This window comes from Protomyctophum bolini, assembly GCF_963924005.1.
Source record: "Protomyctophum bolini genome assembly, chromosome: 19".
NCBI classification, from domain to species: Eukaryota; Metazoa; Chordata; class Actinopteri; order Myctophiformes; family Myctophidae; genus Protomyctophum; species Protomyctophum bolini.
Genome location: NC_137880.1, coordinates 15044580 through 15188758, shown reverse-complemented (window position 1 = coordinate 15188758; position 144179 = coordinate 15044580). Strand labels below are relative to the sequence as shown.

At 42.0% G+C, this 144179-nt stretch overlaps 1 protein-coding gene across 5 annotated transcripts; it reads right to left on the bottom strand.

Moving 5' to 3' along the window:
- Positions 1 to 45707: 45707 nt before the first annotated feature.
- On the bottom strand, positions 45708 to 133977 carry epha7 (eph receptor A7). 5 transcript variants are annotated; one of them, XM_080790493.1, is made up of 17 exons: positions 133816 to 133977; positions 132002 to 132066; positions 130406 to 131075; positions 114621 to 114776; positions 104183 to 104518; positions 68995 to 69119; positions 66542 to 66710; positions 65618 to 65726; positions 63214 to 63269; positions 60497 to 60622; positions 59588 to 59773; positions 58980 to 59041; positions 57984 to 58193; positions 57002 to 57217; positions 54127 to 54320; positions 53072 to 53227; positions 45708 to 50561 (listed from the first exon to the last, which is right to left on the bottom strand). In XM_080790493.1, exons 1-17 carry the CDS (start codon positions 133907 to 133909, stop codon positions 50447 to 50449), a joined length of 3045 nt encoding a protein of 1014 aa, XP_080646619.1. In that variant the 5' UTR covers positions 133910 to 133977; the 3' UTR covers positions 45708 to 50446. The 5 variants fall into 5 exon arrangements, with proteins under 5 accessions (XP_080646619.1, XP_080646621.1, XP_080646620.1 ...); XM_080790495.1 differs by having other exon boundaries at positions 57002 to 57151; XM_080790494.1 differs by having other exon boundaries at positions 60497 to 60610.
- Between the last annotated feature and the right edge of the window lie 10202 nt (positions 133978 to 144179).

The following is a 144179-nucleotide window of genomic DNA, read 5'->3' as shown; positions in this document are numbered from 1 at the left end:
GTTTCTCAAAGCTGGCTCAGAAAACATCAGCAGAGCAGGACTCTAATCTTGAAGCAATCATTTTATCACGCATTCCGTTGACCTTTTCCATAAATCACAGCTGAGTGGCCCCGATCGAACTCGACTACACGATTTATTTAGGACAACTTTTGAACAACAGAAAACTGTCTTGCTCGCCTTTATAATGGGAATGTTTTTCTTTCCCTCCTGTTGCTTGATGCTGTTCGCTTTGATGTGTTCCCTTTCCCTGCATATGTGCAACACAGCTGTCAGCTGCAACAGTCACCCCGATGGATTAAGCGATCACAGGCGAAAAGTTCTTGTTAACAATTACAGTCGAATGATGATCTGAAGGTTAATGTAGCAATAATTGAATCTACGGCAATGACAGCTGCAATACATTATGATGGCAGGAGACATTATCGTTGAATGATCCAAAATGTTTATTTTTTTCTTTAATTTTTTTTGCTTAATGTCTGTATGCATGTCAAATACCTTGAAATATGGTAAGAGAGGTTTTAGTCTCACAGTAGCCAGATGATTAGATAGACATGTGGTTAACCACTTGAACCCATATAACACTTTTCAAAAGTTTTGAGATCTGAGATTCTCAGATTTACTCTTAGAAACGCGCTGACTTGTGATTCAGACTGATGACCTTGTGAGATTAGGAAGGAACAAAATAAAGCACATCTGAGGCTGCTCTCATTCAATATATAAATTACCAGTTGGAAATAATTGCTATTAAACTCAGTAGGCTATTGTATTATCGCACTATTGTCTTTTAAAAACATTTTACCATGCTATATTAACCTGTAAGAAAGATGGTAGACATAAGACAAATGGCTTTTAAATGCCCCGCTCCATGGGTGCATACGTACGTGTTTAGTAAGGGTGAACCAAGTGGAAATGAAACACCAGCACACATGTTCTCCCCCTTTTGTGTGCCACAGAATCAGGGCATATCTCAGACTCACAACAAAGGTCACGAGTTGGATTAAAACACACAGTGCCCTCAAACATACATCATGCACTTGTTAAGCTGTTACTGCACGACACCACAAATGTCTGACTCTTAAACACTTTCGACCTGCATGGTGTCACAATTTTGCGCTTGTCATTAGACATTGTTTCCTAAAATGTTCAAGCATTTGCAAATAAAACTATATACCGTATATGTATTTTTCTATATACTGTAGGGTGTAGGCTATATTATTTATTTTCTTTCTTTCTCGTTTCAGTTTCTCAGTGTGATGATGAATTGCTTGCTAGATCTGCTATTCATTGTACGATGAGGTATGCAGATCAGTTAAACCCTATAATAATATTATGAACCAAGGGGACCAAGTACAGACCCAACAGTCAATATTATTGACCGTTGGGTCTGTACTTGGTCCCCTCCTTTTTCCCCTCTTCACCAAATCTCTAAATATTAAAAAGCTAGCTTTTTGCAAAACAAATTACGACACGCTCAGAATAGCTGGTTTCATGTGGTTATAATGTTCTTCTAGTTATAGGAAAGCAAACATTTTAGTCAGAACAGCAGGAAGAGATCATGAATGTCTTTTAGGTATAACAAAGGGATGAGTGGAGGTATACAACAGGTCACTGCAGTTATGTCAGCCCCCTTAACCACTTGAGCAACCAAGGAACCCCAGAGACGCAAAGCGACCAGAGTATGAGCGCATGATGAATGCTGGCCCTGGGAAGACGAATTCTGATGACCCTTTGCATCATATAGTACCAGACTTTACTTGGAAAACATACTCGCTAACCTAGTTTACATTCAATATACCACGCCAAGGTCTTTAGGAGACATGTACCCCATACATCACAGAGTCTGTGGCTGTAAGCACATTATTAAAAAGTTGAACAATGCACTCAAGGGCAGCATAGTTCAGGCCCATACGGGACACGGTCCTCCAAGCGCTTTCTTTATTGAAGAAATCAGAATAAAGCCGGTCCATAATGGCACAGTTGGCTGAGACCATGTCAGTCTATGGCCAATGCAATATAACCAAACAAAGAGCATTCATCACTATACACTCATGCACACTAAGGAACCTAACTTTGACAATTTGGCATTGGGATGTACGTACAGTATGTACTGTGTACCCCCTTCTGAGCTTCAAATTAAAAATGCCACCCACCCTTTTGTTTCTTTGTTTTTGTTTTTAAGTTGAGCAGTCTCTCTTCCATTAGACACATGGGGCGAGCGCCACGGCTGGATCGATACAGGTCCCATTAGGGACCCCCGTTGAGGCTGGCCGCTGCACACTGACCAGCCCACCCTGCACGGTGAAGAGACCCCACAGACCCACCGCCTGAAGCACTCATCCATCAAGCCCCCGCTCTATCAAGCCACAGCCTCTGAAGGTATAACATATATACGCACTCGTCTGGTGAGGCAGCGCTGTTATGCGCAGTGATGATTACTGCAACGCCGCTTGAGTGTGTTCATCAGCTGTGTTTATGAAAATCCAGCTTCCTGTGAGGAGACGGAGGACAGCCAAGCAGCTGTTGGACAGAAATAATCAAACATTCCAACTATTACGTATTCACGGAACAGTCACAATGAATTGTGGCTGATAAGCCATATAAAATATTGTCTGCAAATGCGTTTGTGGGTGCTCGAGCAAACCAAAGGCAAGAAAACCACAGCCTCTAACAATCGCAGTCCATTTTACGAGGATTTGCACACCAGTTTCATCATTTAGATGGGGGGACGGTGGGGTGTATCTCACGCGATACATTGGACCATGATATAGTTTGTGAGCAATCTCAGGATTACGCTGCTTGTTCATTGATGAATACTGATATATGGCTGTGTTTGCCCAGCTCCACACTGGCCTGCGCTGGCAGCCTTTGGGGACATCCCCGTCTATTCATTCCCCTGTGAATAATGTGGCACATCTCATGTCAGATGGAAACATAATGGTGCCCCGGCTCTTCCCACTCAGCACAATTTACAATAGGCCATTCTGTGTTTCCCCGCCAGCACTTCATGCCTTACATTGCTGCCCAATGAGAGGGTGATTTGCAGAGGAGAAGATGCATGTTGTGACCTTACAGCAGGGATACAGCCCACACAAATCATGCAGGTTGACCCCTGGCTGCATGGGATGGGGCAGATCAATCCTGATTATACTGTGTTTTCTGTTGTTGTTGTGCTTTTCCCCTGTGTGCTGACAAAAAGGCCAGGTACACTGTTGCCTTGTGGCAGAAACGCATGAATACAATAAAAACATTAAAATAAATAAATAAAAGAAAGAGAAAACATACAAATATAACTGAACCTTATCCACATTGCTTCACCTTATTTTATTAAAATCCCCTCCTGATGTTAAATGTTGTACTTAGGTCAATACAATTTGCTCTCACTTTAATCAGCTTTTGTAAATTATTATCCAGCAGGAATAATCCTGATATGAAGCAAGCGTGCACATTTGTTAGCACCACGCCTTAAATCATTGTTATTAGTATGTTGATACGACTATACTGCTCCTGCTATAATTATTACCTCCGGTTTATATGGGATATAGAATAGAATATGTATAGAATATAGACCAGTGGTTCTCAACCTTTTTCACATCACGGGAATGCCTACTGAGTGGCAAGTCGCAAGAAACTACTTGACAGCACATACATCCAAACAGAAAAGTCTGATTGCATTAAACAACGTTAAACGACGTTAAACTCACTTTGCCACTCGATTTATCAGTCACTATATGCATGCGCATATCATCATCATCATCATACTATAATTTAGTCAATGTCTGAATGTGTGTCTGTCTGTCTGTCAGAAACACCGCCGTAGCTCCTCACTGCCTGCACCAATCGCTCCCACTTTTCACACAGGCATTGACCATAATAATATATAATATTACAAATTAGTAGCCCATGTTTTTTGAAATTTTGAAAAAAAAGTTAGCCTCGTTTCTCATCATTTTGGACCATGGGATATAGCCCATATCGTAGGGCATACTATAGCGCGCCGTTTTTCATCATTTTTGACGATTTGAAAAAAATGACGAAATTACAAAAACGATGGGTTATAGCCCATGTTTTTGAAATTTTGAAAAAAAAAGTTAGCCTCGTTTCTCATCATTTTGGACCATGGGCTATAGCCCATATCGTACGGCATACTATAGCGCGCCGTTTTTCATCATTTTTGAGGATTTGAAAAAAATGACGAAATGACAAAAACGATGGGTTATAGCCCATGTTTTTGAAATTTAGGAAAAAAAAGTTAGCCTCGTTTCTCATCATTTTGGACCATGGGCTATAGCCCATATCGTACGGCATACTATAGCGCGCCGTTTTTCATCATTTTTGAGGATTTGAAAAAAATGACGAAATGACAAAAACGATGGGTTATAGCCCATGTTTTTTGAAAATTTGAAAAAAAAGTTAGCCTCGTTTCTCATCATTTTGGACCATGGGCTATAGGCCATATCGTACGGCATACTATAGCGCGCCGTTTTTCATCATTTTTGAGGATTTGAAAAAAATTACGAAATTACAAAAACGATGGGTTATAGCCCATGTTTTTGAAATTTAGGAAAAAAAAGTTAGCCTCGTTTCTCATCATTTTGGACCATGGGCTATAGCCCATATCGTACGGCATACTATAGCGCGCCGTTTTTCATAATTTTTGAGGATTTGAAAAAAATGACGAAATTACAAAAACGATGGGTTATAGCCCATGTTTTTGAAATTTTGAAAAAAAAAGTTAGCCTCGTTTCTCATCATTTTGGACCATGGGCTATAGCCCATATCGTACGGCATACTATAGCGCGCCGTTTTTCATCATTTTTGACGATTTGAAAAAAATGACGAAATGACAAAAACGATGGGTTATAGCCCATGTTTTTTGAGAATTTGAAAAAAAAGTTAGCCTCGTTTCTCATAATTTTGGACCATGGGCTATAGCCCATATCGTACGGCATACTATAGCGCGCTGTTTTTCATCATTTTTGACGATTTGAAAAAAATGACGAAATGACAAAAACGATGGGTTATATCCCATGTTTTTGAAATTTTGAAAAAAAAAGTTAGCCTCGTTTCTCATCATTTTGGACCATGGGCTATAGCCCATATCGTACGGCATACTATAGCGCGCCGTTTTTCATCATTTTTCAGGATTTGAAAAAAATGACAAAATGACAAAAACGATGGGTTATAGCCCATGTTTTTTGAAATTTTGAAAAAAAAAGTTAGCCTCGTTTCTCATCATTTTGGACCATGGGCTATAGCCCATATCGTACGGCATACTATAGCGCGTCGTTTTTCATCATTTTTGACGATTTGAAAAAAATGAAAAAATGAAAAAAACGATGGGTTATAGCCCATGTTTTTTGAAATTTTGAAAAAAAAAGTTAGCCTCGTTTCTCATCATTTTGGACCATGGGCTATAGCCCATATCGTACGGCATACTATAGCGCGCCGTTTTTCATCATTTTTCAGGATTTGAAAAAAATGACAAAATGACAAAAACGATGGGTTATAGCCCATGTTTTTTGAAATTTTGAAAAAAAAAGTTAGCCTCGTTTCTCATCATTTTGGACCATGGGCTATAGCCCATATCGTACGGCATACTATAGCGCGCCGTTTTTCATCATTTTTGACGATTTGAAAAAAACGACGAAATGACAAAAACGATGGGTTATAGCCCACGTTTTTTGAAATTTTGAAAAAAAAGTTAGCCTCGTTTCTCATCATTTTGGACCATGGGCTATAGCCCATATCGTACGGCATACTATAGCACGCCGTTTTTCATCATTTTTGACGATTTGAAAAAAATGACGAAATGACAAAAACGATGGGTTATAGCCCATGTTTTTTGAAATTTTGAAAAAAAAGTTAGCCTCGTTTCTCATCATTTTGGACCATGGGCTATAGGCCATATCGTACGGCATACTATAGCATGCCGTTTTTCATCATTTTTGAGGATTTGAAAAAAATTACGAAATTACAAAAACGATGGGTTATAGCCCATGTTTTTGAAATTTAGGAAAAAAAAGTTAGCCTCGTTTCTCATCATTTTGGACCATGGGCTATAGCCCATATCGTACGGCATACTATAGCGCGCCGTTTTTCATCATTTTTGAGGATTTGAAAAAAATGACGAAATTACAAAAACGATGGGTTATAGCCCATGTTTTTGAAATGTTGAAAAAAAAAGTTAGCCTCGTTTCTCATCATTTTGGACCATGGGCTATAGCCCATATCGTACGGCATACTATAGCGCGCCGTTTTTCATCATTTTTGAGGATTTGAAAAAATGACAAAATTACAAAAACGATGGGTTATATCCCATGTTTTTTGAAATTTTGAAAAAAAAAGTTAGCCTCGTTTCTCATCATTTTGGACCATGGGCTATAGCCCATATCGTACGGCATACTATAGCGCGCCGTTTTTCATCATTTTTGACGATTTGAAAAAAATGAAAAAATGAAAAAAACGATGGGTTATAGCCCATGTTTTTTGAAATTTTGAAAAAAAAAGTTAGCCTCGTTTCTCATCATTTTGGACCATGGGCTATAGCCCATATCGTACGGCATACTATAGCGCGCCGTTTTTCATCATTTTTTAGGATTTGAAAAAAATTACAAAATGACAAAAACGATGGGTTATAGCCCATGTTTTTTGAAATTTTGAAAAAAAAAGTTAGCCTCGTTTCTCATCATTTTGGACCATGGGCTATAGCCCATATCGTACGGCATACTATAGCGCGCCGTTTTTCATCATTTTTGACGATTTGAAAAAAACGACGAAATGACAAAAACGATGGGTTATAGCCCACGTTTTTTGAAATTTTGAAAAAAAAGTTAGCCTCGTTTCTCATCATTTTGGACCATGGGCTATAGCCCATATCGTACGGCATACTATAGCGCGCCGTTTTTCATCATTTTTGACGATTTGAAAAAAATGACGAAATGACAAAAACGATGGGTTATAGCCCATGTTTTTTGAAATTTTGAAAAAAAAAGTTAGCCTCGTTTCTCATCATTTTGGACCATGGGCTATAGCCCATATCGTACGGCATACTATAGCGCGCCGTTTTTCATCATTTTTGACGATTTGAAAAAAATGAAAAAATGAAAAAAACGATGGGTTATAGCCCATGTTTTTTGAAATTTTGAAAAAAAAAGTTAGCCTCGTTTCTCATCATTTTGGACCATGGGCTATAGCCCATATCGTACGGCATACTATAGCGCGCCGTTTTTCATCATTTTTCAGGATTTGAAAAAAATGACAAAATGACAAAAACGATGGGTTATAGCCCATGTTTTTTGAAATTTTGAAAAAAAAAGTTAGCCTCGTTTCTCATCATTTTGGACCATGGGCTATAGCCCATATCGTACGGCATACTATAGCGCGCCGTTTTTCATCATTTTTGACGATTTGAAAAAAACGACGAAATGACAAAAACGATGGGTTATAGCCCACGTTTTTTGAAATTTTGAAAAAAAAGTTAGCCTCGTTTCTCATCATTTTGGACCATGGGCTATAGCCCATATCGTACGGCATACTATAGCACGCCGTTTTTCATCATTTTTGACGATTTGAAAAAAATGACGAAATGACAAAAACGATGGGTTATAGCCCATGTTTTTTGAAATTTAAAAAAAAAAGTTAGCCTCGTTTCTCATCATTTTGGACCATGGGCTATAGGCCATATCGTACGGCATACTATAGCATGCCGTTTTTCATCATTTTTGAGGATTTGAAAAAAATTACGAAATTACAAAAACGATGGGTTATAGCCCATGTTTTTGAAATTTAGGAAAAAAAAGTTAGCCTCGTTTCTCATCATTTTGGACCATGGGCTATAGCCCATATCGTACGGCATACTATAGCGCGCCGTTTTTCATCATTTTTGAGGATTTGAAAAAAATGACGAAATTACAAAAACGATGGGTTATAGCCCATGTTTTTGAAATGTTGAAAAAAAAAGTTAGCCTCGTTTCTCATCATTTTGGACCATGGGCTATAGCCCATATCGTACGGCATACTATAGCGCGCCGTTTTTCATCATTTTTGAGGATTTGAAAAAATGACAAAATTACAAAAACGATGGGTTATATCCCATGTTTTTTGAAATTTTGAAAAAAAAAGTTAGCCTCGTTTCTCATCATTTTGGACCATGGGCTATAGCCCATATCGTACGGCATACTATAGCGCGCCGTTTTTCATCATTTTTGACGATTTGAAAAAAATGAAAAAATGAAAAAAACGATGGGTTATAGCCCATGTTTTTTGAAATTTTGAAAAAAAAAGTTAGCCTCGTTTCTCATCATTTTGGACCATGGGCTATAGCCCATATCGTACGGCATACTATAGCGCGCCGTTTTTCATCATTTTTCAGGATTTGAAAAAAATTACAAAATGACAAAAACGATGGGTTATAGCCCATGTTTTTTGAAATTTTGAAAAAAAAAGTTAGCCTCGTTTCTCATCATTTTGGACCATGGGCTATAGCCCATATCGTACGGCATACTATAGCGCGCCGTTTTTCATCATTTTTGACGATTTGAAAAAAACGACGAAATGACAAAAACGATGGGTTATAGCCCACGTTTTTTGAAATTTTGAAAAAAAAGTTAGCCTCGTTTCTCATCATTTTGGACCATGGGCTATAGCCCATATCGTACGGCATACTATAGCGCGCCGTTTTTCATCATTTTTGACGATTTGAAAAAAATGACGAAATGACAAAAACGATGGGTTATAGCCCATGTTTTTTGAAATTTTGAAAAAAAAGTTAGCCTCGTTTCTCATCATTTTGGACCATGGGCTATAGGCCATATCGTACGGCATACTATAGCATGCCGTTTTTCATCATTTTTGAGGATTTGAAAAAAATTACGAAATTACAAAAACGATGGGTTATAGCCCATGTTTTTGAAATTTAGGAAAAAAAAGTTAGCCTCGTTTCTCATCATTTTGGACCATGGGCTATAGCCCATATCGTACGGCATACTATAGCGCGCCGTTTTTCATCATTTTTGAGGATTTGAAAAAAATGACGAAATTACAAAAACGATGGGTTATAGCCCATGTTTTTGAAATGTTGAAAAAAAAAGTTAGCCTCGTTTCTCATCATTTTGGACCATGGGCTATAGCCCATATCGTACGGCATACTATAGCGCGCCGTTTTTCATCATTTTTGAGGATTTGAAAAAATGACGAAATGACAAAAACGATGGGTTATAGCCCATGTTTTTTGAAATTTTGAAAAAAGAAGTTATCCTCGTTTCTCATCATTTTGGACCATGGGCTATAGCCCATATCGTACGGCATACTATAGCGCGCCGTTTTTCATCATTTTTGACGATTTCAAAAAAATGAAAAAATGAAAAAAACGATGGGTTATAGCCCATGTTTTTTGAAATTTTGAAAAAAAAGTTAGCCTCGTTTCTCATCATTTTGGACCATGGGCTATAGCCCATATCGTACGGCATACTATAGCGCGCCGTTTTTCATCATTTTTGAGGATTTGACAAAAATGACGAAATGACAAAAACGATGGGTTATAGCCCATGTTTTTGAAATTTGGAAAAAAAAAAGTTAGCCTCGTTTCTCATCATTTTGGACCATGGGCTATAGCCCATATCGTACGGCATACTATAGCGCGCCGTTTTTCATCATTTTTGACGATTTGAAAAAAATGACGAAATGACAAAAACGATGGGTTATAGCCCATGTTTTTTGAAATTTTGAAAAAAAGGTTAGCCTCGTTTCTCATCATTTTGGACCATGGGCTATAAGCCATATCGTACGGCATACTATAGCGCGCCGTTTTTCATCATTTTTGAGGATTTGAAAAAAATTACGAAATTACAAAAACGATGGGTTATAGCCCATGTTTTTTGAAATTTTGAAAAAAAAAGTTATCCTCGTTTCTCATCATTTTGGACCATGGGCTATAGCCCATATCGTACGGCATACTATAGCGCGCCGTTTTTCCTCATTTTTGACGATTTGAAAAAAATGAAAAAATGAAAAAAACGATGGGTTATAGCCCATGTTTTTTGAAATTTTGAAAAAAAAAGTTAGCCTCGTTTCTCATCATTTTGGACCATGGGCTATAGCCCATATCGTACGGCATACTATAGCGCGCCGTTTTTCATCATTTTTGAGGATTTGAAAAAAATTACGAAATTACAAAAACGATGGGTTATAGCCCATGTTTTTTGAAATTTTGAAAAAAAAAGTTAGCCTCGTTTCTCATCATTTTGGACCATGGGCTATAGCCCATATCGTACGGCATACTATAGCGCGCCGTTTTTCATCATTTTTGAGGATTTGAAAAAAATGACGAAATTACAAAAACGATGGGTTATAGCCCATGTTTTTGAAATTTTGAAAAAAAAAGTTAGCCTCGTTTCTCATCATTTTGGACCATGGGCTATAGCCCATATCGTACGGCATACTATAGCGCGCCGTTTTTCATCATTTTTCAGGATTTGAAAAAAATGACAAAATGACAAAAACGATGGGTTATAGCCCATGTTTTTTGAAATTTTGGAAAAAAAAGTTAGCCTCGTTTCTCATCATTTTGGACCATGGGCTATAGCCCATATCGTACGGCATACTATAGCGCGCCGTTTTTCATCATTTTTGACGATTTGAAAAAAACGACGAAATGACAAAAACGATGGGTTATAGCCCATGTTTTTTGAAATTTTGAAAAAAAAGTTAGCCTCGTTTCTCATCATTTTGGACCATGGGCTATAGCCCATATCGTACGGCATACTATAGCGCGCCGTTTTTCATCATTTTTGAGGATTTGAAAAAAATGACGAAATTACAAAAACGATGGGTTATAGCCCATGTTTTTGAAATGTTGAAAAAAAAAGTTAGCCTCGTTTCTCATCATTTTGGACCATGGGCTATAGCCCATATCGTACGGCATACTATAGCGCGCCGTTTTTCATCATTTTTGAGGATTTGAAAAAAATGACGAAATGACAAAAACGATGGGTTATAGCCCATGTTTTTTGAAATTTTGAAAAAAAAAGTTATCCTCGTTTCTCATCATTTTGGACCATGGGCTATAGCCCATATCGTACGGCATACTATAGCGCGCCGTTTTTCATCATTTTTGAGGATTTGACAAAAATGACGAAATGACAAAAACGATGGGTTATAGCCCATGTTTTTGAAATTTTGAAAAAAAAAAGTTAGCCTCGTTTCTCATCATTTTGGACCATGGGCTATAGCCCATATCGTACGGCATACTATAGCGCGCCGTTTTTCATCATTTTTGACGATTTGAAAAAAATGACGAAATAACAAAAACGATGGGTTATAGCCCATGTTTTTTGAAATTTTGAAAAAAAAGTTAGCCTCGTTTCTCATCATTTTGGACCATGGGCTATAGGCCATATCGTACGGCATACTATAGCGCGCCGTTTTTCATCATTTTTGAGGATTTGAAAAAAATTACGAAATTACAAAAACGATGGGTTATAGCCCATGTTTTTGAAATTTAGAAAAAAAAAGTTAGCCTCGTTTCTCATCATTTTGGACCATGGGCTATAGCCCATATCGTACGGCATACGATAGCGCGCCGTTTTTCATCATTTTTGAGGATTTGAAAATAATGACGAAATTACAAAAACGATGGGTTATAGCCCATGTTTTTGAAATTTTGGAAAAAAAAGTTAGCCTCGTTTCTCATCATTTTGGACCATGGGCTATAGCCCATATCGTACGGCATACTATAGCGCGCCGTTTTTCATCATTTTTCAGGATTTGAAAAAAATGACAAAATGACAAAAACGATGGGTTATAGCCCATGTTTTTTGAAATTTTGAAAAAAAAGTTAGCCTCGTTTCTCATCATTTTGGACCATGGGCTATAGCCCATATCGTACGGCATACTATAGCGCGCCGTTTTTCATCATTTTTGACGATTTGAAAAAAATGACGAAATTACAAAAACGATGGGTTATAGCCCATGTTTTTGAAATTTTGAAAAAAAAAGTTAGCCTCGTTTCTCATCATTTTGGACCATGGGCTATAGCCTATATCGTACGGCATACTATAGCGCGCCGTTTTTCATCATTTTTGATGATTTGACAAAAATGAAAAAAACGATGGGTTATAGCCCATGTTTTTGAAATTTAGAAAAAAAAAGTTAGCCTCGTTTCTCATCATTTTGAACCATGGGCTATAGCCCATATCGTACGGCATACTATAGCGCGCCGTTTTTCATCATTTTTGAGGATTTGAAAAAAATGACGAAATTACAAAAACGATGGGTTATAGCCCATGTTTTTGAAATTTTGAAAAAAAAAGTTAGCCTCGTTTCTCATCATTTTGGACCATGGGCTATAGCCCATATCGTACGGCATACTATAGCGCGCCGTTTTTCATCATTTTTCAGGATTTGAAAAAAATGACAAAATGACAAAAACGATGGGTTATAGCCCATGTTTTTTGAAATTTTGAAAAAAAAAAGTTAGCCTCGTTTCTCATCATTTTGGACCATGGGCTATAGCCCATATCGTACGGCATACTATAGCGCGCCGTTTTTCATCATTTTTGACGATTTGAAAAAAATGACGAAATGACAAAAACGATGGGTTATAGCCCATGTTTTTTGAAATTTTGAAAAAAAAGTTAGCCTCGTTTCTCATCATTTTGGACCATGGGCTATAGCCCATATCGTACGGCATACTATAGCGCGCCGTTTTTCATCATTTTTGACGATTTGAAAAAAATGACGAAATGACAAAAACGATGGGTTATAGCCCATGTTTTTGAAATTTTGAAAAAAAAAGTTAGCCTCGTTTCTCATCATTTTGGACCATGGGCTATAGCCCATATCGTACGGCATACTATAGCGCGCCGTTTTTCATCATTTTTCAGGATTTGAAAAAAATGACAAAATGACAAAAACGATGGGTTATAGCCCATGTTTTTTGAAATTTTGGGAAAAAAAGTTAGCCTCGTTTCTCATCATTTTGGACCATGGGCTATAGCCCATATCGTACGGCATACTATAGCGCGCCGTTTTTCATCATTTTTGACGATTTGAAAAAAATGAAAAAATGAAAAAAACGATGGGTTATAGCCCATGTTTTTTGAAATTTTGAAAAAAAAAGTTAGCCTCGTTTCTCAGCATTTTGGACCATGGGCTATAGCCCATATCGTACGGCATACTATAGCGCGCCGTTTTTCATCATTTTTGAGGATTTGAAAAAAATGACGAAATGACAAAAACGATGGGTTATAGCCCATGTTTTTGAAATTTTGAAAAAAAAAGTTAGCCTCGTTTCTCATCATGTTGGACCATGGGCTATAGCCCATATCGTACGGCATACTATAGCGCGCCGTTTTTCATCATTTTTCAGGATTTGAAAAAAATGACAAAATGACAAAAACGATGGGTTAAAGCCCATGTTTTTTGAAATTTTGGAAAAAAAAGTTAGCCTCGTTTCTCATCATTTTGGACCATGGGCTATAGCCCATATCGTACGGCATACTATAGCGCGCCGTTTTTCATCATTTTTGACGATTTGAAAAAAATGACGAAATGACAAAAACGATGGGTTATAGCCCATGTTTTTTGAAATTTTGAAAAGAAAGTTAGCCTCGTTTCTCATCATTTTGGACCATGGGCTATAGCCCATATCGTACGGCATACTATAGCGCGCCGTTTTTCATCATTTTTGAGGATTTGAAAAAAATGACGAAATTACAAAAACGATGGGTTATAGCCCATGTTTTTGAAATTTTGAAAAAAAAAGTTAGCCTCGTTTCTCATCATTTTGGACCATGGGCTATAGCCCATATCGTACGGCATACTATAGCGCGCCGTTTTTCATCATTTTTCAGGATTTGAAAAAAATGACAAAATGACAAAAACGATGGGTTATAGCCCATGTTTTTTGAAATTTTGAAAAAAAAAGTTAGCCTCGTTTCTCATCATTTTGGACCATGGGCTATAGCCCATATCGTACGGCATACTATAGCGCGCCGTTTTTCATCATTTTTGACGATTTAAAAAAAATGACGAAATGACAAAAACGATGGGTTATAGCCCATGTTTTTTGAAATTTTGAAAAAAAAGTTAGCCTCGTTTCTCATCATTTTGGACCATGGGCTATAGCCCATATCGTACGGCATACTATAGCGCGCCGTTTTTCATCATTTTTGAGGATTTGAAAAAAATGACGAAATTACAAAAACGATGGGTTATAGCCCATGTTTTTGAAATTTTGAAAAAAAAAGTTAGCCTCGTTTCTCATCATTTTGGACCATGGGCTATAGCCTATATCGTACGGCATACTATAGCGCGCCGTTTTTCATCATTTTTGATGATTTGACAAAAATGAAAAAATGAAAAAAACGATGGGTTATAGCCCATGTTTTTTGAAATTTTGAAAAAAAAAGTTATCCTCGTTTCTCATCATTTTGGACCATGGGCTATAGCCTATATCGTACGGCATACTATACCGCGCCGTTTTTCATCATTTTGAGTCCCTTACGCTCTGCCCCAGTTCCCTGAATTCATGATGCATCAAAATGGCTCATTATTTATCTTTCCTAAAGCCAAAGAGGTTTTATTTTTGTAATGCCCTTGTAACATTGACTCAAGCTTTTTTAATTACACACCACATATTCATTTTGTCTTTAATGTCAATCAAAAGCAGGCTCAGACGAGGGGGGTGTGGACTCTGTGGAGTGGGAAAACATTATGTTTACCCCCATAATGATGAAACCAGAGAAGACATTAAGCCCAGAGAGGATGTTTGCGTTTTGGATTATTCTGTTGACATCTGACAGTTTGTTCACCCTTAGCTAGTCAGTTTTCTTGTTCAGCTTTATAAACAACATCAACAGAATATATAACCTCATGTTGTTCTCTTAGAAGAACACAAATCCATTGCACGCTGGTTCCCATAGCAGGAGTTTTTGAATCCGATCCATTGAGTCACAGCTACAGCTAGGCAATATATCGATATTATGTCAATATTGTCATTATGAGAGTAAGTGTTGTAAGCGTTGCTCACAGCCATAACTTCTTATGGTCGGGGACATTCAGTTTTGCACATGTACAATGTATTTGTTTATTAATTTCACCATAGAATTATTAAAAGATTGATCATCTTAGACTCATAAGTCACTAAACTTTTGATTCATCATCTCTTAACACAATTCAAGATGTGTGTCCCCTTACTCATCTCCAGAAATCACCTCTATTCATCTTCACGACAGGACCAGCAGATTAGGCGCAGACGAATCTACTTGGTTGCATCTGTAAATTCCACGTTATATTTCCCAGAAGAGTGCACCTGAGCACAGGTAGCAAAGCCTTTGTTACCTAAACGGGTCATGATCTGTTTTCTCCCCCTGCACAGCAGAGTCCAACAGGTAGCTTATTATTATCAAGGCCACATTCGCCCTAATCAATTTCCACTGCTTAGGACCATTCATCTCCATATCCATGTTTGACTTCTATATTCCAAGCAGAATGTCAGGTAATAATGGAGGAAACAGAGCTCTGAATTTTTGCAGATTTGAACCCAAATAAAAAAATGATCCTACATCCTCTACATCCTCACGGGTCACAATGTAACATGTTATTAGAACTTATAGAGAACTTAGAACTTATAGATCTGCATATCTCACTATTCATCATAGAATGAAGTAAGTAGGCTAGTTAATTAGCTGAGCCACAAAAAGATTGCAAAAATATTGCAATGAGGGTCTGTGTGTACAGGGTATGCAATTCTGAATTCTAAGCATATCTTGTTGCGAGAGAAACGTCCTGTTGGTAAAGCGTGCGTGACACATCACTCCCCAAAACAGGCATGGATTTTCTTTTCAGTCCAATTCTCTAGGCCTATTATGGCTAAAACCAATGGCGATTATGTGCATAATCATGGGAAATCATAAATAAATTGCTGCTGCAATTTGCTTCTCCAAAGGGAAACGTAATGGGATTTGAAGAGAGGAAAAAAAAGTCCACTGCAGGTGTTGAAACTTTATAAGGACCAGGATATTCAGACTCATATATGGGGAACCGGTTACTGTTATTCCTGGACAAAAATAGCATCAGGTTATATCCCTCCCTCTTATTGACAGACAGGAATCTCAAACATCTCCTCAGTTTTGTTGAAGTCCAATAAGTTTAAGCAGTTCTGACAGCTGATATTATCCCACAACGTTCAAAATAATTATTAATGCTATGCCGTGCACCGGAAATATCCGTTCTACAAGCTCCCAAGGTGTTGCGGATTAGATAGGAATTGATTTTCAGCTTGCAACACCAATGTGTGACAAAGTATACAATGGGCTTTTAATGCTTTTGTCTCGTCCTGAATCTTTGGTTTGAAGGCTTAATGGATTTTCCTCGTAGGCCTATTTATTTTCATTATTCATTATTTTCACAATTCCAGCTGAATCTCGCCATCCTGGCTCCAAAATTACTTGACTGAATTGGGGTTTCTTTTATTGATTATTTTTACACAAATTTGGCTTCCTTCCATGTGTTTCTCTATGGCTACCGGTGCGCACTCTTCCTCTTAACTTATACAATACAATCTGTTGGTGTTTGCGGCCACAGATGTCTTGAATGGGAAGAGACATGTTTAGGTATTATATACACAGAAGAGAGGCACTGCGATACACTGTTATCCCTGCACACAGCAGGGCTTTTTCTTCCTTAAAAGTAGTTGAATATTCACATAAATGTCTTATCCAAATAATAATGATAATAACATTAACAGTCATTCCTTAGTAGCATTCAAATGTGTCCTGATTAGGTACTGTATAAACTGTCATGCTAGCATAATGAATCCATATTAAGGGCCTCTCCTTCCATGCTCTCAAGCCAGCTTTTCATGCTTTTTTTGACAGTCAGAACATTTTAAAACCACTGGTTTCAAACTATAAGAAACTATAAGAACCTGACAACAAACACTAACACCTCAGTAATGATTCAGTGATTTTATTTGGATTACTGAATGCCGTAATTGAATTATATTTCTGCTGCAAATGGGACTTGTTTGATTGGCTACTTACACCTGACAGGGAGACCAGGCCACACCCCCAATTACTCAGGTGTATGTAGTCACTGATTAGCCCCTCCCCTATAAAGCCTGGTGCCCATGCTCCATTTCCTGTTTGGTCTTTCTTTGTGTGCACTGACTGAGCAAAGTAGGAAACTGCTTGTAGCACTTTTTGAGTTTAGGCCATCGATACAATTTTTGGACTTTGTGGTCCTAATGTATGTTTCTCAGGCGTCCCCTCTCTACGCATCAGTAGGGTCCGGCCCATTCCTCTCTGTTATGTCATATGACGAGCATTTAACTTTTAATATCACAATTATTGTAGCTAATCTAACTGAATCTGGAAGTATTCCTTTATTAAATGATTCTTCATAGTCTGGAATTGTAACTGATCAATTTTCTTTTGTGACTTTCGCCTTTATTTTATATGGAGGGACAGTCAGTGGTGTAAACTTTATTTATATAGCACATTTCATACATAAAATGCAACTCTGTCACATTCTGTCTCTCCCTCAGTCTCCACACTGGCCTCCCATATCCCATTCCAGCACACCCAGTTCCATTTACACACCTGTCAACTACCTCATCAGCCCAGCAGTGAACACTTCTCCAATCAACCTGCTCACTATAAAACTGGACTCAGTACAAACACTCATTGTCAGTTCATAACCTGTGTCACAGATGTCCTGCCTGTTCATGTGTTGACTTTGATGTCATTCTGATTCATGCCTGATTCCTACCTGCATTCCCCTGTGTAAGATATCTCGTAATTCTTTATTAAATACTTTATTATTATACTCTAGTTTGTTGTGACTTTGCTCCTGGGTTCAACTCTGTCTGCATCCTTGACAACTAAAGTACTTCACATATTAAACTTTATTTATATAGCACATGTCATACATAAAATGCAACTCAAAGTACTTCACATGAAAATAAAATAAAAAATAACAAGCAGCGGAATGCCAGAAACAAAAAGTAGGTCAATCTACAATTAGCAAATAAAAATAGCAATACAAAACTAAAACATTAAAAATGGTAAGGAAATTTGTATTGGATAATACATTTTAAATTGATATTATTAGATATTCAACTTTATTGACATTTATAATTAAATTGGTGTCTTTACACTGTAGAATCCATTGTTGTTTGTTTCTGTTGCTTAACTCTGTTGCTTTAACTACATATAAGTGTCTATTTGTTTGTCTCTAAATGTTTTGATGAATTGAACAATACCCTTTTGTAAACAAGTGTAAGGCTTAATTGGGTCGTCCACTCACAGTTAACAGTCTTTGTATTGAGTTTGTGCTTGAAATGTAGGCCTACTGTAATTCTGCAAACTGTTAATAAATATTTCAATCAATCAATCAATCAATCAAAATTGACATTTCAACTATTGATCAGACGCTGTGCATTGACGACACCTAGTGGTCATTCATTTTAATTGCATGCATGCAGAGAAATCACAACATTGTGAGACGCACTGGGTCGTTGCCATGTTTTGCCACGGAAACCAGCGACCTGCCTTGTGTAAGTAAGTAAGTAAATTTTATTTATAAAGCACCTTTCTTAACAATGTTACAAAGTGCTGTACAGTGACACAATAAAATCAATCATAATTAAAACAGGACACTACAACAAGCAAATAAGAACAACATAATCAAGTCAAATAAAATCAGAAAAATGTTCCCGAAATAAAAACGTTTTCAGTGGACGAAGCCAGGCTTGATACGAGCAGACGTGGCAACGCGATCGAAACACAGGGGCAATCTCCCGTTGGCCGAGAGGTTGGAACTCACGGGCCAATGGGAGCCTGTGTCGTGTAATTTCTCCCTTTACACTGACTATAATTCTATCTATTTGAGACAGAAACGGCTAAGCAATACGGCAGGCTGTAGGCTGTAGTCAAAAGCACCGGACGAATGAAGGCAGGCAGAGAGTGTTCTGAAGTGTAGTGTAGAGTCGATCATTTTATTGCAACCGAGACCAAGACAGAGAGCTTCGCCATTGTCCCTGAGCCTGGAGCTCAGGGACTCCCTCGTACTGAACCGCTGCCGCGGCCAGTTTAAGACTCCCTAAACCTTGCATTTTACAGGACATATATACAGTGTTTTTGCATAGACACAGATATACGGAGGTGGAGACTGAAACTTTACATACCGGTATTCATCAACATATTGCCACTTGGTAAGCAAAGGTCTCTCCTGGATACAATAGAATGCTAAGTTCCCTATCACACCTGGCCAGGCCAAGCTACTTGACTAAGACACCTTGACTTTAAATATCAAAGACAGGCCTCTGCAGACACAGTGACTGCAGATAGTGACAGTTGACTTATTTAGCATGCCCTTAGCACAGTGACCAAATGTATAAGTCGGACATTTTAACATGGCTTATATATGAATATCATGAAATATAGATACCACACCTGCATGCTTTTGGGCGGCCAATAAGGGCAGGGGTAAAACAGAGAGAATTGTTCCGGATCCTTAACATCAACTAGCACAGAAAAGCTGTGTTGTAGTAACCAGCAGTTAGCTCAGTGTGATGAGTGTCTGTGTTTGTGATCCACAGGTCCAGGGTTCAAATCCCACATTATTCATGTGTCTCTGTGATGCTTTGCTTTGCACACTGACTTTCAGAAGGACAACTTTAAAGCAGCACAGAAATTCCCAATGATTGTGTGCCTCAGTGGACCAACGGATAAGTCAAATGATATCCGTAGTATACGTAGTAGAAGTGTGCCGGTTCGAACCCCGACATACTCAAATCTTTACTGACACTTTGCATTCCACACTAACATCAACTAGCACAGAAAAGCTGTGTTGTAGTAACCAGCTAGCTAGCTCAGTGTGATGAGTGGCTGTACTTAGTTGTGATCCACAGGTCCACGGTTCAAATCCCACATTATTCATGTGTCTCTGTGATGCTTTGCTTTGCACACTGACTTTCTTGAATAAAAAATAAAAACTCAAAAGCACCAGGAGACATCTGCTGAATGCCCCAAGGTGCCTTGGCTCAATGGTGTGGAGCGCTTGACCCAGTTGCCAGCTTCAGACAGTTGGCCGGTTCAAGTCCCATGTCATGACATCAAGGTGCTGGGAAGGACCATCGGGAGACGGTGCTCTCTCCCCCTGTTTCCTGAAAAGTAACGGTTGGGGGTTATGCCGTACGATATAGGCTATAGCCCACGGTCCAAAATGATGAGAAACGAGGATAACTTTTTTTTTCAAAATTTCAAAAAACATGGGCTGTAACCCATCGGTTTTTTTTTTCATTTATTCCGCAATTTCCGCAATTTCCATTTCCACAATTTCCATTTCCGCAATTTCCGCAATTTCCATTTCCACAATTTCCATTTCCGCAATTTCCACAATTTCCATTTCCGCAATTTCCGCAATTTCGCAATTTCCGCAATTCCCGCAATTTCCGCAATTCCGCAATTTCCGCAATTACAATTTCCGCAATTTCCGCAATTTCCATTTCCGCAATTTCCGCAATTTCCATTTCCGCAATTTCCGCAATTTCCATTTCCGCAATTTCGCAATTTCAGCAATTACCATTTCCGCAATTTCCGCAATTACAATTTCCGCAATTTCCGCAATTTTGCAATTTCCGCAATTTCCATTTCCGCAATTTCTGCAATTTGCGGAAATTGCAGAAAAAATGCAAAAAAAACGATGGGTTATAGCCCATGTTTTTTGAAATTTTGAAAAAATAAATTATCCTCGTTTCTCATCATTTTGGACCGTGGGCTATAATCTATATCGTACGGCATAACCCCCAACCGTTACTTTTCAGGAAACAGGGGGAGAGAGCACCGTCTCCCGATGGTCCTTCCCAGCACCTTGATGTCATGACATGGGACTTGAACCGGCCAACTGTCTGAAGCTGGCAACTGGGTCAAGCGCTCCACACCATTGAGCCAAGGCACCTTGGGGCATTCAGCAGATGTCTCCTGGTGCTTTTGAGTTTTTATTTTTTATTCAAGAAAGTCAGTGTGCAAAGCAAAGCATCACAGAGACACATGAATAATGTGGGATTTGAACCGTGGACCTGTGGATCACAACTAAGTACAGCCACTCATCACACTGAGCTAGCTAGCTGGTTACTACAACACAGCTTTTCTGTGCTAGTTGATGTTAGTGTGGAATGCAAAGTGTCAGTAAAGATTTGAGTATGTCGGGGTTCGAACCGGCACACTTCTACTACGTATACTACGGATATCATTTGACTTATCCGTTGGTCCACTGAGGCACACAATCATTGGGAATTTCTGTGCTGCTTTAAAGTTGTCCTTCTGAAAGTCAGTGTGCAAAGCAAAGCATCACAGAGACACATGAATAATGTGGGATTTGAACCCTGGACCTGTGGATCACAAACACAGACACTCATCACACTGAGCTAACTGCCGGTATTGAGCCACACTGGCATGTAAGGTATAATCGGGAACTAATATTTAACCAGACTTTTAGAATTTAGATGGACAGTGAAAATGTTCTTCAGGAGACTTGAACCCTGAATGTCCTGTTTATAAAACCCAGGTTTATCCCCTGAGCCACACTGGCATGTAAGATACAATCGGGAACTTGTATTTAACCAGCCTTTTAGAATTTAGATGGACAGTGAAAATGTTAGGTTTGAACCCTGTACCTCTGGTTTCTAAGTTCCAGGTTTATCTTTCGCGCCACACTGACATGTCAGATCTATCTATTCATACTTAACCTGTTCTTTTGCGCACTGTAAGGTTAGAGATACAGGTACAAGAGTACAAACTTGGAAAAAGGTCATCACTGTATTTGAACCAGGAACCTTCTGGTTGCAGGGCCAGTGTCCTAACCAGTTCACCACCATGACTCATGCAGAATTGATGCTATTGCACAGTCTACAGTGAAAGATTGGATAAAGATGCAAAGAGGAAAATGCCCGTGCTGGACTTGAACCCAGAACCTTCTGTTTGCAAGGTCTGAATTTTAACTATTGCACCACCATAGCTCATGCAGAATTGATGCTATTGCATGCTCTACAGTGAAAGATTGGATAAAGAGGCAAAGAGGAAAATGCCCATGCTGGACTTGAACCCAGAACCTTCTGTTTGCAAGGCCTGAATTGTAACCATTGCACCATCATAGCTCATGTGGAATTGATGCTATTGCATGCTCTGCAGTGATAGATTGGATGAAGATGCAAAGAGAAAAATGCTCATGTTGGGTTTAAACCTCAGTGTCTTGCTCAAGGACACTTCGACACCAACTCTGGGGAAGCCCGGGTTTGAGCTGGCAACCTTGCGGTTACCATGCAGCCACTCTACCCCTGAGCCACCGCTACCCGGTTATTTATGCTGTACATTGAATTATATTTCTGTGGTTGGTTTAGGTTCAAATAAAGTCCAAAATCACAGCTGGTCACATGACAACTCCAGAAAGAGCACGATGCGTTATAGCACATGTTTTTAGATTAAAAAAAAAAAAAAAGTATTGCGGAGTATTGCGGAGGAATTGCGGAGAAAACGATCGGTTATAGACCATGTTTTTTGATATTTTTTTTATTGCGGAGTATTGCGGAGGAATTACGGAGTGTTGCGGAAAAATTGCGAAAAATACCATAGACAAAACAGATATTCACGTAAAAAAAGGGGGACGGAATGTAAACAATGCATTGTAAACAACTGTATTTTATTTACATTTATTTATCTTTACTAGTACAATCCTTATACAGTATGTATCATACGTTAATGTCATGCAAAGTAATTGGCAGCCTTTGATATGATATGTCTCATCATGGACGAGTATTTTATGAAATGACACTCATCTCATGCCATGTGTTTGTGACGCAAATTTGACAAGCCTTGGCAAGAATAATATTAAATTCCACATTGTCGCTGTTGGGCAGAAACCTTGTATGCCCATAATTCATCTTCTTTATATTTTTTAATATTAATGACAATTTCACTTCAGTGTATGCAGGGCCAGGTTGAAAGTGGACAAGTCTGTGAGTTTTAACTACACTGAATCCAATTGGATTTTTTTTTTTTTTTTTTCATTTCCTGAAAACAGATTTGGACATACAAGGTTTCCACCTGACAGCGACGACATCTTGTTTTGCTCCATTATTCAGACTGGAATAACATCTCCTCTTGATGAAAGGAGTTGTTTCGATTGAGCTCCTATTCAATCAAATGGCTTTATTAAAAGCCACTCCTTAAAGCCGACCCATCCCTGATGCCCTACCCACCAGCTAATACCTTTATGCTCCGTGGCACCAGTGTTGCATGCTGGAAATAGCCGATCTACAAGCTCACGACGCGTCACATCCACGACAGGATGTGAGCTTGCATGTCACCATTTCCAGCGTGCGACACCATCGTGAGACAAAGTATAATTTGGACTGATTGAAAGCGGGCTGTGAACTCAGAGAGTTCCCTTTTCTGGCTGTGCATGTGGCCCATGGCACCTTCCTGCATTAAGTATTTAAAGAGCCAGTAAAAAATGGCCCTCCTCCACACTGGACTGCAATCCCCCAGATAGATGACCAGTTTCTTCGGGCTGGCAAATGCCTCTGTGGGGACGGCTGATGGATCTGGCAGATTTGATGGGTTTCTTCAAAGACATACTGGTCTGAAATGAGTTATGCCGCTCCTGCCATTGGCCAGCCTCGAACTCAGAGACAGCTCACAATCATTGCATGTGTTATTGGTGGAGCTCTATTTCCAGAGCTGTAATGGCTACTTCAAAACAGAGGCCGTTACAAATGCCAAAGCAAGCTGAAATCTCATTCCAGAGTCCATTCATGACACACAGTAGATGTAATATCAGGACTAATACTAAATCAACTCTCATCACTACTAATACTACTACCATGAGTGCTGAAATAATACTAATACTAACTAGAACTGCACTCTGTCGAGTGCATACTTGCTTGTTGCACACTAGTAGGCCATAAATGCATGGTCAACTAGTGCGCAAGCAGAGCGCGCAAGTACTTTCGACCGCTACAAACTGTCAAATCTCAGTAATGACTACTTGTGCCTGATACGGCAGTGGTGCCAGATTACATACATGTATACATAGGAGCATTACCTTTAATCCTCCCATCACTAAAACATATCGTCATTACGTCACCATCGAAAACCAATTACACTCTGCCATTGGGTCCTTTAATCCACATCTTTTTTACGTCATCATTGAGAGCTAGTTATACATATACTATGTATATGTATATGTAATTTATAACCCATCATTTTTGTCATTTCGTCATTTTTTTCAAATCGTCAAAAATGATGAAAAACGGCGCGCTATAGTATGCCGTACGATATGGGCTATATCCCATGGTCCAAAATGATGAGAAACGAGGCTAACTTTTTTTTCAAAATTTCAAAAAACATGGGCTATAACCCATCGTTTTTCAAATCGTCAAAAATGATGAAAAACGGCGCGCTATAGTATGCCGTACGATATGGGCTATAGCCCATGGTCCAAAATGATGAGAAACGAGGCTAACTTTTTTTTCAAAATTTCAAAAAACATGGGCTATAACCCATCGTTTTTGTCATTTCGTCGTTTTTTTCAAATCGTCAAAAATGATGAAAAACGGCGCGCTATAGTATGCCGTACGATATGGGCTATAGCCCATGGTCCAAAATGATGAGAAACGAGGCTAACTTTTTTTTTCAGAATTTCAAAAAACATGGGCTATAACCCATCGTTTTTGTCATTTTGTCATTTTTTTCAAATCCTGAAAAATGATGAAAAACGGCGTGCCATAGTATGCCGTACGATATGGGCTATAGCCCACGGTCCAAAATGATGAGAAACGAGGCTAACTTTTTTTTTCAAAATTTCAAAAAACATGGGCTATAACCCATCGTTTTTTTCATTTTTTAATTTTTTTCAAATCCTCAAAAATGATGAAAAACGGCGTGCCATAGTATGCCGTACGATATGGGCTATAGCCCATGGTCCAAAATGATGAGAAACGAGGCTAACTTTTTTTTCCAAAAATTTAAAAACATGGGCTATAACCCATCGTTTTTGTAATTTCGTCATTTTTTTCAAATCCTCAAAAATGATGAAAAACGGCGCGCTATAGTATGCCGTACGATATGGGCTATAGCCCATGGTCCAAAATGATGAGAAACGAGGCTAACTTTTTTTTCCTAAATTTCAAAAACATGGGCTATAACCCATCGTTTTTGTAATTTCGTAATTTTTTTCAAATCCTCAAAAATGATGAAAAACGGCGCGCTATAGTATGCCGTACGATATGGCCTATAGCCCATGGTCCAAAATGATGAGAAACGAGGCTAACTTTTTTTTTCAAAATTTCAAAAAACATGGGCTATAACCCATCGTTTTTGTCATTTTTTTCAAATCCTGAAAAATGATGAAAAACGGCGCGCTATAGTATGCCGTACGATATGGGCTATAGCCCATGGTCCAAAATGATGAGAAACGAGGCTAACTTTTTTTTCAAAATTTCAAAAAACATGGGCTATAACCCATCGTTTTTGTCATTTTGTCATTTTTTTCAAATCCTGAAAAATGATGAAAAACGGCGCGCTATAGTATGCCGTACGATATGGGCTATAGCCCATGGTCCAAAATGATGAGAAACGAGGCTAACTTTTTTTTTCAAAATATTAAAAACATGGGCTATAACCCATCGTTTTTGTAATTTCGTCATTTTTTTCAAATCCTCAAAAATGATGAAAAACGGCGCGCTATAGTATGCCGTACGATATGGGCTATAGCCCATGGTCCAAAATGATGAGAAACGAGGCTAACTTTTTTTTCCTAAATTTCAAAAACATGGGCTATAACCCATCGTTTTTGTAATTTCGTATTTTTTTTCAAATCCTCAAAAATGATGAAAAACGGCGCGCTATAGTATGCCGTACGATATGGCCTATAGCCCATGGTCCAAAATGATGAGAAACGAGGCTAACTTTTTTTTCAAAATTTCAAAAAACATGGGCTATAACCCATCGTTTTTGTCATTTCGTCATTTTTTTCAAATCGTCAAAAATTATGAAAAACGGCGCGCTATAGTATGCCGTACGATATGGGCTATAGCCAATGGTCCAAAATGATGAGAAACGAGGCTAACTTTTTTTTTTCAAAATTTCAAAAACATGGGCTATAACCCATCGTTTTTGTCATTTCGTCATTTTTGTCAAATCCTCAAAAATGATGAAAAACGGCGCGCTATAGTATGCCGTACGATATGGGCTATAGCCCATGGTCCAAAATGATGAGAAACGAGGATAACTTTTTTTTTCAAAATTTCAAAAAACATGGGCTATAACCCATCGTTTTTGTAATTTCGTCATTTTTTCAAATCCTCAAAAATGATGAAAAACGGCGCGCTATAGTATGCCGTACGATATGGGCTATAGCCCATGGTCCAAAATGATGAGAAACGAGGCTAACTTTTTTTTTCAACATTTCAAAAACATGGGCTATAACCCATCGTTTTTGTAATTTCGTCATTTTTTTCAAATCCTCAAAAATGATGAAAAACGGCGCGCTATAGTATGCCGTACGATATGGGCTATAGCCCATGGTCCAAAATGATGAGAAACGAGGCTAACTTTTTTTTCAAAATTTCAAAAAACATGGGCTATAACCCATCGTTTTTGTCATTTCGTCGTTTTTTTCAAATCGTCAAAAATGATGAAAAACGGCGCGCTATAGTATGCCGTACGATATGGGCTATAGCCCATGGTCCAAAATGATGAGAAACGAGGCTAACTTTTTTTTTCAAAATTTCAAAAACATGGGCTATAACCCATCGTTTTTGTAATTTCGTCATTTTTTTCAAATCGTCAAAAATGATGAAAAACGGCGCGCTATAGTATGCCGTACGATATGGGCTATAGCCCATGGTCCAAAATGATGAGAAACGAGGCTAACTTTTTTTTCCTAAATTTCAAAAACATGGGCTATAACCCATCGTTTTTGTAATTTCGTAATTTTTTTCAAATCCTCAAAAATGATGAAAAACGGCGCGCTATAGTATGCCGTACGATATGGCCTATAGCCCATGGTCCAAAATGATGAGAAACGAGGCTAACTTTTTTTTTTCAAAATTTCAAAAAACATGGGCTATAACCCATCATTTTTGTCATTTTTTTCAAATCCTGAAAAATGATGAAAAACGGCGCGCTATAGTATGCCGTACGATATGGGCTATAGCCCATGGTCCAAAATGATGAGAAACGAGGCTAACTTTTTTTTTCAAAATTTCAAAAACATGGGCTATAACCCATCGTTTTTGTAATTTCGTCATTTTTTTCAAATCGTCAAAAATGATGAAAAACGGCGCGCTATAGTATGCCGTACGATATGGGCTATAGCCCATGGTCCAAAATGATGAGAAACGAGGCTAACTTTTTTTTCAAAATTTCAAAAAACATGGGCTATAACCCATCGTTTTTGTCATTTTGTCATTTTTTTCAAATCCTGAAAAATGATGAAAAACGGCGCGCTATAGTATGCCGTACGATATGGGCTATAGCCCATGGTCCAAAATGATGAGAAACGAGGCTAACTTTTTTTTTCAAAATTTTAAAAACATGGGCTATAACCCATCGTTTTTGTAATTTCGTCATTTTTTTCAAATCCTCAAAAATGATGAAAAACGGCGCGCTATAGTATGCCGTACGATATGGGCTATAGCCCATGGTCCAAAATGATGAGAAACGAGGCTAACTTTTTTTTCCTAAATTTCAAAAACATGGGCTATAACCCATCGTTTTTGTAATTTCGTATTTTTTTTCAAATCCTCAAAAATGATGAAAAACGGCGCGCTATAGTATGCCGTACGATATGGCCTATAGCCCATGGTCCAAAATGATGAGAAACGAGGCTAACTTTTTTTTCAAAATTTCAAAAAACATGGGCTATAACCCATCGTTTTTGTCATTTCGTCATTTTTTTCAAATCGTCAAAAATTATGAAAAACGGCGCGCTATAGTATGCCGTACGATATGGGCTATAGCCAATGGTCCAAAATGATGAGAAACGAGGCTAACTTTTTTTTTTCAAAATTTCAAAAACATGGGCTATAACCCATCGTTTTTGTCATTTCGTCATTTTTGTCAAATCCTCAAAAATGATGAAAAACGGCGCGCTATAGTATGCCGTACGATATGGGCTATAGCCCATGGTCCAAAATGATGAGAAACGAGGATAACTTTTTTTTTCAAAATTTCAAAAAACATGGGCTATAACCCATCGTTTTTGTCATTTCGTCATTTTTTCAAATCCTCAAAAATGATGAAAAACGGCGCGCTATAGTATGCCGTACGATATGGGCTATAGCCCATGGTCCAAAATGATGAGAAACGAGGCTAACTTTTTTTTTCAACATTTCAAAAACATGGGCTATAACCCATCGTTTTTGTAATTTCGTCATTTTTTTCAAATCCTCAAAAATGATGAAAAACGGCGCGCTATAGTATGCCGTACGATATGGGCTATAGCCCATGGTCCAAAATGATGAGAAACGAGGCTAACTTTTTTTTCAAAATTTCAAAAAACATGGGCTATAACCCATCGTTTTTGTCATTTCGTCGTTTTTTTCAAATCGTCAAAAATGATGAAAAACGGCGCGCTATAGTATGCCGTACGATATGGGCTATAGCCCATGGTCCAAAATGATGAGAAACGAGGCTAACTTTTTTTTTCAAAATTTCAAAAACATGGGCTATAACCCATCGTTTTTGTAATTTCGTCATTTTTTTCAAATCCTCAAAAATGATGAAAAACGGCGCGCTATAGTATGCCGTACGATATGGGCTATAGCCCATGGTCCAAAATGATGAGAAACGAGGCTAACTTTTTTTTCAAAATTTCAAAAAACATGGGCTATAACCCATCGTTTTTGTCATTTTGTCATTTTTTTCAAATCCTGAAAAATGATGAAAAACGGCGCGCTATAGTATGCCGTACGATATGGGCTATAGCCCATGGTCCAAAATGATGAGAAACGAGGCTAACTTTTTTTTTCAAATTTTCAAAAACATGGGCTATAACCCATCGTTTTTGTAATTTCGTCATTTTTTTCAAATCGTCAAAAATGATGAAAAACGGCGCGCTATAGTATGCCGTACGATATGGGCTATAGCCCATGGTCCAAAATGATGAGAAACGAGGCTAACTTTTTTTTCAAAATTTCAAAAAACATGGGCTATAACCCATCGTTTTTGTAATTTCGTAATTTTTTTCAAATCCTCAAAAATGATGAAAAACGGCGCGCTATAGTATGCCGTACGATATGGCCTATAGCCCATGGTCCAAAATGATGAGAAACGAGGCTAACTTTTTTTTCAAAATTTCAAAAAACATGGGCTATAACCCATCGTTTTTGTCATTTCGTCATTTTTTTCAAATCGTCAAAAATGATGAAAAACGGCGCGCTATAGTATGCCGTACGATATGGGCTATAGCCAATGGTCCAAAATGATGAGAAACGAGGCTAACTTTTTTTTTCCAAAATTTCAAAAACATGGGCTATAACCCATCGTTTTTGTCATTTCGTCATTTTTGTCAAATCCTCAAAAATGATGAAAAACGGCGCGCTATAGTATGCCGTACGATATGGGCTATAGCCCATGGTCCAAAATGATGAGAAACGAGGCTAACTTTTTTTTTCAAAATTTAAAAAAACATGGGCTATAACCCATCGTTTTTGTCATTTCGTCATTTTTTTCAAATCCTCAAAAATGATGAAAAACGGCGCGCTATAGTATGCCGTACGATATGGGCTATAGCCCATGGTCCAAAATGATGAGAAACGAGGCTAACTTTTTTTTTCAACATTTCAAAAACATGGGCTATAACCCATCGTTTTTGTAATTTCGTCATTTTTTTCAAATCCTCAAAAATGATGAAAAACGGCGCGCTATAGTATGCCGTACGGTATGGCCTATAGCCCATGGTCCAAAATGATGAGAAACGAGGCTAACTTTTTTTTCAAAAATTCAAAAAACATGGGCTATAACCCATCGTTTTTGTCATTTCGTCATTTTTTTCAAATCGTCAAAAATGATGAAAAACGGCGCGCTATAGTATGCCGTACGATATGGGCTATAGCCCATGGTCCAAAATGATGAGAAACGAGGCTAACTTTTTTTTCAAAATTTCAAAAAACATGGGCTATAACCCATCGTTTTTGTCATTTCGTCATTTTTTTCAAATCCTCAAAAATGATGAAAAACGGCGCGCTATAGTATGCCGTACGATATGGGCTATAGCCCATGGTCCAAAATGATGAGAAACGAGGCTAACTTTTTTTTTCAAAATTTCAAAAACATGGGCTATAACCCATCGTTTTTGTAATTTCGTCATTTTTTTCAAATCCTCAAAAATGATGAAAAACGGCGCGCTATAGTATGCCGTACGATATGGGCTATAGCCCATGGTCCAAAATGATGAGAAACGAGGCTAACTTTTTTTTCAAAATTTCAAAAAACATGGGCTATAACCCATCGTTTTTGTCATTTCGTCGTTTTTTTCAAATCGTCAAAAATGATGAAAAACGGCGCGCTATAGTATGCCGTACGATATGGGCTATAGCCAATGGTCCAAAATGATGAGAAACGAGGCTAACTTTTTTTTTCCAAAATTTCAAAAACATGGGCTATAACCCATCGTTTTTGTAATTTCGTCATTTTTTTCAAATCCTCAAAAATGATGAAAAACGGCGCGCTATAGTATGCCGTACGATATGGGCTATAGCCCATGGTCCAAAATGATGAGAAACGAGGCTAACTTTTTTTTCAAAATTTCAAAAAACATGGGCTATAACCCATCGTTTTTGTCATTTCGTCGTTTTTTTCAAATCGTCAAAAATGATGAAAAACGGCGCGCTATAGTATGCCGTACGATATGGGCTATAGCCAATGGTCCAAAATGATGAGAAACGAGGCTAACTTTTTTTTTCCAAAATTTCAAAAACATGGGCTATAACCCATCGTTTTTGTCATTTCGTCATTTTTGTCAAATCCTCAAAAATGATGAAAAACGGCGCGCTATAGTATGCCGTACGATATGGGCTATAGCCCATGGTCCAAAATGATGAGAAACGAGGCTAACTTTTTTTTTCAAAATTTAAAAAAACATGGGCTATAACCCATCGTTTTTGTCATTTCGTCATTTTTTTCAAATCCTCAAAAATGATGAAAAACGGCGCGCTATAGTATGCCGTACGATATGGGCTATAGCCCATGGTCCAAAATGATGAGAAACGAGGCTAACTTTTTTTTTCAACATTTCAAAAACATGGGCTATAACCCATCGTTTTTGTAATTTCGTCATTTTTTTCAAATCCTCAAAAATGATGAAAAACGGCGCGCTATAGTATGCCGTACGATATGGGCTATAGCCCATGGTCCAAAATGATGAGAAACGAGGATAACTTTTTTTTTCAAAATTTCAAAAAACATGGGCTATAACCCATCGTTTTTGTCATTTCGTCATTTTTTTCAAATCCTCAAAAATGATGAAAAACGGCGCGCTATAGTATGCCGTACGATATGGGCTATAGCCCATGGTCCAAAATGATGAGAAACGAGGCTAACTTTTTTTTCAAAATTTCAAAAAACATGGGCTATAACCCATCGTTTTTGTCATTTCGTCGTTTTTTTCAAATCGTCAAAAATGATGAAAAACGGCGCGCTATAGTATGCCGTACGATATGGGCTATAGCCCATGGTCCAAAATGATGAGAAACGGGGCTAACTTTTTTTTTCAAAATTTCAAAAAACATGGGCTATAACCCATCGTTTTTGTCATTTTGTCATTTTTTTCAAATCCTGAAAAATGATGAAAAACGGCGCGCTATAGTATGCCGTACGGTATGGCCTATAGCCCATGGTCCAAAATTTTGAGAAACGAGGCTAACTTTTTTTTCAAAAATTCAAAAAACATGGGCTATAACCCATCGTTTTTGTCATTTCGTCATTTTTTTCAAATCGTCAAAAATGATGAAAAACGGCGCGCTATAGTATGCCGTACGATATGGGCTATAGCCCATGGTCCAAAATGATGAGAAACGAGGCTAACTTTTTTTTCAAAATTTCAAAAAACATGGGCTATAACCCATCGTTTTTGTCATTTCGTCATTTTTTTCAAATCGTCAAAAATGATGAAAAACGGCGCGCTATAGTATGCCGTACGATATGGGCTATAGCCCATGGTCCAAAATGATGAGAAACGAGGCTAACTTTTTTTTTTCAAAATTTCAAAAACATGGGCTATAACCCATCGTTTTTGTCATTTCGTCATTTTTGTCAAATCCTCAAAAATGATGAAAAACGGCGCGCTATAGTATGCCGTACGATATGGGCTATAGCCCATGGTCCAAAATGATGAGAAACGAGGATAACTTTTTTTTTCAAAATTTCAAAAAACATGGGCTATAACCCATCGTTTTTGTCATTTCGTCATTTTTTTCAAATCCTCAAAAATGATGAAAAACGGCGCGCTATAGTATGCCGTACGATATGGGCTATAGCCCATGGTCCAAAATGATGAGAAACGAGGCTAACTTTTTTTTTCAACATTTCAAAAACATGGGCTATAACCCATCGTTTTTGTAATTTCGTCATTTTTTTCAAATCCTCAAAAATGATGAAAAACGGCGCGCTATAGTATGCCCTACGATATGGGCTATAGCCCATGGTCCAAAATGATGAGAAACGAGGCTAACTTTTTTTTCAAAATTTCAAAAAACATGGGCTATAACCCATCGTTTTTGTCATTTCGTCGTTTTTTTTAAATCGTCAAAAATGATGAAAAACGGCGCGCTATAGTATGCCGTACGATATGGGCTATAGCCCATGGTCCAAAATGATGAGAAACGAGGCTAACTTTTTTTTTCAAAATTTCAAAAAACATGGGCTATAACCCATCGTTTTTGTCATTTTGTCATTTTTTTCAAATCCTGAAAAATGATGAAAAACGGCGCGCTATAGTATGCCGTACGATATGGGCTATAGCCCATGGTCCAAAATGATGAGAAACGAGGCTAACTTTTTTTTTCAAAATTTCAAAAACATGGGCTATAACCCATAGTTTGTCATTTTGTCATTTTTTTCAAATCCTCAAAAATGATGAAAAACGGCGCGCTATAGTATGCCGTACGATATGGGCTATAGCCCATGGTCCAAAATGATGAGAAACGAGGATAACTTTTTTTTTCAAAATTTCAAAAAACATGGGCTATAACCCATCGTTTTTGTCATTTCGTCATTTTTTTCAAATCCTCAAAAATGATGAAAAACAGCGCGCTATAGTATGCCGTACGATATGGGCTATAGCCCATGGTCCAAAATGATGAGAAGCGAGGCTAACTTTTTTTTTCAACATTTCAAAAACATGGGCTATAACCCATCGTTTTTGTAATTTCGTCATTTTTTTCAAATCCTCAAAAATTATGAAAAACGGCGCGCTATAGTATGCCGTACGATATGGGCTATAGCCCATGGTCCAAAATGATGAGAAACGAGGATAACTTTTTTTTCCAAAATTTCAAAAAACATGGGCTATAACGCATCGTTTTTTTTATTTTTTCATTTTTTTCAAATCCTAAAAAATGATGAAAAACGGCGTGCTATAGTATGCCGCACGATATGGGCTATAGCCCATGGTCCAAAATGATGAGAAACGAGGCTAACTTTTTTTTTCAAAATTTCAAAAACATGGGCTATAACCCATCGTTTTTGTAATTTCGTCATTTTTTTCAAATCGTCAAAAATGATGAAAAACGGCGCGCTATAGTATGCCGTACGATATGGCCTATAGCCCATGGTCCAAAATGATGAGAAACGAGGCTAACTTTTTTTTCAAAATTTCAAAAAACATGGGCTATAACCCATCGTTTTTGTCATTTCGTCATTTTTTTCAAATCGTCAAAAATGATGAAAAACGGCGCGCTATAGTATGCCGTACGATATGGGCTATAGCCAATGGTCCAAAATGATGAGAAACGAGGCTAACTTTTTTTTTCCAAAATTTCAAAAACATGGGCTATAACCCATCGTTTTTGTCATTTCGTCATTTTTGTCAAATCCTCAAAAATGATGAAAAACGGCGCGCTATAGTATGCCGTACGATATGGGCTATAGCCCATGGTCCAAAATGATGAGAAACGAGGCTAACTTTTTTTTTCAAAATTTAAAAAAACATGGGCTATAACCCATCGTTTTTGTCATTTCGTCATTTTTTTCAAATCCTCAAAAATGATGAAAAACGGCGCGCTATAGTATGCCGTACGATATGGGCTATAGCCCATGGTCCAAAATGATGAGAAACGAGGCTAACTTTTTTTTTCAACATTTCAAAAACATGGGCTATAACCCATCGTTTTTGTAATTTCGTCATTTTTTTCAAATCCTCAAAAATGATGAAAAACGGCGCGCTATAGTATGCCGTACGATATGGGCTATAGCCCATGGTCCAAAATGATGAGAAACGAGGATAACTTTTTTTTTCAAAATTTCAAAAAACATGGGCTATAACCCATCGTTTTTGTCATTTCGTCATTTTTTTCAAATCCTCAAAAATGATGAAAAACGGCGCGCTATAGTATGCCGTACGATATGGGCTATAGCCCATGGTCCAAAATGATGAGAAACGAGGCTAACTTTTTTTTTCAAAATTTCAAAAACATGGGCTATAACCCATCGTTTTTGTAATTTCGTCATTTTTTTCAAATCCTCAAAAATGATGAAAAACGGCGCGCTATAGTATGCCGTACGATATGGGCTATAGCCCATGGTCCAAAATGATGAGAAACGAGGCTAACTTTTTTTTCAAAATTTCAAAAAACATGGGCTATAACCCATCGTTTTTGTCATTTCGTCGTTTTTTTCAAATCGTCAAAAATGATGAAAAACGGCGCGCTATAGTATGCCGTACGATATGGGCTATAGCCAATGGTCCAAAATGATGAGAAACGAGGCTAACTTTTTTTTTCCAAAATTTCAAAAACATGGGCTATAACCCATCGTTTTTGTCATTTCGTCATTTTTGTCAAATCCTCAAAAATGATGAAAAACGGCGCGCTATAGTATGCCGTACGATATGGGCTATAGCCCATGGTCCAAAATGATGAGAAACGAGGCTAACTTTTTTTTTCAAAATTTAAAAAAACATGGGCTATAACCCATCGTTTTTGTCATTTCGTCATTTTTTTCAAATCCTCAAAAATGATGAAAAACGGCGCGCTATAGTATGCCGTACGATATGGGCTATAGCCCATGGTCCAAAATGATGAGAAACGAGGCTAACTTTTTTTTTCAACATTTCAAAAACATGGGCTATAACCCATCGTTTTTGTAATTTCGTCATTTTTTTCAAATCCTCAAAAATGATGAAAAACGGCGCGCTATAGTATGCCGTACGATATGGGCTATAGCCCATGGTCCAAAATGATGAGAAACGAGGATAACTTTTTTTTTCAAAATTTCAAAAAACATGGGCTATAACCCATCGTTTTTGTCATTTCGTCATTTTTTTCAAATCCTCAAAAATGATGAAAAACGGCGCGCTATAGTATGCCGTACGATATGGGCTATAGCCCATGGTCCAAAATGATGAGAAACGAGGCTAACTTTTTTTTTCAAAATTTCAAAAACATGGGCTATAACCCATCGTTTTTGTAATTTCGTCATTTTTTTCAAATCCTCAAAAATGATGAAAAACGGCGCGCTATAGTATGCCGTACGATATGGGCTATAGCCCATGGTCCAAAATGATGAGAAACGAGGCTAACTTTTTTTTCAAAATTTCAAAAAACATGGGCTATAACCCATCGTTTTTGTCATTTCGTCGTTTTTTTCAAATCGTCAAAAATGATGAAAAACGGCGCGCTATAGTATGCCGTACGATATGGGCTATAGCCCATGGTCCAAAATGATGAGAAAAGGGGGTAACTTTTTTTTTCAAAATTTCAAAAAACATGGGCTATAACCCATCGTTTTTGTCATTTTGTCATTTTTTTCAAATCCTGAAAAATGATGAAAAACGGCGCGCTATAGTATGCCGTACGGTATGGCCTATAACCCATGGTCCAAAATGATGAGAAACGAGGCTAACTTTTTTTTCAAAATTTCAAAAAACATGGGCTATAACCCATCGTTTTTGTCATTTCGTCATTTTTTTCAAATCGTCAAAAATGATGAAAAACGGCGCGCTATAGTATGCCGTACGATATGGGCTATAGCCCATGGTCCAAAATGATGAGAAACGAGGCTAACTTTTTTTTCAAAATTTCAAAAAACATGGGCTATAACCCATCGTTTTTGTCATTTCGTCATTTTTTTCAAATCGTCAAAAATGATGAAAAACGGCGCGCTATAGTATGCCGTACGATATGGGCTATAGCCCATGGTCCAAAATGATGAGAAACGAGGCTAACTTTTTTTTTTCAAAATTTCAAAAACATGGGCTATAACCCATCGTTTTTGTCATTTCGTCATTTTTGTCAAATCCTCAAAAATGATGAAAAACGGCGCGCTATAGTATGCCGTACGATATGGGCTATAGCCCATGGTCCAAAATGATGAGAAACGAGGATAACTTTTTTTTTCAAAATTTCAAAAAACATGGGCTATAACCCATCGTTTTTGTCATTTCGTCATTTTTTTCAAATCCTCAAAAATGATGAAAAACGGCGCGCTATAGTATGCCGTACGATATGGGCTATAGCCCATGGTCCAAAATGATGAGAAACGAGGCTAACTTTTTTTTTCAACATTTCAAAAACATGGGCTATAACCCATCGTTTTTGTAATTTCGTCATTTTTTTCAAATCCTCAAAAATGATGAAAAACGGCGCGCTATAGTATGCCCTACGATATGGGCTATAGCCCATGGTCCAAAATGATGAGAAACGAGGCTAACTTTTTTTTTCAAAATTTCAAAAAACATGGGCTATAACCCATCGTTTTTGTCATTTCGTCGTTTTTTTTAAATCGTCAAAAATGATGAAAAACGGCGCGCTATAGTATGCCGTACGATATGGGCTATAGCCCATGGTCCAAAATGATGAGAAACGAGGCTAACTTTTTTTTTCAAAATTTCAAAAAACATGGGCTATAACCCATCGTTTTTGTCATTTTGTCATTTTTTTCAAATCCTGAAAAATGATGAAAAACGGCGCGCTATAGTATGCCGTACGATATGGGCTATAGCCCATGGTCCAAAATGATGAGAAACGAGGCTAACTTTTTTTTTCAAAATTTCAAAAACATGGGCTATAACCCATAGTTTGTCATTTTGTCATTTTTTTCAAATCCTCAAAAATGATGAAAAACGGCGCGCTATAGTATGCCGTACGATATGGGCTATAGCCCATGGTCCAAAATGATGAGAAACGAGGATAACTTTTTTTTTCAAAATTTCAAAAAACATGGGCTATAACCCATCGTTTTTGTCATTTCGTCATTTTTTTCAAATCCTCAAAAATGATGAAAAACAGCGCGCTATAGTATGCCGTACGATATGGGCTATAGCCCATGGTCCAAAATGATGAGAAGCGAGGCTAACTTTTTTTTTCAACATTTCAAAAACATGGGCTATAACCCATCGTTTTTGTAATTTCGTCATTTTTTTCAAATCCTCAAAAATGATGAAAAACGGCGCGCTATAGTATGCCGTACGATATGGGCTATAGCCCATGGTCCAAAATGATGAGAAACGAGGATAACTTTTTTTTCCAAAATTTCAAAAAACATGGGCTATAACGCATCGTTTTTTTTATTTTTTCATTTTTTTCAAATCCTAAAAAATGATGAAAAACGGCGTGCTATAGTATGCCGTACGATATGGGCTATAGCCCATGGTCCAAAATGATGAGAAACGAGGATAACTTTTTTTTTCAAAATTTCAAAAAACATGGGCTATAACCCATCGTTTTTTTCAAATCCTAAAAAATGATGAAAAACGGCGTGCTATAGTATGCCGTACGATATGGGCTATAGCCCATGGTCCAAAATGATGAGAAACGAGGATAACTTTTTTTTCCAAAATTTCAAAAAACATGGGATATAACCCATCGTTTTTTTCATTTTTTTCAAATCCTAAAAAAGGTAGAAAAACGGCGTGCTATAGTATGCCGTACGATATGGGCTATAGCCCATGGTCCAAAATGATGAGAAACGAGGATAACTTTTTTTTTCAAAATTTCAAAAAACATGGGCTATAACCCATCGTTTTTGTCATTTCGTCATTTTTTTCAAATCCTCAAAAATGATGAAAAACAGCGCGCTATAGTATGCCGTACGATATGGGCTATAGCCCATGGTCCAAAATGATGAGAAGCGAGGCTAACTTTTTTTTTCAACATTTCAAAAACATGGGCTATAACCCATCGTTTTTGTAATTTCGTCATTTTTTTCAAATCCTCAAAAATTATGAAAAACGGCGCGCTATAGTATGCCGTACGATATGGGCTATAGCCCATGGTCCAAAATGATGAGAAACGAGGATAACTTTTTTTTCCAAAATTTCAAAAAACATGGGCTATAACGCATCGTTTTTTTTATTTTTTCATTTTTTTCAAATCCTAAAAAATGATGAAAAACGGCGTGCTATAGTATGCCGCACGATATGGGCTATAGCCCATGGTCCAAAATGATGAGAAACGAGGCTAACTTTTTTTTTCAAAATTTCAAAAACATGGGCTATAACCCATCGTTTTTGTAATTTCGTCATTTTTTTCAAATCGTCAAAAATGATGAAAAACGGCGCGCTATAGTATGCCGTACGATATGGCCTATAGCCCATGGTCCAAAATGATGAGAAACGAGGCTAACTTTTTTTTCAAAATTTCAAAAAACATGGGCTATAACCCATCGTTTTTGTCATTTCGTCATTTTTTTCAAATCGTCAAAAATGATGAAAAACGGCGCGCTATAGTATGCCGTACGATATGGGCTATAGCCAATGGTCCAAAATGATGAGAAACGAGGCTAACTTTTTTTTTCCAAAATTTCAAAAACATGGGCTATAACCCATCGTTTTTGTCATTTCGTCATTTTTGTCAAATCCTCAAAAATGATGAAAAACGGCGCGCTATAGTATGCCGTACGATATGGGCTATAGCCCATGGTCCAAAATGATGAGAAACGAGGCTAACTTTTTTTTTCAAAATTTAAAAAAACATGGGCTATAACCCATCGTTTTTGTCATTTCGTCATTTTTTTCAAATCCTCAAAAATGATGAAAAACGGCGCGCTATAGTATGCCGTACGATATGGGCTATAGCCCATGGTCCAAAATGATGAGAAACGAGGCTAACTTTTTTTTTCAACATTTCAAAAACATGGGCTATAACCCATCGTTTTTGTAATTTCGTCATTTTTTTCAAATCCTCAAAAATGATGAAAAACGGCGCGCTATAGTATGCCGTACGATATGGGCTATAGCCCATGGTCCAAAATGATGAGAAACGAGGATAACTTTTTTTTTCAAAATTTCAAAAAACATGGGCTATAACCCATCGTTTTTGTCATTTCGTCATTTTTTTCAAATCCTCAAAAATGATGAAAAACGGCGCGCTATAGTATGCCGTACGATATGGGCTATAGCCCATGGTCCAAAATGATGAGAAACGAGGCTAACTTTTTTTTTCAAAATTTCAAAAACATGGGCTATAACCCATCGTTTTTGTAATTTCGTCATTTTTTTCAAATCCTCAAAAATGATGAAAAACGGCGCGCTATAGTATGCCGTACGATATGGGCTATAGCCCATGGTCCAAAATGATGAGAAACGAGGCTAACTTTTTTTTCAAAATTTCAAAAAACATGGGCTATAACCCATCGTTTTTGTCATTTCGTCGTTTTTTTCAAATCGTCAAAAATGATGAAAAACGGCGCGCTATAGTATGCCGTACGATATGGGCTATAGCCAATGGTCCAAAATGATGAGAAACGAGGCTAACTTTTTTTTTCCAAAATTTCAAAAACATGGGCTATAACCCATCGTTTTTGTCATTTCGTCATTTTTGTCAAATCCTCAAAAATGATGAAAAACGGCGCGCTATAGTATGCCGTACGATATGGGCTATAGCCCATGGTCCAAAATGATGAGAAACGAGGCTAACTTTTTTTTTCAAAATTTAAAAAAACATGGGCTATAACCCATCGTTTTTGTCATTTCGTCATTTTTTTCAAATCCTCAAAAATGATGAAAAACGGCGCGCTATAGTATGCCGTACGATATGGGCTATAGCCCATGGTCCAAAATGATGAGAAACGAGGCTAACTTTTTTTTTCAACATTTCAAAAACATGGGCTATAACCCATCGTTTTTGTAATTTCGTCATTTTTTTCAAATCCTCAAAAATGATGAAAAACGGCGCGCTATAGTATGCCGTACGATATGGGCTATAGCCCATGGTCCAAAATGATGAGAAACGAGGATAACTTTTTTTTTCAAAATTTCAAAAAACATGGGCTATAACCCATCGTTTTTGTCATTTCGTCATTTTTTTCAAATCCTCAAAAATGATGAAAAACGGCGCGCTATAGTATGCCGTACGATATGGGCTATAGCCCATGGTCCAAAATGATGAGAAACGAGGCTAACTTTTTTTTTCAAAATTTCAAAAACATGGGCTATAACCCATCGTTTTTGTAATTTCGTCATTTTTTTCAAATCCTCAAAAATGATGAAAAACGGCGCGCTATAGTATGCCGTACGATATGGGCTATAGCCCATGGTCCAAAATGATGAGAAACGAGGCTAACTTTTTTTTCAAAATTTCAAAAAACATGGGCTATAACCCATCGTTTTTGTCATTTCGTCGTTTTTTTCAAATCGTCAAAAATGATGAAAAACGGCGCGCTATAGTATGCCGTACGATATGGGCTATAGCCCATGGTCCAAAATGATGAGAAACGGGGCTAACTTTTTTTTTCAAAATTTCAAAAAACATGGGCTATAACCCATCGTTTTTGTCATTTTGTCATTTTTTTCAAATCCTGAAAAATGATGAAAAACGGCGCGCTATAGTATGCCGTACGGTATGGCCTATAACCCATGGTCCAAAATGATGAGAAACGAGGCTAACTTTTTTTTCAAAATTTCAAAAAACATGGGCTATAACCCATCGTTTTTGTCATTTCGTCATTTTTTTCAAATCGTCAAAAATGATGAAAAACGGCGCGCTATAGTATGCCGTACGATATGGGCTATAGCCCATGGTCCAAAATGATGAGAAACGAGGCTAACTTTTTTTTCAAAATTTCAAAAAACATGGGCTATAACCCATCGTTTTTGTCATTTCGTCATTTTTTTCAAATCGTCAAAAATGATGAAAAACGGCGCGCTATAGTATGCCGTACGATATGGGCTATAGCCCATGGTCCAAAATGATGAGAAACGAGGCTAACTTTTTTTTTTCAAAATTTCAAAAACATGGGCTATAACCCATCGTTTTTGTCATTTCGTCATTTTTGTCAAATCCTCAAAAATGATGAAAAACGGCGCGCTATAGTATGCCGTACGATATGGGCTATAGCCCATGGTCCAAAATGATGAGAAACGAGGATAACTTTTTTTTTCAAAATTTCAAAAAACATGGGCTATAACCCATCGTTTTTGTCATTTCGTCATTTTTTTCAAATCCTCAAAAATGATGAAAAACGGCGCGCTATAGTATGCCGTACGATATGGGCTATAGCCCATGGTCCAAAATGATGAGAAACGAGGCTAACTTTTTTTTTCAACATTTCAAAAACATGGGCTATAACCCATCGTTTTTGTAATTTCGTCATTTTTTTCAAATCCTCAAAAATGATGAAAAACGGCGCGCTATAGTATGCCCTACGATATGGGCTATAGCCCATGGTCCAAAATGATGAGAAACGAGGCTAACTTTTTTTTTCAAAATTTCAAAAAACATGGGCTATAACCCATCGTTTTTGTCATTTCGTCGTTTTTTTTAAATCGTCAAAAATGATGAAAAACGGCGCGCTATAGTATGCCGTACGATATGGGCTATAGCCCATGGTCCAAAATGATGAGAAACGAGGCTAACTTTTTTTTTCAAAATTTCAAAAAACATGGGCTATAACCCATCGTTTTTGTCATTTTGTCATTTTTTTCAAATCCTGAAAAATGATGAAAAACGGCGCGCTATAGTATGCCGTACGATATGGGCTATAGCCCATGGTCCAAAATGATGAGAAACGAGGCTAACTTTTTTTTTCAAAATTTCAAAAACATGGGCTATAACCCATAGTTTGTCATTTTGTCATTTTTTTCAAATCCTCAAAAATGATGAAAAACGGCGCGCTATAGTATGCCGTACGATATGGGCTATAGCCCATGGTCCAAAATGATGAGAAACGAGGATAACTTTTTTTTTCAAAATTTCAAAAAACATGGGCTATAACCCATCGTTTTTGTCATTTCGTCATTTTTTTCAAATCCTCAAAAATGATGAAAAACAGCGCGCTATAGTATGCCGTACGATATGGGCTATAGCCCATGGTCCAAAATGATGAGAAGCGAGGCTAACTTTTTTTTTCAACATTTCAAAAACATGGGCTATAACCCATCGTTTTTGTAATTTCGTCATTTTTTTCAAATCCTCAAAAATGATGAAAAACGGCGCGCTATAGTATGCCGTACGATATGGGCTATAGCCCATGGTCCAAAATGATGAGAAACGAGGATAACTTTTTTTTCCAAAATTTCAAAAAACATGGGCTATAACGCATCGTTTTTTTTATTTTTTCATTTTTTTCAAATCCTAAAAAATGATGAAAAACGGCGTGCTATAGTATGCCGTACGATATGGGCTATAGCCCATGGTCCAAAATGATGAGAAACGAGGATAACTTTTTTTTTCAAAATTTCAAAAAACATGGGCTATAACCCATCGTTTTTTTCAAATCCTAAAAAATGATGAAAAACGGCGTGCTATAGTATGCCGTACGATATGGGCTATAGCCCATGGTCCAAAATGATGAGAAACGAGGATAACTTTTTTTTCCAAAATTTCAAAAAACATGGGATATAACCCATCGTTTTTTTCATTTTTTTCAAATCCTAAAAAAGGTAGAAAAACGGCGTGCTATAGTATGCCGTACGATATGGGCTATAGCCCATGGTCCAAAATGATGAGAAACGAGGATAACTTTTTTTTTCAAAATTTCAAAAAACATGGGCTATAACCCATCGTTTTTTTCATTTTTTTCAAATCCTCAAAAATGATGAAAAACGGCGTGCTATAGTATGCCGTACGATATGGGCTATAGCCCATGGTCCAAAATGATGAGAAACGAGGATAACTTTTTCTTTCAAAATTTCAAAAAACATGGGCTATAACCCTAACCTGACGCTGCCAGATCCAAAAAGCTTGCTACACAAATTTGTTTCACAGCTTATTTGGATCTGGGATCGCGGAAGCAAATTCGATGACGGGGCTGTTCCTTTTTTTCAAGATACATGGTAGATGATTGGATGGGAGCGTCTGTCTATCACCGTGTGGGCGTGCAAACACAACCAATCATATCGACGTGTCTATATACCGTCACATCCGCTTTTGCACATATCCCGCCTTTAGCTCACGCTGATTGTTTCGGTACGAAGCAGATCCGACTCAGCTCCACTCCGTCAGAGATCCCAGATGAGTGTTGTGTTGGGGAATATGTTTCCCCAATACCGCCCTCATCTGGCAGCGTCAGGTTACTATAACCCATCGTTTTTTTTTTCATTTTTTCATTTTTTTCAAATCCTCAAAAATGATGAAAAACGGCGTGCTATAGTATGCCGTACGATATGGGCTATAGCCCATGGTCCAAAATGATGAGAAACGAGGATAACTTTTTTTTCCAAAATTTCAAAAAACATGTTTTTTTTTCTTTGAAATGTTTCATAGTTTTAGAAATATAGTGCTTTCAAATTTACAATGGGGCTCAATGGCAGACATTGGCACGTCAAAAAATCACTTTCACCTAGAAACTCCATTCACACTTTTTATTATTCAGCTTACTGTGGAGACACATGCTGGAACGTTTTACTTTGAAATGTTTTGTAGTTTCTGAGTTATTTAACTTTAACGCCCAATGCATTCTCTATGGCAATAGCACAAAATTTGGCATGCTACTAGTCCTACATACTTAAACCTACCAACCCCATTCTAGCATATACTTAGGTTCATCTTACGGTGGACATGTTTGCCTGAAAAGGAATCTTTGAAATGTTTCATAGTTTTAGAAATATATGGGATTGGGGATTTTAATTATTCCCCATGAACGAGGAATTCACAGTAACTGCGAGTCACCAGCTCACGTTGATTAAGTCCCTGCCATTTGTACACACCGCCCGTCGCTACTACTGATTGGATGGCTTTGTGAGGTCCTCGGACGGGCCCGCTTGGAAGACGCCCGAACTTAACTAGAGGAAGTAAAAGTGGTTTCCGTAGGTGAACCTGTGGAGGGATCATTACGGTCGGTCCGAGCACCTTCACGCAGGGGTCCAGAGGACGAACGTCTACCGCAGCCCGCCCGGGCCCAAAGGCCTCGTTAAAAAGTTTGAGAACCACTGATGTAGACTATACTGTTGGAAGGCATTTTTGGAACGCAAAACTACAAAACACCCATTGCAGAAACTCCTTTGTGTATCTGTGGTGGCCCGGTGGGAACTTCCAGGTTGGCCTATAAAAAAAACTTTGTCCCTGCAGCCAAGGACATGTCAGGAAAGCCAGGCCCCCTGACACCTGGGCTCCTGGGACACCTAATAATATTAGTTTACCGCATGTACCCTAACATCCCTATTCTCTGGTGAGCATTCAGTGAAGATATTTTACCTAGAAGCTCCCATCCCGAGAAATCTGAAAAAAAGAGGGGACAATGTATAGACGACCCCCAGACGAGCCTGGTCAACTAAGCATATAGGACTTAATTGTTTAAATACTGGCCTGAGCCGTGGCTCAGTGGTCCAGTCACCATGGCTGGTAATCCAGTCTGGCAGTGTGCCGCGGGATCCCGACGTCCTTTACTGCATGCCTTCCCCCCATCTCTCTCACCATTTCCTGTCAGCCTACTGTCTGTCCCTCCATAAATAAAATAAAGGCAAAAGCCACAAAAAAGAAAATAAATTGTTTAAAAACTGTGCACCCTGAAATAATTAGGGGTGCACAGATATCACTTTTTCATGACAGAGTATGTATAGTTTACTTCTTGGTGGTGACATGGTGCTGACCATGATACTTGCCATACTACTGACCACACACAGACGCACGGATGGACAAGCCAGTAAAAATACCTTTGTTCTAAGACCATACGTAGTACAGTAAGTATGTATATTTCGCTGTCTGTGAATATGTCAGAGACTGTGACTCAACTACTGTACGCTGCACCTCTATTTAGGACTGGAATTAGGTCCTATCATGTCTAACAGTACTCCTAATATGTAATTATTCTTTTTGAACTGTATACAGTCAAGGTCCCAAAAGGTTAGCCACATGAACCCCCTTATTCTGGGGGGGCTATGTGAAAATAGCCGATTTACAAACTCAGAACAAGTTGCAACGCGGCACGTTTGGAGTTTGTAGATTGGCTATTTTCAGCAAATAGATTTTGTGTCGACTATACCTACTTACTGTAAGTATCTGGGTCCGGTCAAAGGTCAAAGTATGAAAATACTCCAATAGACTCAAGCAATTTCTATAGAGATTGTATTATATTTCCAAAAATATATGTACAGTCTATTACAAAGGTTACAAAGCAAAAAGAATTGTCTATGTAACAAGAACCTGTCTAATTAAATGATTTTACAGTTCTGCTGTTGGGGAAAAATACTTCTGACCAGTGAATATTTTCAGTACTCTCATCACAGAAAAATAAATAATAAATTGACATTTTGCATTACTGTACAATTAACTGGAAATGAAAAATAACAAAATAGTCATTAGATGGAAATCCTATCGGCTGTCTTTGGTCCTAAATGAAAAAGAAGAGAATTATGTACAACTGAAATCTGGTGAGTGACAATAATTCATCTGCAAGTGAGATAGAAAAATATAGTGCATTTTCAATGTATTCAGAGCTCACTACCGAGTAATGTGTAAAAAACAATATAAATAAAATGTACAAGTTTTACAGTTCGAACATATACAAAGTTTCTTTTTGTTTTTGTTTTGTTCTTTTCCCTCACGTCTCAGAATTCTCTCTGACACATTCAACAGTACTAAACTCTTTGGAATCATCCACCACCCTTTCCATGTGACACATTGTCCACCATTACAAACTGTTGAAACCACCAACATTTTGAAAAATAACTCCATTTTCTAAGTGTTTCTCTTAGTTCCTGAATCCAACCAAACCTCATCAACCCAGCAGGTCTGCTTACTGTTGTTTTGTTTATTCATTTATTAATATGTTTTTTTTTGCTTCGACAGCATCTCTACTATATACTGTATATATATATATTTTTTTTTATTCCAGAGTTAAGCAACCTGAATTACTAAAACAGGCGTGAAGCAAATAAAAATAGTGAGTAATAAGGTGACTTTGTCAGCAGAAGGTTACAAGTGATTTATATTCAGAATCGATTGTATTCCGGCCGCTTAATCTCAATTTGGCTAACATTTGCTGTCTGTTTTGGGGGGCCCCGTCGCAGGTCCAGGGGCAAGGATAGGTATTCAGCCGCGGGGTGTCAGTGAGGGCCTTCAGGGGCCCACGATTTAAGATCAGAGAGCAGGGCTGGGATTCACTGTGGAGGTGGGCTGGGGGGAGGGGGAGGGGGGTACCGACTGCTGCCTGTGTGAGTTTTGTGCTGACAGAATGACTTTATGCTGGTATTCAATTCAAAGAGTTGGCCTGGGCCCAATTGCTGAGCTCTGCTCAATGGGGCAAAGAGAAAGTGTGTGCGTCTGTCTGCATGTGACAAGGGGACCCAGAGTGGTCTGTCTGAGCCAATGTTGGGTATCTCTCACACAGGAGAGAAAATGAGCCCCCTTTTGGACTGACCACAACTGGAATTGGATCTGGTAGAGAACAGAGGAAGTCACTAATGGTTGTATGAATGCTACTCGTCCGTCAGATCAAGGTTGATTACTCGAAGACTGCTCTGTTTCTATGAATGCGATTTTGACATGGAGGATAGCCAAATGAAGAGAGATTTGCTGTAATCACATGAACCCTAGCGTCCCCTATGCTGGGGTGAACATTGGGGTGAAAATAGCTGATCCACAAGTTCAAAACATGCCGTGACACATTGTGGACTTCTTGGCCATTTTCAGCTAAGAGATTTGTAGTGGAGAAAAAAGTTTTAAAAATCAACCAAGTGTATAGGGTTTAAGTGGTTAAAGAATGATCATCAGGTCGACTCACAACAGCAGGCAGCAAGCAGTATACTGTAAGAAGCTATTATGGTTTACTTTGCCAATACCACCCTGAATTTACACAACAGTTTAATCGCATTCGCTCTAGTCTTGATGGAGAAGTAATGAGAGAACCATTTATCAGAGGAGGTCATGTTGAAAAGCGTGTTCAAGGCGATAACATTCACATTACTTTTTTTACATCAGGAGTGGTGGAGACAGATGGCACAAAACACATTGATTGGCTTTTAGCACGTGTTTTACAGAGGCCGCTCACCCTCGGCCCACACAAAGAGGACCAAACCTTAAGAGACACTTTAATGCATGCTCCATCACCGCGGCACCGATGGCGGATCTGCAGAGACACATGAATAAACAACGGAGTCGAGTCGAGATGAGACTAGAGATGATGAGTTTAACAGAAATGCACAGTCTCCAGGACCAAATCGTTTGGTCCTGCAATTTCAAGGAGAGATGCAGAGTAGACCACCTCTGCGACTCCCGGCATGGTGCACTTGTGGCTCTTTTCAACCTAGAAGGGTAAGCTAAAACTTTCCAGAACCCGTTGAAGTTCTGTGATTATTTCTGTGATTGTTTTTTTTAGTGCCAGAACCACACCTGAAGGGGGAGGTACGTCATAAACAAACAACTAATAAAATTACGAAAATAGCTGATGAAATAAAATGAAAGTACAGTGTGTGTTCTGGAACTTCTGGCTTAAGGGTTACCTCCTGAACAGGGCCAAAAAGTTGGGGTGTGTGGAAACAAATCCAGAACTCGTGAAATACATTTAACGGCATGGCATGGTCCGCTTAGTTCTTGTAGTGGAAAAGAGCCACCGGAGAGGATGACATCAGTGTGGCTAATCACGCGCTCTTCCACTGTGTCAGATAAATGACTCGCTCATCTCTGCAAGCCACATACGCAGAATTCTACTTTTCTGTGCCTCGTCACGTCTGCTTCAAGTGTTTAGCATATCATAGTACGCCTTTGTAGCAAACGCGACCTGATTAGTATGTCGTTTCGTGACATAGCATGCTAGTTTATCAAACACTTTCCATCCACATTTCAGGTCAAAGTGTATCGTTCTCTGCCTCAGTAGTGACTGAATCTTTCCAACGTGTTCCCCAGCACAACAGACACATGCGTTCATTCCTAGCACCTTATGAATCTCAGGCGAGGGACATTTTTACCTGGTAATTATTGCTCTGTTTGGTCAATCTCACCTAAACATCAGTCTGTCGTGGCATTCAAAACGTGTTCATGCACTTTACGCGCCAAAATTAGACAAAAATAAACTTTTTTTTTTCTTCTTTTTTTTGAGGGGGAGCCCACCAAGACACTCCTTTAAATAAGTCCACTGTCAAATTGTAACACATAAAACATTGTCACTGAAGTGCTTAAAATAGTGGCAATACATTAACACATTTTAAGGCAGTATTACTTCTAAGCTCGCACTTTTCAGAGATTCCCCCTTAACAACTGTATTTGCTGCAGCTCAACACAATGCGCAAATACTGTGTGCAACATAGTATTCCAGGCAATGTGACGTCAAAACAACATGCGGTGATTGAGGTTTCAGTACAATGTGTAAATAGTTCAAAATAGAGCCCAATGCACGATTTTTCGGTCCGATGGCGATCCGATTTTGGACAGTCCTAAATCAGTGGTCTAGGACCATTGAGTTAGATACTAATGTTTTGTAAACAAAAATAATACATTTATTTTATTTAACCACTTTTTTTTAACTAATTTGTTTGTTTGTTTGTTGTTTTTTACCTATAATCATTCCAGTTTGAAACTTGTCAAATATCGGGACACATCAGCTGCATATAGTAATATGTATATAAAAACCGATATATCGGTCGGGCTCTTGTTCTGAAACATTCTATGTAATAACTGTTCAAACCAGTCTTGTTATGAAGACAAATAATATCGCTACTACAGAAAACCTTGCAATCTTTCTAAAAACCTGTTTGCCTCATTAGTGTGTCTACTCCCACAGTCATACAAGTCATACTGTTCCAAAATTCATACATTAAAAAAATGAAATAAATTGAAACTGCATTGTTGTCATAAATCATGAGCATCCAAGATCAGGGTAAAAAAAGAAAAGTATACAGCAAACAAACAAACAAAAAGAATACACACTCCGGTAAGCCTAAAACATAACCAAGTGTTCTCTGAAACCAAGTTGAAGAATATGTCACGTGGAGGAGAACACAACGCACTGCACACCGTTACAACAGCCTAGCAAGTGTCTTTTAACACCAGCTGGTTTAAATAAGTTCCTTTTGAGCTCCAGCCGATAAAAGTTCAGACGCCGCTGCGTTATCACGCCGTCCTCTCCTCCTGAAGAGAGTTTACCCTGTTGTCAAGTCCTATCTAAGAAGAGGAAAGAAAAGAAAAGGCAAAAAAAGAAACGCAGAAAAGAAAAAAAACATCATATCCACCACAACATATCACTGTGGTCGACACAACGATGTAGAAAAGAAGGGAAAAGGGGAGGTACAGAAAACCACCGCAAAAGGGATATTTAGTTTTTATTTTTTCTCCTTTTTTTCTTTTGTTTTTAAAAAGAAATCTATATGCATGGTGTGCATTCATTAAAGTTAAAGGAACAAAGAATCACGCATCAAACCCCATTCCAATGCTCCAATTGATATGTGGTTGAGTTCCCAAGATCTTCCAGAAAAAGAAGACGAAGAAAAGAAAAAAAGGGTTTCGAAATTCATTTTCCTCTCCTTAGTTCCCAGCTGTAGTGGGGGGACAGATACATGCACGCACGGATGCACGCGCACACACTCACACGCGCGCATACACACAGACACACACACACACACACACACACACACACCGTTATCCTTCATCGAGGAACCAAAGGAATGATTTCGCTCCAGACGCGGCCGGAAGAGTCCGGCGATTATCCCGGGTTTACTGCCGAAGCACTGCTTCAGTTATCTCTTTTTTTAAGCCCCTATCCTGTCCTGTGCTGTCCTTGTGTCCTGTGCTGTCCTGTCCTGTGCTGTCCTGTCCTGGGGTGTCCTATTCCACGGCACTGCCAGCTAATCTGTGTCACACCTGAATTCCGGTGCCGTGAAGATGCAGCATCTGGGCTCTCATAGTCTGTATGCTGCTCATGATTTTCTTCTGATGGCCCACCAGAGTGATCCCCAAGCTCATCACGTCGCTGCAAGACACGGGAAGGACATTGCCATGCACATAAATCAATGCACTGGCCCATAGAGCTTCTGCTCTCTTTTTTTCTCTTTTAAACAAGCAAACATTTATAGCAGCGTTTCTAAAACTTTAGATTTCAAGGGACCACTGTAACAATATTATTATGCTTTATTTTTTTGTTACCCGTCTAGGGAGATGGCTGTACGGATGCAAATTAGCATTTTTGTTGTATACCTCACACATTATTTGATGTGGATGTTCAATAACTGTCCCTATTAAATAAATAAATTAAATGAAACACCGCTTAGGTATTTTAATAATGTGAAAATGGAATTTGGGGCGGGGGGCGGTGATGGGGGGGGGGGGGGGGGGGGGTGTAGAACAGTGATACTCAACTTCAGGCCCGCGGGACCATTATGACTGGCCCACCAATGAAAATCTAAAAAAAATAAAAAATAAATCTGGAAAATAAAAGAAAAAAAAATAAATCTGAATGAAGTTATCTTTAATTACATTATTATAAGTAATACTATTAGAGTTGTACTATTACTCGAACGAAAATAAAAGCTTGGGGGGGGGGGGAGAGATGCAATGCAAATGAAAGACATATACTGTGTATGCCTATTCCCTGACATAATTTTATAGCTAAACGGACAGAATTCTATTTTATTTGAATGATGAAACCCAGCTGCCATTAATAGTTCTTCACTTATAGCTATCTATTTTCAGGTAGATTGTTTTATTTTACTCAGTCAGCCATATCACTACTCATTTTTTTTCATGAAAAAGGTCATAGCTGGGTAATCTATTTTCAGGCAAATTGTGTTTATTGTATTTTATTTTACTCAGCCATAACAATTTATTTTCTGTTAACCAACTTGCTGGCTGGCAGGCAGGCAGACAGCTACTCATAGACAGGCAGACAGACAGCTACTCATGGAGAATTGGACAGGCAGGCAGTCAGACAGCTACTCATAGACAGGCAGACAGACAGCTACTCATGGAGAATTGGACAGGCAGGCAGACAGCTACTCATAGACAGGCAGACAGACAGCTACTCATGGAGAATTGGACAGGCAGGCAGGCAGGCAGACAGCTACTCATAGACAGGCAGACAGACAGCTACTCATGGAGAATTGGACAGGCAGACAGCTACTCATAGACAGGCAGACAGACAGCTACTCATGGACAATTGGACAGGCAGGAAGGCAGACAGCTACTCATAGACAGACAGACAGCTACTCATGGACAATTGGACAGGCAGGAAGGCAGACAGCTACTCATAGACAGACAGACAGCTACTCATGGACAATTGGACAGGCAGGCAGGCAGACAGCTACTCATAGACAGACAGACAGACAGCTACTCATGGACAATTGGACAGGCAGGCAGGCAGACAGCTACTCATAGACAGACAGACAGCTACTCATGGACAATTGGACAGGCAGGAAGGCAGACAGCTACTCATAGACAGACAGACAGCTACTCATGGACAATTAGGCAGGCAGGCAGACAGCTACTCATAGACAGGCAGACAGACAGCTACTCATGGACAATTAGGCAGGCAGGCAGACAGCTACTCAGACAGGCAGACAGACAGCTACTCATGGACAATTGGACAGACAGGCAGGCAGGCAGACAGCTACTCATAGACAGGCAGGCAGACAGCTACTCATAGACAGGCAGACAGTAAGACAGCTACTCATTGACAGACAGACAAATAACTACTCATGGACAGACAGACAGGCAGGCAGGCAGGCAAAGAGCTACTCATGTTATGTTATTATGTTATTATAACAGCTACTCATGTTATGTGCAATAATTTGTGCAGTTATGGAAACAGCTCTTTGTGTTTATGCAAGAAAATGTAACACATTTATTTATTTACATATTGTGTGCATGCACATTGTACTATTTTGCGAAAATAAAGCAATTGAAAGAGAGAAGTTATCAAGTATCATTAATGTCGTAATTTTATCTACTGGCCCCTGGCCCCTTGCCATTTTTGTAATGTGGCCCACAGGTAAATCTATTTGAGTATCCCTGGTGTAGAACATGGCCGGTTTGGTTTATTCATAGAGCAAAATTATGATAATTTAAAAGTATTCCTGCATTGAATAGTATGGAAATACTACTACTACTACTAGTAGTAATAATTGTACAGTGATTAACTCTTTACAACTGACTATGTGTAGGTGCTGAATTGACATCATGGCTACAGTAATAACAATGTGGATAAAAAGGTTTACAGGAAGTAGTCTGCAGAAATAAACATCCCAGTCTCTTTTGGTGAAGCCATTTCCTTATGTTAAAAGTATTGGAAATGTGTTATTTTCATTCTTTTTGCTAATGGTTTTCAGGCATTAAATCTCTGTACTGATAACATCTGACAATCCTTACAACTGTCAAAATAAAATGTTGGGGGGAAGAAAATCTCTAAAAAAATAAAGCGTACAAACAGTATGCTGTACTTAATATGCAAGGCCAGGGCTGTGTAGTGTGCTATACGGGCATACGTACTCGATTGACATCCTCGCCACCGACTCCAGGGAGCTGTAACCGGCTGCTGTGAAGTTGTCTCGGTACCTCTCCATCTTGATGGCTTCTAGCCACTCCCCCACGGAGCAGAAAGCGCTGAAGTCTGGCGTGCTCTGATCCAACAGTGGACTAATTGGCCTGCGTGACGAGCGAGAGCGATGACGGTTATGGCGTTGCGTGACAAAAAAGAAAGCACTTTCACAAAAGAAAAGGGAGGAAAACAGGACAACAACACACAACGGAGCCCCGGGAACAGGACAGCCGAGCGAGAGAGAGGCGAGCGAACGCCTCCAGTGATGCGGCAAATTGCGAGGGAGGAACAAACCGGAGCTGATTTGAGCTTTCAATCAATATCGAATTCACGAGCAGATGCTGATGTCATCTTCTTTGTGGAAGCAAAATATATCTTTTGCCAGTGTCTGTTGAATCTGAATCTGTTCTTATCTGCTTACTAAAAAAATAAATACAGAAAATAATCTGCTTTAGGCTTTTCCCCCTTATTTTCCCCCCGCTTCTATAACCCCAGGAAAGTACGCACCCTGACTGCAAATAGAATTCATTTGACAAATGTCAGCGAGGGGTCGGCAGTTCCCACACTACTTTAAAGTCCCAGGAACTCATTATAGGGATTGATCTAAAAGTCCTCCTATTGACCATGAAGCCATATAAGCGGTTTTGTGATATTGATTGTCCAGGATTTATCTTTCATCAGCAGACTTACAGCAAGCAAATGGATGCGTTGGATCATCTGCTAATGTAGGGAAAGTAAAACTTCTAAAGTTCTGCTGCACCAAACCGCATGTTGAAATCATTTTGGTTCGTAGCGCAATTCTCATTCCCTGGGAAGTTGTTCATGTTTTTGTTTTTATTTTTGTGAACAGAAGCTTGTGTTCAAGTCTTAATCGGCCCCAATTAGGAATCTGGCATGCAGGACGCAGCATGAAAAACGCAATACAAGCTACACAATGAACAACACAGAATGACGTGTCAAAGGCATTAAATGAGCAAAACATGAATTGACGAGAAGCCTTTCTTACCTCGTACACGTTCCCACTGGGGTTTTCAGCGTATTTGGATTGCGGATCATCTTATCGAGGATGCCGACTATCTGATCAAATTTAGGCCGTTCAGCCCTGTCTTTCTGCCAGCAGTCCAGCATTAGCTGATGCAGTCCTGGGGGGCAATCCATGGGGGCCGGGAGGCGGTAGCCCTCCTCGATGGCCTTTATGACCTGGACAATGAATCGGCATCGGGTTATTCGGCGAGCACGGCACTTGAATTTATCCTAAAGAAAAATGGGCCACACTTTGCTACCGAGTAACATGGGGACCTACTGAGAACAGCTGGAGCTCACATTTAGTATAATAGGACAGCGAAGACAATGCAGTAGCTGGAATACAATAGATCTCCATTATTATCTAAATCGTTCAGATTAATTTATTCTCCCCTGCTACCATGTTAGCAAACAAAATCTGTTTACCGCCTCTCATGTGCAATTCATTCTTTTCACTGAAACGTTTGTGAATGTTATTGCGGGCATGCAATACTTTCAGCGTTACCAACTGGGAACAAAGTGCATTGAGGAACCCAACAGCCCAACTGGATTGCACGGTTATGTGGCAGGTTTGTTACAGAGATTGGGAACAGTGCAACACAATGAGGATAGTTTTTGTGAGAATAATAGCGAGTGTGCACCCGTCTCTATGGCAATGAGCGGCAGTATCAGTGGGCCAACTTGCCCACGTCTATCATTATACCAGTGGATGCAAATACAATTAATTAAAGCAAACAGAGGGGACCGTTTTCCTGCGACCTGCATTTCCAATATTGTTTGTCTCTTGACAATAGGCTGGATTTACACAGCCCTAATGAATAATACAAAAAAAGTCTATCTGCATGTCCTTTTGCACCTAATCCATTCTCTGTCGTGTGCACCCTTTAGTGTGGAGTTCATTAAAAGTCAATACCGGGAGACCGCTGTACTGTAGGGGCAGTGAGCAACTTTGATTTCAGGCTCTGTGCTGCTTCTCTTTCTCCTTCCATGGAAGTGGGGCTGTATATTTCCCTCCATACTACTTTAAGTTGTTATTCGTGTCACATGCAGGCTATTCAAACAAGAAAGAACATGCACGTAGACTCACACCCATCATATTGCGACTATTGGGTCTTGTGGCTGTGTGTGCATGGCCATTATTTACAGAAGAAACCGTAGTTGGTCTTTCTCTGTAGGGGGAGGTAACCACTGACTGTGACTAAAGGTATACTTGACATTACAGCTGAGCTGACCGATTTTCTCCTAAAGCATTCTGTGCCGTGGTTTGTTTGATTTCCAAGGAAGCCATGGGATTCAGTTCATTTCAGTACGGCATGGAAATCAACTTGCATAAACTTGCTTGAGGTACAGTAGGTAATACAACACAGTTAGCTATATGGTGCATTTTTGGGGGGCTCAAAGTTATGTTATTGTAGTGTTTCAAATAATGCTTTGTAACAACATGAACCCATGAACCCTAGTGTCCCAATTCTGGGGTGAACGTTCTGGGAAAATTGCAGATCTATAAGCCATCTATCGCAACGCATCACAACACACTGTGAGCTTGTACATCAGGTATTTTTGATACCCCCGGGCCCCTGGGGGATTCTGGTGGTAGTTTTAAAGCATGAAAGTCTTGAAAAACCTTGCTGAAAGTAGTCCCTGGTGAAAATATCACACTCACAAGCACACAGTCACACACACACACACACACACACACACACACACCCCCCCCGCATGCGTGCACACCCGCACTGCACGCTCACAGAAGTTTTTGTTATGCATTGCTGGGTTGACGTGTACCCCCAGAGGAGGACAGCAGACTAGGACAAAGCGTGACTAATTTGCTGTTTTGCAGTCGGTGCATACTTCTGGGCCTTTTACCTTTTCAACCTGATGATCAGAGTTGATCCATTTCTTTACATTGGTGACTGCTTAATCAGGTTCGTTTAGTGGAGATTCTCACAGCTGCAAACCCAGGTTGTGCATGACTGAGTGGAACCGGTCCACCCCGGTTCCCATTACCATAACTCATTGTAAAGGTTAAAGGCCGGCCGAATTAAAAGCATTTTTCATTATTTTTTATTATAATACTTCTTTTGTGAATCCCTCATAAGACCGCGTTTATGCATGCCTTGCACTTAGGACTCCCATCTGAAGCCAAATGGAGATTACAGTTCCTACGGGGTGGATGCAAACTGCATGATTTCATCAAGATTTCCTGAACTAATTAAGCCCTGGACAGACATACAAGCCAAATTTTTCCTCGCCAGGAGTCACATGATGATGCCTTTGAGAATGTTATGTTTTTTTTTTTAACTGTGATATAATTAATAATATTTTTCATAAAATAAAATAATAATAATGAGTATGGAACGACTATCACTATCACGATCTTGCCAGCATCTATTTGAACTCCTTTAGATTTTTGGTTCTCAAATGGTTTCACACAGGGATTTTGTGTTAATTAAGTCAATTCATTAAACGCAAAATGTATTATCTGTTCAAAAGTTGCTCAACCCTATTAGAAGATGTCACGACCCACTTTTGGAGAACTTCCCACTGGCTTAGAAACACTGCTTTAGATGGTACTTCTAAAATGATTTTTGAATTGTTTGAATATATTAGTTCCGAATATCCAGTACATAAGTAAGTAAAAACTGAGAATTCTCCCTCTTTCTCTCATTTATTTTGTTAAAGAAAGTCATAATAGATGGATTTGGAGGACAAGTAAAGGAACGAGAATGGTTGTCAACTTTGTGTTTTAACTCTGTTCAAGTGGGGTTCAGGTTAGGCTGTGTGATTCCTCCTTTGCACACACGACAGTGAAATGAGTGAAACCTGTGCTGTGCGTAAAGGAATGAGTCCATATAACTCACATCTTGATTGGACATGTCCCAGTAAGGCCTTTCCCCATAGGACATGACCTCCCACATGACAATGCCGTAACTCCACACATCGCTGGCGGAGGTGAATTTACGGTACTGGATGGCTTCCGTCGCCGTCCATCGGACGGGTATCTTTCCGCCCTGTGCAGTAAAACGCAGGTCAGTGGCGGGAGTAAAGATCACATTCATTATATCCTGCAGCTTCCCCTAAAACATCAGAGAAGAGTTTCAACATTATACACAGAACAAAATGAGAATAAAGTAAAATGTATTTAACATTCGATAATGTTTAGAAAGGAAAAAAATAAATAATAATAATAATAAATTAGCTGCTCAGCAATTTATTTGGCAATTTGTATACAAATTGTATGCAAAATGTTTTTGAAAATGTCTTCTTTCTTTTTATGTTGTATTTTTATGTTCTCCTATAATGACATGCCCTAAACAGGGACGCCAGGTTGAAAGTGGTAAAGAAACCCCTAAGGTAAACCTAAGCCCAGATACTGCTTGGTAAAGAAAACCCTAAGGTAAACCTAAGCCCAGATACTGCTTGGTAAAGAAAACCCTAAGGTAAACCTAAGCCCAGATACTGCTTGGTAAAGAAAACCCTAAGGTAAACCTAAGCCCAGATACTGCTTGGTAAAGAAAACCCTAAGGTAAACCTAAGCCCAGATACTGCTTGGTAAAGAAAACCCTAAGGTAAACCTAAGCCCAGATACTGCTTGGTAAAGAAAACCCTAAGGTAAACCTAAGCCCAGATACTGCTTGGTAAAGAAAACCCTAAGGTAAACCTAAGCCCAGATACTGCTTGCGGTGCATTTGTGGGTGCGGGTTCCAAAGAACTCTATCTGCTCCATTGTCATGCACTGCACTGTGGGTAATAATATTGCGTGTTCCAAAAGGTGTGTGGGTAGCAGCAAAAAAAAGAAAAAACTAAACAACGGGATGGGAGATGCCGGCGTAATTGACTCACAGTGGTTGTATAGACAGCCTCGGGGTCGTCGTCTATCACTCTTGACAGGCCGAAGTCCGACACTTTACATACGAGATTGCTGTTGACGAGGATGTTGCGAGCAGCCAGGTCTCTGTGGACGTATCCCATGTCGGACAGATATCTCATTCCGGCCGCGATGCCCCGCAGCATGCCAACCAGTTGGATGACTGTGAACTGACCATCGTGTTTCTGCACGCAGAACATGGACGAGAGGAGAGGTTGTTTGTGAGGCAATGGGGAAAATAAGTCCTGGGCTTTATTGTGTTTTTATCCTTGAATGAGGAACATCCGCAGACAACGGCAAATTAGATTAGTGTACATTGAGGGAGTGTGCAGAGGGAAACAAAAAGCGGACCAAGTACAGAGCTGATGCCGGTCAACTAAGTATTAAGTTACTAATTAAGTATAGAGGGTTTAAGTGGTTTTAACCAACACATAATATGTAGTTCAAATAAAGTAAGAGGCGAGGCGAGGAGAGGAGAGGAGAGGAGAGGAGAGGAGAGGAGAGGAAGGTCGCCCATTCTCACTGACCAAGAGGGAGAAATTTAGGTCACGCAGCACTGCAGGATTGCTTGCACTGGATTAATAATATTCGCAAGATAAATTGCAAGTCCAAACTTCCAGCTGTCTATTATAAGACTTTCAAGATGCTTTTACATTGGTCTTCATCCCCAGATGAATAATGGCTGTAAAAAAAAAAGTGTTCTTTCATAATGGCTTTCACATTCTTGTCAAACCAAGGTTTAACCACGTAAGCCCTAATGTATAATTCCTCATGTCCATGACAATTGAAAATAGCAGATCTGCAAGCTAACAAATCTTCATGATGCAAAGTATTGTGAGATTGTAGCTTGTAGCTTATTTTTGCTGTTTTTGAACACTTCGAGACATTTTGGGGGAAAACTGTAAAATCTTTTGAAACATTTGGAAAGTTTTTATATGTATTTTTAAACAATTTGGTCATACTGTACTCACCCTAAGGAAAGCATCTAGTGAACCGTTCTCCATATATTCAATCACAATCATAACTGGTTTCCCTGAAAACAAAAACAAAAACAATTAAACATCTGTTAATTGACATGTACTGTAAATGCTGTTTGCTTGTGAAGTCGCGGGCAAACCAGAAACGACTCTAGTAAAACTACCATCTCCATCTAGTTATTTTTAGCCGTATGTTTCTCTGGCTTATAATTAAAAAATACAATCTGTTCCTTTTATTATAGTGTCGAAATGGGAAAGTGCAGAACATGGGGGTGTTACTAATTTCATCAGATACAATGTCACTCTTCTGGCTGTGGTACTTTTACCTCAAAACGTAACAAATAAACTGTATTGCAATGTACAAGCTAGATTACAAATGTGTAATTGCATTTATATGTGATAGGAAACTGTATTTAATGTAGTTACAATTTGCCAGAAGGAACAGCACTTATTGCTCTCTTTTTTAATTATGAACTAAAAGTACATTTGCTCTGACATGTTTTGTCGGATTTTGATATAATATATATAATATGTATAAAGGCCAAAACCGTATCATTTCATGTGTATGGCCGGGTCGTTAATTGAAAGTCTTTTCTGGTTACCTCTGGTCACCACCCCCTCCAGGTGCACCACGTTGGGATGGTCAAACTGGCCCATGATGCTGGCCTCGCAGAGGAACTCCCTCCTCTGCTTCTCCGTGTAGCCCACTTTCAGAGTCTTGATGGCGACCGACACGTCCCGCTTCCCCGGGAGCTTCAACCGGCCACTGCACACCTCCCCGAACTCTCCTGTGTGGAAGGAAAGGAGGAGACCAGTCATGACTGAGAGAATGCAGAGCTGAGAGTACGGGGAGGGGGTCGAGCACTTCACAATGACAAATGTATTGGTGTATGTGTGTGCTGAGACGAAAGCAGCTGTACTGCGCGCAGGGATACAAATTGGAGTACATCTTGTTATACTCTGGGGGGGAGGGGGATGCGTAACCAAGACCTATAATAAGACGTGCTGGAGATGCATAGATACCGTCATTGACCACTTCAACAAAAACCCATGTGGCAGCAATTTCTCAGCGGCCGGGATGCCTTTCGCAGCTGCCTGAGAAAGAGAGACCCCAAACGTGGCCGTGCATCCCCTCCCCCCACACGGTAATTGCAATGAACCAATACAACCTCTTCCCAGTCGTACGATTAACCACTTTCAACCTGGTGTCCGGACTTTGGGCTAGGCAATTAATGAAAAACATTGAAAAAATTGCCAATCTACTTGCTAGTTACTAAAGAGCTACAGGGAGATCCTGTTGCTGAACATACACTCTGTTGTGTATACTGTAGCAATGATTACTATCCGAATATAGAGCTATTTGACACTTATTGTAACAAAAGAAAATCACTTAACTGGTTATAATATCCAATATGTAAAATAATTTCCCCCCATCGTCGAGGTGTAAATGTTGTGTCTGTCAGTGTGATGTATGAGAGTGCAGTGCAGCTAAACTCTGACGGAGTCCTCACCTGCACCAATCACCCGCTCGATTTTAATGCAGGAAGCGTCCAGCTCCTTGGCAAACTGATGGACGGCTCTGCTTGGATCCTCGTAGGTTTCAGGGTCAATGTATGTCTTGGTGCCTGGAAATTTGACTGTAGAAAAGTAAGAGGATTACTGTTACGATTAAATATGCATAATACACCGGCTTGACAGGCAAACGATTACCGAGAAGACCCTGTGATTCGGGAAGGGGGGTTGACAAACAGGCGGGCATGATGGAAGAGAGGCCGTGTCAAAGGGTCCACCGCGCACAAGACAAAAGGGAAGAATTCATCACAAAAGAGACACTGAGATTTTAGCGCTGCACGCCGTGGCATTTTCTCGGAGCTCGTCAAGGCAACGCGCACGCAGCGCTCCCCCGCTGGCTCCGCCAGGATGTCAATCAAGACAACATCCGTCACTTCGGAAAGTTCAGCGGGAGGTCTCGACTCTCTAAGCATGCCAGTCAAGTTGAGGTTTTTTTTGGTCAAAGTTGTATCGCGTTGTATCATCATTATTACAAGATACAAAATAAATAATAAAGTCTAGAGGTTGTGCCCGCCTGAGACGAATTGTAATTTCGTGGCATAAAAACATGTTTTTTTTTCTTTTTTTACTGTGAAATATAGACACCCAGATAAAGGGATGTCTCGTGAATATGCATGTTTGCACATAAAGATATAATCATAATGCGCAAACATAGCTGGAGATGAAATAATTATCCGTCTGATGCATGACAGTAGAAGACAACGGGGAGGTGGGGAGGTGGGGTGGGGTGAAGGGGGGGGACATGGGGAGGTTACAGGAAGGCCAGGAAGTGGATAATGCGGTCCTGGCAGTACATTCAACAATACATCAAATGAACAATAAATCACACTTTTATGCACTAGAACATTAACAGAGGCCTCTAACACTGATTGTACAACAGAACCTTTCAACTTTAAAAATGTAATGAGATTCCCACACAGCAATAATCATTTGATTTAAAAATAATAATAAGAAGAAATCATAGCCACTAAAGCCCTAATAGATACATTTAACTGTACATATATAGCCTAGTTAAATAGGTGATCTATAAGCTCACAATGTGTGGTTAACAATTTCAATTATATATTTACATAACATAAATATCAAACATGTCACACTGTCTACATGTCCTAAGAGGACATTTATTTCAGTCTGACCAGAAGCAGAGATAAAAGACACCAGCCATTGAACAGGATGGCCAGAGAGGGGATATTAAAAGCAGAAGCCTGGCAGGAATACAGAGGATCATGGAACCAGGAATGGGGCAACGCTGAAACAACGCAAAACGGAATTGCTCAACCGGCCCTGTTGCGTTCAGGTGAGGAGGGCACGCCGGGACGATCCGCTAAACCGCATGGAAATACAACAAACGCATTGCCCCCCCCCCCCCCCCCCCCACTCTCTGCCATATAATTGCTTCGTCCATCCAAGATGTCAGCGGATCAGATAGGGAGATGCCTTATCACGACTTCCTCGCGGCAGACAAATTGGGCCTACGCGACGCATTCGCACCGCTATCTAGCTTCTGTCGCGCTGGCAGCCTCTCGTCATTTGATACCGTGTGGAGGGAGCAGTCCCCTCCATTAAGTAGCGACAACACGGCCCCTTGTTTGTGTGCCCCACCCCCACCCCCCCCCCGACACACACACCATATATGTTTTAGCAGGTGGTTGGCCCGCTAATATATATGTGCCGCGGAGCCCGCCGTATCTGTCAGATACTTAGCAAACGGCAGAGATTGGGGCGCGCTCGCTGCCAACACTGCCTCAGCTTTAGCGCCTGCACGCTTTCGTGACACCCCTCTGACCCTCTGTTTCCAAATCAGCAGTTTGCCTACAGCACAGATCATTACGGGGCTGCACTGGGGAGGCTGTCTGCGGCGGCGTCTCCACTGGGGCATCATTAGGGTTGGTGTATTGGTGCGACCGACGAGGGGAGGAGGGAAAAAAACTGAGAAACCAAAAGAAAAAGAAAATAAAAACATTCCACTCTTTTCCTATATGTACGGTACGGATAAACCAGAAGGAGGGAGAAGCTTGCAGAGTGAAACACACACACACACACACACACACACACACACACACACACACACACACCGTCCAGGGGCCAACAACACAGAGGAGCCCCTGTGTCATCTCTGTTCAAGTGGGGCGGGTGTCAGGGCCACTTTTGGCTTTACATGTTTAACAAGCAACGACTCGGCTCTTTCTGCGGCAGATGTCACGTACGTTCATTCGTCTGTAGTTTGGAAATGTGTACATTCTCAGCTCAACAGATTTGTCTATCCAATCACCAGCAGATGTTAGGGCTGATTGCTCCCAGCTTTTGACTCGAATCAACACCATCACACTCCCCCCACTCACAGTTGGTGGATTTATATTGGGCATTTCAGATGTGTTTGCACGTGTGCACATTTTTGTGTGAGAGTGTGTGTGTGTGTGTGTGTGTGTGTGTGTGTGTGTGTGTGTGTGTGTGTGTGCGTGCGTGCGTGCGTGCGTGCGTGCGTGCGTAGATACAGTACCTTTGGGCGTACGGATTGAACAGTGAACATGTGTGGGCGTCCGACCAGTATAATCCATGTGCACACGTGCGTTTGCATGCACGTGACTGAGCTTGTCTTGGGTTTGGAAATGCGCATAGATATACAATATGCATGTTGCAAGGCAACTATACTCACATTGAAAGTAGAGCTCCTCATCTCCCTCCTGATCTGCCTTGCTGTACCCACAGTGCCTGCACAGGACGAGAGAGAGAGAGCGAGAGAGAGCGAGAGAGAGAGAGAGAGAGGGAGAGACAGAGAGAGAGAGAGAGAGAGAGGGAGAGGGAGGGAGGGAGGGGTAGAGAGGTAGATAGAGGAGCAAAGAGGGAGAGGGAGATAAAGATTCGTAGAATCAACTGATTGTTGTCGATGAAATAAATTGCCTGTTTTACAAGAATCTTAATAATGGCATCTTAATCACTTAAACCCTATTTTATACTTCGCCGTACGACGATGCTGCATTACAAGAACAGCGATTCACAAGCTCACAACGTGTGACATTGCGACGCATTGTGAGCATGCAAATCTTCATTAAAAAGTTTGAGATTTTTTTTGCCGACGACATGCCCCAAAAGAAGGGGATGCCAGGCTGAAAGTACTGTAGTTAAGTGTCTTAAGATAACGTGCTAACAACCCCACCCCCTGCCCCTGCCCGCCTGAAGAAGCTTGGCTCCAGAAGAAGCTTGGCTCCACTCCCACTTCTCCGGTACCTCTGCGGATCGCAGAGCCGGTCTCCTCGGGAGATCTCACACACACCGAATAAAACATGCACTCTAAAGGGCTGTTCAACATGTCTTATAATATTAATTGGTAATAGTAGTGCGTTGAAGGCTCCCTCAAGCAGGCGAAAAAAACCCAGAGCGCACAAGGCTGGTCTTTGAGCACTAAACCGAAATTAAGGGGGTGGGTGGGGCGCAATAAGCTGCAAGTGACTAGCGCGGAGCTACAGGTGTATAGATGGATGTGCTGGACATGGAATTACATGTGCACGGTGTGTGTCAGTAGAGTGTGTGTGTGTGTGTGTGTGTGTGTGTGTGTGTGTGTGTGCGCGCGCTGTATGTGTTTTGTAATGGTCTCAGGGGAGCCATGCTGCTGGAGCCCGGTGGAAACTGTGCTCTGATGAAGTGATCTCATGCTCCCCAGCCTGTGGGGATGAAAACACCTGTGAGCTGCAGTATAATATGAGAGATGTAAGGGCTGTAATGACTGCTGAGAGATATACCGTACGACGGATGCTCCGGGAGAGACACATGAGGCCATATTTCACACTGCCTCAGCCTGAGTTTACATGGAGGTTAAGGGCCTGTTGTACTTAGCACGCCCGTGAAAATATCCGATCGACTGTACTGTACTGTACTGTACTGTACACGCACGCACGCACCTGTGCCGCTGTGAGCTAGTAGATCGTCTATTTCTGTTGTGCGACACGGGTGCTCGACCAGGTACAAATCAGGCTTTACTCTCCCACTCCCATACACATAGATAGTAGATGCATGTGTACTGCACACATATGCATGCATATGCAAAGATGTACACACACATACACATGCAAAGATGTACACACACATACACATGCACACACACATATTGTACATTATACGGATGTTCCCTGGAGCACATTTCTGACTGATCATACGGTTTAAACCAGAGCAGGGCATGTATCTTCAGCCAAACACTTGGGATTGAAAACGAGAGCCTGGATTATTTCTTCAAATCGACCACTATCCCCAGAATTCTTATTCCGAGGGGGGGGGGGGGGGGGAGACATTCAAAAGCAGTCGATCTAAAAGCTCACAAAGTGACATGTGACTTGTGAGCTTGTAGATAAGCTATTTTTTAACTGTACTGTAGGCTGAAGAATAACGCACAATAAGTACAGTTTAACTCGGGTCCGTTTTACCAAGTATAGAGGACCTGTAGAAACGTGCTGACATTGATGAATTTAAAATATTATCAAAGCATTCTGAGGCAACCCTGGACTTGTGTGAGGGCACGCTAGGGCGCCATGGGCTAGAGTCACAACCCTGGACTTGTGTGAGGGCACGCTAGGGCGCCATGGGCTAGAGTCACAACCCTGGACTTGTGTGAGGGCACGCTAGGGCGCCATGGGCTAGAGTCACTCCCAGCACTGGGAAGTGAACGCTATGAATCATGATACATTTGTAGGTCAACTGACACAGAGAATCATAGCATTATAAGGCACGATTCTCTCTTCACACGCATGGCATGTACAGTATGATGAGGACTATGAAACAACACAACAGCTTCAAACCACGCCACGGGACGGGACGGGACGACGGGTGCACACATGGTGCGGCACATGGGGCGGCATGCTAACGGTGATGGGCGCACACATGCCACGGGATGACGGGGTGCACGGTGCACGCATGGCACACATGTGGGGGGGTGGTGGGGTGGATCAGCGGACGCCTCCGTGCCTTTACGGTGGGGAGGGCGTCCCTGAGTGACAAGGAAAGGGCTAAATTGACCAAAGCGAGAGACTCACAGTAGCGGAGAGTCAATGGGGCCCTCGAGAGCGTACCTTCTCCCAATGATGAAGCCAAACACCATGAACACCAGGATGATGGTCCCCGCGACGGCTACCACCGCGATGATGATCACCGGGTTCTGCTCGCTGGACACGATGGCGGCTGTAACGAGGAGGGACACACACGCACACACACGCGCACACACACACACACACACACACACACACACACACACACACACACACACACACACACAGCATAAGTGTCAGTACATCAAAGCCCACAATCTGCAGGAAATAATCAAGCCCGATTAGGGGGTGTTGAGGCTGATAACCTCCTTCCCTCATTCTTTTCCTAGCCTCCGAGAGGCCGACAGAGAGAGCAAGAGGGAGGGAGAGAGGGTGGGGGGTGGAGAAGGGGGGCCGTGGGTTCTATTTTTGAGCCGTCCTCGTACACATGGCTCTACTGTTTCAGAAAGTGGGCTTAATAGTCCCAGACGGAGAACGGCAGTGCCCTTCATCTCAAACAAAGACACATTCAGGTTGGACCGTTTCCCATCCAGGGCCTCTCACGGTGGTGTGGTGGACCGTTTGCAGTTGACAAACTGCCCATGGCGCCGAGAGTGTGTGTGTGTGTGTGTGTGTGTGGGGGGGGGTCATGCATTTTAACCACTTAAGCCAGCTATATAATTCGCCGTACTTCGAGTAACGAAAACAGATGATCTATAGCCGCGTTGACGCGTCGTGAGCTATTTCTGCTATTGTTGAAAATGTTTGATGAAAAATGATTGACATTTTGATGACCATGTGGATCGGCTACTTTCGCTATTCGTCGTACGAGGAGGTATATATCGCCTCAAATAGTGTTTCCTTTACCAATGCCATGTGATGGCTGAAAATCCACCTATACCAAGCCTCCTTAGAAATGTAGAGGTGCCAATAAGAATGTTTTATTTTATTTTATTCTTACTATCCTACCTGTGGCTTCCTCCTTGGTGGTGATCTCCAGCCTGGGGCCGTACGTGCCGTAGCCCGCTGCCGTGAAGGCCCGGATCTGGAACACATAGGCCGTGCTGGGCTTCAGGTTGTTCACCGTGGCTGACGTGGACTTGGCCTTCACCGTGGAATAGATGCGGTCCTTTTGGTCCTGCACAGGAGGGATAATGACTTTCAGTGTAATATTATATACTGTGTATATATATATATATATACATAAATATATATATATATATGTGGGTTGCTGCACTGGCAAGGCGCCACTTCACGATGCGGCGCTCCGCATGTACTGGTTCCGGTATCCAACATTGGCCTGCAAGATGTTGTGTGGGTGAAATAGACACCCCGTCCCTTCCTCACACTCTCCCCTATTTAAAATGAACACTAACATTTGTTCTGTGTTGGAGACTGATATCCAGGTGCAGGAGAGAGCTGTGCTACACAGGCACAGACACGAGGGTTCAAATGGCCCCATTAAGCCTTGTGGTATCAATGTTGATATGTCCAGAAAAGAAACATCCATATTGCCTCTAATCGTGTGTATTTCATCCTAGCATTCACATGTACACCAATTGATTCTCCGTGAATCATCATCATCACAGGATGCAATTCATTATATTACCTGCTTATAATGCTGTAGTTTTCATTTGAATCCCTTATTTAAAAAAAAAAAGGTCTACAGTATGTTTGAAGCTATACGTCAAGCCTTTTAATTTCATCATTTCACAGAGCTCTTTCTAACACCGGGCAAACGTGGAATAAATATCTTTCCGATGACATCACTGGGACTACAAATTCCAACCGTTAACACGCACCAAATGACATCGCTGACAAATTAGTTAAGTGAAAGACGGTTCCTAACTTATACAGCATATGCGATACTGTATATATGCGATAATGTTGACAGAATAAAGCTACAGAGTTAACCACATGAACCTTGCCTATTCATATCATAACAGGTGAACATTCCGCAAAATTAGGCGAACATTCTGCCAAAAAAAATTATAATCTACAAGCTCACAGTGCTTTGAACGACGTGCTTTGAGCTTGTGGATCGGCTATTTTCGCCAAAGAGATTTGGTGTAGAGGGGAAAAAGAATGGGACCACGTACAGAGCCCTGGGGGGCTCTAGTTACAGGCATATGGGGTTTAAGGGGTAAACCTTGCTATTCCTGTTACACGAAGCGAGGATGAAAAGCTAGAACAGCGTTGCCGTTTTCAGGCATGCAGTGCAACTACCATCGTACGTGCGTGCAAGGGTGAGCAAGCACGTGTGGCGCGGCAGCGGCCACATATGAAGGACTACAGGCTGATTAAAATCTTATGAGGATCTCATTCATTATTGCAATTATGAGACAAAGGCGGCACTCGGAGTGAATCTGTGGGTTCAGCTCACAGCTGCATGCAGAGATGGAATCTGTGAGCTAGCACACATGCACACACACAGTGCACTGTACACAGAATACAACACGAACAAGCAGGGCCAACACGCAACGCTAAAGCTGCGTGCCATGCAGTATTGCGCACCCAAAACAGCTGATCTTCGAGCTCGGCAATTTTTGGTGCTCGACGCGATGTGCAAGTGCAACCAAGTGTAAATCACGCACCTAGCCAAAGCATTGAAGATGAGAATAACACACACACACAAAGACACGCATGTATTTATGCAGCCGTGCACAAAATGTACAGATTCGGTCGCATGACTCACGGATAACAGAAAACATTTGATCCATTAAATGTACAGTAAGTACAAATGTGAATATTCTGTTCTGAACATTCACAGACTCTGCTTTATATTACTCCCTGCTCAGCACATTACATTAAATTAAAGACAACTATATGTGCATGCATCTGCGTGAATATATTCTGTGTGCGTGCGTGCGTGCGCAGTGCCGTGCGTGCGTGCACAGCACCGAGCACTATGAGCGTGTATATCTGCTATTTTTCAATAGCTAAAGTTTAAAATGATGGTTAAAGTGGGCGGTATGTTTTTATGTACCGTTTATGTATGTCAAAAGTAATGTGCTTCAAATATTCCACAGATTATTATGATTATTATGATTTTATTATTTAAATCTTTTATGACATTTCTAAAAGAGTCAAAATAGCGAATCTACAGCCTTCTGGTGATACGGACACACAACCTCCTACTGACACGGTGACACGTAGCCGTTGCTCGACCCTCACATCGCAAACCTCTCCGGTGTTCTCTTATCTGAACTCACTCGCAAGCTATATGCACCACAGTACATGCACGCGTACAAACACATACACCCATATAGAGTGCATATGCACAAACACCTCCACGTTCACACGAGCATGCGCACACACACACACACACACACACACACACACACACACACACACACACACACACACACACACACACACAATCTTACTTCTGGCTAACGGGCATGCGTGTCTCAAACGCTCACCTTTTCGTAGTACTTGATCTCGTATTCGGTGATGACGCCGTTGGGCTGCTGCGGCTCCTGCCAGGAGAGCTGGATGCTGCGCTGCTGGACGCGCTCCTTGATCACGTCGCTGACCTGGGATGGCGCTGTGACGCACAAAGACACACATGTCCATAAGCACCTGGCCGGGGGGAGGGGCGGTCCATGCACCCATGCAGTGGTGTGAAAAGTCACTCAGTGGCTCTCAAACGTTTTCATGTCAAGGACCCCCAAATTGACACTTATTATTAGCCCGCGGACCCCCGTTTGAAAACATTATTTTACCGCTCTACCAGTGATTTTCAACCATTTTTATTTCAAGGACCCCCCAAGTTTGACATGCATTAGGTTACGGACCCCCATTTAAAGGCATTTCTATCTCTGGGACCCCAATTTATATTGTAAAATCAATGTTGGTATTAACTCTGGGAGTGTAACTCTGAGTTACAGACCCATACGGGTCCATTTGGTTCCTATCATTTAGCTGGGACCCCCTGGAACTCCCTCAAGGACCCCTGGGGGTCCCTGGACCCCACTTTGAGAACCACCAAAGTAACTTTCATGTACTCAAATACTGCACTCAAAAGACGTAGTGAAATGAAAAATATGTTTTTCACACTTTTAGAATATCTGTGGTCATCATATGGTCATACCTAACAATAGATGCCAAAACAATTGGGTGTTTTTACTTTTCTGGAGTACTTTTCAATACTTCACTACATCACAGAACCAAATATTGTACTACTCCACTAAAATTATTAGAAAATTCAGTTACAAACTTACAAGTTACGTTGTAGATTTTGATTATTATTACAAAACCACTTCAGGAAAGGTTCCACAACAAAAAGCTCACAACAGGTCACATTGAGTGTGTAGATCTCCTATATTCACTATTCATCGTACAACAAAGTAAGTATTTAGGTCTTTCTTTGACAAAATGTGATTTTGTGTTGTACTGTAAGTGGCTGCTTGTCTAAATTGTAACATGAAAGTCACAATTTGCCAAGGGATAAAAGACTGCCTGATTAATTTTAAAATAGTTAAATAAATGAGCTTTTAAACAGGACATTATATATTATAGTGTAGTGCTGAAGATTTTGGCCCATTTTGGTTAGAGCTGTAAAGCCAATAAAGCATCCGTTGTTCTACCGTTGCAGTCTTTGAAAACGGGTCTGGGTGAAGCTGTCGGCTAATCAATCTTCCTTCAAAGGGGAGTAATTTTATTCAAATTTGAGTGTTTTGCATTCGCTAGACGGGATGGTACACTTATGATTTTTGACTGCTGAGCACACTCGACAGACAAACAACATTATCCCAACGGCTCATTATTTGCTATTGTTGATATCAATGGCGGATTCACCCTCTGCTTTCACTTGAAAGAACTTCATTCAAGACCCCATTGCTACAGGAAATCATAGCTGTACCCCATTGATGACAAGTGGTTCACACAGTGGTAAAATGAACACTCGGCGCAGCTGCCAGACAGCCCAATTAAAATATTGAAGTACTCTGAGTGCAGGATGACTAATTAAAAACATCACAGTATGTTTACATAAAGTACTTGGGGCTGTTTAGAGCACAAACTATACTGTATAGTAAGCTCATTTTTAGTAGGCATCATCTCCCTAGAGTGTATCATAGTTAGGTCAAATTAATGGTTTATCGGAAAGTGTGCTTTGAAGAAAAAAGTAATTCCAGTTCATGGGGCCGTTAAGAATATAATGCAAAAGATACATAACGTGTGTTTTATTGACCATTGATGATGGTGATAGTTAAATTATAATCGTTTGCAGTGAGTAACGGCGAATAATAATAGCAGCAGTTGCCGTAAAAGTGCCTCGCGCTGGAAGTAAACAATCTAAGCTCACAATGTGTGAGAGGGACAACTACGGTAAGTATGAAATTTATGAATCAGGCAATCCATAAATACACCTTGAGCTGATGGATAATTAGCGCAGGTGTGAAGCAGTGCCACGCCGTTACAGGTGCATTTCTCTCCCCGCTTAAACAGCCTTTCAGTATGCCCGTGTCACCGGGGAGGAGTTAATGTGGCTGCTTGTTCCAACCACAAAGTATTGTCGGAATTAATTAAACCCAATTGTCATTTATAATCCATGCCTCGCAGTTTATTTTTGTTGCACTGACGAGGGGGACGGTGGGGGGGGACCAGCACATGCCATATTCCGCTGTTTGCGCTACTAATTGAATTTTTGATCGGGAGGTGTAAACATTTAAGGAGCTGCCGTGTGAATATTCAGTAGCAAGCAGAGAGAGAGAGGGGTGGAGGGAGGGAGAGAGAGATATGCACTGGGATGTGCTGCTGCTGCTTGAGTGTTTTCTTCAAGTACAAGTCTGTTGGGAACCAAATGAACTCGGACGGGTCGGTAAGTCGGTAAGACGAGAACTACATTGGCACCTGTTCTTGTATAAAACCATACTTGGAGATTGTCCTAAATACATCTCATCTTTCCTGAAATGGGACCCTACCACACCCGGGCATGTCATTTCCCCAAATTCAAGGTAGCAAAAGTTAACTCTGAACTTGATCTGCCTTTAGCTTCTGTGGCCCTAATATATGGAATGACCTACAAACAACATTCAAATTGACCACACTGGTACCCTTGAGCCGTTTTAAAACCTTGGTGCGCACACAGACCCCCACAATGTGTAACTGTTTTTAGATCGTTTTGAAATTTCACATGTATACCTTTTGTTTTTCTTTTCCTGATCTTCTGATGTATTGTGATATTTTTCTATGTGATTGTATTACTCAACGACACTGAAAATGAGATTGATTAATAAATAAAACACTCTGTCCGAGTGTTGGGACAAATGGGACCAACATGGACCTTCCCGGTTCCTGGGAAAATCTTTGAAAACGTTCATCTATCGCGACATGCCCAAAATAGGGACGCCAGGTTCAAAAAAATGTGCGGCATGCACAGAGAGAGCTGCTGAAGTGCTGATGTGTCATGTGGCATGTGCAGTGACCCATGGGAATGGACCTCGGTAGCCCCTAACACAGCCTGACCCCAGATTGTCTTAAAATGACCTGCTGCTAATGACTCCTGCCGGATTAAGCCCCTCATTAGGCCTCATCGGCATTCCCTGACAGTAATGCCCATGACAGCGGACACTGCCGAGGGCCTTGTCAAAAAAAAGAGAGAGACAGAGAGAGAGAGCGCGAGAGAGAGAGAGAGAGAGAGAGGGAGCGAGAGAGAAACAGACGACAACACTGTTATGACATGTCCTATATAATCCACCCAAAACACAAGAACAATGTATCCTTTTCACGACGTGGCCAAGGCGGTCAAAGGGATGATTAAGTTCTCATTCCCCGAGTCACAACAAACGGTTAGTGCAGCTTAGACTCCGACCGAAAGCGGCCGCAATCTCTTGGCCTCGCCCAGAGGAAAAAAAACCTTGCTGAGAACCGGTCATCCTATTTTCCATGATCTTTGCCGTGGTCGGGTGTTTAATGAGTGAGTTGTGTCTTGACTTGCAGTTGTGTACGTCGTACAGCTGAGAAGTTTTTACGAGGTCGATAAAAGTGCAACACTCACAGCTATCCTGCTTTTGAGTAGATTTGACATAACCTAAATTCCACACTTTTCTTTAAACTGGGATTCTATGAAGATCCACTAAGTAGCTCTCAGAAGTCTGTATTGCACATTACACATTACAATCCTCTTAAAAGAAACATTTCTCATGCCTCAGTCTTAAGTTGTACGTTTAAAGTCGACGTGCTACAGACCTATTTTCGCTTAGATATGGATAATTGGGTAATACTGTTATATCTTCCAATGCATTTTCTTCCAAAGACTGTGTTCCTGTAGACACAGGCGACACAACGGTGATTTCAAGAGAAATCAAGTATTCTCCATCCCTGAGAGACGTGTTTGGTCCTTCATCTGACCACAGAGTTGTTGCCCGACAATGATGAGCTACTTTAAAAGCACACCTTTCCAGCCTCCCTCTGGTCTAGAATGACACATAGGGGTTCAGCCATAACACCTGCCCCATTTACCTTTGGCTTGGGGGTTCTGGTGGCGGTGACTCAGCCGACACACACACGCACACACAGACACATACACAGACATGTCCCTCTTCCATCACCCTTCCTCTCACTCCGCCACGGGTGACAGGGAGGCTCGGAGCCTCCTGTGTTTCCACAGAGACCATTAGACAGCATTAGCGCGACACGACGTTCTGCCAGGATAAAAAAAAAAGGTGATCATTCTGGCTAAGATGAATTCGTAAGGAAGTGGAAGACGGAGCCGTGCCAAGCCTTGAAGCGAGTCATCCGTATTGTATATTTCCGGTGGGCTGTGAATAAGGACCCAGGGTTGAGTTAATTCGACAGAAACCTCCGGTTCTTTCTCTCTCTCTCTCTCTCTCTCTCTTCCTCTCTCTCTCGTTTCTCCCCTGTGGAGTGCTCCGCCAGTACTCTGTGACAGCTAGTAATGACATACTTAATATCATGGAGACCAGAGCCCAGTCAGCCAGTCATACACTTACTGACTTTTTTTTAAACATACCTGTGGGGGGCTTAGTGTGGCATAAAATAGTTGTAATTGTTATGACGGTAAGGAGACTGTTTGGGAAGGCATTTGTGCATTTGCTCCTGTGATATTAGAAAACATATTAGTGACCCCCGAAACGCCGGTCTCTCGCTTGTCGTGCTCTGCATTTGAATATCTTATGAATACATTACACTCAGACTGTAGGATTTGTAATATCCTCTTCTTCCAGTCAGTCGGCTCGTTTGGATTCTGGTGGCAGCCGACGGGTGAGGGAGGATGCAAAGACGAGGTCATTTATTACATAAGTGTCTTTCTCACTCTGCGTCTATGCTCGCCTCATAGACCCACTTGGTTCTCTAACTCTTTCATGTAAACAACCCCCAAATTAATATGTATTTGGCCACAGACCCCCATTTGATTTGCAAAAATAATGGTGCATCCTCAATGCTGAATACTGTTATTTGATGAAATTCTAATATTACAGGTATCTGTTAACTATGATACGACACATCTCTAAATATTACTACATCAACTTTACGCCTTGGAAATATGGTCTATTTTGCAGGCCGGGCGTCTTGGTTTTAATGGACCCTTTTTTTATTCCTTCTTTTTTTTCAGACATCTTTTCCAGAAGGCTATGAAAACATCAAGATTGGCGACAGAGCGGTTCCAAGCAGGCCTGACACTAACGAGCTATGACATAATCAAGATTACTTCCACTTGACACCGTGACTCTCATAAGAGAGAAAAAGAAGGGGCTTGGTATTAAGTGTTGGCAGCTCAGAGAGAACGGACATTTTTTTAAACAATGGACATAATAGAGAGGTCAAGCACTGTGTGGGAGTGTGCGTCTTTTGTTTTTGTGTGTGGGCGTTTATGTATGTGTAGTGATGTGCAGGGTTCGATTTACTAGGGGAGGGAAGGGAGGCCATTTTTATATCGCCCATCTGGCCATTCGGTGGGGATACGTTTCATCTCAGGTTAGGAAAAATGCACACGGTCCGATATGTTTGATACTGATGTTTGATAACGTCACAAATTAACAATTCAATTAATAATGTACGCTCACCACATTAACCCTAATTTGGGGCGAATTGTGTGTGTGTGTGTGTGTGCGTGCGTTTGTTCCTGCCTGTGCATTCGCGTGCCTGCGTGTGCTATTCCATCTCTCTCTGCCTCTCTTCTCAGAGGATGAGGTTGTGTTCATCTGCCCCTCTGCACATAGCGCTTAACAGAGAGGTGCGTGTGGGCTGCTCGCTCGGTGCCCCCGCCGGATGCTCAGTCGACCCACATGGCTGACACCCAGCTAGCCAGACTAAATAGCCCGGGGCAGAAGCCGCTACAGAGGCATCGGAAGGTATCTGTTCTCGCTGTGTACCTTAAGCAAGCTACTGTAGAATAAAGAAGGGAGTTGAGAATTCACTTGAGTGCTGCTGCTGTGCGGGGAAGACATGAGTCAGGAGTGAGTCAGATAATAATAAAAAAAATGGAGGACAATAACAGGCCACGGCTTTGATGAATATGAGGAATACTGGAGAAATTGCTATGACAAGGTCCTAGCTCTAAGGAGTTGTTTTTTTAAGCTCCTGTGTCTTTTTTTTGTTGTTGCTGGTGGCGATGGGTCTCTAGGCAGCTATGTGTCTCTACTCCTGTCAGTGCAACAACCTCCAGCGCTTACAGCTCTGTAAGCCATCTCCAGAACCAATTCAGTAAGATAATGGAGAGAGGAACAGTGCGGATATAAATTCATAGATAACTCTTTCTTTTTTTCTCCAAGAGATCAAGGCCACACCTTTTCATGTGAACGATGACCGTGATGAAATCTCCTCGCAACACAGAGGTTCCCAAGCCGCTCCGCCCCTGCCGTTAGAGGCCACATTAGCACAAGTCTGCCAGTCTGATCGCTCAGCAAATCTAATTCCCCGTCAAGGCATTCATTATGAAGATCATGTGGATTTCTTTCTTTTTTTTTTCCCGCACGTCCTGGGCTAAGGCTAAAGCCGCCGACGTCTTATCCATCAAAGTGTAGCGGCATAATGTCTTGGAACAGTTCTATAGCTCGCTGAGTCTAATGCAATGTGAAAGCCTCAAATCAAGGTGTATAGAATACCCTTGAACTAGAGGGTGTTTGAAAATTGAGCTTTAAAGAGACTGTGTGTAGCGAGGGGTGGCTTTCTGCATGATAATGCCAGCCCAGTCAGGAACACGTACACAATAAAAATAATAAAAATAAACCCTCAGTATAAATGTATCGCCGACGGTAGGTTCAATTAACACTAAGGATTTTCATTGGGGGGGAAAGGGGGCAAAGGGGACTCCATTTGAAAGCAATTAGCTGGACGTAGGTGGACCTTCATGTTATGTATAGGGTTGACAGCTACTGTACCATAGCTCATAAGACCATTATTAATACATAGCTGATAAAGCAACTATACACCACCACACAGACACATAGTCAAATGACGATCTCACCTCATTATCTTGTCCAAGTTCAAGGACGTTTACAAAATAAAGAATAAATTAAAAAGGACACCCACCTATACACTCATTGGCATTCAACAGAGATAACAGCCTGGAAAAAAAAATGTTCCTCACTGAATAACTTTCATAATGTAATCAGGGTACAGTATGTCTGCATTAATGTGATTTGTCTACGCGCACGCTGTGTGTGTGTGTGTGTGTGTGTGTGTGTGTGTGTGTGTGTGTGTGTGTGTGTGTGTGTGTGTGTCTGTGTGTCTGTGTGTTAGTACATGGATTAAATGGATTGTCAATGTGAATCTCTTCTTTGGTCAATTGCATGTTTAAAACATTTATCTGGCTGCCCAGTACAGCCCACATACTCCCACTGTCAAGTCATGCCTATAACAGACTTGAATGTCTTGCTCAAGGGCACATTCCTAGCCAGAGCAATTTTCTGGTCACAAGCCCACTTCTCTAACCTCTGGACTTCCGCCTCCAAATCCCCACACCACTCACCCCCCACTCCTTTAATCTCTGTTGGATTCGGGAGAGGAGATCGCCTCATTTCTTTTCTGCCTGAGGTAACGTGTTCATCGCCCACACCTAACAACATAAGTATAGCCTTGTGCACAACTGTGAAGTCAGGAGTCCCAAGTTTCAGCGGAAGGTCACACAGAGGGAAATTGCATGCATGCTACACTGGCACAGACAGTCACACACAGTCACACACAGTCACACACACACACACACACACACACACACACACACACACACACACACACACACACTCACCATGTCACAGCCCCTTGCATTTTAACCCTCAGTGACGTCCCCCCCCCCCCCTCATCATAATCACACAAGACCTTTGGGCTGTGTAAGGGATACACAAATCACTGGTCAGCTTGGTTACATAATTGTCTAGCCAGCAGGGGACCATCACTTACTGGAAGAAACCCACTCAACTTCTCAGCGTCACTGTCCAATTCAAGGAGCAGCATGGAGGTCAGCATGCTATATCGCCCGGGGTCCCGAGGCTTTGTTCAGTCTGCACGCACGTCCGCTTTCTCAGACATGAATGTCAGGACTGACTGTCCTCATTGTTATTTCTAAGTGATCAGGTCGGATTTGTGCATTCAGACATCATATCTGCATTGATGTCTGTGGTAATGATGTATGGACATCATAAACGTTAGTGTAGTTTACTGGTTCTTAATGTCGGGTCCGGGGACCACCATGGGGTCTAAATGGACCGTTACAGGTCTGTACACTCTTCTACCATCGGGGTGACGGTACACACAGCACATTCGTTGCAGGCTAGGGCTTCAAGAATGTTTGTCCCCACCACAAGTATAGGACTTCTGAACAAGCCCCATCTCAGTTCTGTGCATAAAATGTAATGCAATGTAATGTGAGCAGGGGGTCCCCGGCATTTTTTTTTAATAATTTGGCTATAAAAAACAAAAAAGCTGATACAAGCCATAGTCTGTCACTCACTTCATATGAGCTTGCCTTGTATATCTGCTGTTTTTGAAAAATCTATTACATTTGTGCAAACCATTTTTAAAGCGAACATTTTTAACTCATATATCTTTGCTTCTGGGGGTCCCTGGGACAGAATATTTTGAGATGCATGCGAGTCCGAAGCCAATTACATGAGAGAAACACTGACTTAGTTAGTCGCACATTGCCAGATGACCTCCGCCTGCCGACACTTCCGGTGACATCTAAATCCACGGTAGTTGAGAGAACAGCTGCTAATTGTCTACTGTACGCCCACTGCTTTGGAAACCAAACGAATCACTGCTCCATATGAATGACTTGGATTGGTTCTGCAATGACGCTGTTGTTGTTTCTTTTGTCTAGCTAACATGTGAGACTAATACAGGCAGTAGCATTATATGCTGAAATATTGTAACTTTTGTCAAAGTGTACTAAAAAGGTACAGTAGAGGCAGAAAAAAATCGACACTGTTCTGGCTAAAACGATGTTGTGTTTTTAAAATGCTGTAAAAGTTACCTTTTTAAACATTTAGCTGGACTGACTGGAATTGCCAAGGTGACTGCTGTAAAAACTCCACAGTCATACAGTACTGTAGACAATGGAAGACACAACTACACCGTGCCAAAGCTCTGCATTCGCCACCAAATCAACATGAGCGACCATTTGCCTACAATCACCAGAATTCATCAGTTCAGTCTCCCATCGACCATATTCATCACACAGCTGTGAGTTTGTTCTTACTGTAATTCTCAAGGCTTGTTTGTTTGTTTGTATGATTCTGAGCTCAATCACAATAAATTCCAGAGAACCGGGCCCGGCTTGGAAGATGTACGGTCCTGATATTATTCTCAGTGCTTAATTTCCTGAGATCTGCATAATTCGGTCCCGCCCCGGCGGCCTGATGTGATGAAGCCATAAAGATATGTCACGCTCTTCCCAAAATGCCTTTTGTTGGTGAGCCGTGGCTCAACGATGCTATCTAGCTGCAGCTCAGCACTGTGAATTCACACTGAGACCAATAAACAGTACCGCAAAGTAACTAAGTACATTCATATTTAAGTACTGTACTTACTTGAAAGTAACTAAGTACATTAATATTTAAGTACTTGTACTTTACTTGAGTATTTCCACTTTCCAATACTTTTACTTCTATTCCACTACATCTCAGGGAGAAATATTGTACTTTTACTCCACTACAATTATTTGAAAGCGTTAGTTAGTACTTTGTGGATTTGGATTATTATTACAAAACATTCATTAACCACTCCAGCCCTATATACATTTCGGCCATTTGAAAATAGCCGATCTACTACAAGTGAACTTGTAGATCTGCTATTTTTAAAAGGTTTTTATACATCTGAAAACTTGAAATGAGACATAATGAGTTCTACTTGTGGTACTTTAAGTACATTTTGATGCCAATACGTTTGTACTTTTACTCAAGTGTATTTTGAATTTGGGACTTTTACTTGTAAGAGAGTACTTCTACATTGGAGTATACCGTACTTTTTCCACCACTGGTGAGCCATGGCTCAACGATGCTATCTGGCAGCAGCTCAGCACTGCGGGGACGTCACTGGGAATACACAGCGCGAGACCAACGAATGAGAAATGAAGGGACCGGGGGAACTACGGCGGTAATGTAGACCGTTTGCTTTACTTATCCACTGCCTTCACTGACCTTTCTGCTCACAAGCAGCCGCGAGACACGTCTTAACAAATACATGACTAGGGGCTAAGCAGAGATACGCGTCTGCATACACAGTGGCCTTATCGTTTATCTTAATAAAACAAAGGCTCAAGAGTGAAAAGGCGCAGGGCCGATTACAGCGAAAGCCTAGGCGTGGATATTTACAGCAGGCAGTGCAGTCAAATCCCCCCCCCCCCCCCCCCCCCGCCCAAACGCTCTGCTTCCATTAAATGTCAAAGCACAGCCTGAGGCCCCCCTCTACTCTGGCATCCAAAACCTTGATTGGACATCTGAGCCGCACAAGGATTGAAAAGTGAGATTATTCACAACACACAGTGTGCTGAGGACTGACGGAGCAGTGGGCCAGGTCCAGTGGAAGAAGCAATCAAATGTTTTACTCAAGAAAGAGTAGTGTTGTTGTTTTGAAATAATAATCAAAATCTACAAAGTAGACTAACTAAAGCTGTCAAATAATTGGAGTACATTTGTAGTAAAAAAAAAAAGGGGGAAAAACAAGAAAAGAGATGAAGCGTAGTAGAAGCATAACATATTGAAAGTAAAAGTACCTCAAAATGTATACTGGAGTCCAGTACTTGAGTAACTGTAGTTGTACTCTGTTACTTTGTACCACAGTTCACAACACAGAGCAGCGGGCCAGGCCAGAGTCTGGAGGCAGTGCTATTATTCTTGCAGTTTGGGGGCCTCGCGGTCACATTCATCTGTGGCTTCCCACAGAGGCGGTTTCTCCCGGCCTGCATTCTGTCTCATTCTCCCTTATCATCACCGAATAAATCTTGCATTTGACAACAATTCTTTTTTTTTAATTAAAACTCCACTACCCGCTTGCAACACAGTATATGCGGGCGGTGAGGGGGAGGGGCAGATTGTCGAGGTTTGGAATCATTTGGAACGTTGATTTATTATCGGAACACCTCTGTGATCAGGAAGATGATCGTATTAATCAGAGCTCATATGCTCTTTAATCACAGTCTGGGACAGAGTTCCGTTCTGGGGGAATAACATCCAGCCCCCACCCCACTCCAGACACACACATGCACACACACAGACACACACATGCACACACACAGACACAGACACACAAACTCGGTTGCCTCTGTCATTTTGGCACGAGGCAGTCTGGTCAGACGCACGCCGCAGATTGTGAGCAGATCTAGGCCAAGCGTGAAGTAAGAGCCATACCGTGCCCTCTATACCTGTAGTCCAGTGGTTCTATCGAATAGAAAATGTCTTGGCCCCAGGCCCCCATAACTGTGAGAGTGTACAGATTAAACCACAAGGAACCATGAGGGTCCCTGGAACCAACTTTGAGAACCATGCTGTATACGATATACATCCAAAAACAGACCAGCACAGAAAAAGACCCAGCTCCACAACAGTGCTCTCTGATGGGACTACTGTATTATCACGCTAGGCTGTACACGGTAGACGTTTTCAACAGAGAACATTCCTAACCATATGAACGTCCATTCGGATTCCTTTATCAAAACAATTAGAGGCTTGTTGCTGTTAGCTCAGCTATCTACAATGTCCAGTAGTTACTACGGTGAGAAATAAAAGCAATAAACTGAGAAATTATCTTGTGGGATCACTGTCCAAAAACGCTTCCATTGTTGGTTAAAGGACAACTTCACCACTTTTCAACCTACCTTCATATAATTTGCCGTCAAATATGTTCATGATAAAATGCCACAATTCATTTCTACTCAGTCTGTGTCTCATAGGAGGGCTGTGGGCAGTTCAGAAACCTGTCCACCAGTGACATCATCAATGGGGAATCCAAGCTAATAGACACTGCAGGCTTTCTATTCCTGAAAAGTAATAGAAAAATAAAAATAAAAAAATGAAATAATCCTGCTTAAAAACAATCTACCTAACAATGATGTCACTGGTGGACGGGTTGCTGAACTTCCCACAGCCCTCCTATGAGACACAAATTATATGAAGATAAGTTGAAAAGCGGTGAAGTGGTCCTTTAATATTAATTTATGCTTACTTGAGCCCTATTTTAGAATTTGTCGGACGACAGTGTTGGGTGTGAAAACAGCTAATCTACAAGCTCACAAATCACAACAATGTGTCACGTTGAGTATTCACCATGTCACGTTGAAAGTATTCACCATGAATAAATGTGTCGAAAGTATGACTAAGCAGTCATTTGATAGCTGAGATAAATAAAAACACTATCCCAGGGCGCTCAGAAATAACATGTCACTTCAAAACAAACAAGAGAAGAAAAACAATTCTGTGGTTAGGGAGGTAAGAGGTAGGCTTTAGAAAAAAGCATTTGGTCACACATGGTAAGCTGCACCGCGACATGCTGAAATGTTAATGTAACCCTGAGAGTGACTTCACAGTGTGGGAGGTGTGCTGCAACCTGCCTTTTTTCCCTCAGTCTGCTCATAAACCCCACGCTGATCCAATAAGTAGCTCCTCCAACGCTCCACCCAGTGACACTTAATTCTGTCTTGCACTCTACCGTCACACAGGGGTGATAATGACCTTAAATGGGAAGTTGCAAAAGCGGGTGTTGGGAGGTGACCATAAATGATTCAGTTGGCGAGGAGGGAGGCCTAGCGTGCTCTTTCATGATAAAAAAAAATGAAACTCACAGCATGAGCAGCTGCATAGTAAAATCCTCAGTGTGCAGGCTGATTCATCCGTGTGTAACTCAGATAATCAGAAGAATCGGAATCAACTATATTGCGACGTCACACCATTACAGGTATAAAAAGAGTTGGTGATTATAATTTTCTATTTCTATTGTTTTACCTTTTTGAAAGCTCTCAACATTTGCAGTTAGAGGAAGAGTTGGAACAGGAAAAGTGACAATAGAGAGAACAAACGAACAGAACAGCCTGAGCTAACGTTTCTGGTCTAGAGGGGCGGGTTGCGACTGAGATTTGCGCATGCCCTGATTGGTTCACCAATCTGTCCGTCAGCCCCTCCCCCTCCCCCCCTAGTGCAGCGCTACGTCACATAATTTGGAGCGACCCTGAAGGGTTGACTCCCACTTCTAGACCAGAGCGGCCAATACGTTTTCCCAGGCTTTCATTTTTTGCGCAGAAGAAAATGAAAGCCTGTGTACCGAGGCTAGGTACAGTCAAATCACAAATTTGAATATAATATAAGGTGCCTGATTAAAAATGCAATGGCTAGCTGGTACTATGGAAGGCCTACATGCTTATTGTGCAGGTGGAAGACGCACACACAGAGAGCATGCAAATATAACCACAATGTAAGGGTGATTGCGAAACACTGGGAATTCTACTGTGCAAGCTGGCTGAGACAGAGAGAGAGAGAGAGAGAGAGAGAGAGAGCAGCAGCAGCACATTACCACCAGGGTAAGTGCCACCCTGGTGCTGAGGGACAGTGCTCGCACGCCCACATGAGCTCCAGAACTCAGACCCGTAATCACGGGGAGGGCCGGCCTGCCGCTGCTCGCCTGGCAGCAGCAGTCATGATGAGTAACCCTGGGCTCAGACAATCCAGACAAGCCCTAGTTCTTCTTCCTTTCAACTCACAAACAAACACACTCCCAGACAGCTTGTGCCACAGTGAGATTGCACAAAAGCTCCTGCTTAGTCAACTCGGCTGCCTGTGTGCATGTGTACTGTGTATACTTTATCTGAGAGGTCGGCTTTGCGCGTCAGTCATCAGCGGTGGGGTGAGTTCTCCACTCGCTCATCCACGTCTGACTGTGTGAGCTCACTTCTTTTATGTTGGGTTGTGACTGGACTTGAAGGAAACCAGACGGCGGCAACGCGTGCACACGGCTGGGTGTGGCTCTTAGTCTCGACTGGCTTTACATGCTACACAAACATTCACCCCTTCCAAGCATATTTGTCTCTTTGTGAGCACCCTATGGTATGATGGTGTGTCTGTAGTTCAGGGTGGTTTTTTATTCTCCCTTCCTTACTTAATTATTCTTTTACTCCTTGAACTGCAAACGTGATACGTGAAGCCTGTATAAATAAGTTTCAGCTCAACTTTTACATGCAATTAGGACAATACATTTCATTGATTGATTAACTGAACAGAGGCAGAACAGAGAACAGAACAAAGAAACAATTATGTTATTTGACACACTGTGACATTGTCACCCCAATGTAAAGCCAGTTTAGAGCACACGTTCTATAATACTAAAACATAATGCTGAAGTAGCCCTCCCACTGTAAAACGCACAGCGCCCCTACCTACAGTACAGTATCTCTTACCTACAGTACATCTCCTGGGTGTTGTGAATAACTTAAAGAAGAAGAAATGATAATTGCGTAAAGAGAGACTTTCTATGGGGTATGTCTATATCTGATTAAACAGAACTATCTTGTGCTTCCAAAGCTATTTCCGAGCTTGGTTTGGCTGCAACCCACCGCTTGTTACACTCCACAATCAAATTCATATCCGTGATTTATCACCAAATGTCACATAAAGGCTGTTCACAACAAATGCGCGGGGCCACACACACACACACACACACACACACACACACACACACGCACACACACACACACACACACACACACACACGCACACACACACACACACACACACACACACACACACAATGAAGGGGGGGGGGGGGAACTTCTTTCCAAGTCATAATTCTTATCCACCAGTGGCTTTGGAAATGAGACAAACGGCAGCAGAAAGATCTGATTATTCCCAGACTCATGACAACATGTCATCCCCCCCGCCCTCACGCCCACACACCCCACCTCCGATCCTCTGCCTGTCCCCGTTCGGAAACAGATTTTCAACTGACTGCATCTTGAACCGCGCATGCAGCTGCTGCTAGCCTGCTACCTGCAGCCTGCAGCATGCAGCTGCTGCTAGCCTGCTACCTGCAGCCAGCAGCATGCAGCTGCTGCTAGCCTGCTACCTGCAGCATGCAGCTGCTGCTAGCCTGCTACCTGCAGCATGCAGCTGCTGCTAGCCTGCTACCTGCAGCCAGCAGCATGCAGCTGCTGCTAGCCTGCTACCTGCAGCATGCAGCTGCTGCTAGCCTGCTACCTGCAGCCAGCAGCATGCAGCTGCTGCTAGCCTGCTACCTGCAGCATGCAGCTGTTGCTAGCCTGCTACCTGCAGCCTGCAGCATGCAGCTGCTGCTAGCCTGCTACCTGCAGAAACAAGGCGAGGTCTGCATCTGCCTATTACAGTGTCCTTTATCACGCACGCACGCACGCACGCACGCACGCACGCACACACACACACACACACACAGTAGCTCAGGAGGTAGAGCAGGTCGTCCAATGATCCGTGGGTCCGCGGTTCGAATCCCGGCTCCTCCTGTCTACATGTCGAAGTGTCCTTGGGCAAGACACTGAACCCCAAATTGCTCCCGATGTGCTGGATGGTACCTTGCATGGCTTCAGCCGCAATCTGTGTGTGAATGGGTGAATGTAATGCACTACGTATGTAAAGCGCCTTGGATAAAAGCGCTATATAAATGTACCAATTACCATTTACCGCACAGATGTGCATGAAACACAAAAGCATGCACGGAAGTCTGTATACATACTGTCCAGTGTCCACACACACACACACGCACCAATACCTTGTAAACACTCAAATACAACTGTGTGTTTTTTTATTTAACGGTACGCCATCAAGGGTAGCTGTTGCCATGTGAGGCAGCAATAAACAATAAATACTCCACCAGTGCCAAACCCCATGGCCTTGGAGAGGTACAGTATACACAACTATCCGTATAATCACACACATCAGCTCTGCCACGTGGATGGACTAAGGGAGGCCTTGGCAGCGCTGCCTGTAACACAACTAGTTGCAGATAAACGAGTCCACTCCATTCCCCTGGAAAACAGGGTCACTAATCCCCCTCATCATTGTTGTTTTTGTTGGGGGAGAGCACAACACCGGCCAATTGGAGGAGGGATTGGCATTGCAGAGCTACTGAAAACTGGCCATATACGTTGCATTGTTGAAAACCTAGAATGAACTTTGTCCAAGGAAAGGGGATCAGCAGCTGGCGTTAGCCGGGGTAGGAGGAGAATTAAGCAATATTACACGAGAGGGTGTTTAACGTGATTATTGTCACGACAGTGACAATAATCATCACATTATTGCATCACTGAAGTGGCAATAATCACGTTAACCCACACCCTCGAGTGTAATATTGCAATTATACAACAGTTACCCTTAAAACTAAGAAAATCGCTGAAAAAACATATTTTTTAATGACAGATGTACTATGTAGTCACTACGACCACAAATGTCCCAAGAAACTAGCTAGCCTAGCCACTGAGTTTGCTGCGCTCTGGGAAAACAGAGCAGCTGAATTCTTTGTTTTGTTTTGATTAGGTGTGGAGTGGTGCTCGTTTGAACCACGGCTAGAAGGCCGTTTCAACCCATCAGATTGCTTCCTCGAAACGACCTGTTGTATAATAAGAAATCGTCCCATATTTGGAAATTAAAAGACGAGCCCCTTTATTGAACTGATATGACACATAAGTTCAAACAGCTCATATACTGTACACTACAGGTTGTTAAAACACTTAAATGCCTATAGACAAACTGAGTAGAACAGAACCAAAGACTTAGTGATGACTGAAAATACACATTACCTTGAGTCCAAATAACACTGACGGATGAAGCTAGTCTATGAAGCTATCAAAGAAAAACTTTAACCTAGCACACAATCTTTATACAATAAAATCTCAGGTCAAATACATTTTGACCTGAGATCATATTCTAAAAATGTGTCTAAGTCAGTGGTTCTTCGATTTTTCAAAAATAGCAGAGCTACAAGCTCGTAGCGCGCCACTTGGTGGCGCGCTATGAGCTTGTAGATCTGCTATTTTTCAATAGCTAAATTATAACAATGTTTAAAACACCAAAAGGGGTTCCCGCCCCAAAATGGGTTAATCTCTCTCAAAGCTAATCTCTCTCAAACCTAGGTCCTTGACCTGAACAACGTTGAAGACCCCTGCCTTAAAACTTGTTGTTGTGTTTGTGGTTAAACTTAAAGGCTCAGGAGTGCACTTTCTGTCAAACTAAATTTAGATTTTGTGAAAGTATTTACTGCCTTATGAATTGCCTGTGAAGAAGAAAAGAAAGCCGTAACTGAACTGTAAACGCTAAAATAAAATTAAGTTACTGTTTGAACGCTGCAGCATTTCTTTTAGTATTCACTATGGAGAATATTGCCATCGTAATATTAACATAACATAATTACCCTCAGAAGATCTAAATAATCCCACTGGAAAATGGTTTAATAACATTCCATTTCCTTCGAGCAAAGAATCTTGCTGGCAACAGTTCTAATGGACGTGATAATATTAAACCGTTTCCGTTTTGGTCTGTTATCGAAACGTGTAACACGACAATCTAATAAGATATGCCATCAGTGTAACACGACAAACTAATAAAATATGCCATCAGTGTAACACGACAATCTAATAAGATATGCCATCAGTGTAACACGACAAACTAATAAGATATGCCATCAGTGTAACACGACAAACTAATAAGATATGCCATCAGTGTAACACGACAAACTAATAAGATATGCCATCAGTGCGGCTTCGGCAAAACCCCAAAAAGAGCCCGTGGTTAACTAAGTCAGCCGGTCTGATGCACAGCGGAGCTAAAAGTATCACCTTGTGGCTTTGAGCGGCTCAGAGACGTAGTTGGTGTAATGGCTCCATTAGCACCATAATGTGTTCTCATTTCAGATCAAAGGGGGATGTTTCATAGCTTTGCGGCGAGCTTATTGTGAGTCACTTGAAACGTCAAGGGTGGAACAGTGAAATATATATATATCCGTGTGTGTGTGTGTGTGTGTGTGTGTGTGTGTGTATGTGTGTGTGTGTGTGTGTGTGTGTGTGTGCGCGTGTGCGTGCCTGCGTGTGTGCATGTGCGTGTGTGTGTGCGTGCGAAAAAGAAACTCAAGACGAGGCGAGATGAATCTTTCTGAAAAAGAAACACTGTCTGTGGAAAGTACAGAAATGTGTGGTGGGGGGTGAGGGGGGGTCTGTGGGCTAGACGAGGGGCTGGCAAACTCTTTAAAGGCAGCAGCCTGATTAAAGTTTGGAGATTGGCCAGATGCGAAAACTCAATCTGTAGTTACTAGTTACCAACGCCCCCAACCCCCCCCCCCCCCCCCTTCTCCCCCTTGTGTTTTGGTCCGAGGGGAGAAAGAGATACTGCGACAGACTGAAGCTTTTGTTGAGATTGCTCTTTAAAACAAAGGAGGAATGGGAATGGAATGAAAAAGGTGTTTCTTAAAGCAAAGGAGGACTGGAATGAAAAGGTGTTTCTTAATCTGTTCCCTCTAAATACACAATAAACCCACAGCTCCATCGTAAATAAATCCCCGGCCTCCACGTGGAAGTAATCAGCAGTCAATGCGACTCCGACGCGTCGTGTTGTCTCTTAAAACGCCCGAGCCGAGCACAGCGGCCATTAGTCACACTGGATAAATTAACAAGCTTTGCCCCCGCCTGCTCTTTGTACATGTCTGCGAATTGGCTTAGTCCTTTGCTATTAAACTGAAGAATGGTTAGCTCCAGCCATTCATAAACATATATCCCTCTGCATTGTGGTCTTAGTGTGGATTCAGACCTGGGGACGGAAAAGGATAGGCAGCTGCGAGTGTGGAAGGGTGTCAGGGTGGGAGTGGGAGGTGTTTGTGATGCAGAATAGATACCTAGCTTTGAGAGGACCACCAGCATTGTAGAGCATGCGTACGCACGCACGCAGCACACACAAAGCGCACACACACACACACACACACACACCACACACACACACTTAAACCCTATATGACCGGGGTCCCCCAGGGGTCAATACTCGGCTCCCTACTTTTTTTCCTTCTACAAAAAAAACGCAGATCTACAAACTCACAACACGTGCGTAGCCTATAGAAACACGATGATGTTGTGGATCCACTATGTTATCTAAATAAACACAGGATGTTTGCCCATATGATACGTTCATGTGGTTAAACCCATATACAAGCCATGCATCCAGACACGCAAACATAATGGCCGCACAATCACACATACACAAAAACACCCTTACATACACACAAACTCACTCACGAGCTCCAGCCAAGGACCAGATGTGGCACACACATCATAGCTTCTAGAACCGGAAAGCAAATATCTCAACAGCTAAAGGGGATAACAACCACCCCATCTGGAATCCGACTGGATCTGCTTAAGATCAGCCGTGTACCAGAGGGTCTGTAAATTGAGAGATCAAGTGAGACATGTTGACGAAGACAGGCAAAGGTGCCACATCATCATTGTTAGCCTTTGTGAGTTGGCCACAGGGATTTGCCATTACAGTAATTGGTGATTTTTGCCTGATAGTCTGCCTGAGAGAGGGAGGCTTAGGGCTTAGTGGGAGGGCACGACAAGTGCCTCGCTATTTCCAGGGTGCGGTGGCTTCTCCCAAACCCCTTCCCAATTACCCTCGCAACAATGACAGACAGAAGGCTTTTGCGCGTCTTTGTGTCATGCGGTATGTTTACTTAGCATATCCCCAAATCCACGTTGTCACCAAGTTAATTGGGAGAGCAACGGCATTATCATGCAAATGCCAACAGGCATGTTCACACAACTTAAAGCCAACTACTCTCAGTTTAGCTCAAGGTAACAGAAAACCCTGGCTGGCAGTCTGGGAGATAAGTCGCTCTCCCGGTTCGAGCACACGTTGCGCGCCGCTGACAGTGCGGACGGGGCGGGGGGTTCGCGAGGATCCATCATTATAATACAAACTCAACGTCTACCACAGTGGGCTGCAGGATGCTGACGAGCCCACTTTGGGACATCCGCGATCCGAATTCCCCTCGATCAAAAGTGATTTAATTTCAGCCAGAAAGCTGGCAAAATGTTCACCTCAATCTGCCATATTAACTAGCTGAACACAGCTGAAACACATCCAATCAGTGCATTAAGTCGTCCAATCTCACAAGGTGGATGTAATTTAATTGTGGCATATTGGACAAAATCACATCACCTCATAAACATTAATGATTGGTAAGAACCTCTTAACAGGCCCCTGAGGAGGGATACAATAATCAGTGAAACTGGATTCTATGAGCCTTTACTTTACTACACCTAGTTCTCCGGGGCCCCGATGGATGGATGGTATTGCTATGGATACCATAACCTACAGTACACATCATCATAGCAAACAAACTCATTACATAAGCCGGTTGTGCGGAAGAATGAGACTATACGTGGAAAGATTTTAATTGTTCTTTCTTTGTCCCCGACTGCAGAAAGAACAAACAAAGGCTAATGTCTGCGACTCTGCATATAGCACTGTGCTTGATATGACACTCTTACAGGGAGGGAATCAGTGTGCGGAGGTGATAACGTTTGTTGACTCTCCTTGTTGCTGCGCATACCCGCTCTCTGGAGTGTTCCGTCACTGAGTCCACTGTCTCGCCCAGAGTACCCTTCACTTAAAGCCCACCGTGTGACATACTTCTTTGGCAGCATTCAACAGCCGGTCACAAGTGAGCAAGGGAGATGATTTGGGTTGGATTAGCAAATTTAATTATCTCGGTCTCCAAGGATGCAAGCATGTTCCCAGATTCATTTAGATGTAATCTTTCTTCAGAGAATTTTAATTTTTTCCCGCACACAATTTGCACCGAACAATACTTCTTCCTTGTCAGAACTACAGTGTGTCTCCCCATTTCATTATGCAGTTGACGTTGTGTGTGTGCTGGCGGAGTGACAGCCGATGTGCCAGAAAACCCCGGAAAGAACATAATCAAAGTCACACAATGTGAATGACGCATTAAAAGTGAAAGCAAACAAACATTTTCAGGAAGACAGCCAGCATGACAACTCTTACTTTGACTTTACCAACAAAGTTTGATGGAAAGGAAAAACATTTAAAAAAATGTAATAGTGACTGAAAAACTGAAAAACTACCAAAAACGTGCTTCGATTAATTCAATTTGAATATTCAGTATAAGACAATAAGCTAGTTAGAGCCCTAAATGTGAGCATGGTCAACGTTAGGGAGAGGGCTGGCTTGTGCTCCTCGACACTCATGCGGAGGAACTTTGCAGTGTCCCATGGCCGTGTTAGCATGTCACAACATCCCTCATGCCCTCGCTAAACTTCCTGCCCAGATGTGAAGCCCATCTGTTCGAGCCAGCCCGACACCCACGCCGCGTCCAGCCAGGATCCCTGGCGGCCATAATCTTTTTATTGTTTGTTTCATACCGAATCATTAAAAGGGAGCCTACCAGATGGACATGACATATTTCCTCCGCAGTGATGAGAAGAAGGCACTGCTTTCAGAGCACAGAGCGCTGATATTCTCCTTGCACCTTAATGTCTATATCATGTACAGTATAGACCAGCTGCTATGCTCATGCACCTTATGTCTAACCTCATGTACATAGTGTACTGTACCGGATGGATATGCTTATGTATTATGAGCTTTGTTTTCCTTTCCTTTTCTCTTCTTTCTGGAAACAACGAAGCATATGGCGCTTGCACAAAAACAAATTTCACCCACCGTTTTACACCTGTAAACCCCCGTCAGATTCTGAGGAAACTACACACTCACACCATTGTTGTGTTAATGGAGGTCTTCAGGGGTTCTTTGGGGTGGTGGAGGTGCCGTATAGCCCCCCCCTATAAATGTGTTATTTGCCTATAATGTCATGCCCAATAGGGACTACAGAGTGATGTGTTTAACCCATTTTAGGCGGGAACCCCTTTTGGTGTTAGCATTATGTTATGCTATAGCTATTGAAAAATAGCAGATCTACAAGCTCATAGCGCGCCACTCTATGAGCTTGTAGGTCTGCTATTTTAGAAAAATAGAAGATCTACTGACTGACATTTTTAGAATCTGATCTCAGGTCAAAATGGGTTAAGGAAGGCGTTTTACAGTCTATTGCAAAAAAGAGGTTCCCCCATGACTGCGAGCCACATTTGTGTGCTAGGTTCACGTTATTATAGCAGGTGTGCATGTGCACGGTGACGCAACCGAGTCGCAGCCAGGGCGTGTTTTGAAGCGGCAGCTTTGGAGGGGTCGAAAAGGTTGCCCATAATTATGGCCTTTTCAGAGGTGGCGCAGGCGAATCACGGGACTTTTTCTTGAAGCTTTCCATTTTTTTGTTCTATTCTTTTTTGAAACCCCCTCCCCCGAAGCTGAAGTGGTCTGCCACAAACTCATTATGATTTCCAAGTGTGATGATCTGAATAAAGAGGGGGGGGAGGTGGAGGGTTGGGGGGGAGGTGGGCTTGAAGACATAATTAGTTTTGCTCACTGCAGGAGACAGTCTGCTGATGAGACAATGAAATACTGAAAGAGCAGGCCTGTCAATCTCGCTCGCCATTTCTTACCTCGTGCAAAACAGTAACTTCCCCACGCACCAACCACGCACGCACGCACGCAGGCAGGCAGACAGGCAGGCACACACACACACACACACACACACACTCACATCATACACCAAAGACTGTACAATTCATCCCAAATGGTCCATTCGGTTACATTTGCACAGTCTCGGACTTACCTATGGATTAAATAACATTGAGCACCGTTATATAACACTGTGTCAGTGTATAAGTAGTGCAATAACATTGCACAAAACAATATGCACGTTTTGTCTTGTAACACACACTGATACAGTACATACACAAAAGTGTATGTATACACTGTATTAAATGTTGCCCCCCTCCAGCAAACATATGTCAGGTTATGCCCCTGACTGTAATACAGTAACACGCAGGCCCGTCCGGGTGGTAATGCTGTCCGCTATAAGAGCCATGCAGGCCGTATAAATGACAAGCTCAACTAGGCTAAGTTTACCCTGTCACAACTAGGCTAAGTTTACCCTGTCACAACTAGGCTAAGTTTACCCTGTCACAACTAGGCTAAGTTTACCCTGTCACAACGGCCAACACTCTCCTGGGTTTGGGGGAGTGTGGCCCCTCAGCACCAGTACCTTGAGCTGGGAAAATACCAGCGAACAAGGCCTTGAGAACAGTTCAGCTTAGTGGTCGTGGTCATGCGTGCGTGTGTATGCGTGTGTGTGTGTGTGTGTGTGTGTGTGTGTGTGTGTGTGTGTGTGTGTGTGTGTGTGTCGAGGGCATTTCTCCGCCACTATCAGGCATGTATGACATGTTTGGGTTCTTTTTTCTTTTTTCTTATTATTGCCCTCAAAGTCCTTTTAACTTCCCCGCCAGGAAATGAAACACTCCGATGGCTCTATTGCAGACGTGCCGCAGCCATTTCAAGCCGAGGGGCTGTGTGACATGCCCAAGCATGTGTTCCTTATAACGTCTGGAGTCACAGGTGCATGCTGACAGCACGCACGGTGCGCGCGAGCGTGTGAGCATGGGGGAGTTACGGAGAAAGGCAGAGGGGAGTGAGTGCGCGTGCGTGTGTGTGTGTGTTCGTGTGAAAACGAGGGGGAGGTAGAGAAGTATTTTGGTGTTTACTGAGGCATTTCTTTAGGCAATGCTTTCACTCAAGGGCAATAAAGAAGGAATGCCTGCATTTCACATCTAAAGCTAGCCTCCCTCACTCAATCACTGGACAGACAGTGGTTGGAAAGCACACGACACCAATGGAGAGTAAAGATCCACATTACAAACAAACTCATTCCGCATTGTGGTTATGCCTGCACCAACCAGCTGCTGTTTGTCTCCATCAACGCACACACTCATATCGTTTGCTGTCGCGCAGAAACTTTGTATAGGAAGTTTCCATTTTTTCTTTACTATTTTCTTTACAATTTTTTCAGGGATTTTCAGAATTTTTCTAATGTAATTAAATAATAGCAATAAAAAGGAATAATTTTGGACATACAAGATTTTGACCTTTGGCCACTTCTAATTAGTTCACCCTTTAGTCCAAGTACATGTTTGTGCAAAATGTCATAAATTTCCCTCAAGGCATTATTGAGATACTACGATCACAAGGACAGATGGACGACAGCCAGACGGACGGACGGACAGCGGACGGACGGACAGACGGACAACCCAAAAACGTAATGCCTCCGGGCACGGTTGTCTGCCGGTGCACAGTAAAATGCTTGGTGTTCATTTAACTGAGATTTTGCTGTGTGGAAAAGCCAACATTTTCATCAATTCATCACAGGCAATTTGGCTGATTGTCTGTACTTGTTTACCACAACAGCCCAGTAAGCACAAGTCAGCCCCTGCTTCCCTAGCCACAGTTGTTTGGCGAGATAGAGACCATTTTCTCAGTGACTTTCCCTGCCCAAATGTCCTTGTTGGCCTATGGAATGAAACCAGCCAAGCCCTCCATTTACAATAGCAATTTCTCTAAGTTAAGGCTACATGGCAACATTTTCTTGTTTGTTTTCGAAAGAGAACAAACAGCATCTTATTTCAAGGCTTATGCAGTGCCACAGCCCTTCCGCCTGACACTGAAAGCCTGACACTGAAAACCTGAGAACTCTGGGCATTTTCATTACACGCCTCCCATCCCTTGTTCTCATGCACGTCATAGTGTTATTTATGCCATTGCCCCATCTTCCTAGCAGACTGACTGCCTCCATCCCTATGTCCCCCAGGTTCTATGACCCCCAGGTTCTATGTCCCCCAGATTATATGGTCCCCTGGGTTCTAAAGAGTTCTCATCGGGCCCAAAAACTAAGGCCCGGCCCTAACTGGGCCCTAACTGATCAGGCCCTAGGCCCGGCCCGGCCCGACTAATTAGCATAGATTTTAGGCCCGACCCGGCCCTAAAACGTTGTGTTGGGTCGGGCCTGGTCGGGTTTGTGCAGAATTTGAGAACTCTACACAGAGTAAAAGTGAAACCCTAGTCAGCACCATCTTCATAATAGATAAATACACAAACAGACAGAACAGAACTATCATTTTTATTATTCTAAACAAATTCAATATTTTTTTTCATGGAGCCCCAGGCCCGGCCCGGCCCTACTGATTAGCATACATTTTAGGCCAGGCCCGGCCCTAAAATGTCGGGTCGGGCCTGGTCGGGTTCTGCCAGAGTTTGAGAACTGGGTTCTACAGTATGTCCCCCAGGTTCTATGTCCCCCAGGTTCTACAGTATGTCCCCCAGGTTCTATGTTCCCTGGGTTCTTTGTTCCTCACGGTTTAGGGTTAGAGTTAGGTTTATTGTGGTAAGCTGTTTTTGCATAGGTACGGTCCCGCCACGATTAGTAGTCTGAAAAGGAATATATATGTCGACATAGTCATGTGGTTTTTGAGGGGCCATCGCGCCTCCTATGCACAGCTTTGTGTGTAGGTGTGTTTGAGCACGTGATTCTGTTTGTAGCACGGAATGCAGTGATTTGATTGGCTGATGAATGATGAAAAGAGTGCCCCTCACTTCACACAAGTTGTTTTCTTTTCAATGAACTTCGTGACTGACTACCAAGACAGTGCTGCCACACCACAGGAAAGGAAAGGAAAGGTATTATGTTTACACAGGGTAACTGGACTAAGCTCAAGATCTTGTTTACAGACTGTTCTTAAAATGGGTCCTTGGGTTTCCAATGGGTCCCCAGCAATTTACAATATTATTAATTATAAAACAAAGAGCATAAGAATGACTCGGATCATTGGTTTCACTCTCGTCACAACAACCATAGAATAGACAGTAGAATATGTGCTAAATATAATCGAACAACAAAAAAAACATCTCTTAGAGGGGTCCCTGGCACAAACTTTTCAAAAGGGGGTCTGCGGCCTAATCTATTTGGGGGACCGGTACTATGAAAATGTTTGAGAACCACTGCATTATAGCCTACTGCTGGTGCGTCACAAAGCTAACAGTAGCACACGGCATTGTTATTGCTCTGGTCTTGTATAGTCACAATGTATGCTGCACAATGCACTTTACATGGCCCTAGCTCGCAAGCCTAAAAATAATGTCCATAATTATTTTCAACAAAAGGAATAGAACGCGCACATTCAAAATGTAGGGCAGGTGCAGGACTGGGGAAAAAAAAGAAAATCTGAAAAAGAGATTTATTTTGCTTTTCTGTAGAAGGCATGTAAGCTGGAACGTAACATAGAATTTGGGAGCTACAGTGCATGCATGTGCTTTCTCATTTCCCGTAATTATTTTGATCCATGATTACCAGCTTAGGCTGTTTTCAATTTGTTTGGATCCTAGTACTTCAAAGTGGTGTAAGCTGGACGGATTTTGATGAAGAGGCTTCACACATCCAGCAACAAAAGACTGTTGAAATGGTAAAAATAATAATAATAATAATATATATATATATATATATATACGTACATGTCAGCCATGTACTGTAGAGTCAGACTGTTGAGACTGTTCTCAAACTATTTAATGTCAAAGACCCCTAGAATTATATGTATTTGGCCGCCAACCCCCATCTGAAAATATGTTGTTCCAGGGACCCCCCAGAAGCACTCAGTGCCGCGCTATGAGCTTGTAGATCTGCTATTTTCCAACAGCTAAAGTATAACAGAATGCTTAAAACACCAAGATGGGTTCCCGCCCAAAATGGGTTAAAAGCACTAGCTGCCCCCAATGCACAAGTTGGGACCTTGCACATTCACTCACTCAACGACACTTATTGACAAACTGTTGGTTAAAACAGTGGGAAATGGTGGACTCATTGTACTGCCTCAGAGCATCAGACAAAACAATTGATAGGTTGGACTCTATATACTGCCATGCAATGTTACATTGTCTGTCTCATATCATTCAGTAGCTGTGATCAGATATTTAAGTACCGTATCATAATTAGATGGGCAAACTGCATTTGCCTGGTTTTCAAGTTTGAGTAGGCTCTCACAAACACTCTAAATGAATTAGTGATTGTTTACGCCACTGTAGAGAAGATTAAAGGTTGCGTTATGTCCCTGTTGAGACTGCACTGTGAACGAGATACAAACTAATTGAATTTCTAAACCACCTGATTCGTGCAGAAAGTCTAGATGAGAGCTTTAATGAGAAAACCAATCACAGGTTTTCACACGGCCTTGAGATATCATTGTAAAAAGATGTATGCCAATTGTTTTGATGTTTGCGTCATCAAATACCAGATCCGCAGACTATTTTTTAAGGTTAAGAAAAGGTTAGAGTTTCACTTAAAAGCTGCTCGGATAAAGGTAAACAGAAGGAGAAACACACGAAAACAACAGAAAGAATAAAACCTGCCTTTTTGCATCAGTCTCCTTTACTGCCAGTGCCTTCCAGACGTGTGAATAATTAAAAAGGTCTCTTCTTCAGGGAGACATAGCCTATAGGATATGAAACTGAATTTAAAAACAGCATTCCCTTTTAACTTCCACACACTCCTGGCTGAGCGGGGCAAAACAAAATCTATAAAGAAAAGTTGCAACTTTTCAGACACTTTTACACATCTTTTCCCAATTATGACATTCCCTCCCAGTGATGCCAAAATACAGCCAACACATAATTGCTTCGAATAGGCTATGCAAGGAAGCACAACAGAATATAGATATCTTACTTCAGTTACTTGAGCAGTAAGGGCATCACCACTAACAGTACAGTTGTTCCAGCATTGTTGCTGTTATCATTATCATTATTATGTTTATTTGCTCTCCCTTTAACAACATGTCTTAGCTGAAGCTCCAACAAAAGCATTACTAAAATAAAAAACAGTTTCACTGGGAGGTGAAATCTCATTTTCAACTCTTGCTGCCATTACTCTCCTGTTTGGTTGTGGATTATATGATTGCATTTTCCTGGCAGGCAGCCAAACTGGTTTAGAAGACACGCACCTGCTATCCACTTGCTGGATAGAGTTTAAACACTGTGTGTGTGTGTGTGTGTGTGTGTGTGTGTGTGTGTGTGTGTGTGTGTGTGTGTGTGTGTGTGTGTGTGTGTGCGCGTGCGTTCATGCACACATAAGCATAGTTAAACGACGTGTGCGCTGCATTTATGTGTGCATGCATCTACGATTACGCTCGTACTGTTCGGATCTCATGCACATCTGCATGAGCATGGCCGCTTGAGCCCTCCTCTCCAAGGTGGCGGAACGGGCTGCCCCTTTAACAGGTTGCTTGTCCATGGCGTTGTCCAAAAGCCTGTGATAGGGACCAACTGAATGGGGGGGGGGGGGGGGGGAGAGAGAGAGAGAGAGAGAGAGAGAGAGAGAGAGAACAGGAGCTTCTTTTCTACGAGGGAGGGCTCATTCAACCACGGTACATTCACAGGGATTTAGGGTGCTGCTCGTCTGCCAGCAATAAAAGGCTGAAACAGGATACTTGGTGAGATTAATTACCTAGATAGGCCACGATAATGCCATTTAAATGGGAAAGTAATTAAAGTGCACCTTCCATGAAAATTATTCATTGCTGACGGATTGGGTGACAGACAAATCAGGAGGCATTTACAGAAAAAGCTACAGGTTAAGTGCCTCGGCGCGGGCGCACAGAGACCACCACTGCTTTTTTATTGCAGCTGTTGAATCTTACTGCTCTGCCCAACTCTCTCATCGAATTACCGAGGCCATGTGGAGCGGGGAGATGGGGGGGATCGGAAAGAATGGCCTCCCAGGTAACGTAAAACCGGGCCGCAAATGCTACAAAGGACGATCTGCTTAACTAGAAAATTACACTTGCCTGGCAGTGGTCAACAGGGACCGCTTGGAATCAATCAATCCATTCTGTTTAAGGCCACCATGACGGATTAGAGCACAAAATGGAATAAATCAATGGCCTTATTGTTCCCCAAAGTGTTGGTTTCACAAATGTATTGAACCAATATCCATTTAGGGGTGATACAGTGTCAATAAAGTGCTGGTGTGGTATTACCATGGGGAGATGTGGGGGGCTATCCGCTTGCATGGACACCCATCAATGGGCCTCCATGACATTTTCTTCTTGGGACTAATGGGGAAGTATTAACTCATCTGTGAGTTTTACACAAGCGAGTAATTATCGAATCACTAAAGCGAAACGCCGCTATCTTATTTTCCCAAACACTTCCAGGCAGATAAGTTGACAGCAAGTGCGAAAATGACTTGCAGACAAACAATGCTGTCGAAAAGCGGGGTGTATTTTCTTCTCACGCAAAGCAAGGACAGAGAGGCTTTTCAGATCAAAGAGAAATGCTTAGCTTACATTCTTGTGTGTGCCTGAATGCATTTCCCTTTTTCTTTCCACCGAGAAGATCTTAGCTAAGGGAATATAGCCGGCTGTGCTCTTTGAATGCTTAAGTAGGTTTGTGTACTTGAGGGGACCACAAGTTCAGAGAGCGCCGCACAACAAAAGGATGTGAAGAACTATAAATAAACATGGAGACAGTGATGTCTAAATTCGTTCATTGATTTTGACGTTCTGATAAACGTCTTACTCAAATGGGTTCTCCCCGAAAAGTTGAAACACTTTCAGCATCCCCGTGCCTGCGAGGACGAATTCATCTAAAGCATTTTCTTTGTGTTTTTTTTGCAAATACAATGACAGGTTTAGGTTATTCTCAACACCTTTAACGTCAATCCATATAGCGCCAACTTCAAGTCTACAAGCTACAGCAAATAATGCATTTGGCAAAGTCGCAAAAGCGCACCCAGTTTGCTAATCGGACTCCTCTGTGTGAATACCTCTGAGCACGCCTCAACAATTGGTACAGGCTGCTATCTGTGTGTAACAGTGCTGTGTCCTGCTGGCTAATACCAGCGGTCAAAATCCATTTCCACAGGTGCTCTCTCTCTTTTTCACACTGCTTATTATACTCATTGCACCTGTTGTTGACCTGTTACAACACACACACACACACACACACACACACACACACACACACACACGCACACACACGCGCGCGCGCACACACACACACACACACACGCACACGCACACGCACACACAATTCCAATACTAATTTGGGCTTCGTGTCCAAGGAGAACTTTCAGGGTCTGAATTGAAGTATCACTCACTTGAATAAATATTAATACTTATTCTATGAGCGATGTCCACTCACAAGCCTGTTGGGAAGAACAAAAATGCCTTGTGTACAAGTGTACTTCCTTGACAAAATCTTTGCACAGATTATGGGGGTTGAGCTCAGAGAGAGTCTCTACCTCTTTGTAAACTCACAATAGGGCGCTGATTGAAAAATACGGTGTAGTACACTCCACTTTCAGCGCCGCAAAACAAAAACCGACATTATGGGGATTATACATTTCCATTCACCTGCTGGGGAGGATGGAAGAGCTGACGAAATCAAGCTCACGAACACCAAGCCTGCTACTTAAAGTCGTTTAAGACCGAGCCGAGAGGTAATTAGGTTTCCGGGAACAATAAGCACTCAGCACCTGACGCAGCCCCAGCCGCACTTCCAGACACTTCCTTTGGTATAATTAGGGGAGGTGTGAATTCCTCATCAGATGGATCACCATCTGTATTCACACGCCGTGTTCGCCCCCTAGCCCCCCCCCCCCCGTTCCCCGGCTACTATGTACATGCTGATTATCATGCAGGAGATGAAGGCGATTGGAGGGAGAGAAGATGCTCTTTTTTTAAAGGGGCTTTTAAAATAAAAAAAACATAGCATCTAACGGCATCTAAACTAACATTCCAGCATAAGGTTCACTACAGTGCATGGTTGAGAAAAAAAAGAAAAGCTGATGTTTTGGTTTCGGGACACTTTACTGCAATTAACAGTGAAAAATGTAACTCTCAGAGTCCACAAATGTCTGTACACATTTGTACACTATTGAAGTTCAGAGCCAAATGGGTCCAACTATGCATAATTTATCTGGGCACACCCTGGACCCCTCAGTGTCCCCAGACCTGACGTTGGGAACCAGTGATGTAAGTAATTTGAAACCTTGTGAAGTATGATGCCAGAGGTTTTCTTCAATGGGGCTTTGTTATCCGTTAGTTCACGGAGATGCACTGCACTAGGAGAAAGGGTGCAAAATGTATGCAAACAGTGCAAACAGTGTGTTTTGAACTAAATTGAAAATGTGAAAAATAGAGTTGGGCAGGACCTGGGTGTGACCTAACGAGGAATTAATGATCATCGTTCTGATCCAAGGAATCCAGGGAAAGGGGAATTTTGATTGGCACGACCTACGGTTCAAGAGTTATAGGACCGGTATAGGCTGGTTTGAAAACATTTTGGGTGGCGAGCCTTCTTTGGCCTACTGGCAGCATGCACATGAAGCTGTTTCTGAGACTATTTTAGCTGCACACACACAGACACACCCACAAACAGTGGCAAAAACACAGGGCCCTACTTTCGTCAGTGCTGAACCCCTTATCCCTAAACGTCTTTGCCTTTTTTACTATTTTGGAAAACATTTTTGAATAGTTTGCCGATCTACAAGTTGATGTAGATCGGCTAGTTGAAAAATGTTAATGTTTTTCAAAATAGTAAAAAATAAAAGTTTAGGGACAAGGGGTTTAGCACTGATGGAAATATAGGGTCCTGGTCTCTGCCTGGTGGAGAAAATAATGACACAAACATCGTACTGTCTTGTTATCCCTCATGGGAAAATGATAGTTTAGTGGTGATGTGTGCGAGACTGTGTGCAGCGCAGGCAGAATAAAACAACATTTTCTTTTTTACCAATAAATGTCCTTTTAAATGCCTCTTTCACTTGCTCGAGGGGCACCTAAACTGCATTACCAGCAAAAATAAAAGGTTAATCAATGCTGAATGATGAGCTGTAAAGGGTTTAATAATGCAGTCATTCTTCTAACGAGCGGTTTCGCATGCCTTCTCGGAATGGACGATTGTTTTAGGAATCCTCTGACGTTCCAATTACAAAGCACTCGAGCATTCCCTTAACGGCCTAGGAAGTACCGGACACCCTGAGCACATCACTGAGCAAAGGCCTCTGAGCCCAGTCCCGCAGGGCGGGGCACGTTTCTGGACGCCCAGATGGAAACCAAGCAATCACGCAGGCCGCCGCCGCGGCAAACGACCACCCATCCATAAAACCATTCCGTTTCTTGCATCCCAGCTGAAGCTGAAACGACGTGTCACCTTGGTTATTTTAAAATGCATGAAATACTTTGAGCATAAGCTGCCAAAGTGGTCTTATTTGTTATAAACGTGCGTCGAAGATCGAAGGGCATCTGTACTCTGTAGTTATTATATAGTGATACGGTTGTTGTTGTTGTTTGATTGTAAATTGTGACACGCCACTCGCGCTCATGTCATCGTGCACCATTCGCACGGTTCTCACAATAAAGCTGCATGGAGGATCTCGTATGGCCAATCCCTAAAAGAAGTATCAAAGACAGAACATCAACTGATTGAAGTGGTAACATTTCAGGACCAGGCTTCTATCCGGCACGTCGGCGATGTCCGCGTGTACTCGGGAACCTGGCTCGGGGGTTTTGTGTACTGTTTTGTGTACTGTTTTGTGTACTGTTTTGTGTACTGTACACATGGGCAAATTCAGGCGGCGCCACTCCCTTAAGAAAATAAACACGGCACCATTGGGACAGAGCGTGCTGCTGCTGTATGTCACAGTGGCTGATGACTTCAATATTTTTTGCCCGGTTAGCGGAGTAATCACGTGTTGTCAGCGTGCCACAACGAGTAATTAGAAGTGACTCTGAAAGAGCATGTGCTAATTGTTTTATTTTTTTCTTGCTCTTTTCCTGTCTGCCCAGTCTCCCACCCCCCCCACCCCCCCAATGTCCTTGTATCCTTGGCTAGGCAACCCCTCTGCGTGTCTCTGTCACGATCCGTGCCACCCAACATACATCATCCCCCACACAGACTGCATCCACTCAATGGGCTTCAATTCTATCTATCTATCTCTCTCCCTCTCCCCCTCCTCTCTCTCTCTCTCTCTCTCTCTCTCTCTCTCCCTCCTCTCACACTAATTGAGTCTTTCTCTCTCCCATGGTCTGTCCCGCTGTCTGCCATTTCTATCTCTCTGCCTGTCTGGTTTCTCCCATCTCTCTCTCTCTCGTCTACATAATTCTAGAAGAAGTTGACTTCTCTCTCTGTCACATGTGCTGAAGAAAAGAAAAGGGCAGCATGCCTGTGAATATATCATACGATATGGCACCAGAAGATGTGCGTTAAACTTTGACCTTGAGAAAATGGCACCATAAGCAGCTTGGAATAATGCACAGCTGGAAATTTGACACGAGGATAAATGTCAATGACAACACCACCAATGTGTCAGCGTGATGAAAGGCAGGGCTGCACAATTAACTGAGAAGTGAGAATAACCGTAAATCGTGGATTTTATGCCTCACAATGATGTAACTGTGAAACTCGCCACTTAATTCGAAGACCTTGTTTGGTCAACTGTTCCTACCATTGTGTCCTCACCAAAGATGAATAGAACCAGAGCACAGCACAGCACGACCCGTCTCCCCAGACACCAGACTCACAGGAGAACATTAAAGTCTCACATGCTCAAGCAACGACAATGGCAACCTGGTGTCACGATTTTGGGCATCATAAGCGAGAATTTCCAAAGATATTGACAAGCACCCAGCTATTTGCACTGCAGAACACCAACGTACAACAACAAAGTATAAAATATTTGAATCAAAAAATAGCAGTGCTTGCTGTTAGCCTGCTAGAATGCTAAAACAGCTCTCTCTCTCTCTCTCTCTCTCTCTCTCTCTCTCTCTAACCCCCATTTATACTTGGTTGCTCCCAGTGTCGTGCACCTAAATAGCACAGCTACAACGCGTTGCAATGCGACGAGTTGTGCGCTTGTAGATCAGCAATTTCCGGTGCGCCACACTGGTGCGCAACTAATTATAGATCAGGCTAGATGTGCAGTCTCCTTTTAATGATTCTAGCGAATGTGGCCTTTGTGGTCGCCGGCGTTTCACGGACGCTCAAGCATGAAAGAGGAATCTTGTTTTGTGGATCCATTGGCATAATGAATTAAAAAAATAAACAGAGATTCTAAGCACCCTTAGAGGAGTCTGTCACCACAAAACACTGCATGTTAATTATTGAACAGAACCCCACCCCCACCTCCCTCCCCGCAGGCGGCATTCGGCCTCCTATAACGAACAACATCATGCCAGCGTAATTATGGCCTGAGCTAATAACGTTTGCCACTGTAGTGCTGATATTGTACACATTTAATTAATTTGGGTAATATGCAAACTGGAAATGTTATTGATCAAACCGTGGTCATTAATGCTAATGCAGCATCATTAAGGTGGTTTGCAAGGGAGAGGTTTACAAAATGAAAGTCAATGCTTCAGACGTTCATAATGATTCTATTAAATTCCAATGCTGCCGTTACACAACCCAGGGGCCATGTATTAATTCCACACTGCCATTTAATACATGGGAGTACGGTGCCATAATAAACATGTACCCGGAAAGGACCTTGTCCACTTAAACAAAAAAGATGTGTTTCTGTCAAGAAATAATATTTCCTACCACAATAACACGCTCATAAACGGCAGCTGCACCAGAGACCACAGAAAGGCAACAAAACAGCCGTAGCTGTTTAACTGCGGGGAGTTCAGTGACACCATAAGGCCTCAAAGGTCTGGTGCAATGACATTTTCGGTCATTTTTGAAATTTCAGTCCGAAACGGAAGCCTGCATGTTTCTGAACCAATCAGAAGGTCCCATACCATCCCTTCAGGCTATGGGGATGTTTGAATCTCAATCACTGCAGCCGTGTCAAGCAGGGCTAGTATTTATTTACAAGATAAACATGTTTGCTACTACGTGGCTTATTTCTAACCTATAATGTTTTAGCGTGCTGAATAAATAAAATTAGTAATACACCGTCTGGATGTCATCTTGAATGAGATTAAAAACGGGGTAGTTCTGTAATTAAATCCACCTGTTTGAAGAACGTGCAGCTATGGGAATCAGTGAATCACACAGGTGAATGAAATCAAGACTCATTTATATTCATACGAGTCTGTTATCACGCAGCACTTTTTCATTCATTTTTTTTTCTACAGTTCTATAGTTAGTGAAGCCCATATGACGACCAGCTTTATGCTCTAAAAGTGTGAAAAACATATGTCCATTTCAGCAGACCTTTAAGTCACAACAGGGTAGCAACGGAAGGAGCCCTCACCTGCTTGCCCCGTGGCGATGCTCACGGCGGCGAACAGCCTCTGCGTGCGGCTGAGGTCGGACACGCCGTTGACGGCCTCCACCTCGAAGGTGTAGTTGGCGTGGGCCAGCAGGTCCACCACGGTCACGTAGGTGTCCGCTAGTCCCGACTGCGCGGGCAGGTAGCCCACATTGCCGCCGCACGGCACGCACTCCTCGGGCTCCCAGCTGCACCGGCGGCATATAATCCTGTAGGTGACGTCGTTGCGGCCGCCCGTGTCGGCCGGTGGACCCCACTCCAGGCTGAGCGTGGTCTGGTTGATGTTGTAGACCAGGTTCTGAGGCGCCGATGGAGGCCCTGTCGGAGACACATACAGAGAGAGGGAGCCGTGAGTTGGAGAAACAGAAGTGTGTGTATGTGTGTGTGTGTGTGTGTGTGTGTGTGTGTGTGTGTGTGTGTGTGTGTGTGTGTGTGTGTGTGTGTGTGTGCGCCTGTGTGCCGCCCTGCAGGCGTGCGTGTCTGAAAATCATGTCTTTATTTGTCTCCCATGTTCCGTAAAGAATGTGCTCTTTTTACGGTATACACAACAGAACGGTACAATATAATAATAATACTGGGTGTAATTTAATTAAGAACATTATAGATAATTAAAGTTCAAACTACAGGTAAAAAGGTATGATAAATCCCCCAAGGCTAAGGCAAGTTACTGCATGGTATCTTTAGCAGCAATGGGGAATGTGTAAGAAGGAAGAAGGCCTATATGCATAGTTGCATACATTAGTTTCACAGCGTGCGTGCGTACATGCGACGTGCGTGCATACAGTACACGCACGTGTGCATTCAGAGGATCTGTATGCATTCTAATGTAGTGCAGGAGGGAAAACAACGCTATGGGACATGGGCTGGCCCAAACCCTCCCCCGCCTACAGCAGTCTCGTCCCCACCCAGCCATATTTAAACACTGACAATCAATTATGAAAAGAAACAAAGTGAAATAAAAGCCGACTAGGAGAAGTAGTCCAGGTATGCAGAGAGTAAGATAGAAACTCTTGGCGGTGCCAAGGTCAGTGCGATAAAATAAAAGAATGTGGCGGAACACGGCATCTCATGGGGAGCGTTCATTCCTCTCTCGTAGTTCATGCAACGCTGTGCTTTATTATTTTATTTATTTTTATGTCAGGGCAAGTCGAGGAGCTTCATCTTCTATGAGTCACTGTGAAATAACAGTGCACTTCCAAAACCCCCTTCTGGCAGTCATCACCACACGCTGTACACACTGTGTCCCTGCACCACGTACCCTGTTCTTTTATTTAATTACATTCACATGTTAGAAGTTCTGTGTTTACCATCTCAGACCAATTACAATTCACCACTATGGCATTTAATAGATGGCCTTATTCTGAGCGACCTATAAGTACGACTGGAGATCTGAATGACTGTGTAAAACCTCCCGGGCACGGGTCATTGGCTACAACAATTACGTTACTGTGTAGATGGACAACTACATTCATACATATTTTCTCATGGCCTTCAGATGGATAGAAAGACTAGAGTGCTGCTACTGTTTGTACCCAATTTAGCATGAAATGTAAACAATAGGTACAGTAATGAATACATTGTGTCTGTATACAGTCAACCCATTTGAAAACACACAGTAACTGTACATTGTTACCAGACAAACTTACAGGGCTCAAGTGTGATGAAATAATATTATGATGATATATTATTAAGGCAAACCTTAATAAAAACAGACCACAAAGGATAACTATGTACTAATTACTAGCTAGGAATCTACTTTCAATTTACTGCAATTATACACTCTCAAAACATGCATTAGTTAATCATTTAACTAAGCATGTTCACATGTCAATGTCAATGCTTAATGTGCACAAAACATACGTAAAAGTGGAAGACAGATGAGACAAATAAAAGGTTGCAGCACCTTTTATTTGTCTCATCTGTCTTCCACTTTTAGGTATGTTTTAGGTAAGTGCACATTAAGCTAATAGTAATTTTTTGTAGTAAGAGCAGTTGTTGAATCGTCCAGATGGAGTGCATTCGAAGCATACTTTGAGACAATTATTAAGCATAAAATATGTGGGCCATTATGGAAATGATTGAGCCATGACAATGGATAAGCTGCTGGATGACACACACACACACACACACACACACACACACACACACACACACACACACACACACACACACACACACACACACACACACACACACACACACACACACACACACACACACACACACACACACACACACACACACACACACACACACACACACACACACACACACACACACACTCTCTCTCTCTCTTACTTTCTCTCTCAATCCTCCGCAATATGTACATCTCTCCCACCAGCAGAGACCAGGAGTTTACTGGCTTTTCTTCTCGATACATCATACAGAAGACACTTAAACTTAACGTCTTTGTAAAAAGAAAAAAAAAAGAAGAAAAAAAAGTACAGATATATAAAAATGAAGAGAAAGAGCGTCTGACTCACCAGCGAATTTATGTACAAGCTTAAAAACCGCCATTATTGCCTCGGCAATAGCTGCCATATAGAATAATACTTGACGTGCAATAACCACCAATTCCAATAGTTCCCCGAACTGTAGTGGAACACAGACTGTTTGCCTGGAAATGTTCATGTAATGGCTAGGAGATTAGCTCATCTCATAAAACCATGAATAACAAATGGCTCCTTTTATCATTCGGATTCCAGGCTTTCAGTATTTCTTTATGGCCCAGATGTTGATAGAAATAAATTGAGCGCATGCTTTATTCCTCCCTAACGCAGTAAAGATTATGACTTGTATTCTTTCATTTATGGACTGTTTTTAAAACATCTTCACTTCCTTCACAAGGAGACTAAACTGTATTTCTCACATGGAACATGCTTTGAGTCTCAGGGAAAGGGGGAGCCTCTTGTCTCATTTAAATGTGTCACGTTAACTTACAATTAGATGATGAATATGCATAAAGCAAAAGATTTAAGGCAGATATTCAGGAGTCATCCATCGCTTGTGTTTTAGTTGGCCACATCCTGCCTATTAGAACGAAGTGGAATGATATATCCATCTATACATTTATGCTTAGTCTATGTGTGTGTGTGTGTGTGTGTGTGTGTGTGTGTGTGTGTGTGTGTGTGTGTGTGTGTGTGTGTGTGTGTGTGTGTGAGAGTGTGTGTGTGTGTGTGTGTGTGGGGGGGGACACCTTAGAGATTACTGTGGGAAAAACCTACGTGGCAGGTGAAGTGGAGGCAAGTGAGAATTAACCGTGCAACACTCAACTTCGGCCTTGGACCCCGACACACTCGAGCCACTCTCATGTCCCAAAGTAGCCGAGTGTGGGGGAGCTGTGCGCATGTATGTACGTACATGCTCAGAAAAGCATGTACGTGCGCGCAATACACACACACACACACACACACACACACCTCTAGTCTCTTTTGTGCTACTTTTCCGTGGCCCGAGGTTACTAACGATAGCATCTCATCTGGCTCACGCCCGCTCTCATTTTGGACTCGGGTGTCACGAGATCAAAGCTGCCGATTTCTGCAATAATAAGAGGCGGGAGGAAATTAGATTCGAATGACTGACCCCCCTGCTTCAGTGTGACCCGAGTCCCTCGCCCTTTGTTTTCTAGACAGTCAGTCAGACAGACAGGAGGACTCCTTGCCACGTTTTCCTCCTCTTGCCTCGTCCTCCCCTAGCCTCGGTACCCAGGCTTTTATTTGTGCTTGCATTCGACTCAAAATGCTTGAGCACCCTCGGCACCCCAATATCTTGCTGATCTCCTACACCCCTATAACCCTCCCCGTACCCTTAGGTCCTCAGACGGGGCTCTCCTAAGGGTTCCCGAGAAATTCCATCGCATAAACAAGGGAGAACGAGCCTTCTCTGTCCGTGGCCCAAAAAATTGGAACACCCTTCCCAAAACCATCCGACAAGCAGATACCATTGCATCCTATACATCTCAATGTTTTAAACAAGTGAACAATGTTTGTTCACTAAACTTTGTCGGTATTTTTATCTATTACATTGTTGTTGTTTTTTATTGCATCTTTAAATATGCTTTCTACTGTTGGCCAGCTGGCTGTAGGTTGTTGATTTGCTATGTTGCATCTATTTAATTGTGTTCGATTTTCCAGCTTTTTCAGTGAATTTGTTGTGACTTTGTCCAGAAAAGTGCTATATACAGTAAATAAATAAAGTTATTATAAAAATAACTTATTTCGCTAACCAATAATAGTGCAGAGGGGCGTGGCTCTAAATTTGGTGACGTCAGTGTTCTCCGCTGTTTTCTACCAGGGAGGTGAGTGGATGAGGGGGGGGGGGGGGGGCGGGGGTGGGCTCTCAGATCGGTTGAACCAATAGGATGCACTGGCTGTTTTAGCTGAAATCACAGCGGCTGGGCCTGGCTAGTCCTCCCCCGTTTCTCAGGATGTGTTGCTCCTGCATGCTTGCACACACAAACACACTACATACACTCACAAACACACACACTCACCGGCTCCCTCAGCATGCGACACATCCTCCAACTCTTCACTGTCACGCTTGATTTATACTTAATTGCGCGCGAATGTAGCACCATGGAAACAGCCGATCTACAAGCTCACGTCACGTCTGACACGCTGTCTCAATGTGTGGGGGCGCGTGACATGTTGTGAACTTGTAGATCAGCTATTTTCGGCGCATGTCACCCACATGCGGCTATGTATAACTCTGGCTTCTAATTGCTGAGCCTCATAGCTCAGGGGCTTGCCGCTATCCCACTGCCTTTCTCTTTTTTTCTCTCTCTCACTATCCTACCTCTTTTCGGTCTTCTTTCTGTATTCTCTCTCTCTCTCTCTCTGAAGTGTGGGCGAGTGCAGACTGGATGTGTGAACGGTGTGAAGAACATACTGTATACAGGGAGCCCATCGTGTATTACTATATAAGCTCCCAGAATATCTTCGCTGTCAGGGTGGAAACCTTGTCCAATGTCCAAAACGTGATTTTTCAGGGAATGGAAGGATTCAATGTAATTATCATTTATTCGCGCGTGCGTGCGTTGTTGTAGATTTTCAGTACACTCGGCGTGTTGATAAATACAAAAAGGTAGAGAGTGGAATGAAACAATGTTCGTTTAATACAAGAGCTTCCTGAGCTGAGCCTGGCAACCCATGGTGTCGTCCCGCTACCATCTGCCATCACCAGAGTAAACCCAGGCACACACCGTCTTAATAAGCTACCGGAGAGTGGTAGTTGTCTGTCTTTTTTAGGTCATAGTGTGAAGCCGGTCTCTGCTCGGCACAGAGTCGTGTGAGAAACCGAGTAAACACAAAACTCGGGAGAAAAGAATCCGACACTTATCTGCCTTGAGAGGTACTCGGGCACTGCCTCGGACCTCCACAGGCTGTAGCCATGCTCTAATTGGAAAAGGGGGTGAGAGGGGCAGCGGGTGTGAGCCGTATTAAAATCAACCGATGGAGTAATCCGCGCTCCACAAATACGCGATTTGACCCCTTGACCTCGCCGCCAATCATTTTGTGGCACAGGTAAAACACTGCCTGATGTTGGCTGCCCCCCTATCCGTAGCAGTGTGCCCTGCATACCCTATGCCAGTAGTTTGCAAGCGTAATAATATCTCAATCTCAAAGCACACCTGTGTCCGTATCTGTGCAAAATAGCCTCTATAACAAGTGTAATCAACTCTTATCCTTAAACAAACTAAACATTGATTTGTAAGTACTAATGGCAAAATAAAACGTTAAACACTAGTTTTGAGTGTTTGTGTCAAATAAATCACACCCGTCAAGAATGGTGGTCTCTTATTGGTCAAGGGTTCCCACCGACATACATATGCCGATTTGCTCAGACATATGTGACGTAAATTCTCCATCCATTATCAATGGCATTTAATGTTTGTGTTCAGACAGAATCCACACTATAGCTGTTTATAGGAGGGGCTAGCACCCCTCAAAAACTAGAGCGTAAACACAAACATTGAAGACAAAATTGAGGACGCAAATTGCGATTGGCCAGAATGAGATGATGTATTTATGATGTAGGATGATAAGAGCGCGATTGTGATTTATTTTTTAATAATAAGTGTGCACAAAGTACTCATACAGTAGTTAAAAATAAATAATTCCCACATTTTCGCATAGTTGTATTGCGAAAATAATTTATGGTTGTGACAATATCCCATTGCACACCACCAGGACTTCGCGGCACACGAGTGTGCCTCGACTCACCATGTGAGAACCGCTGCCCTATATGCTGTCACCCTGTCAACTTTCCTACCGTCTTTCTCAAAGAAGACAGAGAATACAGAAGGCGAGTGGGCCGCAGACTTTCCTTTAAATAATAAAACAAACCAGGAAAGTCGGCGTGCATTAACAATCAGACGCTGACGGCACGGCAAAGCATGGGAGAAGAAGGGTATCTCATCTCATTTTTTTGAAAAGATTTCTGACATCCCTTCAAAGGCCGCTACAGGCAGGAGGACGGGCACTCTGAAGGATGTCAACTTGTTGCTGTGGCATATTTGAGCGAGGGGACATGCTGGGGGGAGTCGGGGTGGAGAGAAGTAGGGCTGACAACTGCCCTTTTCAAGACCGCATGCAAGCGCCGTCCGCCGCGCACAGCTGTTGCATGATTGATGTCCACTCCCGAAACTGTCAACAACAACTCCAAAGTCTGCGCTCCCCTACGCTACTGGAGACGTGCCTATGGGCCTCCAGCTCACCCCCACACACAGGCCTATATGTCCCTTTCTCTCGCAGATTTGCATGAGAATGATGTGAGCAAGTATTCCACAAACAAGAGATCTTAAGTCTCCTTCCTTGTTTCCCCATGTCTTTTATTCAACACAGATTTGGCTTATCGCTCCCCGTATCCCCATGTGACATCTTCATCGTAATTACGTCTCAAATTTCGGTCTCGCACACGCACGCGTGCGCGCGTGCGCACACACACACACACACACACACACACACACACACACACACGTAATCCTCGTGAGCCAGAGATCTGTCGCACTGTTTGGCCAAGGCCTAAGATATGGTAGCTTTCTGACCCCCCCTCATTTCAAAAATCTGTCAATCAAACTATTTGTTCAGCCGGTGCAAATTCATTTTCAATTACAGCTCAGCCGCTATAGATCAGGCTTGGAAGAGTGCACTACTGTTTGGTCTCACTGACTCGGGGGACTCTGGGAATGATTGAGGAGATGCATATATGGGAAAGCCACGGAACAATTCCACGAATAAGGGTGAACAGGAAGGTGAATCATGAGGCAAGAACAGATATTTACATATAATGGCACATTGGAACAAGGTCCTTAACCACTGGTGTCCCTATTTTAGGCATTTTTTCACATTTTCACAGATGCGTTGTGAGATTGTATATGGGCTATTTTTGCAATTTGTTGCACAACAAAGTATACTGGGCAGGGGTTCTCAACATTTTTGCCTGGGGACCCCCCCGGAAATGCTTTGGCCGTGTCTCGCCCACGGGTTGAGAACCCCTGATATAGGGCATAAGTGGTTAATGAAAGGGAATTGAGCCGTGCATTCTGCCACTACAAGGGGACTGTTGCACTCGTTTCCCAAGGTGATTCTCAACAGAGGACAGAGCACAGGACACAGGGAAACAACATTGTCGCAAAAGAAATCACTCTATACTATTTAGCCCTGCATTATTATCTTGTTCTGTGTCACATGGCAAGGTAACTGGGTTAAGTAGTTATTGCGGAAAAGTAGGAGATAATGTCCCTAAAGGGATGCTTTGTTATTTTGACATTTACTTAGGCAGTTTGTTGTTCCTCAATAGACACGGTGGGGAAACATTTCTAAATGCAGTTTTCCCTGAAATAGCTCCCCAACATGCCTTGCATTCCTAATAGAAACCATGGGGCACGGCTAGCAGACTGACAGCAAGTCTAGTGCAACTGCAAGGTGCACCGCTGATTTAAATTATGCTCCAGTAATGCTAACACAACATTTTAGCCCCAAATGTGGCAGGGTACAATTGAAAGTGCAGCGATTAAATCAGGCTAATGCATTTAATAGATCATAATGTGTTAGTGAGAGCACAGGAAATGTTGAGGTTAAATCAACGTTACTGTGTCTGGAGGAGCCTTCTATCTCACATACTGTTGTTTTTAATAAATATTCCCCATAATTTGGAAGACTCATTCATCATGAATTTCTTCGGCTTACCCCCCCCCCCCTCCCCCCACCACCCAAGGAAATGCATTGCTCCACAAGGACACTAAACTGAGAAATTGGTTATTTTCAAAATAAATACATAATGTATAGTTGAAAACAAACACCTACTACCTAACACACACACGCGCGCTTCCGCGTGCGGGCGCACGCCCATACACAGACACACGCACGCACGCAATACACACACAGGAACAGAGGGCAGTAGGAGAAAGAGTCTTATGTCCGATTCACACCAACAGGTTTTCCAGTTTTCCGCTAAGCATTTTTGTTCCGCCAATTCGGTGTGTACGAAACGTCTGAAACATCTACACCACCTTTATGTGTACGTCTAGTCCACGCCTAGTTCACGACCACAGTGAGCTTCTGGTTGGCTACCGCTTCGTCTCGCCACAAAGCTGAACTTTTTGCTGACCTCGCCTCCTGACATTCGAACATCGCCGTGGCCGTGGGTATAAAGCATGAAACCACCCCGTTTTCTCAGGATGTTCTCAGCAATCTGATTGGTTGAAAAAGCTTTCTAGCCGTGCTTAAACCAGCGCAAAGGAACACCTAATTAAAACAAAGTTCTCCCAGAGCTCAGACTCTGTGGCTAGCCTAGCTAGTTTATTGGGACATTTGTGCTCGTAGTGGATAAAAAAAAAGATTACCTGCAATATTACACTCAAGGGTGTTCTTTATCGGCCTTAAATGCACTTCTGCAATGTCTTTGGGAATGCGGGCGAGTTCCTGCAGCATCACAGGAATGCGGGCGAGTTCCTGCAGCATCGCAGGCGTGCATTAATGATGATAAAGAACACCCTCGGGTGTAATATCACTTAATGAACCACTTAAACCCCTATACTCCGTTGACCAGGGTCCCCCATGGGAGTCTGTTCTTCTTGGCCCCTCCTTTTCCCCCGTCAACACTAAATCTCTTTCCTGAAAATAGGCGATCTACAAGCTCACAATGTGTCCAAAAGAGACTAGTTTGTGAGGTTGGAGATGTTTTCTTATTTTTGCTAAATGTTTGTCTATTGTGACATGCCCAGAACAGGGACTAGTATTAAATACAATGCTTTACAGGCATCCATTGCCAACAAAGATATCATTGTCGTATAACCTTTACACCGTTAAATCGCACAGAGGCCTGTGGCAGCTTTGCAGCACAGACCGTATCCCAGGTGACTTTTATTTTCACCTCGCCATATACAAAAGTTTCACTCTTTTGAGTAAATAATGGCAGTCCCTTCCATATGCTATAAATTACCATGCTTGCTTGGCATCTCCACATTTGCTCTCTTTCTTCCTTTTTTTGCACGCGCAAAAACACATGCGTGCGCATGTGTACAAACACGAACGCACACACCCAATTGATCTCGTATTCTCACAGAGCTTCACCGCTGTGAGTTAGCCTACTTTGTCTGCTGTGTGGGAAGGGAGGCTTGGCTCCCACGACGTGGGCCGGGCCAGTTGACAATACAGAACTCACTGTGCAAATCCTCGGTGCCAATTTAAATCTGAGGGTGTAAGAATGGACCCGACTCTCAGAGTTAACTGCTATCAGATTAACATGATCTGAGTTACTATTTTATCCGGTCTCTCTTTGCTTTTAAGATTTGTTTAATTGAACTTCCCTGAGTTTCTTGGCCTGCCCATGAGGTGGGTGACCTGTGTGATACATTATCAGGCAATTACTGCCAAAGAGAAACAGCACAGAAATTGTGTTTACAGCTCTTGCAGTCTTGTTTGACCAGGGCCAAAGGCTCCATTCCCCGTGCAACTCAAAGGAGAATGTGTTGTACGAACGCTTCAAAGGGCTAGTTTCTGCACCATTCCCTGGTTAAAAGTTGTCCAGCAGCCATGCACAGAGACAAACACAAAGAAGTTTACACAAAGCTTGTTTACACAGGCCGTCGATGGCTGTCACCACAGCCGCCATTCCAGCCGGGACAAATGCCACAGTGACACAGGGGTGCCCGCCTCGGTCGGCCACTGCCGGCCATAATTGCGTCGTCTTCGGCGGGAAATGGCAAATAGCTCCACTCGTCATTAGCGACAAAGAACAGACGTGCAAGGCCTGTGCACATAATTATGAAGACACACTGGGGGGAAGTTACAACTAATCCAAGGTTTTATTTTTAGACCCTTCCACTCCAGATTGAAAGCATGTGGGTGTGGGCAGCAGTGCTGTGGGGGCATGTTCCTGTCTTAAGCGTTTACCTCACAACAGCAGCATTACTTACTCGTGCAGGCCACAGATGGCGGGTCAGAGGGCGCTCGATAGTATCCATCCTCGCAGTCACAGCGCCAGGAGCCCTCGCGGTCATTGAAACTGTGCGCTGGACACCGGGAGCACTGAAGGTCCTGGGACGAAGACTTGTAGAAGCCACGGCCACACGCTAGAAAGAGATTTAGAAGAGAAAAGAGACACATAAATAATGACTTGAACAGGAGCATTTGGCTCACACTTGTAATTCCCATTACAAATTAGGGCATGATGGGACATATGACTACTATCGTATGCTTGCGTTCACATCTCAAGCGCAGCTGCTATATCTGGTGCAACCGGGCCCCTAGGGGCTCATCCGCTGGCTCATCTGACAGAGTTCAAAGCAGATCAAAAATATTATAACGAAACTTTTTCCCCTGGGAAAATAAACAACTGCTCACATTAGTAAAGCAGTCTAGCTGGTTGCTTACAACAGCTTCAAAGTTTAAAGGAACCGTTGGACAGGGGGTGAGCCAAGTAGAGACCTTGGACCAATCACTGTTCTTGAAGAAATGGAAGTGAATTATACTCTATACAGTAGGCCTTTTAACTTCACCCTAATAGGTGACCTTTCATGACCACTACCCGAGAATGGAAATCCAAGGACTGACCTACAATTCCACAGGCACCGTGGGCTGATCAGATTTGAAAAATAAGACAAAATATAATCCCAACATGAACAAACACCCCTCCTCCTGTACAGTGCTTGGCCCATTCCAATCAACAGGATTACGAGAGACAGGTGACCAACAAACAATTTATATTCAGTGTCAATAAATAAGCATATTTAAAACCGTTTACATTTAAGTAATGTGTTACATTACTTAAAAATGCCATTTGTACAAATGTATGAAACAACAAATGCAATTAGTTATATGACTCAGCTAATGGTGTGTGTTCAAGGTCCTTGATTGTATGTGTATAGGGCACGGGCTTGACAGTCAACAACCAATTCGGAAACAGCCAATTAAAATGTTGGGCCATGTGTGACACCATCATACAATGAATATAGTCGATCCACAAGCTCACTGCCACAACACAAAGCTCCATTACATGTTGTGAGCTTGTACATCTTCCTTTTTCGCTGCGCAACACCGGCATACGGTATAAACCAAGCATATATATATAGCTATTTTTGAAAATGTCTATTACCTATTACGACATGCCCAAAATAGGGGACACCAGGTTTACTGTGGTTCAGTGATCAATTAGGCCTGACGTCGAAATAAAAAAAACGTTCGCTCTGAAAGAATATATATTCAAAGATTTGTGTCAAATTTTCACGATTTTTCAAAAATAGCAGACCTACAAGCTCGTAGCACGCGTCACCGTAGATCTGCTATTTTTCAATAGCTAAAGTATAACATAATGCTTAGTTAAACACCAAAAGGGGTTCCCGTCCAGAATGGATTAAATGGGTACAATCCGATAAAGACGGAAACAATCTTTATGTCCAAGGCTAAGCAACATCAGCATAACAAACAAAGGTTCTTAGGAACAGCTTTGTGAACCACATGCCATGCCTTTGCCATGGTCCAAAATCACGTTTTAAGTATTAGAGCATAGGGAAATGTCTATTTGGGGTCTGGCATCACTCTCTCTCTCTCTTTTTCTTCTTTGGCCCTCAACACTTGAAGTCAGCTAATCTACAGTGACCCGTTGTTTGTGGAAATCGGAGCTAAGCCTGGTGGAAAAAATTGCTCTCTAGGCCATGCCATTTTGTTATACAATCTGAAAGGAATCTATATGGCTATGTCTGTGAATAGCTCTGCATGCAAACTATCAAAATATCCCAAAAAATGCATTTTTCATGAGCCTCTGTGGGAAATAGGCAATGATTCCTGTACACTGTTTCAAATCTGTTACATGAGTCTCTCCCCTTTCTTTCCTATAGGGATTCAAAATAGGACCGCACCTCTGTGATGGGCCTAGATTATTTTCTTTTTTATGGCTTAGAAGAAACTAGGTTTCCTCATTTTAACACCTTCACAGCAGCATGAAGGGGTGGCTGGGGTATCCCCATTTCATCTACATGAAAGCCTTGTCATTCTCCATTTACCCGCTTCGCGACGGCCTCGTGAAACTGGACCTTTGATTTCAGCCGGGGAGGAAAACGGCATGATTTTATCTTCATATTAGGCCTATTACTTTACCTGCGAGGGATGGTAATTGAAAACAGGCCTTCAAGAGGTGTGCGCTGACCCCACCGAAATGTGCGTACGGCACACCATACAATCCTGAGTGTTCATCTAACTCCAAGTGTATTAGAATTGGACCCGTGATGGTCCATTTTTACACTGCAGGGGTTTTTTCTTTCTTTTTGTACAGTGCAAGTCTGCAAGCTCTTGCTCAGCATAGTTTTCGCTGTTCTGTGCAATCCTTATCCGTGATAGAGTTCAACGAGCACTGCAGTAAACCCATCATATCTTGTGGCGATCTCTAGATATTGTTAGGCAAATATTCCCGTGCCGACTGCCTGTGTTGATAATGACAGTATGACACTGGGAAAGACCCTCCCCAGCAGGTTAAAAATTGGCCAGCCGCTGTTTAAGAGGCCGCTCTCTCTCCCGCCATGCGAGTCCTGTTTAAACATTCCGATAAGGCAGCCAGTGTCTTGTTTGCCTTTGGGTTTCGAAGACACTCGTCTGCTCTGCCGGGTGGCCGGTGTGTGGGGAATTCATGCCCAGCGGAGACCGGCGGGGCGGATCTCCCACCGCGACTGTCACTCACACGGACCAGAGAACCCATTGGCCTAGATTAAGACGGTGGTGGGACCCGCGAGGGGACGCGCTGGCTGGGTTTCTCAGAATAAATGGCCGTACGATTTCAACTGTTTCATTCACCAGATGCTAATGTTTTACATTACTATTAAAATATATTTTTCTTCTTCATTGTTTTGACAGATCAATAGGAACAGAACTACAGATGTACTGATCATTAAAATAAACATGCTCTGAAAATGCACGTGAAATTGCCAAAAAAGAATCAGGTGGGCCCGGAACCAGAGAAGGTTGAGAACCACCATGTTTGTTTACTGTTGGAACATTAGCATAGAAGTATGATGCGAGATGGCAGTGAACACAAAAACACACATTTGTGTCATCAGTAACCGTACACGTGTGATATAATTTAATATCGCGTCCTTGTGCTCCATACTGTGGCCACTCATGAAAATAATACTAAATTCTTAGATTCTATAGGTGATATTCTGCCCAGAGATTTCACTCTGTGAGCAATGTATCTGCATCGCCTACAAGTGAGAGACAGTTACACTAAATCATATCTAACAACACAATTCTTCACAGAGAAGCAGCCCCTGGGATAACATTTTATCAGATGTTGCTCTCTGACCTTCTATGAATCTTTTTTCGGACAAGCACAGGCGCCCTTAGAACAGGGCGGGCGGGCATCGTTAAAGTCAACACAAAGAGAACTTAAAGAGTTTTGCATGCAATACATGGGTTTATTTTCCACGTTTTTCAGTGACAGCCCTGTGTTTATCAACGTGTCTGACTGGGTTTGGCATCCGGAAATGTTTACAGAAGCAGCAAGCCGGCAAATTAGGCTTTCGAAAATCAAACGGCTGCATGACATGCAGAGCAAAGTATTCATGCAGCCGCTGTCCTTTCTCCCCACCGCTGATGGTGAGAGTGAGTGACATGCACAAACACTGCCGTCCCAGGCCCAGCATTCCTGCCCCAGCAGCACACGCACACACACACATGCACACACACACACACACACACACACATGCACACACGCACACAGCAATTCCTCAAACAATATAACGGGTACTAGCCAACTAATAGTTGAAGATGGTGTGATAGTGAGTGACAGGTTCTTACTCTTGATTTCCCTACAGCAGCAGAACATCCCCTGTGAGTTAAAATACCTGTGAGCCAATTAAACATGGTCTGTTCTTTGTGTCATGGCTATGTAATTGCTAGCCTGGCATCCTTTCTCACACGGTAGCCTACTTAGCTGACAAAATGACTGACGCGCTAAGTGACACATGTTGACGCGCAAACACAGAAAGCAGTGTATGAAACCCCTTGATAATCCATCACTTGCCCTGACGTGACACCGGGGCCCTTGCAGGACAACTTTGTAATTACATTTGTAGGGATAAACTGCACAACTGGCTGCCTGCTTTTGTTGCTCCTCTCCTACACTGGTGTATGGATAAAGGTGGACTAATGGCCTTGTGTTCTTGGCATGGGCACGGCTTATAAAAAAGCTAAGCAGCAGACATGACTGCCACCTCATTTACGACACTGAGAAATTAGTCAGCCCTTAGAGGAGCCCGGTTGAGGTTAAGCAGAGGAGGCTTACATTCCAGCCGGCTCCTCAGCAAGGCTACCAGAACCAGCGTCTGTAATTTCCCCCTTTCCAGCGGTCAAGCACTTTTATTCAGAGGAAACTAGCTGCAGTCAGCGATTTTTATGCACAGAAGAGAACAGACAGACAGAGCAAAGCAGAGGCCCCCAAAAAGAACCAGAATAGAAGTCAGTCAAACCATGCCCGGCGACTTAAAAAAATGTCTCAATCGCTGCACACACTGGGCTGAGGAGAGGGGATGAAACAAAGAAGGCGTTATCTAACGCAGACACACATACACACATGAATGAAAAGAGGGAGGGGAAAAGAGGAAGGGGAAAAGTGGATTTCTATATTCTTTTTCCCTAAGATATTGGTTTATTTCCCTTTTCCCTCTAAGCTGAGCTTCTTAACGTTCTTGAACTGTGTCCAGCTGCTCTCGCTGCTTGGCGGCTGCACGACACTCAGGATGAAGGACAGAGAGGAAGGGAGAAAAAAGGGGACTCACGGCGACCTCTTATGACAGCTTGACATATCCCTTCCTGTGGCCAAAGTACATGATAATTATTTCGCCAGTCTGGGTGTGACGCCATGGCACTTCAGCCTTTTTCCCCCTCTGTTAATCTTATACCCATACTGCTGCTGACAGATCGCCTTTCAAAAACGCGCCCTAGAGTAGGTATTGCCATTACAGCCGAAGCGGGGGGGGAGGGGGAACGTGTTTTCAATGTATTTATATAAACACACAGTAAAATCCTCTGGGTCAAATCTTTACACTCTCCCGAGTGAAATTAACCACATACACCATAGCATTCTGGGCATGTTATGATGATGGTGAATAACGTTCAGCAAAACTAGGCGAACATTTACGAAAAATGGTCTACAAGTTCACAAGGCGCCGTGTTGTGAGCTTGTAGACTGACTATTTCACTGAGGAGATTTGACCCAGGTCAATGAAGTATAAGGCTTAAGTGGTTATTAACACTGTTTGTCTGTAAATAGATTGAAAACACATATCTATTAAATAGAGGATAGTGGGATAGTTGAAATATTGAGCCTCACATGTCTCACAGTGCTGTGGTTAGGGTTGAAAGCGACCATTGGGGGGGCATTGACACAGTGTGGGAGTGCCGGAAAGAACTCTGTATCTGTCAGGCCCGCGAGAGCCAGAGTGAAGTGTTGAACTAGCACGTCAGGCCTTTCTGTCTCCGTGGCCCTACCATGATGATGAGCCTTGTCAGGACTGCCAGTCTGCCCCCTCCTACCCCTCCCCCCCTTAGCCACTCTATGAGCCACCCTCCCTCCCTCCTGTGCGGGACCTGATTATGTGTTAAATCCGCCCGTGTGTCGGGATGGATGTGGAAAGAATGCGCGTCAGGGCCGAACGAGCGAGCCGAGCAGGAGCCAGGGGGCTGCGGAGACCCGGAGAGGGAGCAGCCTGGAGATAGCACCCCATTAGAGTGATAAAAGAGGCTGAGGGAGAGAGGAGAGGAGAGAGAGAGAGGGAGAGAGAGAGAAGCGGGAGCCGACAGGACCATCACGCGGGCGCCCCCGCTGCTGATGAATGCCAGGTGGAACGGGTCAAGCGAGATAAAGGAAAAGGTTTATTTTCTTTTTAAACGCCATTGCTTTTCCTTAAACAGTTGCCACCGCCTCTGCCACGCCGATAGGGAAATTTCTTTGTATAAATATCGACTATAAAAACAGGCCGCAGTTAGGGTGGGAAACCTGTCATCTGTGGTTTGTTGTATGAGACATTTTTTCCCTCCCTGTGTATTTTCCTCTACCCATGTATTTGTCTTTTTGTACCTGTGTGCTTGACGCAATACTGATGTGATGCTGTTGCTTCAACTGGGAGAAATGGATCTTCACAATGTGATGTGTCGTGAGCCTGTAGATTGGCTATTTTTGCACATTTCTCAAAGAATAAAACAATAATCATTGCCATATAATATTTTGAAATCACAAATCTAGTCTCATATTGAGATATCTATAAATATCGATATATATATAGCCCAGCCCTATCAAATCTGTTTTGCAGGTATGCCATTCCATTCCATGTAAAGAAGAACTGTCTGCACACTGTACCACAGGACAGCTGCAGGGATAGATGCATGAAGGGGCTGCCTGCCACTGCAAACCAATTCCCACTCAAACATGTTTAATCAGTCCTCTTGTGCTACATTTCAGCGTTAATGCCGCTGTAAACATTCTCCATCAGCAATTTCCCAAAATGCCCTGTGACTAGCTAGATGTTCAGACAACCGTGAAATGCTATTTGGGGGGGGGGGGACTCCTGTTTTGGGTTTCTAATGTTGTTTTTGGTTTTACATTTGGGGCATACAATTATGACCACGACCACGTGTCTGGAGACTAAAGTTAATAGGTCCCATGAAGCTAATTTCGAATGCATTAACATTGGCCTAAAGGGTACATGTGTTGCTCTCATTAGATGTGACTTATGTTCCTGCCTCGGTAAATAGCTGGCCAGTGTGTAGACATCTATCAAGCTCTGTTTGCTGACATTTTATGCCTGCTGCCTGCAGCACCATCTCTTTCATGGACTAACGTCTGTGGGATTTTTACACAGCAACGACGAAAATACCTGTTGTGAGTAAACCTCAGACCGATGCGAAGAACACTAGATAAAATAATAGTGGAATATATGATTAGTACTTCAAAAGTGTAGGCTTACGAGTGTGGTGTCCACTTTGCATGCTAATCAAAGCACTACTTGTTTGGCAGTTTAAGCTCATGCTTAATGGATAGTACAACTTTGCATCAATTCTGTATGCAAAGTGCCCTGTGGCTCTCTATCACAGAGATGCTACGGACACCACTGCTGCAAAACACGGTAAGGTTATGACATTTCTAAATTTGCTGCAAACTTTGTGTTCGCTTTCACTCGTTCAAATAATTGACCCTATTGTGATGTTCTGCCCGCGTCTTCTTACACCAGCAGCAACACAGGAAGCAGCAGGTGTTTTCTTTTCTTTGTTGCCGTCCAGCCATATCCCACGGCACATTTCTAAATCTCCTTTTTCTCTCAAATAAAGAGAGACAGAAGCCGAACAGCTGGGGTTTTTTGCCCCAGACATGTTAATCTCCCACCTAAGAGAGACGAGGCGCCTACCCCAGCGCCTTGGAAACAGTGTCGGAACACACACGAGAAGAGGAAAGCACTGACGCCCTGCTGGAAAGCTCTTCGTGGGACCGAGATAAAGTTTCAATGTCAAACCCCCTCCAAACTAGCTCATTTCAAACACCTACATCCCCCGCAGGCATCAGAAAGTCAAGGAGTCGCAAAACACAACTGCAAATAGGAAGAGAGATGAGAGATGGATGGGGTAGAAAAAAAAGTCGATTAAACGAGCCTTAGAAACAACCAGCTTAAAATTGATTCAAGAATACGATATCATATTGTGCCGAAATTCTCTCCCTCCTCCACCCCACGCATAGTTGGAATGGCTCTGTCTGCTACACTCCACACATACAGACAACGGGGCCATTCATTGGCGGTACCTGTGCTTAGCAGGAGATAAGTAGCTTTCCACCAGAAACAAAGAGAAGATTAGCATTCCCTTACACAGTGTTGGAGGGCACACAGCTCTGCCCTCTAAGCACGGAAAACCCTAAGTTTGTGCCTGGTTGGATGTACTAGGCAAAATGATCAAAGCTACCTCACTGCTTAACTTATACTAAAAATATGACTGCTAATGCTGTGGTTAGCTAGAGCTGCAAGCATTCAAGCCCTAAATTTAATCCTAAAGCAGGTCACTTTTAGGTCGTTATCAGACAGTTAACACATCATCAGTTCCAAGTCAGCAATGAGACATGAATACCCAGGGGTTTGTAGTATGAGGTAAGAAGAAAATGGCCACTGCGTGAATATGGTGAACTGCTTGACAGTGTCGTTTCTGTTTGCTTCAGCTGGATATGTGAGACTTTTCAGTTTTTGGTCCTCATGATCAAAAATATCCAAGCCCAAAGAGAAAAGTGATTAAAAAAACCGATATAGAACTAATCTCAATGCATCTTGCGAAATTCTTGGTGGGAATCAGAGGGAGAAAATAATTCTCAAAAAAAAAGGCGAAAGACAACAGCTTTGGCTGCGTTCGAGTCGCTATCGACAGCAATAAAGACGAACCTGAACACGTGTTTCCTCTCTAGGCCATCTGGCTGATTTACTGCAGGGATTTGGAGGTGGAAATTGAAGGGCATTTTTAAGATTAAATCCATTACATTAGAGAATTTACAGCCTGCTCGCTCGTGCAGCTCAGCAGGAAGTGAATCCTGTGTCAAGTCCAGGCTGTGTTGTCAGGGTTTACTACTTGCCGCAGTCTGAAAACTCACTTATTCAGCCTCCACTTTACCCCTTAGTAGCACTCCTCTCTCCTCCTGGGTCCCTTTGCCTGTTTTTGAGCCGTGTTAACCACTCCAAGTTAAGTCCAACAAGTGACTTTTTGTGTGTAATCTGTGTATCTTAATTCCCATTCAAGTAAATTGCAAACTAAATTACTATGATGTCATGTACTTGACAGTGGGTACAGCAGATCCACTCAAGAAAGGCAGCGCTCACTTCACACTGGGGGTGTGATTTATTATTATAGATACTACTATATGCAGATGGATCTACTATACTGGATATTGGTTACTTGTTCAGAAGTTTTACCTACATTGTAAATTGCCTTTAGTTATCCTAAGTGACATGAAAATGCCCCTGCCTAATCGCCTTTCATTTGACTTGCATGGCTGGCAAATGAGAGAGAGGATGGGGGAGACCTTTTAGGCCAACCAGGCATTGGCAGCTCCCTATAATGGAGGGACTGGTCCATTCTACAAGCAAGTCAGAGCTCTGCTAAAAGACTTCTAAGGGAAGGCGTAAATAGTCTCCTTGCAGGGGATAAAAGCTAAGGGTCCAAAGGTCTGACCAATACTGCACCCCAGCCCCCCCACCCCAGTCACAGTGAATCAGCGCTGGAAATGTCCCTGTCAGCAAGTAAGCATTATCTCTGAATTGTGCCAATGCCTAGAAAATACCCTCCTGACCCAGCCCCATAACCCCCCTCCCCCCTCCCTGCTCCATTCACCCACTGGTCCCACTGCTGTGATAGAAAGGAATGGAACAATGTTAAATCAGCAGAGAGTCCTTTGCTGGGGCCTGGCCCCCGTGGCCTACCTCCCTCTGACTAACACACACTGGGGGCTGTTTGGCCCCCGATGCCTGTCGGTTGCTGCCCACACATCTGGGCTGCTACTCCAGCCGCACAGAGGACCAGTGATCTCATCTCATCCAACACGGCCCAATCCTCCGTGTCAGCAGCTCTACTGCAAAGAATGCTAAAGGTGCATTCATTCTTAGTAGTCTGTACGTCGGAGAATGCAACCATAAGTCACACAGCGCTAGCGGCCCAACAGTGCCACGCCAGGTCACAGAGTGCTACTGCAGCTGTCCGTGCTGAAACGGACATACACAGGGACAGGGACACACACATAGCTGGTAGTTGGAGCGGCTAGGCACCGCTCAAAAACTTGTGTTTCTTCTGCTTCTCATTATCAGAGACCCAAGAACGGTTCCTTCTTCTGAGAACGCAGAAGTGCATGAACATTTTGGAATTGTAATCCGGCCAGCCGTAATAAACAGCAGACTATTCTGTTTTTTAATTCCGGATCCAATGTCCTCCTTTTAAACACACACCACCACTTCCGAATGAGGAATAAATACATCCAGAAATAAAATGCTTCCCTGGATGAAAGCGCTAACTCGCCTCAGCTGCTGGCAAGGCAGGCTTTTCTGTGGGATCCAACTGCCATCAACATGTCAAATGAAATACGAATGTGAGCAGTGTCCGAACTTTTCACCAGAAGGGTTTGTTTCCATAGCTGTTGGGCTTGTTAAATATTTTCCTCAAAGTTATACTCACAAAGAGGATTGCACTGGCTGGTGCAGATGTTTAGTGAGTGTGTGCGCGTGCGTGCGTGCGTGCGTGCGTGCGTGCGTGCGTGCGTGCGTGCAACAGTGAATTAAAATACTTTTTAATGAAGAAGACTTCATATTCGTATTTTTTTTCACTGTTTCTGTATCAAATTTAATTTGCACAGCCTAATCTTGCAGATACCTATTAGGAAATCTAGTAGTTCTATTTGTTTGATGTTATTCAAACAACATCTATTAACGATGTATAAAAAGTAAAATAAAATTAATAAAGGTCTATGAAACGGCAGTGGAGACACAATGGAATCCGAGCTGTCATTCTAAATTAGAGGCCCCTCTGCATTACATTGCATGAATAGGCAAAACACAAGTAAACAATCCATATTCTCACACAAACAAAGGCATATGGTAAGATATACTTTGCCCTCCCCCAACTCTCCCAGAAAAAGAAGACCTTTGTGACTTGGTGTCATGCAGAATTATTTCAAAGGTGACAGCAGGGTGTATGATCGGGCTATGTGCAAGGTCAGTGAATATTAACTTCATTTACACATGGCTGCAGCCGTCCGCTGCCCTACAATGGAGACATGCCTCTTGTGCTTAGTAACGTGAGCACCCAGCCTGACAGGACACTGTCAAAGACGGAAGATGGATGATCACAGCGGTTGACCCCTGATCGCCAGAGGAGTCACCTCTCCGGCCCACCCCCCGTCACCCTCCCCACTCTCTCCCCGCATGACAAAAGAACTCCTGCTCGTAGTTCAACGTTCCAATCATCTCCACTTGCACTAACAGGTTCAGACATCTTCGATCCCCCTGGTCGCCATAACCCCTTTCTTTTCTTTTCTCTTTTTTTTGTGTGCAACTGAAGTCCTTTGCTCTCTTTAGCTATCCAAACCGTGGCACAGATGCCTTTTATTTTGTAAAAGCCTGTGCCGCCTCCTTGCCGGCCGGTGGAGAGGGGATGCGATCAGACAGGCAACCTCCATGTCAGGAAGACAATGGCGTTCAACGCGGTGTCCTCGTGGCATGTCAGGGTGAAAGTGATATTACGACTCGGGCCAGGGTCTCGGCACCTTGAGAAGCAGCAGGCGGGCCTTGTTGTCAGTGGAGCATCCCCTCTGGGAGGGTGCAGACCGATGCCTCTCTACTTCAATCTTCCCTCAAGAAGAAAATCAATAACTTATTACATAACCACTGTCATTCCCCCCCCCTCCCACCTCCACTAACACCCAGAACAGGGACAGGTGGGACACGCTTAGTCTTCACAGAATGAAAGCTTCCAAGTTTCTAAACCAGAGAGGTTTGTGTGAAAGCCAAGAAGTGCAACAGTAGCTATACATTTGTTTATGCTATTTTTCAAAATTTGATTTATTTTAGTTTTATATTACCGATTCTTCAAACTTGTAAGTAAAGTTACGCCAGTCCCTTGCATCAATCTACATACAATTTGTATGCCATTGGGTGGATGCTTTAATCTGCCGCACCTTGCAGTATCAGAATCTTCTTTTTGGTTTCTCTACCAATCTTCAAAACTCTCACCTAAAGTTTAGCTAGTCCCATGCATATATACATAACATTAGTTATTATTATTATTATTATTATTATTATTATATGCCAATGGGGTGGATGCTTCAATCTGCTGCACCTTGCTCTACCAGAAGTGAATTCATGCTGTTTACCTTACAGCCGTCCCAGAAGCAATCAATTTTAGGGACTGGAGGAAACCGTCAACCATATTCAGAAGCAACATCCTGGAGTGTAGAATGACACATCTGTTTCTGTGACTGCTACCTGCCAGGCTAAACAACAAGGAGGAAAAGCCCTGGGCTGCAGAAGAATGCCACTATTCACAGCAACCAGAACACTGGCAGTGACAAACCTGGCTACAATCCGTCACCAGATTATTTCAATCTTGACTGATTGGAGATCCATTTGGAAACTCCTGCGGACGTTTGAGCGTGCCCACCATTTGCATAATTAAGACAACCATTTGGTGCATTAAACTCACGCGTTATCAATCAGGGGCTGCGTCAAGATGCACGACAACCCCCCTGACACCCGGCTTCCTGTTGTCATTTAAAATGCTAAGTGATGTCTTTTTAAAGCCAGGACCCTGGAGCTGGCTGGAAGTGGGCCGGGGCTTTGCTTTGGGCTCCCCGGTGGCTTCCACACACCTTGGTTGTTGTGGTCAGACCCCAACTGCTCAAGCCCTTCCCTCTGGGGCTAGGCCATCAATCAGCCTTCCGACTAACTTCTGTCTACCTCCCTGACAGTTGAGATGGATGGTGCCGCCGTCTGCAGGATGCTGTATCCTCTCATTAATTCTCTTGTTAGCTTGCGCCGATAGCAGTAGGGCAAGGTGAGGGATTTTTTTTTCTGCTTACCCCCACATAGGGCCTCGATCCCCTCACATTTGAAAGATAAAAAAGGGAAAGTTGATTAGGGTCAACAGTTAATCATTTCCCAGGCACTTTACTTAGTACCACAATGATGTGATGTGTCAGAATTGGACAACATACATTCCCGGGATTGAGCGAGACAAAGGTGGCAATGTCTCTCCACAAGGGCCCTCTCTTTCGAAACGACTCAGTGGCTCCATTGCAGTGAGGAGCCACCGCTAAACAAGACCAGCGAATGAATGGGTGCTATTTTAGCACCGCGCAGTTCTTCGCAAAATGAGCCCCCGCGCAGGCTGCGGGACACTTCAACAGGCCTTTTTCAACACCCATTACACTGAGGCCACTGAACAGGGTGGAGAGAGACACAGAGAGAGAGAGAGAGAGAGAGGGAGAGAGAGAGAGAGAGAGAGAGAGAGGGAGAGAGAGAGATAGAAGAGTGACATTTTACTGCCACAGTCCACCTCACAAAGAGTTAAAGAGAGACAGGGACGGGGAGGGGGTTAGAGTGAAAGACAAGTGGTCCCTCTTCGGTGACGGTGATGAATGAGTGGATCACAACACGTTTTGGAGGAGGCCTCCGCAGCTACAGAGGGGGCTCCTCAAATGACATGACTGACACCTCGACTCATTCTGCTCCACCTGCACCCCCCACCCTCCCCCCACCCCAACAACCGCCTGATATTTCCCTGACAACCATTTTGTATTTCGTAACATACAGCAGATATTGACAATAGCACATGCTTCTTTTGTTCATATGTTTTTTAGATAAGGGGGCAACATAAAAGAGCCGTACCAGGCCGTCGTCTGTACAGTGGCCTATATACATGTTTATAACCTATTCACAACTTTGGCCATATATTGTACCATTTTCCTGTCCATGAGTTTTAGATTTAGCATTTATTTAAATTTTCTCCAGTCATTTAAACATTACTGAATAATTGAGTCAATGTTGTTAATAAGTCATGGACCTTTTAATTTTGTTTGTAAATCAACTTCTCTATCCAGGCACTATTTTCGGCTACTTTCTAAAACTAAATAAATTAGTAAATAATAACTTTGACAAAGATTATAATCAGTAGCATGTTGGATTACCTATCTCAAGCAAGTTTAAAGTTTATGCAAGTTGATTTTCATACCATGCCAAAATTAACAAAATCCAATCCAACAGTGGTATGCTGGAAATCAGTCGTAGTCAATAGTAATGTCAAGTATACCCGACCACCAGTATGGTCCTTAACTCAAAAAGATGACAAGGCCAAATCAGGATCCAAAGAAGGATAGGATAGTTAATTTAGGCTTGAACTCAGGTCACTCAGTGTGACAGAAACAGCTTTTTTTATTTGTTCAAGGGGAAAGTCCTGAATGGGCAATTTAATGTCACTAGATCTGTTAATAGAGGAACTGCTGATGCTGCAGTGTGATTATTCTCTATTTTATTTAGATTAACTACCCCTTAATACAAAGTCCATTCATGCCTCAGTGGAAATAAAACTCATAAAAGGTGCACTGTCAACACCGAAATGTAATCCAAGTACACAGGTTACATGCGTGTGTGTGTGTGTGTGTGTGTGTGTGTGTGTGTGTGTGTGTGTGTGTGTGTGGCTGCGTGCGTGCGTGTTTGCCACTAAGGACACCTTTTCAGGCACTATGATGAAAAGTACATTATACAGCCACCTCATCTCAACAAACCTAAACATTAGCGGAGAGTAGAATGGCTTACTTTCAGGGAAGGGAGATTCAACAACATTGCTCTTCTCTGAAAACTATGAACACAATAGATAATAGGAAAAGCAGGAGGCACCTAAATTAACTTTGAATGAACACAATAGATATTGATATTATTGCTAAAATACAGCTAAATAACTGAAGATATTTCTAATGCTACATTGCTATCTTATTGCTGTATAAATAAGCTGCCCCTATCTTCCATGTATGCACTCCCAAATAACAACAATAAAAGTGCTCCCTATTGAATCAGGCTATCAGCCATACCACATTAGACACATAGCATAACTTGAGACAGGCTAAATTGGATTGCCCAATATATTTTGTGGAGCACCTCCCCCTCGCCGGGTCCCCAATGCTTGTCGGTGTGGCATTAAAGCTTGAATTTGTTCTTAGACACATTCCGTTCAATTACTACTGGTTGTTAGCCCCCATAAGCTTCTTAGGTGGTGGTTGCCCATTTTGCAAAAAAAGAAAAAAAGTATTTAGGCAGGGCACAAGATGAAGCACTTGGGGTCTGCTGCGACCTAAATTGTCCCCTCGTAATCCAAAGTGATTTTGATCTCTCAAGTCAGGTGGGCCCTGAAAATAATCCCTTGAGAAATTACGCCGACAGAAAACATTTCAATGGCTAATTGCTGTCGCCCAATGCAGTTCATGTTCACTACGGCCTACACAGAAACACGTATAGCCACCACGGCTGTAATTGCCCTTCCTGTTAGGCTCCTTCATAAATATCCTGAGGCCTAAATGCCACAGTATGGCGGCTATTTGTTTTCCCTCTCTGTCAGGGTCATTTGGCCGGAGCTGAGAGATACTGAAAGATTGGCTGGACTTCCTCCAGACCTGTGTATTCTGCAAGTGATTGTCTTGGCTCACTGCCAGTAAGAGAGGGAGAAGTGTTCAGGCCGGGGAGCACAGAGCTAAACTGAAGACTAAGTTATTATTTAATCCCAGTGTCAACAGAGGCACAGCTATAAATTAAGAGCCTGGTAATCAAACAATTAGCATAGATCCCCAATTATTACACGCACAGGATTTCTGGTCTGAATACCTTATCCATCTTTGCTGCTTATTGAATCAGTTAGTATAATCCTATTTACCAACAAAACTATTCAGCCAGGCCTAAATCGCCATTCGCCAGTTACCTGCTTTGCATAATCAAATCACAAATGCACCAGGTAATGTTATGTTCAGTTTGTCTTGCCTTTTCCAGTGTAAAAAAGAATATGTCTATGTAACTTACTTCACTGACAGGAAACATTTCTACACGGAAATGCTAATATAGTAAATTGAATAACTAATAGAAGATGAAATTACACAATTTAAAACAGGGAATTCTGGTAGGCATGAAGGCAAATTAATACTGCAACCACTCACGTTCACACGCGTCGCCCTTTTGGTGGAATCCTGCTTTGCATATACATTTCCCAATCGGCACCAGCCATTCCCCCTCGGCACTGCAGTGCATCTTCGGGGCGTTATCGGCCTCCTCTTCGGCATCGCTCACACACACACCCTCTACCTCGACCAGCGACGAGAACTCTGATCCAGTCACGGTGTCCGGGAACGTGGCCAGGTTCTCGATGATAGACCAACATTTCTTGTAATAAACCTTGACAGAGACCAGGGCAATGCAGGCCCCTACATCCTGGAACGCCAGGTAAAACCCTCTCCTGGAGAGAGGGCCAATGATGCGCACCTCCGTGTTCAGCTTCATCTTCCTCTCCCCAAGATCTCCCTGGGTGAAACTCTCGTCTGCCGCGATCGTGTCGATTTTTACATAGTGGCTCTCTCGTAAATTCCTGCCGACCTCTGAGTCGGTCTCCTGGTAGTACAAGTTGAATGTCTCCTTACAGGTGCCTACTACTCCGGGCAGGCTGTTACAATCCCTCAAAGTGAACTTGAGTTCCACAAAAATCCTCTGGGCATCGCCCTTCTCTATCCAGTTAGTCCGAAGCCAGTTATTCTGATTGGGCTCCATGACCTGGCAAACCTGGTATGTGCGAATGGGGGTATAGTTTTCGTCCAACCCGCTGATCTCTTCCCACTAGAGAAAACAAAGCAAGAATTGTGGTTAAGCCCAAGTTGACTTGGGAAAACCATCAGTGAACTGAAATCAAACATAAAAATGTGAATTGGAATGAAGTCTTCAGAACTAAATAGAAATAAAGATATCTATTGATTATCAATGGAGGTTAAACTAGAGGTAATTACAATATAATGGAGGTTACAAAGTGAAGGTGTTTTACTATGACATTGAGAATAATCAATGAGATATGCAATCAATATTGGATTTGAGTCATTGGTGAGAATTGGCGTGCAGCAAACAATATGAACAATATGCTGTATATGAATACAGCATATTACAATATAAACAAAGAATGACACGTACAATATACAATATTATGCGACAAATAGATATAACCATAAAATGCTGTTTACACAATGATTAACCAGCTTGTATTATACCGTCATCAATTTTTAACTTTGTGTTTTATCAAACAAAAAGTTGACTAACTATTCAAGTTCGCTTGGAAGTAATCCGGCCTTATAGTGCACCCAAACGATGCCAAACCTCCTTTTGTAGTGTTATTTGCGCAGCCTTTCACATACTTTGTGTCATTCTATCAAATTTTCTGAATTAATTCAGCCATACAGGTCAAGCTAACACAAGCACTAAAGAGTAGATAATCTATTTGTGTATATTTATATGTACACAAAGTATTATCATATGTCATATCATGCATCAAGGCAGGGCAAATATATAGTACAATTCTTAGTTCATGTATATATTTATTTGGTATACACAAATACAATGGTACATTCTCAGAGTCACACAAGGAAAAATAGAGCAATGAATGTTCCATTTGGTTCCATTTCACACATTCTCAGAGTTAGATTCAGATAGCCTACTAACTTAATCCCATTGTGCAGTTTATTCACCCACGGCACAGGGACATGCACACAACTCACCCCATTGGGAGGGTAAGAGATCCACTCCAATTCTGTCTGTTGTGCCTTGGAATCCAATAGAATCACTAGTGACAGGAAATGAAGAGGCAAAGGTGGTTAAATCTCATGCAGAATTGTCAAATGGGTATTACGGCGTGTCTGCCAGGCCACACAGACTATAGCACACATACCCGTGACCCAATTTCCCATCGCTCAGCCACAGCAGAACATGCAAAAAAAAAGGCTAATGTGCTTTAACAGCTACGTTTCTGGTGGCAGAAGGGTACCTTCATGGGCATAAACAGATATAAAGCATGACGGCTACACAACACAGGCCATTGGCACATACTCTAGTGTACAATACAAGGGATTTAACTGTCATTCTGTATCTAGCCTATGGATTGAGCGAATTCATCATGGCCTACGCGTTCTCTTATGCATTAAATACTATATCACTGGCTGCTTATGAGACGGCCTTTCTTGTGTAGCCTATGCCTATCTATGTCATCTCGGTCAATTTAGCCTAATGACAACTAATTTCAAAGTATTTTTAGGTTCAAGTTTGCCATAAAGGTCAAATAGTGCACCTGTTTAAAATCCTCTCTGTAGTCTATTAATACATACTTTCATCTTAATTAGGCAAGAAAAAAGAAAACAGTTTTGAATGTTCTGCATGGTAATTATTGATTATTAACTTGCGATCATTTTTGTTAAAGTGCGTTTGGTGAAACTGTACTAAAAGCTCTTTTGTGTAGTGTTTGTGGAAGAGTGCGCTTCTGTTCAGTCCAAAACGTGAACCGCAACGATGCTGTCTCGGACAGCGCGTCCAACACAATAAACACCGTATAGTGGAGGCTGGTGGTCTCTGTAGAATTTAACATATACCCACACTTAGCCTATCTATAACGGAGGTTTTTCCACTTTATAGCGATTAAACCTGGCGACCGTCTAAGATCATATTCACATTTGGCCATAGTTTATGTCGGCTGTTATTTGAAATCATTGTGGAGGTTTACAATGGTGGGGGGAATCGTAGCGTACTATTTTATTATCGTAGGCTCCCTGTCGATTACAGTGTTCTTTTTAATTACACGTGTCGATTTAATTTATATTTACATAACGGGGTTATTCGTGTCCTGAAGCATTTGCCGATTTTTGATATATTTTATAGCCTGATAATTCAGGCAACTTGGTTGGTCACACCATGTTGTCAGTCATTATAGTTGTCAGTCTATTATAGCTACAGTAGGCTACAATGCGCACGGAAATCTTACAGACAATTCGAAGTTGTTGTTGTTTATCTTTTATTTTCTATAAATAAACAGCTACAGACGTACAAAGAAAGACTACGGCTCAGATTTATTTATCCATCGAAACAGTGGCTGGCGAGCGAGCGATTGATCCATTGATATTAGGCTAAAACTCAGCTGGACATGTTAAACATATCTCGACAGACCGGTTGGAAAGACAGCAGGGGTTATTTTGTGCTGAAATAAAAACACAACTCTTATCCACGCGGCTGATCATCATTAGCCCATAATAGCATGTCATTGCCGTGCGTAAAACACTGAAAGCTCAAAGCTGCGCACGGGAACCGAGAAGACGGCATGCAATGTGCCTGCATGACAGCTCCGTACGCAGAACGTAAGGCTGATTCTTGTCATAACTATACATCTTTTAAGTGTAGATTAATAATAAATCAAATTGGTATTATTTAACCGCGCTCGCAACAATGTATCAAAGTCCTCGCATCGTAGCCTATTTTAGACACTACGCAGGCGGACAGCCTCAGTTTTTTGGGGGGGGATGACAGAGAAGCAAACTTTATAACTTACCTTCTTTGACATTCTGTGCTTTTCCAGTGTCTATATAATAGCAAAAATGAAGGCAAAGCGTAATCCACAAACACGGGGTCGACGTGGAAACCATGGTGCTGCACTTGAAATTATTTTCGCTAGACCGTACTCGCTTTTGCACCGTTGCGTGTGCTTCCCATTGACGACACTAGACCAGCTCTATGTAGAAAATATCACCGCTCTGCTCTCAAATAGCGTCGGCGGCTGGTGGGCGGAGCATGGGGAACAAGTGATGTCACTCAATCCGACTGACAGGAGCTCTATCCACTCATGTCCCGTGGAAACAAGCATGGGACACGCCGAGCGCCAATGAATGGGCATCGGGGCCCCAATGGCTGTGTGATACTGTAAGTAATAAAGCTACAACGTTTTTAAAACATGGATTGCACTTTCTGATGTGAGATAATTTAAAATTTCTCCATCCTAAGTGACTCTCTCTCTCGCACGCACGCACGCACGCACACAATGTGTGTATTAGTGGTTCATGGATAATTTTTATTTAAAAGCTATGAGTGGATGTAGCCACCCTCAGTAGGCCTACCAAGCAAATCAAAGTTTATCCTACAGTAGCCTATGCCTATAGTGCCTTAATTGTAACTGCCTTTGAAGTTTTATGGGAGTCTACTGGATGGGGAAATATTTTAGTGGCTTGCTCCTTTTCAGAAGGTGCACTAAGTTGGGGAATTAAGTCCCTCTGCATGCGAACCAGGCTTATGGGAAGACAGAACTTTGTTCATGATTCTGTTGCTTGAGAGACTTTTACAGTAGCCTATAAACTGATCTATTGGAGAGTAGGGTGGCCTTTAGACATATAGCATGCTATGCACCTCGATATAAAGATAAACAGAAAAACACAATTAAAGTCTAAACGTATACTTTCTAGTTGCTCAGATGACTTGGCACATCACATACAAATTAAAGCAGAAAGCAGAACTCATTAGTCTTTCCACATATACAGTACAGCATTTTTTGCAGGTCACTAATTCATCTCCATTACGTTCCAAATAACCAAACAGCTGTAATTATAGCCACAAATGTTGATTAATAATCTGTGTGTTGTACATAAAAAATGGACCGAGGCAGACGAGGGCTCACTTCAAGGTTTATTTAACACTGTTTTTAATTATTTGATATGCCTTGTTTATTATATTATAAATTAAGGTTTTATCCTTTTTATCCTTGCTACATGATCATTTCTAAGTAGGCCTACTGGTGAATTAATTTGTCTTAATGTGTGTACTTTATAATCATACAACAGTAATAAGTGTGCCATTGTAATGGCACACTGTAATGTATTGATGCCATTGTAATGGCATCAATACATGTAGTACTACAGTATAGGCTATGAGGCTATGAGAAACACGACTGCAGATTCAGGCTGTTTGCTTTAACTGTAAGGCACTGATAGCCTGATACAGTAGCCTGGTATGCAAGTATTTATTTACTTGCTCTCAATTGTTGGCTTGTTCCTCTTGTGACAGGCACAAGCAGTACGGTTTTCTCACCCACAATCCATGTCATGCTCTAGTCTTAGGGATGAGATGAGATGAACAAAAGCACAGGCTTGTGAGTTTATTTTATTTTATTTGTGTTGTCTAATTAGCTAAATGAGACCCAGTATGCATCAAATCGTTTGAAATATTTCAGTAAATTAGAGCTGTCTGTTTAATTTTGGCCCCCTCTATCATCACGACCAATCTATCCACACAGTTGCCATGGCATTCTCTAATTAAAGCCTTCATTTTGCATTGCCTTCCCGCTGTGTTCATATGGGAGTGACACTCTCAGTTTAGAGGCACTGTATTGTGTTCAGCATGCTACTGACAGCGAGAAAACCTGTGACGTCCAGGCTCATCTCCTGCAAATGGGTTTGTTAACATAGAAATGATCATTTGCAGCCTGTCAAAAATGCTAAACCTCGGAGTAGCCTACATGTGTCTTTTGTGAAGACATGCACTCGCTGAGTAGAGAAGAGATAAAGTTAGCACAATTCCAGTGGCCCCTGGCTGATGGGGCTGCTGTAAAAAATGCCAGAGGGTTTAAGGTTTTACTGTTTAACCACTTTTCACCTGGTGTCCCCGTACTTAATTTTTTTTAAACATTTTCAAAATGTTCCAAAAATAGCCAAGCTAGCTATTCATTGTATGAAAAAGCATAATAGGGCTTGCGTGGTTAATAAAGTACAGTGTTGTGTCGTCAATGGAGCCCACGAGTAAGTCTGGGTGGCTCTTCTGTCTTCATAAACACATGTGAGCCAGTTCTGTGCAAGTGTAGCCTTTTGGAACTAATTTAGGTTGAATCTGCGGCCTGTCATAGTGGGCAGCTATGATGAGGGAGTGGCTGGAGGCAAGATGCAGCTGTCGCACTGTGGAGTGTTGAGGCAAACTGTTATGGCAAGCTGTGAACTGACACACACCTAATGGTTCCATTTAGTCGTTCATAGACCTCACACACACACACACACACACACACACACCACAACAACAACGAGACACCATCAGGGAAATGTTTCAAAACTAAACAGTAACAAAAAACAACTGTGCGTGCCATTCAGTAAATGCAACATGAAAGCATCTGTGGATGTTATGGTAGCTCGCCAGACATGTCTATGCATTCTGTATAATAACTTAGCAGGCACAAGTACACACGCATGCATGCTTGAATGCACGCAAATGCATTATGTGCATGCATTGCACACACACACACACACACACACACACACACACACACACACACTTCTTTCTTTGCATGGCACACAAGTCATATACTTCTTTCTTAGCAGAATCTCTCAGATATTCAAGTAAGGTCTTCATTAACAGGCAGCAACAGGCACTTCTCACAGAGCTTCCTCCCTTAAGGCCTGAATTACACATGTCTTAACCAGACACACAGCGCCTGCTGAGATGCAGGAAGCATAGTTATGAATAGTTGTGTGTGTGTGTGTGTGTATGGCTCCGTCTTGTTCATGTGCATGCAGCTCTGGCAGTGTCGCTAGAAGAAAGTGGGAAACCCCTCATGCTGTCGTTTGCTAGCGAGGGGCTCTACAAGCCAATCCTGGCACCCAGGCAGGCAGGGCGGGGGCAGTCTGAAGTCTGCCGGTCAGGCCCTGGAGGAAAACCCTACCATGAGCTTTAATAGCGACCATGAGAAACAGCCCAGAGGCCCTGTCAAATGGCGGTTTGGTTGTGCAAGCAGGCAATTTGGTTGCTTTTTATAGATGGGTAATATGGAATGCCCCATCCCAAAGGAAATCTCAAGTGTTGAAAATTCAACTGGTATTGTTGTGGGGAGCCAGCTCAAACCCATTTGCACCTGACACCGATTTCTGTTGATATAATCACATTCCTATGTGTGTGATTCCTGTGCGTGCGTGCCCGTTGTGTGTGTGTGTGTGTGTGTGTGTGTGTGTGTGTGTGTGTGCGCGCGCATTCTTCGTTCGTTCATGTGCGCCTCTGGTGTAGATTTAAAATGCAAAGTGTCACAGCAACAGTAATCATACTTGCCAATTTCCCCCTGTGTTTTGAACTGATATATGCCTCAGGTCACGATTATGAAAAAAAGTGAAATATGGTATAAATGTGAAGAGCTTACTGATCCAATTAGTGAAATTCAAAGCGAGATATGTAAACCTGTTTAGATAAGCCCGCGTTTCTGTCATCTGGTTTTAGGATTTGTTGTACCACAGGTGTGTCTGAGCTAGATAGACCTTTATTGAACCCAGGAGGGAAATTCAGTTGTCATAGCAGTACCACAGTTATAGTAGAAACACTGGAAAGATACAAACAAATCACACCTGTGTGAAGTGAGGGGTGCTCTAATCAATTATTGACCTTATTGACCAAGAATGGTGGTCCCTTATTGGCCAAGGGTTTCCATCAACATACCGACAGACATATACCGACAGCCGATTTGCTCAGACACATATGATTTAAATTCTCCATTCATTGTCAATGGCATTTCATGTTTGTGTTAAGACAAAATCTACACTATAGCTGTTTATCACACCCAGTGGTAGTTTTGATGAGTTACCGGTAATTTCATTGATATACAAACTAGAGGAATACTGACATAATGATTATGTAATCGAGACTGAAATAGACTAATTGACATATAAACACAAACTCAAATGATTTAAAAAAAAAAGAAACATACCCTATATACTGTATATAAATCACACCCGTGTGAAATGAGGGTCACTCTTATCATTATACATGAATTTATGTTATTGGCCATTGTCAATGGCATTTAATGTTTGTGTTGCCACAAATTACGTCATATTTGACGGCCATATGACCTAATCCAGCACTGGCAAAATATGAGACGTGTGGGGACAAAAGCTGTATGTAGTGCTCCTCAAAAATAAGGTAGTAACACACAGGGATTAGGAGTATCTGTGTTTGAGTTGATGGGCCTCCCATGATGGTACAATGTGAGTGAATACAGTGACATGACATACAGTATTAATCTGCTGCTAGTTGTCATAGCAATACCTAAAGAAAGGTTTTGGTTTGAATTGAATTACTCATGGAACAGTGATTGGAATACCGGTAGTTCAACAGTACAACAGCACTAATAAAATAAAATAACTTAACTACATGAACCCTAACCCCGTAACCCTATTCTGAGCATGTCATAATAGGCAGGTAAGTAAGTATAGGATATGTAATTATAAACAGCTCCATGTTTGTGTTGGTTAACAACAACACATGTACTGATTAATGTATTCACAAGATCTGTTTAATTAAAGTTTGAAAAAGTGAAAATCAATTACATCACCGGTACCTGTATTTGGTACTTTATTTTATGACTAATTTAAATCATTCAAATTAATTAGGCTGTTTGTTCATTATAATTTATAAACTAATATGGGCCAGTAAATTGCACATAAAAACGGTTTCATGTGCTATTTATATAAACGTTCTATGTTGTCGTACACTACTTACTTGCAGAGACCTTTTGGCCTTTTCTAATGACTGGGTCATTATTTCCTCCATCACTCGTCTTTTGGCTCTGCAAAGCCAGATCACCAAAATGACTGTTGACAAATGAAGATATGCAGACTTCCATGTCTATGGAAACCATGTGGTCAGATTGTGAGCAGCAATTGGAGCGGTTTGCATGCTGTGATTGTGTGTAACTTTGTTTAAGTACGAATGATTGAAATGGCTTTTTCTTTAGCTTGCCCAAATCTTACACTTCGTGAATTCTGCAAGCAAACCTACAGCGGTGACCTCAATGAAACTCGAGCAGCTGGAGGCATTTAGCGTTTTCATGCAAATGCATTGAATCAGCTGAATGTCACAGACCACAGAAGAGCACGACATTACCACAACACTTTCTGTGGAATAATTCATGCCTACAGAAAGTCTTATATTATATTAATAGCCTGGCAGAGCAATACATCTCTTCAGCTTGGATGAAATGCAATCACCAAAACATTAGCAAGAACTTTGTTCAGCTGCTCATTTAGATCCATTTTATAGACATAAATAGAGTTGAACTTGTTTGGTTTTGTCATTCTCAGTCTCAGGTACCGTGACAGCAGACTATTAGGTGTTTCGCCGAGGTCCAAATGTAGCAACAGTGTCACATTACTTAACAGTCCCCCATAAATTAACATTGTAAGAGAGAAACCAACTTGGGCGAGAGGGCAGGAATGGGGTTGGGTAAAGTGGGATAGGGGGTTCAGTTATCATTTCCAATGCATGAAAGAATGCAGAAGGTGGCCCCCATGAATCTGAAGGATGCCCGGCAAGAAAGGAGTTTAATTTCACTGTTTCTCCAGCTGCCTGTGCAGAAATGCTGACAGCATCCACTTTGGCAATGTTTGGACCGCGCGTCTCTCTTTCTCTCCCCGGGCAGTCGGTCCAATAGCTGTCCTCAGACCAGACGCTGCTCGCTGCCTGTCTGTGACCCCTGAAAAATAGATGTCCTCTTTTACTCTGGCTCTTAAAGAAAATCAGCTGCCAGCTCAGTGCCTTGACCATGGCCAGCATTCTCCCCAGAATAGCTTTCAGATGTTTTATAATATATATTTGTTTTTTTGTTTTTTTACTGTTGTTTTGGCTCTCCAGTTGTCCAGGGTGTTGTTTTTTAAATAAAAATGCAAATGCAAAATGCTATTTTAAATTGCATTCATATGGAGGACCCATAATTGAGCTACATCATAAGAGGCTTAAACAAAAAGTAGAGGGAATGTTGCAGAATGTTTCTGCAACAAAACTAAACCTATGCAAATAAGTCCCTGCATCATGTTCTGTTTACTTACAGCCGCTGGGGAAAACATCACAGAGACAAAACAAGTCAGAATAGCAGCAGTGGTTTCTGTGAACTTTGAACTCAGTCATTTGCACAGTACAGGGACTGAACACGCCATTGGGTGTCCCTCCAGTACTCTGACTCCATGTGTGTCATTGAGACAGACACAGTCATTGCGTGTGTCAGACTAAGCCCTACAGTATATGTTGTGTTGCAAATTGCAATGCATTGTGAGCATTTTTATCTGCTTAGGGTTTAAGACAAAGTGGTTAAAATCTGACCATACAGTATAACCCAGGGAAGGAAAAATAACTTACCGGTAAATGTGAATAAAGCAACATATGAGTGTGTTTTTTAAAACACTATATTCCAGAATATTACACATATTTTCCCACATTCTGAAAGCCTCTCAGTAATACCGATCTCCATTACCAATACATCAAGCCTTTACCACTGTCAATGCACCATCATCTAACATATCTAGGTAAATGTATTCTATCCTCTGTAGACCACACAAATGCCTACAGCTTTCTGATAATGAAGGAGCAGACGCGTACTGGTGAATTGCTATCATTATTCATAGTATTCTCATGACATGTTTTGCCTTGCAATATGGCACAACGCCACAAGCCCATTGGTCATGGTTGTCATTTAACGATAATCACCTGCTATTGGATGATTAGTATCACCTGTTGTTTGTGCCTGAGATGCTAGCGATCGAATACTATGAATACAATTGTAAAACTAGATATTCCACATTGTGTTTTTTATGCCTCCGCCAACCAACCCGTTGCCATTTGCCTCGGGGTCTGTCCAGACTCACATATAGTGAATGGAGATTTGTGAGGTCACCGTGACCTTGACCTTTGACCACCACAAGTCCAAAGGGATATTTGTGCCAAATGTCATGAAATTCCCTCAAGGTATTCCTGAGATATTGCCTTTAAAGAGATTGGGATGGAATGTAGAGATAGATACGGACGGACAGACGGACGGACGGAAGGATGGACAGATGTTAAGGTTAGTATATACCGTGACGAAAGTTTTGGGGGGATAATACCGTCTGCTCACCATTTCATCCATTGACCACGCACGACCGTATAGCCGATGCGTGCGCCATGTGGCACAAGGAATAATTATGGTATACCGTCTGACTACAGCACTGGTTGGGCGTGGCCAAGTTTTTCTGTCAGAAAGCTTTGAGGTGAAGTAAGGTAAAGTAAGGGAAGTAAGGTTTGAACCACTGGACATTCAGCACTATTACAGAGATACAGAAGACTGAGTTAGTTATGCCTGCTATTAAAACATAATAACATAAAACATATATTATGTATATAGAATAGAGAGAGAGAGAGAGGTAATTGTGAAAATCTGGATATTCTTGGATAAGTGCTTTGAAGCCGAGGAGTCTTATGAACTAGCAAAAATGTTCATAAGATATGAATTTGGCCCAACTTTTGTCCGTAAATCAATAGCAATTCAAGAACAAAAGTCTGCTCCAATAATGAAGGATGAATGCACGCAGGGGGAACTTCTATAATTGCTACCACTGTAACATCCATCGTGAATCTATTCCTTTAACCCCCTTCCCCCCGCATATAACCACTCGTTCCAACCACGTCAATATGTTTTCTGGCCATTCTGCTTTGACTCACAGCACAGTGATGGCTGGCAGACAGGACAGGATTGAGAGACAGGATGACATGCTGCAGAGATCGTGAGAAGGATGCAAGCCTACAACATCCTTGAGGGTTTGTGCGGTTACGCACGCTATAACCAAGCACAAAGCCACCAACACAACCCAGAGCTGAATGCAACAGAAAACAGAGTTGAATGTACATCCTCATAAAATAAGATTTATTCCAGTTACTTCAGTAGTCAAATACAAGCATGCAATCATAAATGCACACGTTACAACAAAAATACATCTCCCAAAATATGCACTCTCAAACTAGAAATCTCATTACGGGTCCAAACCTGTATAGCCTATATAAATAAATGAGACATCACTGGCAAGCTGCAAAGTTTTCTCCTGCCATTAAAACCACCGATGATGTGCACTTTTGACTCGAGATTCCGCGCTCGTTTTCCCTTTAGGGAAACAAAAGAGATTATGTGTGCTTTAAAGAAATCAGCCGGCATCCAGCCCTTGCTCCTCTGTTTCTTTTGATCTTCTGATTGGGTTAATTCGTGGCTGGGGTGAGAGACCCTGGCAGAAATGTTGAGTCGAACAGGTCTTTGAAGTTGGCGAACGGACAGCACTCGTATCTCAGCTCTGGCTTTCGCTCGCTGATGAGTTCGGCACACAATCCTTTGTCCCTGTCTGGATCTCTACCACCTCTTCATCTGTTATGTGCCATTCTCTGTCTAGCAATGTAGCTGACATTCGCATCCAGAGCCACTTAACGGTGAGTGTGAGCAGGTAGGGATTCAGTGTCTTGCTCAAGGACGTTTTGTCTGGACAGACGGATGTCGACAAAGGCGTACATTGCTCAGATTGAACCGGTGACCTATCAGTTACAGGATAGGCTTTCTGGCCATTAGACCGAGCTGCACAATGTATCCGTTTCCAACTCTGACATACCCAGACAAAATGCTTTGGAAATTCATATGTGGTCATTTGTACGGTACAGATGATTTATACAACATTTATACCATAATATGGGTTGCATGCATGTATCCATTGCATATGCATCCGTCATATATTTCCCTATACATTCTTTCTTTCTGTATAGATCCCTCACTATATGTTTTTATCATCTGCATTTCTATAGCCTACTACTGTACATACAGCAAACTCAGTTGTGGTATAGTGACTCCTGTTAGCCTCCCCCTCATACACATACCACGCACTGTGGCACGTGACACATTGCAAATCAAGACTGCACACACAAACATATGCCCATTTCCCACTATGTATAAGTACATACTGTACACGTATACATTGTAAATAGATGCGCGTGTACGCATATGGATAATATTCAGAAGTAGGAACCGTGCTCACAGCACCTTCAAGGCCCTCAAAGTGTTATGACTAATGCACATTCTTTGCTATTTTAAATATATATGGTTGCTATTTACTATTGTTGTATTATTATTTATTTTATTGCTGCTACAATGTCGAGGAACAAAACCAAACAATTGTACACGTATATAAATATACAATGATAAAAATCATGTATATTGAACACTGCCATCCTACTACTATTGATTCTATTTACAGTAAATCGGTCGATTAGATCTTCGCATTCATTGATGAAGACAATTTATATGTGATGGATAAACATGAAGGGTTTGTATCTGAATAAAAGTACATTTGTGTGTCTTATAAAGAAAATATTTTCCAGATGCAAGCTAACTCATGCAAGCCTGGTCCCAAGGCAAGTTCATAGATATGTTAATACAATAATGTACCTCTTTTCGTATATGATGCACAAATCAAATTCGGACCATGTGGACTCCAACCAGCAGTGTTTGTAAATTAAACTAACATTTAGCTTAACCCAAAGCCTTATCCGACCTAACCTTATCCAAAGTAACTGTGTAACTGTGTCTAATCTTAAAATAGAATAGAAATTAACTAAATGATCGTTCTTAATGATACTATGAATTGACAGAACATTCCAACAACATTATCGACTATGCGTTTCGTATAGGATGATATGACGTTTTTGATCAACCCTGTAGTTTTCTCTGTCCTGAGCATTTTCATAACCCTTCCCCGTCTGTGTACATCACAGAACAACAAACAGGCTTGACTCGGTGCTTCTGAAATGCAGAACCCAAAGTCACCACCAGTTAAGAAAGTGGCATATATTCACATGCTAATTTCTGACACCCCAGGAGGGCATGCAACAGTGACCTCTCTCTGAGTCAAAGTATGCTGCTAGCATATTAATGTGCATGAACACGCCCGGGGTGGGAGGGGGGGGGGGGATCATAATCCTACAGCAATACCCCCTACATATCAAAATAGTATAATGTTACCGTACCACATCAAACTGAGTTTCACTTGAGAGTTCTCTAAATTTGAATGGTTAAGATAATAACTCCAAGCTGTAATTGCACGGTGGAACGGCTCGAAG

Bases quoted from the DNA above. Each gene is read 5' to 3' on its own strand.
- epha7 (XM_080790493.1), bottom strand. From the start codon at position 133,909: ATGGTTTCCACGTCGACCCCGTGTTTGTGGATTACGCTTTGCCTTCAT. The intron at 65,727-66,541 runs GTAGGATAGTAA...TCCTCGTTACAG, and splicing joins CACCAAGGAGGAAGCCACAG to CCGCCATCGTGTCCAGCGAG. The intron at 53,228-54,126 runs GTAAGAAAGGCT...CTCGTCACGCAG, and splicing joins CCAGTGGGAACGTGTACGAG to GCCAATTAGTCCACTGTTGG.